Here is a 102,804-nt window from a genome sequence, read left to right as displayed (position 1 = left end):
CTTCTTCCGCTTCGTTATTATTAATCCCTTTTTTTTCCCCCAGTGTTTTAAAAACTCAGGGGAGGGCTTTGAAGAAGTCAGCCGCAGACACACGGGCCTCTGCACCACGGCCCTCTCCGCTCCTTGTGTTCGGACTCCCGTTAACAGAAATCTGGGAAGACAGGGAAGGCTAAATCCGTCCTGCGCTTGAGGACGGTGGCGATGTCAGCCCTCTCCTTCTGCGGAGGGTGACCTGAGTGACTCTGAGGGAGGATTCTAGTGATGACTTGCCCTGCGCTGGTAATGGGCTTCTTCTCCATAACCAGGAGTACAAGCACAGCAACAAAGGAAGAGACAGGAGGGGATTCTGGAGCCAATGGGGTCTGAGATACTGGAGCTTTACAATAATTACAGAAGTCTAACGGGCACCTTTAATTAACCTTGCAGGAAATTAACAACCTTATTAAATGGAGAAAAGAAAGAAAAAAAGATAGTTTTGATCACAATGCAAACCTTCCAGGGATCTCCAGCTTTTCAATTTGCGGCTTGGGAAAATGCTGAAACGCTCTTCCCACTTCTCAGATTAAGACAAGTGAAAGTGCACATCGAAGGAGTTTCGCTCTCCAGCTATCCAGTTGGTGAATAGAGCTCCATAGGGAGACTCCCTCATCTCATCCACCTGAGAGACCAAAATCTTCCCAGGGTGTCTTCAGTCTTTGTCCCTGGTAGAGAAAAATAACACTCTTAATGAGTTTGATGCTCATCTGTCTGGTGGTGCAGGCGTCCGTCTTGTATGTGAGCATCAGCATCAGGCCCTACATTATGTGCATAGCCATGTTACCTGGTACTCCTGTGTTTCAGTCTCCTCCATCGTGTGCTACTGTTCTGTGTGGCGTGCATGTGGTCTCCATGTCACATGCCCCAGAGCTGCTTGATTGAATACACCTCTCCAGTTTGAGAAAGATGGGCTGTGACATTTCCTCCTCTGACTGCAGTCTGAAGGGATATTCACAGGAACTGGCTCTGCATCAGCTTGGAAACTCTGCACTTGACTATTTAAAGCTGAACTCCCCTTGTTCAGCAGTTATACTTACTCAGTTGAATATCTTGACATGATCTATTGTGATGGGTGTGTATTACTATGACGTCCTCTGTATAGCACCAAAATTCATTATGGCGTTATTATCACTTTAGAAACACAAGCATAAGTATAGATAAACACTGGACTGTATTGTGTGAGCTAGTCTGAAGATGAACAAGCTCCTTTCTCTTCTTCCCACCATTCGAACCCATGACCTCCTGGGTCTCCTGAAGTCCTAGGTTCATTCAGTGTGTCTCCTGCTTTTCCTACAGTTCAGTCCAGTGGATTATTTTTAAAATCCCCTTTTTCCTCTTCCTTCATATGTTGGAAGGTCTCAGATCTTCAGTCCAGGGAGGTAATACCCAAGGAGCTAAATGTGTTCCTTTCGCTCTCCGCCGCTGGAGTAATAAATACACTGAAAGTCAGAGCCATTTGATCTATCTCCTCCTGTCGGCTCACCCCCTGTCCCACTGCACTCCTCCGATCCGGGCTGAGGTCGTGGTTCAATGTCGATGGCTGTGCCCGCAGGCAAAGGTCGGGAACGCTATTCGAGTGCTCCAGGTTTCACAGGAGCTCATTTGGAACCAATCATGCTGCTAACCTGCTCTCTGTCACGGGACGTGTGGCAGATGCTATTAATTTCTCACAACAAGAGTCCTCCGGAATACCTGGGCTAACATCTGGTGCGGACATTTGCAATTAAAAACCAAAGTGTTGTGTGTCGGAATTGAAATTATCTGTGCATTGTACGCGTGGGATCAGTGGTCAGAGGGAGAGGTAGCATTGATTACCGGAAAAAGGAGAGCATCCCTCAGCCAAAGGCGGCGTTGCTGTAGCACTTTCTGTGCGTGAGCTAATAATATTAGTAATCTCCTTGAATGAGATGGGTTTGAATCTTCCAGCCCTGCTTTGATCCCCTCATCCCCAGTCCTTCCCCTGCAGTGCGGTGCAGAAGGATGACCTGAGACGGCTGGCCCGTTGACCCCGAGCTGACCTGGAAGATGTTTCTCGGAGGCGGAACTTCCCATCACGCCGTTCCTCCTGCACTGAGGGTGGATGGCAACGTACCAGAGCTGCAGGGGTCCCCTGCCTCCCGTCTCCTGAGAGCTGTTTTTTTTTTTCCCTTTGCTGTCTCAGAGGGATCAATCATCCGGGGGCATACCCCGGGCCTTGTGCCAGGGCGATGAGGTTAAGCCCCTGCTGAAAAGAGACCAGGCTGAGGGGGCTCTGTCCGCCCGTCTCAGGGTGATTCATGGTTGGACAGGAGGCCCGCTGTGTCATCTGGGATGGATATAAACCATGCGGCCCGAGTTACATCATCGGGAGTGTGTGCATGGTTTTCCTCCCGCGCGCTGGTTGCCAGCTTCACTGTATGAAGTGCTTTAGGGGTCATTTATAATGATTTCAACTTCCATTATTGAAAAGCACCTGTGACCTGTGTAGAATTAGGCCATCAATTCAGTGCCTGGCGATGATCATGTGTAGCTGGGAGAACAATGAAAAGACTGGAAGAATGAAAACAGAGGTAAAAAATCAAGAAACACAGGGACTTCCTTGCTGGGCCTAGAAAACCATAGTTCTTTAGTCTATATGTTATGTTGTAATACAATCTTCTGTTATTGAGAAGTTGATATATGGGAATTGTAACTGCTAACCCGTCCACCTCCAGCTTTCCACCCCCCTCAAGTGATGCAACAGTGTCCTTTTGGAGCTTGGTCCTTCATAGACAACGTGACGTCTCATGTCGAGCTGGAAAGGGACGTGGTCACTCTGACCGTGTCGTGTCCAAGTGGTTACATGTTTTCTTCGGTGTTGCAGCGTAAGGCTTCATGTACAGTAAACGCTAAAAAAATTTTTGGAAGTGTTGAAAAAACTGACAAAAAGAATTACGGCTGTACTTCGTATTTCAAGTTAAAATGTAATATTGATCTGTGTCTATGTAGAAACGCTTTGGTCATGTAGTTAGGGCACTCTGCTAGCTGAAATATGCTCAGTAGCTCACTAAATATGATGAATTGCTTTGTGTGAGAGTGCTGGGCTGCACTGTGCTCAGTAACTGGGTGAATGTGCTGGGCTGCACTGTCAAAAAGCTGTTGGAGCTGTTGGAGTGCTTTTCAGCAGTGTGTTCAATAGCTCTGCTTCTAAGTGTCGGGCTACACTGTATTCAGTAGCTGAGCTTCAGAGTTCCTGGTTGCAGTGTGTTCAGTAGCTCAGCTTCAGAGTGCTGGGCTCAATTGTGTTCAGTAGCTGAGCTTCAGATTGCTGGGCTGCAGTGTGTTCGGTAGCTGAGCTTCACATTGCTGGGCTGCAGTGTGTTCAGTAACTCACCTTCAGAGTGCTGGGCTGCAGTGTGTTCAGTAGCCAGGCTTCAGAGTGCTGGGCTGCAGTCTGGAATCTCATAATGAGGAGACGTGTGTGGTGGCAGTGTGGATACCAGGCTACTTCTACAAAAAACTGTGTTTTGGTCATAATCAGGAGCAGGAAAGGTCTGCGGCAGTGCTTTTGACCTTCACCTCCATTACACTACCAGAGCTTGGCCTAGTATTGATTGAATTGTTGAAGGGAGAGCCAGTCAGACTGAACCACAGTGTCAGCTGTGCTGTCCTCCATTCTCTGCTCTCTGACAGTGATGTGCCAGTGTCTCTGTGGAAACCTCTGTTTCCATAATGAAAACATGGGCTCTCAGATTTCACCTTCAAATTCAGGCTCTGGGCTCCTCTCCAGACCTGGAACGTGGCGTCACAGAGAGTGAAGCAGGCTGCCAATCTACATCTCTGAAACATCTCTCATTAAGGAGCCCAGGCACTTCTCATTAACATCTGCAGGCTGACGCTCCAGCTGAAATGTTGAGCGATGGGCGGCCAGCATCTCATGGCAAGAGCAGAATGCCCAATGCGTGGCTGCTGGAGACAGAGGGGGGGTGTGGCCGGGGGTGAGCTTGGCTGCAGAAGAAAAAAAAACCTGGGTTGTCAATTACACCACGTGTGTGTCGTGCCAGGTTTGCAGGCTCCAGGTGATGTGAGGAATCTCAATCCTCTGACTGCAAGATGTACTGTTTCGGTGCCCAGAGGGCTAATTTGTTTTTGTTAGTCAGAAGGGTCAACTGCTTTAAACACATACATTACAAGACTACCGGTAGATTGGATTACATTATTTAAATAAATACAGGGCAATTTGTCAATGTCATGTTAGGCTCAACTCCCCCCACCACCACCTCACAGCAAAACAGCAGGAAATGGTAATCTTGATTGCATTAACCTCTGTTAGAGAGAGCTGACCTGTGTTCTCGGTTTAGGTAAAGATAATGTTCTTGAAATGCTTTCCACTGTATTGTGTGCACTGTGTGTGACTGTGATGCTGTGATTTTTACAAAAGAGAAAGAAAAAGAACAGATACTCAATCTTTTACGCTCTGGAATGCAATGTCTCTGCAAACAGGGACAGACATCCCAGAGAAGTGTAAATACAGAACATATGGACTCATGGCTGTTGATGTTGTTTTTGGCTCTGCTCTTGCGAAATATATCCTTACAGGTTTCTGTTTTTTAGGCATAAAGGCATATTTAGAACTTGTGTTGAAGTATTTTTTATGGTAGTTTTTATTTTCTACAGGGCCTTTCTCTTCTGGTGCATTTGAGCTTTATACTCTTAAAGCATAACAATTCATTTGTGCAAATTCAGAGCAGGAAAAATAGTTCCACATTTGATGTGCTCTTGCCTGTAAGGTTATTGTATTTGCATCTGGAATATCCTCGAGTTTGGATTAACTCCAGATCAGACAAATTTACTTAAGCAGGAGCCCAGCTGTCTTTTCGTTTTGCTTTATTTTCCCTGCCACTTCAAAATTGTAAGGAAGTGGATCCTTGCTCTGTAATCACTGGTTTCTATTGCACAAGCATACATGAATTTGGGGGGTTTTTTGCTCACGACCAGAGGAGACAGGTGATGAAGGCTGGAGGAAGTGATCTCCAAGGGGCTGTAAGAGTTTTATTGCTGCCCTTATTTTACACAGGGGCTTTTCTCACTGTGTTGGCTGTTGAAATGCTCTGTCACTCTTTATTTCAGTTTCTACCTTGCGAGTTCATGACTGTTGTTCACATGCTGCTATGAGCTCAAGCTTCGTGCTGCCCATCGGTAATGTAGTCTGAGATCATTCTCGACATATTTAAAAGGCAAACATGCCAGCATCTAGCTTTCAGTGTTGTTTTTAGCAATTTTCCTGTGCACAAAGGGGCATGCAGAGAGCAGACTTAAATTCACAATAGGAAAAGTGACAAGAGATTTTTCAGTATGCACCTAAATATAGTACATCCGCCTGCAGACATCAAATTGGGATATTTCTGGTATTTCCAAAGGGACTTTCCCCATTCTTAATACAAGACAAGGATCATGCCTAAGATATACAAATATAACCACAGAGATACATCAGAGAGAAGTCACGCAGGCAAAGGAAATTCCTCCATATCCACCAAGCAATAGGCTTGGTTTGCTTACCTTTCATTGCTTAAGGATTCAGCTGCAGTTCAACAGTTCTTTCTTCCCCTTTCTGTCTGTCAGTAAAGGGTTAAAACATCATTACACAATTGCTATATTTTTAGAAAGAAGTAGAAAGCGCATAGTTACTGGAAAAAACTGTTTGATGCAGAGCCTTGGGACTTAAAGAATTTAGGCACCACAAGGCGCTGTCGAACTTTCCTGTGTTTTGTCTGCCGCAACACAGAGCTGATTCCCACATTGATGCAGCAAATGTGATAACCTGCACAGGTATACAAAGTGCTGGAACGAAGAAAAAATGTGGAGAAAAAGTTCAGGAAAAAATCCGTATCAGCTGATAGCATTTAACATAACTGCTAAGTAACTAAGATTGACTCTGATTTATGCAAAAATCGCTTCTGCATTTAACAGCCATTCGCTGTGCAAATGCTGCTGTCTCATTTCTGCCTCCCAACACAGAGATGGTTGTGAGTAATGACTATAATTTTTCCTTTGTTAATTGGCCCAGTCAAGCACTGTGCAACCGAGGGGAAAAACACATTTTTTTCCTATTTTTTAGCTGTTTAAAAGCGATAAGGCAGAAGAGCTCGAGCCCACCCAGCGCTGGCCACGCCCTGCCACACCCCCCTCCACACCTCCACGTCTCGGGATGCCATGTGATGGCCATCGGAAAAGCTGGAATGTGTCCTGTGGGTGCACAGCCTCCTGCAGCCCTGACATGTCCTGTCTGGAGCACCAGAGGGGGGGAGATGCATTTATAATGAATCCAAACTTAAACCCGGTCTCGTTTCACCAGACCGAAATGTGCTGGACATGTGTTCCACACAACAAGAGCATGTGTGCTGCAGCTCCTGGAAATGAGAAATGTCTCCCGCAACCCCCCACCCCCGCTGCACAAGGGGGAAAATTCCTTCACAGACATTCTGTTACCTAAAGCCAGTTGGTACAGGAAAGGAGCAAGATGGTGCTGGATGTGAGGTTTCCGAAGGGAGCTGGGAAAGGCTGTGGAATCAGGGATATTCAATACGAGCACGGAGGAGCTCCTGGTGAGAGGAGAGCTCGCCGTCCCCCTCCAGGATGCTTGCTTAGGAGGGGATGAAAACGAAACCAGAGAAATTGGCAGGAACTCTGCGAGGCTGGCCACCTGTACTGGAGCCCAGAGAGGGTGTTAAAGAAAAACAAACCGAGACAAAAACAACAAGTTCTTCAGTGTAGGCTGTACTACCGCCGAGCTCCAGTTCTTGTTCAGAGAATCAAAGCTCAGGAGCAAACGGCAGGCAGTTTATTTCCACAGTAATCGGGGGGGGGGGGAAGGGATTAGCTTTCATTGTAGGTGAGATTAGTAAGCAGTCTCTGAGCTAGCCAAGGAGACAATCGGTGCTGTGCCAGAATTCTTGCACTGTTGTCCAGGGCTGGTTCAAGGAGAATAACATGAGTGTGCCAGTGGGACGTTATGAGACACATGGCGGCCATTGGAAAATGGACATCTGAGCCAGCTTTAGAAAACAGATCTCAACGCAGGTTCGTTATTCCTGACGAACCAGCCGTTCTGTGTGGCTCCGCCTCTCCCGCCATTTTTCTTAACAGCCACCAGCGCCATTACCAAACCTCTTGTTCTATCTCCAGCCGATGCAATAAGTTGAGTGCATGATGACAACCACGTTCCCCTTCACCTCTGGTCCCCTTCCTTGTAATCCGCTGTGATTCCACCTCCTGAAAAGTGAACCTCGCTCTCTTGCTTGCATTCATCTTCCTGCATCCCTTCCCCACCCCTTGCTTAAGTCCTCACTTTGCAGGGGGTCCTGGCCTCCTTGTGCTGTTTCCAGATTCTAACTTCTCAATCAATATGCAACGCATTGCCTTCAATTCCCGGCGGAGAAGAGCCTTGCTGGAGTGAATTCCCCTGAGCTCAGAGCAGTGTGGACCCTTTCCCCAGGCTGAGTCGACTTCAGGAGTTGGGTCCCTGTTTTCCTCCTCAGCAGATGTGTTCTGAGGTTCGGCAGAGGCTCAATAGGAACTCGGGCTCCATTTTACTGTTTCTTAACTCCGTCATCACTCTGCCCCACCGCCCCACCCAACCCCTCAGGAGAGGAGCTCAGCCTGGCCTTCCAGCAGTTTTGCCCTTCTGTGGTGCTTATGATATGCTCACTACAAAGCAATATTAAATACCTTGCACTTTTTCCTGTATTGATCACACATAGCACCACTACTATTTTACTTAACCTGGGAGTGTCATGAGTAAATGCAATGCTTTTGTACATTACTGTGCGTATCATCTTGATGGCCATGCTGGTATGAGACAGGTAGCTTAATAACAGGCTGTTGTATATCCACTGTGTGATGTCTGGCCACATCTGGCCACAGCAGTCCTGTTCTGGTCTGAACACACGTCACTGTGCTGCAAGTTGCTGCACAGGGCAATTAACTTGTCACTTGTCTTATGTGGGTCTTCACTGAGAGAGAATGACCAGCGGATGAGTGCATTCCATATTAAAAAACAAACATTTACTCTGACACTGCAATTTTAGACTGGTTTAGACTCCCTTATTAGTACCGGAAGTTCATATCCTCCACGGTCATGGTGAATGCCGGTTTTATTTTTTTAAGACAGGAGTGCAATTCACTGCCCGAGAATTTTATGCACTGGAATTTGTCTTTGTGCTGGTTTTAAGCTGCCGCCACATGTTTGTGCTTTTCTGCAGCACATCTTTGTGTCGGCGGGGGTATATAAGCCCACTGCCAGCTGTGATTGTTGGAAGGGTTAATGTGTCCTTGCGAAGGATGGCAGAAACCCCATCATCTCTGCACCTTCCTGCCTGCTCCCATGAACCCTTGCTGCCGGCGCTCCTAATGAAACAGGAAGGCTGGCTGCAGGGGCTGCTGGGGGCTGTTGGGGGCTGCAGGGGGTTGCTGCAGTCTCCTCACTGCCTCCTTTTATGGCCGACCTGTGATGTGTAATTGGTGTCTGGTTTTACATTATTATTTTTTCCCTTTTCCCCCCCCTCCTTTCTCTTTCTTGTCTCCCTCGCTCTCTTCCTCCTCCCCTCCACAAAGGGCATTAAAAATGTGAGGTGGCAGGGGCCTAGTTATGCATGCACGGGAGAGGAGGAGAGAAGGAGAGGGGAGGAGAGGAAGGAAGGGGGAGGGAGGTGGGCTGGGGGGCTCTGGGGGCTGAAGGTAATTGTGTATGCAGTTTAAATGGAGCTGCGTCTCCCGCTGAGATTTCAATATCTGACAGTGCTGCTTTCTCTGCCCCTGAATCTCCCCTGCCTCCCTGCTTCACTGCACCTTGCCCGTGATTGCAACCCAGCAGCGCACCCCACACCCCCACAAAAAAAAAACCCCATCACCACTACCTTCCAATCAATCTTCGCCCAGCTCACACCACCTCGCACCCCCCTCCTCACCTCAGTCCCCCATCCTTCACAAATAAGCATCAGTATCTCTGGTGCATATTCTTCTTTTTTCTGCTGTTGTTTCGAAGTCTGGAGTCCCTACAGGAGGGTTGCACCGCGCTCACTGGGCTCTGCAGGGCCCCTGGGGTTTTATTGCGATTAAGCAGCAGGGGTGCAGGCCACCCTCTGTTCCCTCCTAGATAGAGCGTGAGTGCATGACTCAACCCCCCCCCCCAACACACACACACACACTCACACACACACACACAGCCTGCCAGGCCCACAGTTAGATTCGCAATGCAGCCAGAAGGAATTTTGGATTTCCTTATCACATGGGTGGGGGAGCTCTGTACGTGCGCGCGTGAGGGTTGAAGCACATGGCGGAGAGAGTGTGCGGCCTGAAAGGGTTTGATCCAGGGGTCCGGGGAGCTCAGGAATCTGGGCAGAGCCGAGGATCAGGGGCAGTGAGAGCCAGCTGTGGTGTTAAGGACAGCAGACAGGAGCACTGAACCTTTGGCCGGGTTTGATCACAGCATGCAGGAGGCAGTAGAGAGCAGTAGCAGTAGCAGTGGCTGTCACTGGATGGCTGATTCCTCTGCTCTTCTAACTGTAAAGGGAAATGAGAATCGCCTGTTACTTTTGTTGCTGCCACCTGATCTCAAACAGGCAATTGTGTGTTTCTTGTTGTTACAGCTACAGACGCCATGGCCGCACACGGGAAATTGAGGAAGCGCAGGCCAGACTCCTCCACCACACCCACCTTGGACGTGCTTGTCTTTTAACACACCACAGGCAGCAAAGCCTCGCACCGGAGGGTCAGCACCGATCAGTGGAGAGGTCCCTCACCAGCCTGTCTGCAAGAGCCCAGGGGGAGCCAGCTGCTCAGCCAGCTGAGCTGAACCTGGGAATCCCAGTCATATCAACTAGCAATGTGACCCCGGCTGGAACTCGCGACCCTGGGGCTCCACCTGCGAGCTGGTGAACCGTGATACCTGGAGGCCCCCGGCGGTGTCCTCGTTCAGTGCAGCTCACGTTAGTGCTCTCTCAGCTGCTGAACACCCGGGCTCCGGACCCGCAGAGCTGCGCTGCTAATCCAGAAAGCCTGACAGAACAACTTCCACCGAAGGAAAAGGTAAAGGTTTATTCCGTGCTGAAAGGAATAGAAAAGAGACATTTCAGCTGTGGAACCTTCTCCAGGTTTGTGCTGGAGTTGTCAGAAGAACCAAGTGCTTCAGCGAAAACCCACCCACCTTACTTGTAACAGCAATACATTGTTTGATTATGTGGATCATTGAAATGCAAACTGCTGACATACAGTATGCAAGTTACAAATATTTATTTCTGAGAGCTGTACATCACTTCTGGGCCTACTGTTTAGTCTGTATGAGACAGGTCCAGGAAAAATCTGTTGAGACAGAGATGTGTTGGTATCCGCAGAGCTCAGACACGGGGCTCTGCTGATTGTACCCAGGGGTCCTTCTAAACTACTGTGACGTCCAGCAAAAACCCATTGAAAGTAACTGTTTGCAGGAGAAATGTAGTTTGAAAGCGGTTCTGCGGGTTTTATTAAAAAATAAAAGAAAAATCAGGATCCTGGTTTCACTCGGAAGCCTTTTATACCCCAGCCCCCGTCTGTGGGCAGTGCTGCTAACGTACCTCCCTGTCTGACCTGTCTGACCAGTCTGACCTCCTGACCCCTGTGAAAAGGACAATGATGCACATGTCTGAGACAGGAACAGCCATGAGCCACACTGGGACTGTCTCTCTGTTGCCTTGCCCACTGTCTTCACCTGTTCTCTGCTTTTGCCTTAACAGGATCAAAACTTATTTTGATTTAAACTGTCATGTGCTGCTCATAGCAGTTTATTTGTAATATGCTTTGAGGAGCACGGGGCTCTGCTTGAATGCAATATGACTGACTGATTCAGAGATTGATTGATCTTCTCTTACATAGCCTTTACTTCCTATCTCCAATACTCATGTGCTGAATCCAGTGTGTAGACTCCCCATGCCAAATGATGTAGAAATGGATAGGTAGGCACAAAGTCTGGTGCATACATAAGATCAAAGGCTTTGACAGGCAAATTAATAGAGGGTACGGTCTGCTGTGGGTACACAGCATGGCGCACAGTCAGGCACAGAGACACAGAAGCAAGCACAGATAGTGTAGATAGGCCCACAGACAGATGGGATGGATAGATCAGTGTTCCTACAGCTTCACAAACACAGAAACAGCTGTGCAGAAATGCAGAAAAGATGATGCCCAGGCGTATATGCACACTGCTGTAGATGGACACATCTACTGGCTGGAAACTAGGCAGGCAGGCAGACACATGGAAAAGGTCAATGACAAATGACAGTGGTTTGAGGGGTAGTACAGGCAGGGAAACTCTCAGGATGCAGTTGATAGGCACTGAATGCAGACAGATTTAGAGATGGACAGCAGAGTGTCTGCTGGAGGCTCACACACAGACGGACAGACAGGCAGAGATTAGGCTGAATGCGTATCGCAGAGCCCGTGTTGTCATCCTGCCTCCCCTTCCTTCCCAGCAGCCCCTGCGAGAGGTGAGAGGTCAGGAAGGTGCTGTCCCCCTGCTTACTGCAAACTCCACCATGTGTTGTGTGTTTGATGAATTAAAAGGATGCTGCCAACTTAATTACACTGTAACCCCTCAATAAAGGAAGGGCAGGACTGATTAACTAGTGAATAATTGGGTCCTGATTGATGGCTTTCTCCCTCACTGCTAAAGGCTGTATAAATAATTATTTTGCCTTTGGGCCTCATTTTTTTGCCACTGTAGCTGCCGCGCATGTCATCCGCCGTAATTTATGGACGGAGCGCCGGGTTCTCCAGCGTGGGGAGGAAATGAGAAAGCCTCACCTCCCCAGATCTGACACCTTGGCTCGCCCCAGAGGCAGGCCTTGTCACCCCGGCAGCTGAAACTGTTTAGCAAACATTAGCGCCTCGCCGGCGGCTCTGGCTCGACGAAGGAGGCCGTGTGGCGCGACGGTCTTTCACACGGTGAAAGTTCCGAGGTCCCCCCCGCCGCTTAGCAGGCGAGAGAAATCTTGCCCTCGTCCAGGTCCCGCGCACCACGTGTCCCGTCCTTCATGGTCTCTTCCTGTGCAGTGCGGGGGCGCAGTCTTCCAGACTTGAAACGTAAATCGAGTTTATTGATCGGCCCGCCGCTGCCAGGCGCAGGGATCAGGGAAGAGAGGCAGAGGCCCCCCGAAGGTGTGGAGTGAGGCCTGCCAGGCTTGTCCAGGGTGAGTCTCATCCCAGACTTACGTCAGGCCGTCACGTCGCTCGGGTCTGCCAGACAGGCCGAAGGGTGGGAACCAGGAGTCTGTGGCGCTTGATCCAGGAGGCCCACAGCCCTGTGGGCTTTTCTTAGATAGTAAAAAAAACTTACATAGTCAAAGAGTGGGGAGACCTGGAAAATGTGCCCCAATTAAGCAAGTAATGGGTCCTGTTGTGTCTTTGAGGGCTCAGCTGGAAGGAAGAGCAGAGGAGCGCGGGGTCAGAGGCTCCAGATCCCTGGTGTCGGCCCTCTCCCTTCTGCAGCCCTGTGTCAGTACAGACCCCACTCCCTCCCCCTCACTGTGAGAGTGAGTGCCTGTGCACTTTCCCAGGTACGTAGATAACAGAACAGAACGTGCACAAAAACAGACACCAAGGCAAGACTCGCAAAAGAAAACACAGCAAAGAGTCCTTAGGCAGTCAGACAGAATGCGTCATGTGATAATCCAGGGCTGCAGTACCGGAAACAGTTATTAGAAAATTATATACGGCTAGAATGAAGGAATTCAACTAGAAGTTTGGGTCTAGCACTCCCTGTTTCATTTCCTGCATTATTGAATTTGAGTCCCAAACTTTCCCGTCAATTCCAGAGGCTGGCTTACAGACATCACCTGCGAAATGATGTAATTAATTCCCGTTATCAGTAGAAAGTGGATTGTCCCACAGTTGAGTGGGCTTGTTCAAGGAAATGGCGGGTCATCCTACGTGTGTGGCACTCCCAGAGAGAGGAGTTTATTTAACGCTTTTTGGCCTTGATTTTTGTTTTTATGTAAAATAAAGTAGAAAGTACTAATATACTGTAGGCTACTATTAACATCTGGCTCTTTGGAAGACAAAATCTGGCCAGTGTCCACTTTGGATCTGCAGTTGAATGTCTTTGCTTGGTGAAAATCTTCTCTCAGTCTTCAGTCTTCAGGCAGAGTCAAACAGCAGCTCAGGAAAAAAAAAACACATTTGGGTTTAGACTATGATCGCCTGTTGTTGTGTTATTTTGGAGGATCCATTCTTTTGGAAGGAGGCCTGGCTGGGTTGCAAGCTGTTAAGTGCAAAAACTGCGACAGCACGGTCAGATTGCTCTTACAAACCTGTTTATTTGACCTCTTTTCTGCATTTTGGGGAGCTCTTCACTTTGCCTTTTTTTTGGTCTCATTTTAGAAAATCGAAACCCGTTCAGAAAAGGGCACACACCAGAATGGGACTTATAAAATATCCACTGGCCTGGGTAGTTATTTCAAAAGCTCTTCTGCTTTGTTGGATTTAATTCTAGGTTTGTGCCCTGATGTTTCTAATACACAGCTCTCCAGTAAACCGGAAGGCTGGCCGCTCTGTGTCCTGCGTCCTCAACTGTGGAGATTAGCGTAGGGGGCTGTGGGTTCAAGTCCTGCAGACTCTGCTGTTGTACATGTGAGTGAGATTCTTTACCCCAGTAGCTCCCCAGGTGTATAAATGGGGACCAGTACCACTGAGAGGGATTACCCTGTGATGGACCAGTATCCTGCCGGGGTTGGTGGTTCTCTCCCTGGTCCAGCTAATGGTGTGGAAACCAAGCGCTTTGAGTGGAGTGTCCAGAAAAGCGCTATATAAGTGTAAGCAATTATTATTCTTATTATTATTCCTTCCCCGGCTGTGATTATCAGCATGAAGCTCCTCACTCAGATCTGGTGGCGCCTGTCTTTTCCTCAGAGTGTTTCAGCATCATTTGCACCCCGTTCAAACTCATTTAGAAGGACTTCCCTTCTCATCGAGCAGCGCCCAGGTAGAGAAGGCCCCTTTACCCTTTGCATCGACCCCGGCTCCCGTGGGCCTGCGGGTCGAAGTCTCCAGTCTGAAAGAAAAGGCGCTCGGAGGCAGAATGGAGAGGGGAGTCACAGGTGGCGTTGTTAATGTGATCCCGAAGTGTCACACACACGTGACTTCATCTGGCAGCATGATCCGATCATTTCTTTAATGCTGCCAAGGAAACTCCAGCTGCTCAGTGCTGACTTCTGCTCGTTTTGTCAAAACCCCGATTCACATAGATTTCGACTGCCACGAATGGCACTCTGGCTGAAGGAAGGGGGGATCTTGAACACCATGTTAAACACTTGGCAGAGCTCACAAACAGTCTTTCTTCTGCCTTTCTCCTGCCCTGCCTTTCTTAATTATGTGGGCCTCGTGTCGTGGAAGTTGAGCAGTCTGCTTTGCTGCTGCGTGCACCATTCCGAAAATAAATAAGTAAATAAACCAGCCCCTGGATTTGTGCTGCTTCAGTGCACACCCAGCGGAGAGCGCGAGGGAGACCACTTACGAGGCGGGGAGGAGGCGAAAAAGTCTATTTTTAAATCGAACGATAAAGAAATACACACACACACGATCATGCAAAAAAAAAAATCCAGATCTTTTTCTGAGACTCTCTCCTGCCTGCAGGCCCCCAGAGACTTGTGAAGAGTGGGGGCGGGAGGGGGGAGACACTGGGGGACCAGAGTCAGGGGGGGCGTTAGCAAGGGCAAGTGGGCACAGAGAGAGAGAGCCCGAGAGGGGAGGGGCAGTTCTTCAGAGTGCCAGTGGGCACTAACTGTGAGACGGAGCGAGGGAACGAGAGGGGGAGAAAGTGAGTGAGACAGAGAGAGAGGGGAAGGCGAGGCGAGCGAGATTGATATTTGCCCTCTTCTCTTATCTGCACTTGATTTATAAGTCAGCGCGAGTACGCAGGCGAAAGAGGCAAGGCAAAGACCTTGATTCTTCCCTGTGGAGCATATGCACCATTTGGATTGAAGGCATGAAAGGGGGCTGAAATTAATGGTAAGCTGTTCATCTGTCAGCACTGCCAGTCTGACGGCTTGGTGGTGGAAAAGGACTAGATGACATGCCCTCCAGTCAAGGGTAAAGACTGCCCGCTGTTCTCCGAGGGAGGGGGGAGGAGGGGGGGGGGGCAGGCTTCTGGTTTCCTTGAGAATATTTTGCATTTACATGATGCATTACCGTTGACAAACACTTCCAATGCTAGGTTGCTCTTTCTGTGGGATCGAGCGCAATTTTGAAAAAAGAAACGTGCTGCATTTCACTCTCCAGCACTCCAGCAGTGCAAATCCAGTGCACGGAAATTCTGCTGCTTGTCAATGTTTTCTCAGTTGAATTCTCTCTTCCAGGCCATGTGCTTACGTGCAGTCCCTTTGATTTTCTCCATTAGCGCATCTTCACATGAGAGGTCGGGGGGGGGGGGGGGCGTGTCTTTGTGACTGTTCTCTTAGTGAGATTCAGTGATCTTCTTTGTGGAACAGCGAGGATATTCTTCTTCAAGTCCTGCTCAATCCATTTAAATTCAAATAACAATTTTAACAACACTGAAGGCTGGTCCTCTGAAGTAGTGCACACATAATAAGTTAAAGAGCTCTCCTCTGTGAGCAAAGTTGCGGCAATGGAATGTTCTCCTCCGGTCGTGTTGTTATTGTGAAGGTCGAGGCCCGTTTTTTCTGATATTCCCGATCCACAGATATTGCTGGATTGAGTAGAGGTGACTGGGACTCGACTCAGGTGGTCTCAGCCAGGGCCAGTCCCAGGCAGGAGCTCAGTGCAGGCACAACCCCACACTCGTACTGACTTCAGGATTGCAGTGCTGTTATTTCTCAATATTTGTCAACAAGTTGTCAATATTTTACCAAATGTAGTTCACACTTTAACATATACTGTAGGTGTACTTCTATTTTATGGAAATTATGGGAAACACGAACAGCCAATACGTGCAGCCTTAATCCCAATCTTCTATATATCAGTAGTTTAACAGCCTTTTCATTTTTTATGTGTTTTCTTTCTTGCGGCGTGTAGAATTTCTGAGCACTCTTTGCTCCTGGTGAAGGAGGGCTGGCATGCTCCAGATTTAGCAGCTACCTTATAATGCTCAGTGAGTAAAGACCTACAGTAGCAGCAGAGGTGATATAGACACAGTACGTGAATAGTTGATTCAAATCAAGTGGTTACGTACCCAGGATGGAGGGGAATCCAGCCTTTCAAGTCCAGGAGTGAATATCAGTGATACGGGCTGAGCTTCTAAAGGGCGAAATCTGCTGCCTGCCCATGCAGAAGTCCCAGGTTCGAGTGGCAAGCTGCTGGGAGTCCAGCAGTGAGGAGACGTAGGTCTTGCTGTTTACTCTCTCCTCTGGGAGAATCTCTACGAAGAGGAATTGAGTGCAGGGATCTTGTGAGTTTGCTCACTGAACCCTTCTTGTATTTATTAGGTTTGTTATACTTATCAAGAGACCCAATAGAATAGTCAATGCATATTATTTCCAGTAGGTATGTATATATGTGCATGTATATATCACACATGCATGCAGTACCCCATGATATAGATGTATATATTACCCTACCACAATGAGAATATGGAAAGCTATTATTTTTCCTCTATGACAACTTATCATCATGCGCTTTGTTTACTTCTCAAAGAAATCTGACGTCCCCCTCCTGCCAAAAACCCAGACGAGAGTGCGATCGCTACTTTTTTCCGCACAATGGGGTATTCTGTTTTGTCAGCTAATTCTTTTTGATGAAAATGAGCCCACTCTCTTGCAGAGGCTGATCTCTATTTGCATGGGATTGTCAGCCTTTTCCAGGGCTGGCGTATCAGCCCGTTCCATTTACATGCAGATCCCCCTGCCTGAAGCACACAACCAACTCGGCTAAACAGCTGGCGCGATTTGCATGAGAATAGGATGGCCTTTTGCGTGCGTTAATTCTTTAGAAATAAGGCGATAATCTGTCCCAAAAATAGGCAAAACAAAGTAAGATAGACACCTTGTTTAATTAATGGATATGAAAATATCTTCTTTTTTAGTTGTTTTAAATAGGCACATAAAATGGAAGCTACAAAGAATACCTGCTCCTATTATTTGTCAGCATTCTTTACCATTATTTTTTTTCCTCCGAACTCATCTTATAGCAGAAGGCCCACTTTCAGAGCTCACAATGCACCGAAACAAAAAGCACAAAAGAAAACACACAAATAAAGTTTCTGGTAATCTGGCTGTTCTGTTCGGCGCCGATGCCAGCAGAGCTTCCTGACTCTTTGTGAGAGAGACGTCTTTATTCCATTGCTGGAGCAACAAAAGGGAAACCCAAAGCTTAGTTTCTTTGCTTTTAATTTCACGTCTCATTCGACGAAGAAATGTGTAGTTTTTTTTCCTTTTGTTCAATTTGGATTTGTTGTGTAAGTCTTAATTACCGCGGTATAATTCATTTATTACATGCATGTGAGATTTAACAGGCAGCGCAGGCCTGCAAGATACTGAGTACTGCCTGAGAGCCAATCTAGAACTTTATGGCCCGTGATGTGTACTATATGGAACATTATTACTATTTACATTGGTTTTCTGTAGGTCATGTATGTTATATCTGCCCTTTCAGCCAAGCAGTCGACTCACAATGCCAAAGTTCATAAAATCCTTTTGGAAAAAGAAAGGTGAGATAATCAGTGTTATTAAAACACATTTTAACCCCAACTTTTTTATTGTTGCACAGGGCTTTAGTAAGTGTGTAACCAAACTTTCAGCACACCTGCCTTTCCATGAAACAAGGAGGTTACATGTTAGAGTTACGCTATGTCTATACTGTTGTTAGGTGCTTCTCATTGCATGCAGCTGTGATAGTGAGAATTTTCTCACACCCTCTAATACTACAAGAGATTTCAGTGCAGATCTCTGTGAACAGCCCCCCCTGGAGTGGGGTCAGGGGATGTCACAATATCATTGATAAGCTCTAAACACAAGAAGGTGCCCCACTGATGACAGTCTACTGCCAGGTTCAGCTTCACTTTGCACAGAGATGCTAACTTCCTGTACTTTTTGATGAACAGGAAGATAATTTATGTGCCGCTCAGTTTTGAATGAAGATTCCTGCCTTCCCATTGTAATGAATGTTTACGTATAAATTACCATTTTCAACAATCAATATTCCTAATATACTTACAGCTGTACTCAATCCAAAATTAAAACTTAATTACTTTTATTAAGAACTACTTAATGATACATGACAGTGCAGCCTTTTTCTCTCTCTGGCAGCTTAAGCGAAATCCCATGAATACTCATTCCCCAGTGGTAAAATCTCTTCCTCTTCTCTCAGGGGTTTTAAAGTTTTATTTTAGCGAGTTCCCCCCACTGCTGAAATAATCTCCTGTCCTGCAGGGACAGCCAGACAGTTAAAAAGTAACCCATTTTCTCCTTAATGCACACGGACACAATTTTCCTTTGCTTTTAATTGACGTCTTGTGGTCTCTAGTCAGGAATACTGAGCTTACTTTACTCTGAAGAGGGAAGCATTTGAAAACCATTTTGTAGCTTGAGCTGACTGGTTGATTAGTTAGTCAGCAGACCAGAACTGCAAGAGCCACAGGCCTCCAGCAGTTAAAAAACGAAACCAGTTACATGGGCTGAATGCCCTCCTATTGTCTGAAACCCTTCTAATGGATTTAGCCTCTCCATCCACTTTAATGCATTCAGTGGAGGTGGGAAGCACCTGTCTTCCTTCCAGCAGTATTCCGCTGCTTTGACCCTCAGCATGGTCAGCATGGCCACACAAGGCTGCCTGAGCCCAGGTCGTGAAGGGTAGCCAGTGGCAGTCTTGTCCTCTCCCAGTATGGGCCAGCGGGAATATTCTGGGCAAAGGGGGTCTTAAGGAGACTGATTTTGAAAGGGAGGAGACATTTTACAAATGCAAAGGAAAGGGCCCAGTCCAGCAGTGAGAAAGAGCTGCTGGCCTCCTGTCACCTTAATTTAATAAATAATAGAAAAGTGCATAAGAGAGGTTATATAAAACAGGAGGTCGTGTTGGCGCATCCAGCCCACTTAGCAGTTAGTAGCTAATTGATCCAAAGATCTCATCCAGCTCTTTTTGTAAGAAACCAGGGTACTGGCTTCAACAACAGAGCTACGTAGTTTTTTTCCAGCCTCCCACAGCCCTTAAAAATATGCCCTATTGTGGCACTGGCCCACAGAGAGAGGCTGAGATGGGTCAGGCGCAGGTCCTGAGTCAGGGAGAGTGTGTCTGAGCCTGCCCTCCTCATCGCTGTGTGCGTGTGAGGGAGAGACCGCACTGCAGGCTCCTCTGAACTGGTCACACAACCAGCGCGAGGCTCTGACAGGGAGAGAGACAAGGGGAGCACAGCTCTCCTGCTGAAAAGCAGCAGCTCCTCCCGTTATATTCCAGGGGGCGAGTGGATGTGAGCTGTTTGCCTTCGTAAACACCGCGGAGATGAGAGGGGCGTCTGTAACTGTAAAACCCTGGTACACCCCACACCCTCTCCTCCCTGCTGCTAGCTTAGAAATCTGCTCTGTAGTAAAGGAGTGAGACGAATAAAAGCTCTTGGATGTATCATTGAATCAGTTGGGAATGGGGTGTGTGTTGAGTCCCAGGTGGTCAGACTGGAAATAATAAGTAAATAATAAAATCTGTGTAATTTAATAAATTTATCGGAAAGCAATACAAGTAGGTGACAGGGTGTACATTAGTCATAGCTGTGCATCTGTTTGTTTCCAGACAGAGCCTTTTTATTGCATGTGGAAGCGAATATGATTTGTAAAAAATGTTTTGAAAATAGCTTATCCGAGTCCTCTTTATTCATCATCTAACTCATCCTGTTTATTTTGTGTTGCCAGGATTTTCACTCAGGTCTGATAACAATATTTTATGTTTCCATGTCCTTGCTCGTTGTTTGTTTTTGTTTCGATTTTTGTTTCTGCCGTGAAAGGTGCTATATAGCATTAAGCCGGTTATCATTCCGTTTCGGAAATGAGTCCTCATTTTCCTAGAAGCAACGACCTTCGACAATCGGAATCGGCATCTCGTGGAGATGCACAGGGCTTCACCTCTGGAGGCCACTGGGTGGCCACAGGCAGAGAAAAGGGCTCTCATGAAGTCTGAATGGCTCAAGACCCGACTCAATTCCTTCGCCTTTTACATTTGTTTGTCACAGACCACATAGGTGTCATTTAACAGCAACATGAAGGCATCTAAGAACCAACAGGGGGGACTTACTGCACAACCTGAGCTGTGAGAAGCAGCTATGCAGCTTAAGGAATTAGTCACTTAGCACAGACTTTTATCCAGATTGAAGTGCTGCACTAACTACTCTGTGACACTTAAGTCACTTGCTAGAGACGCTCGGTTTGAAACCTCGTGCAAAGGGTTCAGTAGTTAGTTCATTCGCACTCAACAAGCCAGAGACAGTGCTGAGGTTTGGGCAGACAACTGCGCTGGGATCTGAACCACTGAGCCCCAGGGACGCTGTGATTCCAGGACTGTGAGTGACCAGTATGGCCACTGCCGCCATTCAAAGGAGAATGGAGAGTCCGAGTCATGTCCAGTGTACTGTGCCTGTTCTGCACCCTGTGGAATCAGTTCTCAGCCCAAGTGTCTGCCTATTCCAGGTCTTTAGATCAAAGACAAAGGAACGCAATCCGGTCTGAGGCTTCAGATGTAGCAAAGCAAGGTGTTGTAGAAACTGTTAGTGGAGGGTGAAGGCTCAGACACAGTGACACAAGCTACAAATGCAGAACACCTTGTCGGAGCATTTATTGATCCATTATTATCTGAGGCTTGCTGAGCCGATATAGCCTGGAAACTCTATTGTATAAGAGTGAATAGCATCCATCGATGTGCACATCACCTTCCCTAACTACCTTGAGAATGATGAAGGTGATTATTATTCAGTATATAATAATAATAAAATAATAATAATAATAATAATAATAATAATACATTATTATTGTTGTTGTTGTTGTTTTATTATTATTAGCAGTAGTGGTAATATTACTATTATTAACCATTATTATTAGCAATAGAGTGTGTTTTGGGGTGGCAGAAGCCTGAATTCAAGGAGCCCACTCCCCACCAGCACCACCTTTAATTGATAGAGAGGTGGGGACGTGCCACATACATTCACTGTAACACTTTAATGTTTTTAATTTGTCTTTCTAATGTTTGTAGAGAGCAACCTAAGATGGTAATTAAAAAATAATTAGGGAGGCTAAAGAAATCTTTATCATGCGAGAAAGATTCGCGCAAAATGTTAATTTCTGTCAGAATAACTGAATGCACGCACAGATGCCTTCCGACAGAGCCTGTGATTTCTGAGTGCTTTGCATGCCAAATAACTTGTTTACCCCCTCAGTGTTTGCCAAGTTTGGATACTGTCAATTTACGAATAATTTCCATTTTACTGGTTACTTCGCTGCCTTTTGATGGATATGTCTCGCAGACTTTTATCTTCTTGTGTGTAGGCAAACTAATTAATATTTTTCCCTTCAGGCAAATATTTGTTTCCTTAGATCTAAATGTGGGCTAGATTCATCTTCGACTCCATATGCTCCTTCTTGTCAATCAGCCTTTTGCCGGGGTGCTAAAAACGAGCAATCTCTTATTTTTTCAGGCGTTGCCTTCTTTGTGAGCTAGCTCAGCCTTCCTTTTGAACAAACTCTTAAAATAAATCAGATGCTTCTATTTCTGTTACATCAGAGATGAGAAAACCCGGATTCCAGACTCCTACCCCCTGTGCTTCGCTGCCGTCAGTGGGGCTGTGTTTCCTCGCTGGCGTTACCTGTGTTTATATGTGCAGTCATGCAGCGTGGCTGTGACATTAGCCCTCTTGTTTTGTTCCCTTGGTAACCGCGAGGTAGGAGCAGCACTCACCCATTCCAGTACCCACTGGCTCAGGGTGTCCCAGCCATGGTTTCCATGGCGATTTTGTGCCAGAGTTCCTTCCTGTTCCATGATTCACCTCCTGCGGTGAGGGTGTCACAGGTCTGAATGGAGCATCCAGACCAAGGGCCAGAGACGGGAGAGTTGTAGTCTCCCTTACAGCAGACGAAACACATCCATATGTATGTGTGTGTGTGTGTGTGTGTGCAATCATTCAATTAATTAAATCACAAGAGGACCGGGTGAGAAGCTCTGTAGCTCCAATTTGCAGAGAAAAATGGAAACATGGCAAGAGCAGCTTTGTCTGTTATTTCTTGTTAATCTTACCACGCTTGTGCTTTTACTGTGTGTGATATCCGAATAATATCATCAGGGTATTGCGCATACGCAAGTCTTGCGTGCATATGATACGTCTTTGTGAGGATTTGCATATCAGCACAAAGGCTTGATGGTGTGGTGCTCTTACAGCAGGGACTGGGCAGATTCACTAGATGAGCACAAAAGTTTTAGCTCTGTGGAATAAAGCTGGGTGTCAAACAAGATTGCAAGTGAGGGAGGGCCATACCCTTGGGGTGGTACAGGGGCAGAGACGATAATGTATGTCTTGTGTTATTACTGTAGTTAGCCATCGTAGAGGGGCATGGAGAGTGACATCCCCCCTCTCTGAAATCCAGACCGTGGAAAACTTTGTTGCTTTTAATTCCGGGCGTATAATTATTTTTTTGTAAGAGGCTGTCCTGTGGCTGGCTAGAGAGCGCCGCTGTAAGGCTCTAGGTCCGCTAGCGACTGCGATTGCAGAGGATTGCAGAGAGGGGTGAGGCCAGTTTTGCAAATGGCTCCCTGGGCCAGTCAATCGGAGCCTGCAGGGTCGGGCCGGTGGGGTTTTTCCTGTGGGTTGCTAACAGCTCCGAGGCAGCCGTCGCGGTGGGAGGAATTACAGGGAGAAAACCGGAAAACCGCCACTGACAAGCGCCTTGGCCCTCCCAGCGTGGGAGCAGAAGCACAGGGGCCAGCGTCAGCCCAGGGCCGCAGGGCACTGACCCCTGTGCCAGCTCGCCGCTCCTCGGCACACAGCCTCCGCCCACCTGCCAGGGTTCACACGGAGGCCAGAGCTTCCCAGCAGCCCCTCTTCCACAGCCCTGCGTCAGGTTCCGCGTTCCGCCAGCCTTTCAGAGACGGGTTGAAAGATGACAGAAATGCTTCTAGAAACAGCCTTGTCTGCACTTGGCTACACAGGGACGAGGTGGGGGGGTGGGAGATTTTACTGATTTTTACAGAGGAAATCACCAATAATCTTAGGTAAGATAACAAGAACCCTGACAGGGGAATCACAGGCAGCACCATTTGGCTTTGACTTACCGTGAACTAGACTTTTACCCCAAAAAAATGGTCATATGTGTGTTGTGCTTTTCGTTTCCTCTCCTCGTCTGCCTAATCTGTGCCTGTTCTACGTCGTTTTCACCCGCAGGGAGAGCTCCGACCGGATCCTTCCTTTGTCAGGTTCACCAGCGGCAGGAGTGTGGAGGGTGACGCATGCCCTGGCCGGCCTGGACTGCGCACAGCTGGTTCATTACGGCGTGGTAAGTCTTTTTATTTTTTAAGAAGCCGTCCCTCCGCCCTCCCCCTCCACTCCCTCCGCCCAGCTGGGTGGGACTGAGCCACAGTCTGAGGCTGGCAGAACCCTTGACGTGTTCCGGGGGGAAAATGGAATTCCTGGAGGGGAAAAAAAAAAGGCGGAACGAGGGAAAGAGACATAATTCCCCGAGTTCCCTTTCATCTGGTCTTATCTGGCACAGAGTATAGACTGGCTGCAGACCTTAATCAGAGAGCCGGCTCTGTGTGAGGAGGCCTCCTTTATGAGATTTTCCTGAGCTGCAGGTAATCTTCTAACTGGAGAAGAGGAGACTGCACCTAGAGGCGAAGATTTAGTGGAATTTGCTGTGACTCCTGCTTTTTTTTGGAGGGGGGGCGGCCCATCCCAAAATGCAGCCTTCCTTGTACCGGAGCACAATAGGTGATGGTGGGGGGGTGGGGGGGGTTCTCTTCGACTTGGGGCAGCAGGCTGTGTGGGAGCATGGACCGGGACCGTCCTTCTCACTTTCAGCCTGGGCTGCTCAGGAAGCTGACGCTCGGGTGCATGATCACCGCGGCAGCCCTGCTGTCACACGGCCAGCCAGAGCCCCTGCGACTCGGCGCGTTTTCCGTCAGGTTTTGAGACAAGGAAGTCACAAGCTTCAGAATGCTTGCAAACTGATTGGCTGATAGTAGCTAACCAATCAGAGGGGGTGATTTCTTACAGGAAGCCAGGGTATCGACTTCAGCGACACCGTGGGGCAGCTTGTGCCAGACTCCCACACCCCTCTGTGTAAAGCAGCGTCTCCTCCCTGTAGTTTCCTGTACCTGTGTCATGTGGTTTGTGCTTCACTGTTCACTCTGAGGAACGTCCGTGGTTTTGACTCTGTCAGGGCTTTGGAGGGGTTTTGAATACTTGTGCAAGGTCCCCTCACAAGCAGGCTTCTCTGTGCGGCAATAAAAAAAGTTAAGTTCTTCCAGCCTGTCAGTGTGAAACATTCCTTTGAGCCCTGGAATTCATCTGATCACTCATCTCTGGACTGATTTCACAGCAGCAATGTGTCTTTTATAATGCGGTGACCAAACGTGTACACAGTGTCCTACATGAGATTTGAATACATGAGGAAGAACACTGAGTGAAACCAACGGGACAGCGCAGTCCTTATGGTTTTGGCATGGAGGTGTGCGGTTTTGTACTGTGTACACAGTATAGATTGGGGCTTTCCAACCTTGTTCTGGGTGACTACAGGTTTTGGAACATTTATTTAAGCTGACGTGTTCAATAAAAATCTAGTGAGCTCCATCACTTCATTGAACGCTTAATTGAATTAATCGTTTGCTTAAATAACAGTTAATGGGTTTCATCTCTTTAGCCCTCGACATTGATCAAGAAAAAAGTCTAATTAGCAACGTCTGTGCTCAGTTGTGACCTCGGTGTGAAGGAAAGCTCACAGACTCTGTGGCTGTCCAGGTAGTCCTTGTACACATGGTGTCGTTGAGGAATCAGGGAAGATGACAGAGCCACCCTAAGAGAGCACAAGAGCTGAGCGAGAGGCAAGGGGATCTACAGTATGGGTATTCTGAGCAATCAGGCATTTCAAAAAGCACATTAAGCGCAGCTGTTTTAACCTCACGGTTTATTTTAATAATAAAAAGCCCAAAAAAGGGAAAATGCACATGGGAAACAGAAAACTATAGAAATGAATTGAATCTGAAAACATGAAAAAAGCCTCAGAACAGTTTGTCAGCGGACGGTATTATTGTACTGACTGGTGACCTACACTCTGAAAGGCAGTCCCCATCACCCACGCCAAAGAAGAGAGAAAAAATAATATTTCCCACTTAATTTCTGTTTCCAGTAATTGTTGTTTTCATTGCTGACAGTAACAAAAGTTATAAAACATGTTTAATGATTTCAAGATTTCAAATCTCAATTTCTGCTCAGTGTATTATTGTTAAATTGTTATTTTTATTATATTGAATAAACATTGGCTGTAGTATCATAAATATATGACTAATAATACCAAATCTTAACAATAGACCATAATAATTTTAAAAGTTCAATGAACACATCTCTTCAGTTCTCTGGGCTACTGAGAGCTGATTATTAAAATTGATATTCAACTGTTCTGGCTCAAAGGGGCAGCCCAGTGTTTAGCACTGAAACAATGCTGGCAATCAGTGGCAGCCCACTGGAGCTCAGCAGGTGTGAGCCTGGCCAGTACCTGGATGGGAGACTCCTGAGAAAGCTAAGGCTGCTGCTGGAAGTGTTAGTGTGGCCAGCAGGGGGTGCTCACCCTGCGGTCTGTGTTGGTCCTAATGCCCCAGTATAGTGATGGGGATGCCATGCTGTAAACAGGCGCCGTCCTTTGGATGAGATGTAAAAGTAAAATCGACATCCTGACTTTCTGTGGACATTGAAAATCCAAGGGCATTTTTTTCTAAAAGAGTAGGGGTGTAACCCTGGTTGTCCTGGCCAAATTTGGCCTTTACCAATCATGGCCTCCTAATAATCCCCATCTCTGAATTTGTTTCATCACTCTGTTCTGCTCCCCACTGAGAGCTGGTGTGTGGGGAGTATACTGGCGCACTACGGCCGCTGTCGCATCACCCAGGTGGGGCTGCACATTGGTGGAGGGGGAGTCTCCATTATCTGTAAAGTGCTTTGAGTGGAGTGTCCAGAAAAGTGCAAGGAATTATTATTAATTATTATTATGTTGTCTGTGTGGAGTTTGCATGTTCTCCCAGTGTTTGCGTGGGTTTTCACTGGGAGCTCTGATTTCGTCCCGGGGTCCAAAGACCTACTGGGAAGTGAACTGTCCTCTGGGTACACTGGGCCTGGTTGGAGTGTGTGCTGTGTCTGTGTCTTGTACCCGTTGCTGGCTGGGATAGGCTCCAGCTCCCCCGTGACCTTGTGTTGGATAAAGAGATTAGCAAATGGATGGATGTTCAGCCTTGAACCATTTTCTGAATTACTCTGAAGCAGCTGAGAGGTGTAAGGGTGTGTGTGTGTTAGGGAGGAGGCGGGGGTAGGGGGTTGCTGTACTTTCCTATAGATGCGAATCTGTGAATCTGCAGTCCCCCCCTGAAATTTGCACGTGGGTTTCCATCAGTTAATGAGCTGGAAACGGCGTGCTATTGCATTATAAATGAGGTTTACACATGGTAATGTTGGATTTGTCATGTAAAAGATTGCTTCTTTTCAACCCATTGAAAGAGCTAAATTTACCTTTGTGCCACATGCCCAGGACTCATAAAAGGCAATACACTTTGCATAGGTATTACAATAAGTCTATAATTCTAAAGTGCTGGTGAGAGAGAGGGAGAAAAAAAAGCTGTTATTCCCATACAAAGGTAGATTGGTGTTGACTCATGAATGGTTTTATTAAAAAGAAAAAAGAAGCTGTCTACCTATCTGGAAAATAACTGGATTTATTATTCTCTGAATGTGTTATTGCCCTTTTGTTCTGTTTGACCAATGATAACTATATTATTGCAAAGCAAATGACGTGGAGCTCCTTGTAATAAGCAATCTGCAGAATCCATGTGTGTTACAGATGTTTTAACAGCACCCAGGGCTCCATAAATATCCCCGGCATGCCGAAAAGAAATCTTCACCCCATTTTTTTTTCCTTCATCGGTTTTATCTCAGGAAAAAAAAAACTCTGCTTAAGTTATTCCTATTTGTGGATTTCTGGCTGAAGATCACCAGCCCTAGACAAACACTTTATAAAACCGAGATCTGAAATATTAAATGGAAAGATGGTCTGGAGGAAGCAGCACTGTGTGAAGAACTCAGGCGCTGCTTTCTGCAAGAAGGCTAGAATCCCATTGCATAGCAGGTCTGATCTGTTTCACATTTACAAGCAGCAGGCTCTCATGACCTTTTAACTAGAGAGGCAGAGAAGCAAACGTGCGAACTTTACATCTGCCGGCGCATAATTACACAAGACAAGGTAGCAATTATCTAGCACCAGGTGTGGGATTGTGTGTAAAAGCCAGCAGCAGGTAAAAGCTGGAACGGCTTCAGCTGCTGTGGAATAGGAGTCTAGTATCTGGGACTGTCATTCCGTGCTGGGATTCTCAGTGAGTTGTCGGGAGCTGGGACGCCCGCAGCCCTTCTGTTTCAGGATGTTAATTATTATAATTATAATAATAATTGCTTACACTTATATAGCGCTTTTCTGGACACTCCACTCAAAGCGCTTTACAGGTAATGGGGATCCCCTCCACCACCACCAGTGTGCAGCCCCACCTGGATGATGCGACGGCAGCCATAGTGCGCCAGAATGCTCACCACACATCAGCTCTCAGTGGGGAGGAGAGCAGAGTAATGTAGCCAATTCATAGAGGAGGATTATTAGGAGGCCATGATTGGTAAGGGCCAATGGAAAATTTGGCCAGGACGCCAGGGTTACACCCCTACTCTAGTAAACCGCCCTGATCACTGCTAGCCAACAGCCACACAGATCTCGAGGTATCGGACTGACACACTAAGCACAGGCCAGAGAGACAGCCTGTGAGCAGATGAAGGACAGGACTGAGAGTCCCACTAGTGCACAATGAAAAACACCTTGCTCTCTCCACATCAGGACATTTCTCCCCTTCCCCATGTAATGTCCGGGGGCCTCTGACCCTTCTCCCTCCTCTGCCATTTCTCTGTCTCTGCCTGTTGTTCAGGGACTTTGAAAGCCAGGACATTGGCTCTCACTTTGGAGTCAGCTGTCCGCACGAAGGCTTGAGAGCTATCCCATTAGGCATCAGTTTATCACCGGCTGAGGTTTTGTAGAAGGTTATTAAAGCGAGTTTTGGTACGCAGTGCTCGTAAGGTGTGATTTTTTAAAGTGAGGGCTAGGTTAGGGTCAGTACAAACACTGCTGTGAAAAAAAGCCAGATCTCACATTTCCTTGAACCGTGCTGTGCCAAAACAGCACTGTGATGGGGTAAAAACAGAACGAGGGGAAAGTAAGAGCATAAGAAAGATTACAAACAAGAAGAGGACACGTGGCCCACTTCGCTCATGCCGTTAGGAGTCACTGCTTCAACATCAGGTGTGGGCGGTTTGTGACAGACCCCTACAACCCTTTGTGTAAAGATGTGCTTCCTGATTTCAGTCCCGGATGCCATCTCTCCCAGTCTGTACATGTGCCCCAATGATAGCATATCGATATGCTTGGCCTTCCTTTGGGGGGCAGCACTGGTCTTTCAAAGATGGAGGTCAAAGCACAGCCAGTGAGGATTTCCGACAGCCACGTGCGCTGCTGTTAATCTACTGACACTTCCACAGAGATTTGCATTGTGCCTCAGTGACCGTTTCAAAACCTGTTTATCTGATGAGAAATTAGAGTGTCAGTGTTGCAGCAGGGCCACTAGAGGGCGGTCCTAATTCTACCCCCCCACCCAGCCGTCTTGGGGTTCTCCTTTACACTCTGGGTGACCCTGGATTTTCATGCATCGCACTTTTAGTAAAAGCGCCTTAATTTCGATTGTTACATTATTGAGTCGCTCTCTGTTCGGTTGTTGAATACCATTAAAGGGGATTGCATTCAGACGTAGGTTAATTATATTATTCTTCTGCTTTTCCTTCGGTTTCAGAAGATCATTAATCCCATTGATTTAGTATTTGTTGTTGTTGTTGTTGTTTATTTTTCTTTGCTTATTTTTATTTAGAAAGGGTTATTACCAAAACGGTGAGTGACGTGTGTGTGTGTGAACCACGTGAAGGGACGGGCCGCTTTTAGTTCTCTCTTCGTGTGCTCCAGGGGGAGGGCGGTAGGCTACCTGTTAATGGCCAGTGCTAGCGTCACCTGCTGGGTAGCTGGAGGAAGTCACGATGGTGCTTTGCCCTGTCCGAGTGCCCTGCCGCATTGCTCCGGATCTTCAGAAGCGCAGGGGATCCCCACACGGAGCAGTCGCCAGTTTCATCTGCAAGATAACCTGAAGCTGCGTCGTGCTTAGGCGGCCTTTGCCCGTCCTGCAGTTTTTTTTCCCCCGCAAATCTGACGAAAACTCATTTTTAATAAGCGCCCCTCATTAGTTTTCTGCAGTAAGAGAGGTACGCACATTCTGCACGCAGGGGCGCTTTTTAAAAACAAAAATCATTTCCCCCCTCTTCTTCACCAAGTCTAATCGTCTTCTGTAAATATTCAAGCGTTGTGATAGGAGCTAAACTTTCTTTTCTGGAATCCTGCGCTTGACATTTAGAGATATTAAAATTTTTAGCCTCCTAATCCGAGCTAAGTTAACTTTTTCATTTAAACAAATACCATCTTAAATCCGACAGCAAACTGGAATTGAACTCGTCTCTTCCTGGCAGCTGTGGTGTCTCACCCTCGCTGTCTGTGCGCTGGCGATGCTGCAGCGAGCTCCGTCTCTCCTGGTGTAGGATTACGAGTCTCTCCTTTTTTTGTCACCTTATACTATAACATCTAAATTGTTCTCTTTCAATTCTGAAAACACCTACACTGTTTGATCTAATAAAGGCATTTCCATAGCCGCGCGCTCCCCCCAATTAGAGAGTAAACGTGTTAGCTAGCTTGACTTTAGCTTACCCACACCAGCAGTCAGTATGTTCTGCTGGCAAAAAAAAAAAAGTAAAATTTCCATCAGCCAACACGAATTAAAATGAAATGCAGGAAGCCATCTTTGCAGAAGATATTCCAGCCATCAGATCCTCTTGTAAACAGGCTTCACAACAAATGATAAAATAGTGAGAAAAATGAAAAGTACCCTAAATGGATGGGTTTGGATTACTAGAAGAGTCTAGAAGATACTGTAAATTTCCTTTAGAAATACAATAGAAGACACCTGTACAGTACGTGTGGCGCTGATTATTTATTATTGATTTTCTTGCACTGACTACTTTTATTCCATGATCAGTAATAAACAATACATACCTTTCCTCTTTCCCCAACAAGACGTTTATTAGCACCCAGATAGCCTCTGTAATGAAGTAAAAGCAACTACTTTACAGGTGTCTCCTTTCCAGAAGTGTACATACAGTATAACACAGCTCAAGACCGACTGTGGCACAATTTCCCTCTTTCTGCGCCCCATTCCTGTTGAAGAAACATGACTAAATGTCTGCTCTGGAAATATAATTTATGCTTAGAATCCTTTTCAAATTCAGATTCAAACTCAAAATTCAAGGGCGCCTTGTTGGCATGACTAAAATTAGTAACGTTGCCAGAGCAATTACATAATGCAAGCAAACAGTATGAACTGCACAGATTTTGATTTTCAGACCTAGAAATTCACATTTTTTAATGTATGCATATGCACACACACCCACTGGCTTCAGCAGTAGCTTGTAGGGTTTTCTGTAGCAGGCTGTCAAATCTGTATGTATATTTTTGACCTACACGTATTCTGATATAATAAAAATTAAATTGCTATTAAATTAAATACTGAGCTTACAAAGAGAGTGCACACGTGCTCTAAATGCTTCTTCTCATTTTTCTCTCTACACAGCTCCTGGAAATACCTTGGATCAAGAAACCCTCAGCAAAGCCCAGCATCACAAATCACAAATCAGAACTCTAGCAGCAGGCTAATTCCCTGTCTTCAACAGAGGAATGGGCACAGTGCTTGGCTGTCCGGCAGGAAATAATGAGAAAATCTGAAGAAAACAGAAAATGTAAAAATAGATAAATAGAAAATGAAAAGAACAAATTCTATTTTTTACCCCGAGTTTTTTTTTTAAATGCCCAAACTATTCAGATTGTCAGAATATTCTTCAATCTCAATGGCATTGGAATCTATGCGAAAAGTAATTACTGAAACTCTATTCAGCTGTAATAATAACCTGCCAGTGATGACAGCAATTACTGGAAAGGCGTAATAGAAATCAAAGACACATTCCTCTATGACAAGTACTCCTCTAACTCAGGTTTGTGTTGGCTGAATAGTGTTTGACAATGAGGATGCGCTGTATCATTCTTAATCAGTGTTGGCACGATATTAGGGCTCGGGCTGTGAGCTACAGTGTGTGTGTAGGGAGAGCTAATCACATGTATCCTTTGCCCTGCTCTCTGCCACACACCCCCTGCCTCCCCCAGGGCCCGAGTCAGGGGTGTAGCGTGGCACGGCACTGTGGAGTGTCTGGCACATTGGCACTGAGAGAGAGAGAGAGTTAGGGCGGTCTGTCTTCTTGTCTTCCACCACCCACATCATCCCATTTGTCTTTGGTACTGTATTCATTACATAACTCAGGGGCAGAATGACGGTGTGGCTTCACGCCTCTACAGTCCTGGGGACTTTCTGTGTGGAGTCTGCATGATGCCCCACCATGCTAGCATGGGTTTTCTCTAGGTGGTCCAATTCCCCGCCACGCAGAACGTTTCTTTCTTTGGAACCTCCATTAAAGACTAATACGTCTTACTTCTGGTAAGTAGACATAACAATAGTTGAAACAGGAATTAGATCTAATCTAGAGTGGATCATCTGTAGGGCAGTACGGGATACCTAGGGGATAGTCAACATGGATCTAGAAAATGTAGTTTTTGTTTATGCCTTTGAACAAATAAAAGCCGCACTGAATAAAGAGCATATGATAATGGTAATTTTTCAGAAGGCTTTGGATAAATTTCCTCATAAAAGATTAGTTTTCAAAATGCAGGTTATAGGCATGCACAGTAGTGCCACATGCTTGGATTGAGAACTGGTTAATGGATAGAAACAGAGAGCACAGATACGGGGTGAATAAATGGAATTAAATAATTGGAGGGATGCGATTACTGGAGTACCACAGGGACTGTACTGGGATCGCTGCTACTGTTAATGTTAATACATAATCTCTTATGTTAATACATTGATCTTCTAGACAATTTGGAGAAGCAATCATAAAAAGCACCCAGATACATAGTTAAAAGTGTAGAATTTAAATCTGTGGATTGTTATAATAAAATCATAATGAAAACTGTACTAAATACTAAATATGAATTTAGAATATTGTGATTCATTCTGGTGACATTTACCAAACAAGGAATTTCTGCTCTGGAATCAGTCTCTGGAAAAGAGACCTGGGCTTCAACACATGTTACACTATCAGGCCAGATGTGAATCTTTTCATCTAGAACAGAGACTGCGAGAGGACCTAATCTTGGCATTCAAAACCCTGAAAGGCCAAGACACGGTCACCCCTGTGGACTTCTTCAGAACTAGCTGTGAACCACGGACCAGAGGACACAAACAGAAACAAGGTGAAAAACTGGGAATCTGGGGCACTTCTTTACACAAAGAGATGTGGGAGTTTGGAATATGTTACTGGCAGTGCTGAACCAATTGCATGCCTAGTACCCCCTGACATCTGGAATATACTGTGGTGAGGCACCACTTTAAACTGAGCTTAGACAGTGCTTTGACTGACAGGCTGTTTTAGCTAGATACTCAGATTGGAGCCCAAGAGCTCAGAAAATGCCAATCAAACGTGTCGCTCCCTGTTGTGTAGGGCTGTACTGCAGTGGCCTGACGCATGGTGCTGATGCACTGGGCGAGAAAATGCTATGGGGCAGAGCTGGAGAACGCTTCGTCCACACAGACTCACCTGTGGTGCACTGTCTGTGTGCTGGGGAGAGTGAGGAGAACTGCTGGTATGGTTTTATTTGTCATGTATTATTCAGTGTCCCCAGCAAAGTTGTAGCCCACCTCCAGCCTGGCCCCTTCCTCTATCATTCTGTCCCCTTGGAGTGCAGAGGAGCCTGCACAAGGCTTCCTTGGCAACGCTGAGTCAGAGGATGCCACCTCTCGCAGGGAGGTTGTGCAGAGTTATTACGGCCCCGATTTCAGACTTCTCACTATTTTCCAAACCATTTAAGCAAGGGAAGCACAACTGATTCACAATCTGGGGTGCAGAGGGCACGACGGCAGCGAGGACACGTAGTGCAGCAGAAAGCACCTCTCGTCAGCAGGGCCCGGCTCCGTGATGTCTGTCTGGGAGACTGATCGCTCAGGGCCTGGGCTTTCCTCTGTGATTGACAGAATGACGAGATGCCTTTTTTTTTTGTTTGTTGGAGTTTCTGTTTGAAACTCTTTGGAGTTCTTTTCCCCCTCTTGTTAGAGCTACAAAACACATTGTCTTCTCCAGTAGTACGAGAGTGACAACTTTGAAGATCTGTTATTTTCAGTTTTACACATTTCAGTCGTCTGTCTAGCTAGTTATATGGATGGGCAGGACTTTCTAGCAGTGGACTAGCATCTTTAAATTTGATGCTGTTAAATGGTGTATTTATGGAATGATTTTTGTGACTTTTTTTAGTTTCATAAATATATGATCAGAAATATGTGGGTTGTGAAATAATGTATGACATGCTTTGAAACTGACTGAATATTAAATACATTATTATAGAAATATATAATAAATAACATACAAATATATGAAGAAAATGACCCATTCGTCTGGCTGGCTGGACTCTGCGGCCGAATTCTTCGAGATTTTTACGCCAAATGACCACATTTCTGACCAACTTTTATGTCAGGCCCTTGCAGGCAGTAAAATCAGGCTGAACAAGTGCATTCGAATTCTGCGAGGTTTGAAACTATTTGCAGCTCAATCTCTCCCCCTGCCCCCAGCAGGCTCAGCTTCAGAAGAGGCTGTTCTGGGGGAACTGGATGTGGGATTGAACAGCGTTTCCACTGGCTCAGCCCCTGCTCACTGAACCTCAGTTGCAGAGATTCTTTCGGTCAGGGAGGGTCCATAAAGCCGCCTATGCCTGACACTTACAGTCTGTTCATTGGACTGGGGAGGGATTCCTAGTATTTTGGCCAGTGTCTTGGATATCTATCCATCTCATCTTTAATGCGGAAAGTGATGCTGTCGGTTTTCATTTGAAAGATTCACCACATGAGTAGAAGTGATTCCCCTGATGTATGAAAGTTGACCACAGAGAAAAGGATTTGCTGTACGATGGACTGCGAGCTTCAGCATGGAGTGCGGCAGGAGCCCCCTGTTTTTCTCAGGATGACCAGGTGTCCATGGAGACATCGTAAAGGCAGGACAGCAGGCCACACAGACTGAGGAGGTCAGACAACATACCGCACCGAACCGAGGAGCCTTTCAAATATTCCTATTTAAAGTGAATGATAGCTGTTAAATAATCATGATAATAATAAATACAATACAGTACAAGAAACGAGCAGTTCTGCGCACCGAGCCTTGCAGTGTTTACAGTTTAATTTTGTTTACCCTTACGATTCAAATACGATTCCTTGTTTAATAACATAATTTTCCCTCTTTGCCCGTTCTCCTCTGTTTTCCATTTTTTTTGACAGGTAATAAACACGCTGCAAATAAATTCCTGGCCCTGAGACATTTAGATAGATTTCCAGCATAATTACTGCCATGGCAAGTAATGCAGGCCTTTTGTTTATAGGTGCTTGTTCTGGACTTATTATCTGTGAGCTACAATAGTATTTGTTAATGCCCTAAAGTACCGTTAAGAGAGCACACGAGGTTAATTTGTGAACCATTAAGTCACATTATTTCCTCATTCACATCTCATTTTTAAGGCCTACCCTTTTTATATAATCAATGACACCCTCCCAGCCGCTGTAATGTTATAACAAATGAACTGATTTTCCTTTTGTTGCAGGTGATGGGGGAATGCATTAGAGGTTAATTAGGAATTCCAGCGGAGGTGAGGTTTCCTGCTCTGCGGCTGGCGGCTGAGCTGCTGCTCAAAGCCCTGCCCTGTCTTCCCGTGCCTTTCTGTGGCCTGACAGCTGGGAGATCCGGATCTGGAGGTGCCCCCCCCCCTCCTCCCAGCACAATCCCAGCGCCGGAGCCACGGACCTGTGTGCCTCAGCAGCAAAGAGGAACGGCCCCTCAATTACCTCTCCGGCAGCCACAGTCAAACCCCACTGCGTGTCTTAATTAAGCTTGCTGTTAGAATTCAATTTAAACATTTGTTTTTAAAGACGGTGGGGGACATATATGTGTTTGTGGCAAGGAAAGGAAATACCAGAGGACCGGCGCCTTAACTAGGACGGGTTGCTGTGCACGTTGCTGGAGTTGTAGCAGCACTTGGACTTGAGGCTGGCCCTAATCGTCTTCTGATTCATCCCGGTTATTTACATATAATTAATTGTTCTTGTTTCTTGTTTTCATTCCTCTTACAAGATAATTAAGTAGTGTTTTTTTTTTAAATAGGGATTCGAGAGAAGATCCACAACAATTTAGACCAACCTGCTATTAGACTACCGTGGTGGGCTGGGTTGACTCGTTTTTAGACGGAACAGAAAAAAGCAGATTTTTCTTTCTCACGCCCTCGAACCCCGTGACACTCACAACTAGCACACTTTCCCATGCTTGGATCTGGGCCTCATTTCTTTCTGTTCCAGCTCCTACCGGCTGGAAGGGACTGCTGTGTTTTCGGGGACACGGGTATCTGCAGCTCTGCGTGATGCCTGCCCTGGCCAGCGTGCAGTCAGGAGGCCTGAGACAGCATCCCACGGGCCAGTGCAGTGAGGGGTATGTTGGTAGGTGGTTACTGAGTTAGTCGGCAACACTCCTGCCTCCCTGACTCACACCAGCCTGGGTGAGGACTGAGAGCCTGCTCGGATGATGTGACAAGGGGGTTTATCTTGGCCAACAGGGGGCAGTAGGAGGCTATGTGTGGTTAAGTGTCTGCATTGTTTATACCACCTAACTACGCCTTAAGGTACCACAGTTATCTGAAAGACGTAGCACCCCCTGGTACCGGGCTACCACAAAGAAAGTGATGTAGTTCCGAGGATGCCAAGAAAAAAGGGAAAATGGCGAAGCCACGTTAAATTCCAATACGGTGTGTGCCATGTGTTACTTTACGTGGAAAGGTGTAGAGGTGGTATACAGCGGTTGTAAAACGTTGTCAGTTGTCTTTTTCCATTTCCATACGGCATTCGGCAGAGTTTGGGAGGGGGCCCGAGGGCTGTTCCTGTTCCTAGTTGCAAGTGAGGGGGGAAGGGTTGTGTGTGACAGCATGGTCAGGTGGAGTCTGCCCAAGCCGAGCTCCTTATCCCTGTTCATTTCTTGTACATTGTACTTGCAGCTGTGATCTGTTTTGGAGAATATTGATTCCTGAGTATAGGCAAGTATCCTGTATGTATGTATATAAATCTGTCTGCTCTGAATATATTATGCGTGGTGTAAAGAACGGCGCTGTGGGTTACCTGGGTCCACAGTGAAGACAGTGGCAGTGGCAGGAGCTGTGCCACTGGAGACATTGGGGGGGCTGGGTTGTGTTTGGGGGGCAGGGCAATGTGCCGATTGTCGGGGATAGGCTCAGAGAGAGGGCACTGCTGCCCCCAGCCTAGCGCTCAGATCTCTCTGCCTCATTTGTTCTCCAGATGGGGAGAAGGAGGGAGGGAGAGAGGAGAGGCAGGGAGCCCACGGGCAGCGGGACGGAGAGGAAATTTAAAAATAATAAAACCAGCCCCTCTCTGTAGGAGTAAAAGGGACGAAACGGAGGAAAAAAAACAGGAAGAAGATGGAAATGAATTGCATTCCCTCTCTCCATCATTTCTACTTTAGATTTGGCTTCAGAGTACGGGGAGAGAGAGAAGAAGTTGAATTTCAGATCTTTATTGTCCTGGCAGCTTTCTTTAATTAAATCCATTGCCATGGAAGAGGGCAGCATGGGCGCTAGCAGAGACCTGAACCTTCCCTCTACCTCTCTCTCATTTCTGGCTCCTCTCTCCACTTTTAGCACGATTTTTATTTGTATGTATTGCTAAGGGATTTGAGGTTTAATTATGGAAAGGGCTACGTGCACCTGATTATTATTATTTCATTTGTATTATTATTTTAACGCATAAGGGCCAACAGTTGTAAGGTGCTGTCCTTGGGTGCTATCTAGATCAGAGCAAGCAGACACTTTAAGCTCTGCGTCTTTGGTAGAAGAACACAGACATGCTGTAAATAACTGTAAACATCCAGCACCCAGCAAGGAAATCTCAGCCTGCTCCGTTGGCATCGGAGGCTGCACTGCGCTGTAAGGAGCAAGAGGGCCCTCTGCTGGCTATCTGTGGTCATGGCCGCTGAGGCGCTGAGCCAATCCTGACTGAGATGAAACTCGGAGGCCGTGCCTGTGCTACCTGGGGAGCTGAGATATCAGAACCCAGGGCTGTGGGCATTACAGCACACTTGAGGTAGCTCCTGTCACTGGAAGGGCAATATAATTTCCTCCTTAAAACACGCTAATTGCCCCCGCGATGTATCTTATTAAATCAACGCGTGTGGGATCCTGTCGAAAAATCTCCATTAGTTGAATTTTACATATCTCGTCGCTTTAATTGCCTGGAGGTCAGAAAGCTTGTAAAAGGATAGGCTTAAAACATTTAACCAGCAAGCAGACCGTAGAGGCTTTCTTCCTTTAGTGCTGTGTTGAGCAGTGTTGTGCTAAATTGCATACCTGGTAATTGAAGATACCTTGTTAATGGTATAATCAGTTCTAAAGGGCCTGACAGCAGTCATTAGCTGAGCTGTTACAGTTCCATTTTCTCTGGTGTATCAGACCAGTGTCACCATTAACTGATATCCCTACATGCTAATGAAAAACCCCATTAAAATCGACAGTCCCCAGCAATGCCTAACCCGGGTAGAGCTAGATCTAGCGTCGCATTCGTTAGTTACATAACAGTTGTGCCTTTCCAGGGATATAAGCCTCGTCTGTGCTCAATTTCACCTTGACTTTGCACCAGTACAGCTGACTTTTTGTCTGCATTCACATTCTAATCCATTCATGCGTCCATTCCATCTTTATGTTCCCTATATTTCCTTTCATGACGTGCCTTACATTGAAACAATACAATCAACAACACCCAAGGTATCTCCTCATTGTAGGCAAAATAATTATCCACGGGAAGTTCTCAGCTGTCAGTAAAATCCCCCGCCTGCCGCTGGAATATCAAAGGTGCAAAGTGAGTCGACACTCACCTTGAGACCGCGGCCACTCCGGCGGCAGAAACGTGCTGGTCTTTCCGTTTGCGTCCTTCTTTTTGGTATCACTTTCAAACCGAGGAGATCTAGACCGTGAGCCGAAGCCCTGTAGAGAGGGAATACAGTTACGATGTCGATCAACTGAGTTCGCGGAACAGAATTGAAAAGATTAGGCCTTGCTCATACTCAGCTGGAAAAAAAAAAGAAATCTGGAGTATCTGCATAATGAACTAGGGGGAAAAAATCTAAAGTCGGGAAAATAAATATGCAGGACCGGTGCCTATTGACGTGTGTATGGAGATAAGCAGACGGCCAGATCGCTTTTGAGATTCCGGGTTGTTTTTTTTTTGAAGAGGGAAGTTCCGCCTCTCCAGCCCGCTCTCCTCCTGTGACTCTTCAGGCATGGCTGACCTGAGCAGGCCTTATGCAAACGAAAGGTCTATATTATTGTTGGGGTTGGTGTTCAGCAGACCGTTGCCTCTCTTTGACTGTTTGGATTAAAGGGCCTGTCACAGACCTGACAACAGTTATCAAACCTGTCCGCCGCAGGCTGACTGTCAGAGATAGGATGGTCAAATGCTCAGCGCGCTCGACAATCAAGCCGTTTGCGTGGGGTTGGAAGGGCTGCAGAAGAAACCTGTCAAGTGCGAAATGAGGCTGAAGTCGCCCCCAGCCCTTCACCACGATGATCCAATTATCAAGCCCCACTCACATCCTCCCAGACTGAATTTCCCCCCTTCTCCCTTTTATTCCCTTTTCTTTTTTCTTCGCCTTCCTCTCTCAGAATCAATTTTCCCATTGTAGCTCCGAGGCTGGCGGAGGAGCAGGAGGGGAGAGAGAGAGAGAGAGAGAGGGGCGAATGAAGAGAGGAAGGGGTGTCCTCCAGAAGCCGACGCGTTTAAGGGAAGGTCTCGAGATGCGATTACGTTTTCCGGCTTTTGCTTTATTGAATTTATCCGTTTGTTTCGTTGAGGGAATGTCTGTTCCTAAAACGTGTGCCATCGGACTGCCAAGGCGGGGTCTGTCCATGCAGTAAGACGTTCGCATGGGTCCTGGCGCTAGACTTGCTCACTGTGTGCCCTGGGCTCAGGCTGGGTTTGAACTGGTAGTCTTTTTCTTGCAGGCTACAGTCGCTCTGCTTTCTTCATAGGTAACGTTTTCCCTCACTCCCCCTGTCCCAGCCGGTTCCCAGGCCAATTCTAGACTCACGTGACAGGTTGAGTAGCTCAGCTTAGGGCAGTAGCTGTGGCACTAACTTTGAACGATGCTTTTAGCTAGAATGCATCACACACACCAACGTAGCTCACTGTGGCGCAGAACAGATAGGCAGACTAAATCTGTAGGTAGGGAGATAGACGCGTCATCCCCACAGACGCTCCCACAGGAAGCCTTTACAAGGGCTCTTCTGCATCATGTTTCCCGCAGAGCAGATAACAGAGTGTCCCCTGGGGAACAGGCTGCTCCACTGGAGCAGGAGCCTTTTCCAAGTTTCCAAGACACACAGCCCGCTTCTCCCTCCAGCCTCTTCCCCAGCACGGGACACTCCGGCTGTCCTCCTCTGTGACCCCGGACCGCGGGACTCGGACCTCACTGCTCATAAGGAACTGGCAGGTTTTGGGAATTTTCGGTGGATTTTTCTCACATAGAAAATGAAAGCAAAAATCCTACATGTTACCAAATCAAGAAAACGCATTTGGCCCACATATATATGGTCATGATTGTGATGTTATTGTATGTGTAACTTGCTCATTCCTGTTTTTTTAAAGAACGCGCATAGGTAAACTAAACTAGCCAACATCATATGTAGCGAAGCACGTTAGCTGGACAATCCTGATTCACTGGTCGGTCCAGAGGCATCCAGCTGCTGCTTGACTCACAATGATGAGGACTACAGGATAGTCATCATAGCACCTGTCTACCTGCAGTCTGAACAGTCACTGCCCTACCTGTCTACCTGCTGTCTGAATAATCATTACAGTACCTGTCTATCTCTCTACCTGCAGTCTGAACAGTCACTGCCCTACCTGTCTACCTGCTGTCTGAATAATCATTACAGTACCTGTCTACCTGCAGTCTGAACAGTCACTGCCCTACCTGTCTACCTGCTGTCTGAATAATCATTACAGTACCTGTCTACCTGCAGTCTCAACAGTCACTGCAGTACCTGTCTACCTGCTGTCTGAATAATCATTGCCCTACCTGTCTATCTGCTGTCTGAACAGTCACTGTAGTTCCTGTCTACCTGCTTTTAACACCTAGTCTTGAAATCAGAGGTGCTTCCAATCCAAATGCCCTCGCATTCACTGTGTTCCAAACAGTAAAGGCACAAGTGCAAACTATGTGGAAGTGTATTTAAACCCGAGAACAGGAGGCAACTACTTCTTTCAAAGGGGTTGCAGAGTCTGGAACAAGCTACCCAGCCATGCTGTTGAAGCCCAGACCCTGGTTTCTTTCTCTCTCTCAAAAAAAAAAGGGAGCATGTTGAGATACTCGGATCAATAAGCTGCTAACTACCAATTGCAGTTTTTGCAGAATGGCTGCCTCTGGTTGGTCACTCTTCACATGCTCCTGTGTTCTTTCCAATGCAAAGGGCTGTGGCCGTGCTGAGCGCTGCCGGGGGCGGGGAGCAGGGACCCGGGACCCGGCCTCGTCTCCCCGTGTTTGCTTGACCACCGAAGACGAGCAGGGAGTAAGGGAGGCTGCGTCGAGTGCCTATTCAAACGCGCTCTCCACGGTGGTATTAGCATGCCTTTCATCGCGTCGCTGACAACGGGTTTGATCACCTGCTACTTTGAAGAAGGCACAGATTTTTTTTTTTAATTTCCTTCAGAAAAGAAAGAAAAAAGAGACAGAGAAGAAAAGATAATGAGGTTTGATTTTGTCAAATAAACCCGCCCCGGTTTTGCAGCCCCAGTCGTAAGGAAACAGGAGGAGGGTGGTTTGATATCGTTATGTTAATGATGCCATCAAACGGGCTGCGAGCACGCGAGCTCCAGACCACAGATCCCACGCGCCTGGGAATCTGCCCATTAACAGCCGATCCACGTATCCTCATCGCGTACCTTCCTGCGATACATCCTCTTTCACTGAATACACTCATAAACAAGCTGTGCCTCGCTTAACTGCGATCCACCTAGCAGTTTTTGTAGATCCATTATTAATTGAGCCTCACGAGTTTTTAATTAAACGATATTTACCGGAAATAACGTAGGTGTGGGTGCTGGCAAAAAAAAATTCACAAAATAACACCTCTAAACTATTATATAGACGGTTTGTATAACACAAATCTCATATATCGCTCTGAAAACGATCACATCTTTACAACTTTAAATTGCATGAACAATGCAAGGTTCTTTTTTTCGTGCAAGTCACTCCTGTGTTAAACAGCGACGCGGTGGAGTCGCGACACCCGTACAGAAGACTCACTTTTTGTTTTCCACACCGCTACAGCAGTCTAACCCCCTGGAGCGGATGCGCTGGCTCCCCGGCTCGCAGGGGTCGTGCCCGCAACACAGCGCGTTCCCGTGCCAGCCCAGGCTGCTCGGGGCATCTACCCGGGGCCGCGCCTCTCCTTCAAGGTCACCTGCGCGCGAGCCGCCCCCTGCTCCGCGCGGCGACGGGCCGTCCCGAGGCGCCGCGGCGGAAACCGGTCGAATAAGATGTCTCGGACCGCATTTTTATTTGAATACAGGAGATCATTTCGCTCTCCCCGTTTAGGTCAGAGACTGTGGAAAGGTTTCTGATTTGTTTTCACGTCTCTTTGACGTGCTGTGAGGCCACGCGTTGCTGGTGTTATTAATCCCCCGCACGGCTGCCAATGGAGACAAATTTCTTCCCAGTGTGATTTGAACTGGCCAGTACCTTACGCGCAGCTTTAGGGAGGGCGCCTCCTGTAGGCGTGTTTGTTTGCTTTACTTTAAACTGGCCGAGAGTTGTGTCGTCTCGGCAGCTGGAGAAAATCCTTCTCGCACCCCGGGTAAAAAAAAAAAAACAGAAAAGGTTTGCTTCTGAAACGGAAAGCTGCTTGAAGTCGATAAGGGAAGAGGGAAGGTGCACTTTGTAAGAGAAACTTCAAGCCTCCCCCCCCTGCCCGCCCATTAAGTGGTAATATTGCAGAAACTCACATGAAAACACCGGGGCTCGACACAGGCTGGCGAGGCTGGGCTCTGATATGCAAATACGCGGCGGAGCGCGGGGAGATCACAGGCGTGTCACACTCCCACAGACACACGCACCAGGCACGGCCCTCAGTGCACCAGCTGACTGGCACTGAGACCCGACCCCCCCAGTAAATCACGGCCTGGAGGTAGGTGGGGGGAAGGAGCAGGACAGGTGGCCGCAGATCCGCTTCAGTCAGGCCCGGGAAACAGACTCCCATTCATGTATCAAAGCTCCTCTCCCGTTTGATCTTCTTTCATGCGTTTTCCTTCTCCCGGTGCTGCTGTTGTTGTTAGTGGTTAGTTTTCAGTTGTTTTGCTGTTTTTTTTTTATTATTTTTATCCGACTCCGTGCGCGGATGCGTGCTCGCTTTTACGAAATCGGGCTGTCCATTCACACAGTGTGTGGGGAGGAGAGGTAATTCTGAGGGCAGTGTTTGTGCGTGGCCAGGTTTTGAGTCTTCTGGCGCAGCTCAGGGGCTGCGAGGAAAGAAAAAGGCTCTTTGTTGGATTCGTGTTGTAAGATCGGTGCATTGCTTTGTCTTAAAACCGTACAAGTGCAGGACATGCCCGCTAATGTAAACATGCCCATCACTGAATCACGTCTTACCATTGGTTTAAAATGATCGCCAGGCAGATCTTATCTCATACAGTTACAGTTTAATAGGATTTATACAGTACAGCTTTGGAAAAAAAAAAACAACCTTTATAACTGTCTGTTCCACTGATTAATATTAACAATCTATGTTACCTGCGTAGTACATTTTATATTTGGTATTAATATTATTAAAGTACATTTCAGTGACTTTCCCATATGATAAATAAAATGGAATTTTATATACAAAAAACCTGTATATTAACAGTTAGGTACAAGCCACATTATTCATCATCTGAAAGCAGTCTGGCAGTCAGTTCTTCTGTCGCCCACGTGTGAAAAGCAGATGACAATATAAATGTAATTTTACACTGTTTTTTAGGTTTCTTGATGCAATTAATAACAGGAATCTTTAGTGGTCTCTCCTTCTACGGCCCTTCGACTGTCAAACACTATTTCTAATCATAGAATACAGTATAAGCACTGTGCTAGCAGATGGTGGGTAACCTCTGAGACTGTAGCATTGCCACCTTGTAACCTGATCTTTTCAGATCTTAGTGGCTCAGCAAGACTGGTCCTGGTGATGGCACGAGTAAGAGATCCCCAAGAAAACCAGCTTGCTGCCTAAAGTTCGGTTGATGGACCAGTAAGTGGCGCTCTTCCTCCAGAGCTAGAATTTGTCAGCCACTGCCTGACTGTGGTGACCGCCAACACTGTTGTAGGAGGTGCGGACTCTCAGAGGAGACATCAAGGTCAGAGATTCTGACCACTGGGTCATTGAAGATTCTGTGGCACGGGGTGTAGAGTGGGGGTGTAATCCCAGTGTTTTGACTAAATTTCACACAGTGCTTGCATGATCCTGCCTGACCTTATTTCAAGTGGTGACATCATTTCTCACTCGTCCACCCTGTCTGCTGGGCTTTGGGCTATTTCTGGGGGATGATCAGCCGCATAGAAATGTAAGGAATTGACTGTTCTACTATTTGCAGACTTTTAAGGTACCCCGTCCCATGGATAAATTCTTTGCGTAACTATCGAGGCTAAAGACACATGATTAACCAGATTAAAGGGAGTTAAAAGCAAAGGATCATTTGCATGGGAAGCCCTTTTTATCACTTACCCTCTCCTTGGTAAATGTCACTGTCTAAATCCAGCGTGTTGAAGAAAATAAAATAAACAACTATTTGGAAAGCAACACCCACATCTTAAAGTAAGTAAACAAGTCAAACAAGAGGAAGTAGATGGGCGGTTTCGCCCTGTCCCCTGTTCCCTGATTGGTTAATCATTGGTTCCTCTGGATATGCCGTCCAATGAAAAAGAAGAGCAGCCCAGCGAGGAGGACCAATGGGATCCCTGCGGCAGCAAACAGGAAGGACCAGCCGTAGTGGGCGATGACCCTGGCGGCGGGGCAGCCCTCGCTGCGCTCCAGCAGGATGTAGCGTGGCACGTCCGCCACCAGCTCCTTCCACAGGGCGAAGAGAGAGAGCAGCACCAGGAAGAGGCTACCTGCGGGAAAGACACGCAGCTGGCGTGGGCAGGGACGGGGGCACCTCTGCATGTTTCCCTCAGCCCCGAAACACAAAAGACATCACTGCTCTGCAGTCAGGCCAGAGAGGAGCTGCCCGATGCATTCTGGGACTTCAGGGAAAGTCCTACGCTGACAGGCGGAAGGAACTGAGAGTCCTCAAGGGCATCCAAACCCCAGCAGACAGAGAAACCTGAACCATAGGACACAACAAGTGGAAACTACAGGGAAGAGCATTTAAAAGTGAGATCAGGAGTCACTTCTTTATTCTAAGGGTTGTAGGAGTATGGAACGAGCAACCCAGACGTGTGGTTTGCTTCTGTCAAGGGACAGCTGGGTGAGATCCTTGGATCAATTATGTATTGATTACCAGAAGGGTCAGTCTTATGTCCACCCGCGGCACACAGTCCCCCTGTGGTACCGGTCTCTTTAAATCACAGCCTGCTTCACACTGGGGAGAAGGGCCAGATTTACGTTCTGTGGAAAAATGTGCAGCAATCAACAAGCCAAGAGCCCGCTTGGCCCCCTGAGGTCCTTGTTAAAACAACAACGCTGCACGCGACCTGTTCAAACGTTAAGCACAGGAGCAGCAATGAGAAACAAAAACAAAAAATCCAAACTTTGGTTATCAGAGATGATGAAACTCTTGTCCGGCATTGGACTGCCCTGCAAGAACTTATGCAAAAGCCGCGGCCTCTTCAGTGGCACAGCGAGAAACTCCCATTTCATGCCCCCTCTTCCCCGCTGGCACTGTAGCTCTGTCACTCAGTTTTAAGGTGCCTTTAGAAAGCTTCTTTCCAGTAGCAGAGGGTAAAAAGGGATGTTATATGTTTCAGAAGTATTTTGATCATTGAATTGCAGCATGTAAACATTCCGGTTTTACTTCCAATTTAGTGAATTTCAGTTGAACACGACTAATTAGATCTGATCCCTGTAAGCGGTGTCTTCCCACAATGGGTCAGTTGTGGCAGGGGCTCTGGACACACCGAGGGCAGACAGCCGTGTCAGGTCTCACTGTCCGCTGGGGCTCTCGCCCTGGGCAGCTGTTAGCGGTGCTCCCCACAGACTGGGCGGGAGAGCCGGGCTGGGCAGATTCCACTCCAGCAGAAAGGCACCTGGCTCTCCCAGCCTCGAGGTCTGGGCTGAGCTGCTTCTTTCTAGGCCTGTGGTCTCTGCTTGGCGCAGGCGTGTTGTGAGCTGAGTGAAAACTATTCACAGGGTGGGCTGACAGTTAAATATATTTGGGGCTATATTCTCCATTGCATAAACACACACACGTTGTAAATACACACACACAGTTCGTGCATGGTGCATGTGAGTGTGTTTGGGTGTGCACTCGTATTTATAGACTGCCGCGCAGTTGCCGGCGCTGGGAATGAACGGGAGGCTCATTCACAGATCTGCTTTTTATAGCTCGGCCCCAGGCAGGCAGTTCCTCACAGCCCTGGCAGAGACACAGCCAGAGGGGCGCTCAGAGCAGGCCTGAGCTGTGGCTGTCTCCAGGCCTGCATGAAGCAGCTGTCCCCAGGCCTGGCTGTAGCCCCTGTCACGCCAGCTGCCCCTTATTGATAGATATTGTGCCTGGCTTGAGCACCTTGACCCTGTTACTCTCAATTTCCGTGAGCAGGTTGCGCCCTGTACCCCGAGCTGCACACACATGAATACACGCTCTCAATCTGCCTTGCTCTTTTTTCTCTCGTCAGGCTCGGGGAACAGGAAAGGATCTGGAAGAACTCGAAGGGAGAGTCCAGCAGCCACAAGCAGTCCCAGACCTGGAGGGCCACCTGGAGCTGCTTTTATTCCTCTGCTTTCGAGCATTTGTTGGTGCACGGTCGTCCCAGGCTCTAGTCAGCATCAATACGATGAGAACCGAAGGGGAACTGGCAGGAGGTCAGGCACTTACCGGCTGTGATCAGGAAGCCCCCCCCCAGCCTGTAGAGCTTGGCGCTCACGAAGGGCACGGCGCACACCAGGAGGAACCCCCCTGCCAGGCAGCAGACCACCGCCAGGACGATGAACACGGTCCAGAAGCCCCGGAACACTGCGGAGGCGCGCGGCCAGAAAACACAGAGCACAGCGCCGTCAGGCTTAGTAATGGAGCGTCACAGAGCTGCAGCATGGCTACGGGGGGGCGTCACTGCAACAGGAAGGGAGGGTGTATACATCTGCGTGTTCGGAGTGCCGCTCGGTCACGTCACAGCACCAAGACCTCAGATCAGGTCGGCCCTGGCCGTCAAAAACACCTTGAGTGTTAAATGCAAGGAGCTTGTCTTGAATGTGTCTTAAACTCCGAAGAATCCTGGAGGGGAAAGCTGTCTTAGGGCGTCTGTGCAACTGGTCAACCAGAGGATCAGATGATCAGAGCGACACAAGAGCATCAGAGGCCAAACCGAGCCGCGTGCTGCTGTCTGCTGCAGTTGCTGTCTGGGACTCTGTTTCCAATCTTTTCTTTCCTGTGGGCTTCTTCATTCATTGCTTACCTGTGATTTAGCTGTCTGGGACACAGCTGCCACAGTATGGCAAACCTGTCTGCTCCTTGGTGGCAGAAACTGTGAGGTTCCTGCACAAAGCTGGGCGGGGGGGGAATGAAAAAGTCCTAACAGAGGAGGACAGAGCTACAGCAATCCTTTACATCCCCCTAGACTCATTCCTGACTTGCCGAGAGAGGATAACCCAACCCAATCATTCCCATTCTGAGGCTGGTAGACTGAAAGAGGGCTCACCTGCTGTGGCATCGTAGGAGGGGTGTGGAACTGGCCCGATCGCAATGGGCAGCGGAAAGAGGTACCCATGAACGCAGAACTTGTGTGGAGGCTGATTAGCTGCAATTACAGAGAGGCCTGTGTCAGCGGTTGGCTACAGTAGATTATTAAACAACTGGTTCACCATGAACTGTTGGATGTTAGTCTTTCTATCCGTAAGGATGTGATTGGCATCTTTCAGGAGAAACACCAGCTATCGTAAAGAGCGCTGATGGGCACAGGGCATCTGGTCGTGATTTGCAGTAGCCGAAGCAGCAAAATGTCTGTACCTTAGTGTTATTTCAAGGATAATTTTAACATTCACATTACAAAACAGTCTGTGCATTCAGGGCATCGAGGCCGCCTTCATGTCCCTCTATCTGTCTGGCTGTCTGTCTCCCCTGGTGGGAGCGCGTGCAGCGCTGAGACTCACTGAAGAGGAAGGCCCAGAAGGTGTGCCAGGAGCTGTCCTCTCTGAACCAGCAGCGCCAGAAGAAGCCCTCGTGGTGGAAGATGAGAGCAGAGACAGTGTCTGTTCCCGTCGTTGTGACCTTCTCTGTTACTGTCCGGTTTTCGGCCTGGGAGAGAAGGGGGTGCAGAGACTGGTGAGCATTAACACAGAACTGGTGAGCATTAACACAGAACTGGTGAGCATTAACACAGGACCCCCAGTAATCTTGGGTGTGGCTCTGTGAGGCAGGGGGCTGCACTGAGTCCCCTGTGGCCTCCATCCCCTGCACTGTAACATCCTGACTGCCTTCTGTGTGTCCTGTATATGTCACCCACAAACCTGCAGAAACAAGCGCTGTGTCTGTGCTGTTCCATTCTGGCTGCTCCCTCAGCTCTCTGCTTCATCACACTGTACCATCGCTCTCTCTCAGCCAGGGGAGCAGCGCAGCCTACTGGCCACTGTAGAGAAGTGTGTAAGTGACGGGCAGCGGTAGCTTTTATTTGCGATTGTAAAGTTGAGCACAGTTCTCTTTATGCACAGTGGCTGGTGATAATCTGGACCGTCCTTTGCAGTGCAGCATGACCCCAAGCCAATGATAAGCAGAGCCCTGGTCATCATAGCTATATACGGCTCTGACAGGCTCTGGCTCACTGCTGCTTGTTGATGGGAAATGTGAATCATCACTGAGCATGCCACTGTGATAATGATCCTCGCTGCTCACTAGTTCCAGTCCGGCACTGTCTTCTTCCTCAAAGAGGAAGTGGCTGCCAGCTGGGAGACTCTGATGAATCTGGGTCACAGTGACAGCTTCCCTCAACACCACACGGAGGAGGGAATTAGTGTAATGAAAATTATGGAGAAGTACAGAGAGAGAGGGTGTATACACCAGCCCTGCTGTACAGATTGCCTCTCACTGTGCTGCTCCTGGGAGCGCCCGGGCTTTCTGATGTTTTCATGGTGTCTAGCCAGATGAGATTTGGCAGGGAGCATCTGTCTTGATTAAAAAACTTTTCGCAGGCAGAGCCAGAACGCCTGTTGAGCTGGTCTTGTATCCTGTCAGAGCTCTTTTCCCCTAAGGCTCAGTTAGTCTCATGCTTCAGCGGGGACCCACTGCAGACAAGTGCAGTAGACTTTGATTTACTCCTTCATTTGCCTGGCCCAGGGGCACCCCTGCTGCGCGCGGGGGCCTGTCGTCCAGGGGCGTCCTTAAAAGAGGACCAGCAATACAGACAACTGAAAATTCCCGTCAATAGAAAGTGCCGTCACTCCTATAAAGGAGAACGCGTTCATGCAAACCTAGAACGGAGACATCTGCGTTCTGATCCGTCTTGAAATCCATGCTTTGACATCAACATCTGGGTTAATCTGCTGATCTGCTGTCATATGCAGTTCTCTCTGGTCAAGACTCTTCTCCATCATAGAGGTGACCACTGACTGACCACATGAGAGCTTCTTTTAACCATACTGTCCCTTTGCACTGCATTCAGCTCCAGTGGAGCCATAGAGAGGGAGGCGGTTGATAGGATGAATTTGATCCTCTCTCTTTGTTGCAAGCGTGGAAAATGGAGGTATTGCAATAACAATTGTACAGTTCTTTCAGTTCAGGCAGTGGCACGGTCTGCTGAATGACATATTCGCTCGTTTTAAAACTTTGCGGCAGGTATGGGAATGTGTGTGTGGGAAGGGTGTGGCAGCAAATCTAGCTACTTCCTCGCTTAAAATAATCCCTCCATCCACTTGTTCCCCAGTCTGTCCGCCCATCGGGTACCTGGGTTGTGCTGGAATTCCAAGAGGCCAGGTGTTTGTGCTGGGTCTGGGTCACCTCATTGTTTGTGTTTGGAGTGGGTGTCTGTGTTCTCTGTAAGACAGTCTTCTGGCTGAAAGGCTGAAAGTAATGATCAATTACTGAACAGCAGCCCATTTGTTTTATTTTCAGTATTTAGTAATCCGATCATCCTGATGCCACAAATCACTGACCGGCAGCTACAAGACTGTTATAACTCAGGATATTGCAAGAGTGCTATTTTTTTGTGCAATTTACTTAGGTTTGCTCACAGAGGCTACTGACATAAGTAAATCCTGGTAGAAAGTTTTCTAAAAGGCCGGCCCTGGTGTGGAGCACAGTTAATAGCAGCGGGCAGCCGAGCATTGTGCGACGCTGATTTGGGTCCCCCCGGCAACCACCTACTGTAGCAATCAGCTGCGTGGGGCCCCTTTCTCAAGAAATCTTCTCTCTGCTGGTTGTTACCCGTCCTGTCGTGACGAACGCCGCTCAGGAAAAGCCCAGGTCCCAATCCCACACCAGTGATGTGCTACAGCAGGCCGGGGAAGTCACAGACTGTCTGGGCTTCTCACAACAGCCACCCAATCCTGAGGCAGACCCCTGAAGCAGATCTGTTTGCGCCTTTACAAATATAGCAATGAAATCCTAATAGCTAACAGGTCGAAAGGCCGAGCTCAGAACCGGGCTGGAGGCTGGGGGGCGATTTCCTTCTCCTTACCGCCCGAGGCTGCCGAAGAAGAGGAACACCGCCCCCCCTCTCCCCTTACCTCTGTGGCGCTGCTGGGGCCCGGTGCCCTGGGGCCGGCTGTCCCCCTGCAGTCGTCGCTGGCCAGGAGCCAGTAGTCGGTCCCGAAGGCTGTGAGAAAGCACAGGACCCCGAGTGCCCCCACGACGCCCGCCACCAGCGCGCAGATCCCCACTCGCATGGCGGAGCTGGAGCGAGCGCAGACGCTGTGGGACCGAGTGAGGCAGAGAGGAGCGGGGCGGCAGGGGCAGGGAGGGGGACGGGACAGGCGTGGGTGGGGGGCGGGGGCTCTATTTTGGGAGGCTGAATTAACAGGGGCCAGCCGGCCCGGGGGCAGGGGGGGCTGGTGTGAGTTTCACAGGGGAGTGGAAAGAAAGCGTGTGCACAATGAGCACAGATCACTCTGAGGGTGAAAACCCAAGCACCGTGCACCTTGTGTGCACCAGCGTCTGTGCATGTCGTGCCTGGCAGACAGAATGTGGCCAGTGTGGCTTCAAAGACGTATCCGTTTTGCAATTTTCCTCATTACTGTTAACTTTTTAGCCCCTCTGTGTGATGTGGTGGTGGGGGTGGAAAAGAAATTAGGCAGTGCATGCCAACTACATAGTTAACCTTCTCTGCATAGTTAGATAGAGGGTGTGGGGCTGGGGCTCCTGGTTGCACAAGGGTGTGCGGAGTGCTTGGCACTTGGCCGACACAGAGAAATCTTTTCTCCTGTGTTTTGTCAGAAGCCCCTGCCACCACACAGCGCCTTGCCTTTGAAAACTACCATCTCCTCAGAAATGTGCAACTCATTTTCCTACACCTACAGTAAAAATACTCTTGGTGATTGTTGGCACAGGGCTCTTCATGAGGCCCAAGAACCATCCCATTGATGCCAGTGGCTTGTTGGTGTCTTCTCCATATTATGGTTGGTATTTTGCCACAGCGTGTCCATTTATTTTAACATGCAGCACTCATTGGGAAGCCGTCATGAGGATAAAGAGAAGGGCAGCATGCCAGGGCAGGATTAAGAGAAAAACAGCCGGAGGACACAGCACAGGGAACAAGTCCAGGCCCAGTCCACTTAGTCACGATATCGTCCCACAGAAGTACAGCTGCAGTTTTTCCCAGAAGTGTCTTGAATTGCTGAGGATCTAGCTAGCAGTGGACGCAAAAGGGTGGGGCATCTTGGGAAATGGCAGACATATTTCTATCTGCGTGACAGATATGTAGGATTAAAAGAATATTAATGACCGTTCACAACCAGCCTTTGATCTTGCTTTGTTGAACATAATTGAAGCAGCATGCTTCCTTCTGTTCAAACACTGTGAGAATTTGATTGTGTTCCCACCTAATGCGTTATTACAATTACCCTGTTCCTTACGTTTGTGAAAATGTTCTTTGTAGCTGTCCCCACCCCTGTCTTCCACAGCGGCACGAGAAAACCTGATTCCTCTTTTTTTTTAATCATTTTTCTTCTCTTGCATCTTTGCGTGTCTTTCCTGCTTTTCGGGTTTAGGCTAGGAGCACAGCGACCCTCCCCCCTGACACCTCTCCTCGGAGAGACACTGAGCTGAGAGCCTCTGTATGATAGAAGCCTATCTTACAGAGCAGCCATATCATCCTGCAACTCACAACCGGCACCCCACTGATGCACAGCAGCTGTGAGCCTGGCCAGTGCCTGGCCAGTACCTGGATGGGAGACTCCTGGGGAAAACTAAGGCTGCTGCTGGAAGAGGTGTTAGTGGGGCCAGCAGGGGGTGCTCACCCTATGGTCCATGTGGGTCCAAATACCCCAGTATAGTGACGGGGACACTATACTGTAAACTGGTGCCATCCTTCGGCTAAGACATAAAACCGAGGTCCTGACTCTCTGTGGTCATTAAAAATTTAGAAAAGAGTAGGGGTATTACCCTGGAGTCCTGGCCAAATTCCCCATTGGCTTTTAACAATCAGGGGCTCCTAATAATCCCCATCTCTGAACTGGCTCCATCACTGATCTCCTCTCCACTGAGAGCTGGTGTGTGGGGAGTGTACTGGTGTCGCATCATCCAGGTGGGGCTGCACACTGGTGGTGGTGGTGGAGGGGAGCCCCCATGACCTGTAAAGCACTTTGAGTGGAGTGTCCAGAATATAAGTGTAAGGAATTATTATTACAGAGAGCACAAACACCCAGCACAGAGGAGACAACTGGTAGGTATTGTGTTTCATTGCATGCAGAGGGTCTCAGAAAGCCAGAGTATCTTTCTCCCAAATTGTTTCACATTCAGAACCCTACAAATGTGACTAATCCACCCTTCAGTGCTGCAGTTGGGAAAATACGATGCAGAGAATGACTGCATTTACAGCACAGGTTCCTACCATTTTGGTTCCAGTTCAAGGTCTGCGGCCCCTTGTTAGGTCATCTTGGGTGTGGCAGCAGCCAGGGATTTCATGACTAACAGTCAAAATGATCCCTGTCAGTAAGCATGCAGTGCAGGCACAGTTCAGAGAATCACACAGGATCTCTTAACTCATCTTCGAGGTAGAAATGCCCTTCCTCTTCCCATGTCTTCCCATTGTGGAAAACCATCTGGCGGGCGCAGGAAGGCCAGCCTTTCAAATCTGGATTCACTGAAAAACACCCCAATACGCCAAAAATGCCCCAATATGCGCCAAAAACACCCTAATACCCCAGCGGTCTGAAAACAAAGAGACACTTCTTCACACACAGGGTTGTTGAATTCAGCTACTAGATACAAAACGGCTTCCTGTCATTTTTAACCATTCTTTATATTCTCATGAGGGTCTGTCAATAACATTCCGTGGATACAATATATTGTACTTGCTATGACAACAAATGAACACAAGAGGGAAGTGTTGCCTTAGCATTTGCAAATCCTTAAATTGCAATTGCTACTGAGGACGTTGGTGACTCCCCTCAGAACTTCACTTCACTTTGAGTATTGGCATTACATTTACAGTACAATTTAAACAAATCAAAATAATAGGTAGATCTGTAGATTATCTCTCATTTTTCCTTCAGGTTCCAAATTGCAATTCAGTGTGCCTCTGCAAAGCACATAGGAGCCATCAGCACTAGAGACCAGGGGTGGTTTGCTGGCTCCGTGTACTTTTGCACTGGAACTGGGAGTGCTGGGTATCGTGCCGTGCCTGGGAGCTGGTCCTGCTGAAAGGAGTTCTCTACAGTAAGAGGTGACTCACTGCCTGGGTCCCGAGTAAGATCTGCACCAGGGGGCTCACCAGTCACATGGCCCTCCTGTCCCGTAGCTTCTGGCTTTGTGCCCCAGTGACACGGTGGTCTCTTCGGGTGCTTTTTAAATCTTCTGGGGGTCTCCTTGCAGGAACTCGTTTCCCTCTCCGGCTCTTCGCGAGAAGCGATCAGCAGCTACCACCCCTCTGCTCGTTTTCCAGACAGAAGCTGAGAATTTTTGGAGGAGGGCGAACCTGAGTGCCGGTTCCTGGCAGGTTTGGGGTCCCCCTAGCCTTCCCCTCAGATGTGTCCCCGCAGTGCCCCTGGGGCCCACTTGCGCCCCACTCTGAGGGGTTAAGGAGGGACCTGGGTCCCACAGCAGGCCCTTCGCTGGAGCCCTCTGGTCCGAGAGAGAGGGAGGGAGAGACAGGGTGTGGGTTCAGTCTGTGTACCGCAGGGGCATCAGAGTCATAGAGTTGGAAAATACTCCTGCCAGGGATTTCATGACTAAAAATCACAATTATCCCCTTCAGTCAGCATGCATTGCAGGCACAATTCAGAGGATCACACAGGAAGGGACTGATTTAAGAGGCCAGCCTTTCGTATCTGGATTCACCTCTTTAAAACACATGGCAGAGCTGTGAGGATCTAAAGTGAAGCGCAGTGTTGCAGCGCAGCTGAGCTCGCGGGGACAGAGGCAAGTCAGGTAACAGTGACAGTGACGTACCTGTCAGAGACCGGGTCAGACCTCTGGCTGTCTGCGGCTGTCTGCCAGCGTGGCCTTCACTGCCCCCCTGTGCACAGAAACAGGTACAGAACACACTCGCTAGACACGTCCCAAAAGCACCTTAAAGTGTACAAGCATTTACAAGATGCACCTAATAATAATAATACTTAACACTTCTATAATGCTTTTCTGGACCACTTCACTCTGTGCTCTTTACAGGTCACGGGGATCCCCCTCCACCACCACCAGTGTGCAGCCCCACCTGGATGATGTGCCAGTCTGCTCCCCACACACCAGCTCTCAGTGGGGAGGAGAACAGAGTGATGCAGCCAGTTCAGAGATGGGGATTATTAGGAGGCCATGATTGATAAAGATCAATGGAAAATTTGGCCAGGACACCGGGGTAACAGCACCACTCTACTCAAGAAACATCCTGGGGTTTTTAATGACCGCAGAGGGTCAGGACCTCGATTTTACCTCTCATCCGAAGGATGGCACCTTTTTTACAGTGTAGTATCTCCATCACCATACTGGGGCATTAGGACCCACACAGACCTCGGGGTGAGCTCCCCCTGCTGGCCCCACTAACATCTCTTCCAGCAGCAACCTTAACTTTCCCAGGAGTCTCCCATCCAGGCACTGGCCTGGCGCACACCTGCTGAGCTCCAGTGGGCTGCCAGCTGTGAGCTGCAGGGTGATGTAGCTGCTGGCTATACAATGTCCAGGCTATAGATGGCACCATTCTCCTTGCCTGACCTCGAACACAAGCACAGCGCTGCATGTACAACACCAGAAAGCTTGCCTGTGTGGCAGCTCTGCCAGTGAAGGAAACGAGGCCGCACGGCCCCTGTGTCTCCCCAGGCGCCCAGCGCGTTACCTGCCTGTCCGTCCCCAGGCTGCAGTGCCTCCTCAGGGCGGGCCGGCCAGGCAGGTCCCGGTCCGTGGTGACGTCGGGGTGAAGGGTGTGCCGGCTGTAGGTCTGCGTCTGCTGGAACACAGCGAGAGCCTCAGGTGACTCAGGGCTGTGACTGGGGGGGAGCAGGGACACAGGGGACGGGGAGCGACATCTCCCTGCAGCTTTGCCATTGCATGGAAAATATTATACTTAATCTCGTTTTTTCAGTGGCTTCCTCTTCCTTTTTTTACTGCTCATTCTATACTTAAATGTTTTTAACGTATATATTCAGCACAAACTCTGGCAGTGGTGCAAACATTCAAGTTTCCATGTGATAAGCCACACAACAGAAATACTTACAAGGAACATTCTCAGTTAGGTATATCTGTGTGTAATATAAATATACTTATGTGTATAGAATGCATGAGGGAGGTAAATCTCTGGATTTGTGACTGTCTGGTTGTGGGTTCGAGTCCCTGCTGAAGGCACTGCTTTACTACCTGGAGATAAGTACTTTACTCCAGTAGCTCCACTCCGCCCAGCTCATAATAATAATAAAAACTTTGATTTATAAAGCACCTTCCCAAATCCAAGGACACTATACATAGTGATAAAGAAAAAGACAAGACAGGTACAATAAAAACTAAAAGGGATTTGTCTCCAGAAGAGTAGGAGGAAGGGCGTTCCGCAGCAAAGGAGCAGCAACGGAAAAGGCACTGTCTCCTACGGTCCGAGATTTAGTCCTGCGTATAGTGGACAAAGGACCAGCCGCAGCGGAGGGGGGGGAGTGTAAACACGGAGGAGTTCAGAGACGTCAGATGGGGCCAGAGTCAGTCACAAGATCCTGTGAGTGTAGGTGGCGACCAGCAGGGGATAGACCTGCGATGAACCAGTGTCCTGGCTGGGCACATGTTTACAGCCTGCTTTACGCTATGAGCTCTGGTGCCTGCTCTTGCTTACCTTCAGACGCCCACGTAGAGACGCAGGCTCATGTAGACTCTTCGGGGTCGCCGGAAAAGCTAAGCATGTGCTCCCCCTCCCTGACAGGGGGGCGCAGTGCTCCCCGTCTTCCTCACCTTTCTGCTGATGCTGTGCAGGTTCCGGGACAGGAGCTTCCGGAAGCTCTCCACCTCCTCCGGCCGCAGGGGCTGGCTCGGGGGCGCGGCTTCTCTTCTGCCAGGACGGGAGGAGCAAGAGAGGGGCGATGAGGGCAGGAACTGAGAGCAGTACAGCGGGATTGTGGAGTACGGCCCTGAGCGTCACAACCCAGAGCCACAGAGAAACAGGTGTCAAATCCACAGTGCCTACAAGGTCAGGGAGTCAGGGAGACTGACCAGAGGAGGGCATTTGGGCATTTTAACCTAAGGCTGTTTGTAGGTCGGTATCTGTCGTTGCTAACAATCAATGGAAGTAATGGAGCCCGATGACGGCCTCCTTTGGGAAGCAGGCGGGGTCTGAGCTGCAGTCAATACATGGCACCCAGCTCTCAGATAAGCCAGTGAGGCAGATGCCTTTCTAGTTTTCTGGTTCAAATAAGAAAGAAAAAAGCGATTTTCAAGATTTTGCTGCTTCATTTTTGCTGAAAGTAAATGTGAAAATAGTAAGTACAAGTCGAAAGATCTGAAGCTCGAGTTCCAGTGTTTCAGGGCCTGGATGCATAATGCATTTTCCATGACGGTGAAAGTTTGCGTCAGTGTGTCTTGCACGTGGCAGGGGAAGTGGGCGTGGCGCGGGGTGCTCTATGCTCACGGGGGCACTGTGCTCTCCCCGAGCCCCTCGGCGTCTGGCCCCAGGATGTCTCTCTTCTCCAGCCTCTGGTACACCTGCACGATGCTGGACTGGGTCTGCTTGTCCGCCCGGATCAGATACCTCCTCAGGTACTTCTTGTTGAATTGCTCAAATCTAATGAGGACACCGGGAAACACGTAAAGGCAAGTTAAAACCAAATTCTCCCTGTCACTCCCACGGCTTTCGTTCTGTGCAAGCAAAGCCACAGCACAATGAGACCCAGTGCCACAAACACTTTTCAAAGAACATTGTTGTGTTTTGTGGCAACAGCACAGTAAAAGCATGGTAAAGCATAAGGAGGTATGGTGTAAGAAGGTGCAATGTGTTCAAAAGCATGGCAGTTTTATAAGCATGAGGGAAAAAAACAGTTCTGTGAAACTGACCATGTTGATCGCTTTTTAAACCCTTCACACACCTCTTGTGGCACAACATGCTGGTGACCCCCCCTCCCCCCCCCCGTCTTCCCCGGTCTCTAAACCCCCCAGCAGAGGAGGCTGCTACTCATTCACCATGCTGATAGGACTGGAGCACAGAGGGGCAGTTCCGAATTCTCCTGCAATCAGAAGCCCAGGGCCACCAGACCAGTGGTGCCGCACTACCGCACCGAGCTGCAGGACTTGACAGAAGCTGCTTGGAGTGGTTCCAGATGTCATGAGCAGGTAAGGGCAGCCGTGGGTCTGAGCACAGCAGCTCCAGGGGCCTCCTGGTGTCTGAAGATGCTCCCTCACCTGTCCTTCCAGTAGTTCTGTCCCCACTGGGCAGTGATGTCCTCTATCCCCACCAGCAGGTGGTCTAGGAGCTGTGGGCACAACAGCACAGGAAGTGTCAGCTCATCAGCACTGTGGCTGCTGCGTCCTGCTGGTGACATTGGCTGATTTTGTATTAAATCACAGTAAGTTAATTCGAATTATTTGCACAGTGCCTTAAGGGTGCTCTGTGTCCTCATCAGTTATCGTACACATCTTTTCCTTTTTACACGCCAGCGCTCGGGTGTGAGCGATTTACAAATGTGCAGACTATGTCTCCTCGTGTACTTTCTGAATGCCCCGATGCTGGTGGGCATCGTTTCAGCTGTCGAGAAAGACGTCTGCCTTGACCACTGCGGGCTCTCTCTCAGGTACCCGGATGTGGATCTCCTCGCTCACAGTAGGGGGCGCCTTCTTCCTTCTCTTCACCTCCAGCAGCTCCACCAGTGGTTTGATCGTCATGCCCTGCGACAGAAGAGCACTTCCTTTACTCAATGACACTCAACGTCCCCTTTCCCATGTGTTTCTGTTAGGATTTTAATATTATCAGTTAATTTGCAGGAGCTACTTCTGAGCACTGTAGATGTTAAAACATTCCATTTCCTCCAGTGTCCTCTGTGGACGGTCACTGATCGCAGACTGTGCTGTAAGAGCAGTGATAACTGTGTATTTCAGAAACGATTCAATTTCATTTGAAAAGTGCATTATCTCACAGCGCACACTGACCTGGGTCCCACATATTCCCCTAAGAGGAGTCGAAATGGAACTGAGAGCGAAAGAAGAGGTTTAATTTCACAGCAGCACTGCCCAAGCAGGAATCTCACTTCCTGTGGTTTGGTACTCGCACCTAGAACAATGACCGCAGTGTAAATGCCCTGTGTGTGTGTCACATGTGTAAATGTGTGTGTAACGTGTAGCTCCGCCCTGCCCATGCTGGGATTCGGTCACTGTCGCTCAGGTGCTCAGAGTGGACATGGCACCAACCTGTACTGCACCAAAAGCGCAGGTCTTCTGCTGCAGCAGGACCCACACTGAGTTTCAGGGGGCTCGCTTCCCTGCACTGACCTCTGGCACATGCGCCAGTAGGGTCACTGTGCTGAACGGCAGCTCTGGGTTAAATTTTCCACGACATGCTGGGTCAGAACCGTCTCAACGAAGGCAGTCTTGTGCAGATGAGTTTATCTATTTAAGAGTGGGGTTGTTATTCTTCCTACGATTCACATATTATGATAGAGTGGTCATATGACGACTGGCTGGTAGCCCAGCGAGAAAGAGGGTGATGCAAAATACCTGTACAAACACAGTGAAGAGGATGACCACGATGGTGGTGGTGATGAAGAGCCTCTTCTTGGGGAAGTCATCGATCAGGAAGACCAGGGAGAAACAGATCGCCCCCCGCAGGCCGCCGTAAGCAATGATGAACTGGTCCTTGAAGGTGACAGGGTTCCTGCGCAGCCGGTTCACCAAGGCGGTCAGAAAGAGCACCCCTGAACCACATGAAGGAGATGATTAGACTAACACTGACCAGGCCATTACTGGACCTGCTGCTTTGCACCTGTGAATGACGGATATCTACTCTGTTCCTACATCAAACCCAATTGCAGAGCTGTAGTTTCCACACCTGGTCTACATAAATAATCTGATAATTGGGTCAATTAAGCAATTGAGACCTAGTTGGAATGAAAGTCATAAAACCCTGTAGCTCCAAAGGAGAACTGGAGACCCAAGTGGGCACACATATAGCATAGTGTAAATAAGATAGCATAGTACATCTTGGTGGGAAATACAAAATGAGCCAAATTAACTTTATGCTAATAGTCACACATACAAGTATCTTCATCGCACTACTGTGGAACTCAGTGCTCAGGACCTATGGCTTTTCTAATGGACTCAATCCCATTCCAGGTAGCTGGAGTCATTCCAGCTGGTGTAATGTAACTCAGCTGTGACCCAGAAATACACCTTGGTGAAGTCCATGCCTGGCTGTCGCCAAGCCACTCTTTTCCATGCGTGTCTGTGTGCAAGGGGCTACATGCGTGTGGGTGCCCGTGTGCAGTAAGGCACGTGCCCAGAGCCCTCCAGAAGAGGCAGAAGAAGAGAGTGAAGGAGACGAAGGCCCAGCTCCACATGTGTGCGTCCTGGATGGTGGACACGCCGAGGAAGATGAAGATCAGGGTCTCGCTCACGCTGCTCCACATCTTCAGGAAGTACTTGATTGTGGTGTGGGACTTCTGGGACACATTGGCTTCGACGTACTGCTTCATGGTCACAGCACAGGTCACGATCCTGCGACAAACACGGGTGAGCATGACTTAGCCACCGATCACAGTCAGAACCGTAACACCAACAACCTGCTCCTCACATGGTTGATGAAGACCTTGTCACAGAGCCATTTGCCATGTCTCTCACAGGCCCTACAGGAGAGTCAGGTGCAGGTAGGATCAATCCACAACTGTCCAACCCAGGCACCATTATCACAGGTGTGTGGTTGTACTACGCTAATCACTGTCACAGAAGCCCCGACTGGATCAGGTGATATTGGGCACTATGGGGCTTGACACTTGCTAGCACCTTACTGCCTTTTTAGAAGCTCTTCTTTCACATTTTAACAGCAAGAGTTTGCGTTTCCTTTCCTGAAAGAGTGTGATAGACGTACAGTAGCTGGTGGAAAAGGCTTTTGTCATACGGCTCACAAAGACACAGGCAGGCTGGGGGCCTGCATTCCCTCTGATGAAGAACTGGATACGATGCATTGCCTGAGTACGATTACATAAATGCGGCTCAGCAAATGAGCAATATAAAAATAAACTAGCTCTTCATTATTAATACCTGGGTCGTCACTGAAGTACCGCTCCTGGCAGTTTGCAATCAGTTGTTTAAAACATGCTAGATACATTTCAAAACAATTGTTTGCTTCAATTGCTCGAAGAATGCAGTTGCATTGCAAGACTGGCTGGGTTTGAGCTGTTTCAGCTGCTGGCAGCGGACTCTTGGGTCGAGTCACATGGGTTGCCGGTGGCACCGAGAGCCGGCGTGTGAAGTTCCCTCGGCACTCACGCCACGATCCCGGAGAGGCGGAACATCTCGGAGGTGAGGTAGGACAGGTAGCTGTAGAGGAAGACGAAGAGCGGCGCGATGACCTGGACCCGGGCGGTGCAGCGCGTGGTGAGGGCGGCCATCAGCCCGAAAGCCAGCCCCACGCAGAGCCCGCCCAGCCCCACCAGCAGGAGCTGGCACACCCCCGCTGCCACGTCCGCCCCCGACACGCTCGGCAGCCGCAGGAACGACTCGAACAGCTTGTACAGGACCTGCAGGGCACACAGGGGACAGGCAGCACTGCTCCTCTGACAGCACCGACCTGGGGCTGCCATTGAATCAGCAGTAAACAAGTCGGAACAGCGAGTGAGCAAGGCCAGCATCTCCCCCTGAATTCCTCAACTTAGAAATCTCCGCTGTTCCCAAATGCCTCATCCTACACCCCCACCCATTGAACTATGAGTAGGTTCTTTTCCCTCACTGCTGTGTTTGTGCTCAGTGGCAGCGTGTCGCTGTTTGTCTCTTTATCCAGCCTGTGTCGGTACATCACTCAGGGGAATGATAGAAACATGTTTTCGGAAACAGGTTTTTTTGTGTTGTTTCCTATATGCTGTGTTACTTAAGGAATGAATGAAAGTGTTCGCTGTCAAAAGCTATTCTTCAGTTTTCTGCATTAGGAGTGACGTCCAACACCTCGCCCCTATTCCCTGACCGTAACCAGCGCTCAGAAATACCCCCATCCCATCCTTGTCCTTTGCTCCCTCTCTTCTGCCTCCCTGCCTCTCACAAAGAGTTCTGCATCACTGTCTTGTAAAAATAAAGGAAACAAGCCCCCCGTCTTTACAAAATCAAACACCAGTAATGTGCTGGATGAAGTTGGTCCCTTTCTATATTTAAAGTGCTTTGGGATCCTTAGGGATGAAAAGTGCTATTTAAATGCAAGGTGCTAATTAATTTCAGAATTCTGTACGCAATGAAAAAACGAATCTATCTATCAACTGATTGATTATTGTTATTTTAAAAATTGTCAAATTAAAGTAACTTTACAAGTTAGCCTTCAAGTTAACTTGTAAAGTCAAGCAACCATTTGATTGATTATGGTTATTCACAGAAATTAACTTGTACACTGAAAGGGGAGATTTGGCCAAGTCTATTGCTCTCGAGCCCAATTTGCACTCCTTTTACTGGGAGAGGACTGAGAGACTTGGAGGTACAAGCCCGACGAAACACAGCTGGACCATGGGAAAGATCTGGGCCCCATCCTGGTCTGCGGAATGGAGCCGTTTTAGGGATGCGGGGCCCACCGCCCTCACGCACCACGGTGACGGCATCGTTAAGCAGCGACTCCCCGAACACCAGGATGTGCAGCTGCTCGTTGACGTGGATCTCCTCGAAGACGGACAGCACCGCCACAGGGTCCACCGCCGCGATCAGGCTCCCAAACAGCAGGCTCTGCAGCACGGACAGGTCACCCAGACCCCAGGGACCCGCCTGGCACACGCCGTACAGAGACAGCCCGATTCCCAGCGCGTTCCACAGTGTGCCCAGCACTGCATACCACAGGATGGTGCCCAGGTTCTCAAAAAACAGGCGGATGGGCAGGAAGTAGCCGGCGTCCAGCACAATGGGTGGCAGGAGGTACAGGAAGAAGGCTTCCGCGCTCAGGAGGGGCGGGGCCTCGTGCCTCACACTGTAGATGACCCCGCCCACCAGCAGCCCCACCATGATGAGCAGGCAGCTCTCGGGCACCACCGCTGGCACTCGGCCTGACCAGTGGAACCCTGCCAGGGTAGAGGTGGGGAGATGGTCAGGAGGCGGGACACAGAGCCTGGCCAATGAGGGAGATGGTCAGGAGGCGGGGCACACAGCCTGGCCAATGAGGGAGATGGTCAGGAGGCGGGGCACACAGCCTAGCCAATGAGGGAGATGGTCAGGAGGCGGGTCACACAGCCTGGTCAATGAGGGAGATGGTCAGGAAGCGGGTCACACAGCCTAGCCAATGAGGGAGATGGTCAGGAAGCGGGTCACACAGCCTAGCCAATGAGGGAGATGGTCAGGAAGCGGGTCACACAGCCTAGCCAATGAGGGAGATGGTCAGGAAGCGGGTCACACAGCCTAGCCAATGAGGGAGATGCACAGGAGGTGCGGCACACAGCCTAGCCAGTGAGAAAACACTCAGCCCATGGGAAAGTCTTGGATTAAGCAAGAGGAATATTTTAAGGCTGTGATACTGATTAACTTCAAATATCAGTGTTAATACATTGTCACAGGGCTATACAGGGTACAGACAATGTGAACCTTTGATTGAAAAGTCCGTATAGCAGATCAAGAAAAAAATGTATACTTTTATTTAACAAGCCAAGTCAAGTAGCAATGGTTAAACATTTTTATCCCTTTATTTTACCAGGTCTGTCAATTTCTGAGAACAATTTCCCATTTCCAGTGATGACCTGCAAACCCATTTATACAGCAGGGCATTTACTTTAGCAATGTAGAACCTTGCTCAAGGGCACAACAGAATCCCGCTCTGGAAATGAGCCTTCAGCTCTGTGCTCCAGAGTCTGTAGCCCTAGCCATTCCAAACTGCTGCTGCCTAATTTATGGGAGAATATTGGACAACCCTATGAAAATGTCATGCAATACGACTGCATCAACATAGAAATCAATACAAAAACAATTGTGTTAGATCCGCGTGCAGTGCAGTGTTGCCTCAGAACACTATTTTTGTGGAGATGCAAAAAGTCCGCAAAACAGCCCCCCCTTTTAAAAATCTAGAACGCCTTGCTTACCAAGTTTCGCCAGGGACGCCAGCATGATCCAGAGCCCTATCTCAAAGGGAGCCTGCACATGATGGTAGTCCACGCTGAAGACCCACGGCCTCCGGGGCTCCCGGTGTGTGGTGGTCAGCGGGGGGCCGCTGGTGTTGCTGTAGGGCACAGGCGGGCGCTGTTCCGAGGAGACAGCCAGGGCAGCCTGGAGCAGGCAGCACAGGAGAGGGAGCATCGCCGCTGTGCTGACAGAGACTGGCCCGGGCACAGCGCAGGAACTGGGGAGAGTGGCAGGTGGAGCACTGCTGACAGGGCATGCCCACCTCCCCACCGAGCCCCCCAGGGACGCTGCTGTCCAGTGCAGCAGCTGACTAATTGATGCACTCAGACTCTAATGTGCCCCTGCGCTGACTGTATCGACAGAGCCGTTCAGTAATGGGCTTTTACAGAGCCTGCCAGTTCATCATGCCATCACTTTTCACGATGGAAAACCAGATCTCAGTGCTGTATTTGTTTGTCCATTAGCTCACTTGAGCTTGTGATATCTTTGTGCTTTGCTTATCTTCAGACAGGCAACTTCAAAAGCCACATCCAATCCTAACCTGTTACCTTTTTGTTGTTTTGCACATTGCCTGTTGTTGTTTTTTTGCACATCGTCTGTTGTTGTTTTTTGCACACTGCCTGTTGTCTCTGTCTTTCTTTTGCTACACAATTGTATTGTTGTTGTTTATTTTTTCTCTTTGTACTACTTATGTCCAAGAGCTAGCTAAATAGCATTTCGTTATACCATATACCATGTCTATGAGTTTAATGACAATAAACTTGAAACTTAAAACTTAAAACTTAAACTTTAACTTTAACTTTAACACATCTCTCATCGAACAACGTTTCAGCTTGGGAGAGGAGGAACCACAGAGTTACCAGAACCTTTTAGCGTGATGTGAAAGATTTTTCAGCACACGTCCCGGAGGATGGAAGAACATTATCTCGCCCACTTCCTCCTGCCGATAAATAAATATCCCGCTTCCTGCTGACTCGCTGCTCCTTTCGGTTTCGGATCCCTTACTCTGCCCCATCTCCGCCCTTGCTGCAGCTCCCAGACTCATCTGGCAGGACAGAGAGGGAGGTGCTAACAGCTGCAATTATTACAGTGTCTTTCTCCTCAGCCAGGCAAGTTACCCCAGTAAAGCTCTAGATTCAAAATCACACCTCTTCTCCCTCATGACTGGGTTTTGACCCAACCTCCGAATTACAATTTGTGTGAAATCAGCATTTGAAAACTATCCCATATACCACAGGTTTTTGTAGCACAAAAACATGCAATCATGTTAGTTGTACTGTGTCTCTCTTTCACTGTGTCTCTGACTTCAGCTGACCTTGACCTTTGACCTCAGTGACCTCTGTGCAGCCAGAGCTAGGGTCAGAAAGAAGGAGCAGGTGATACATGCCTGGTTGTTCCGCAGAGACTCAGGATGACCATCTGTGTCACTGGGCTGTAGGTAACACCCCAAACTAAGGACAGCACAGGTCTCAGAAGGTAAGAGATATATCGTATAACTATCTCCCAGATCTATGAGTCAGGCTGTAACAGATTTACTGTTCTGAGGTTGGATTCATGCTGATAGCTCATAGTTCATCCAGAGTTTTGAAGATAATCATCCAGTTATAACCATACTGTAGACAAGATCTACACAGAATGCAGTGTAAGTGTGTAAGTTAAAAGGTAAGTACATAAACTCAACAACATAAGAAAGGTTACCAGTAAGATCAGGTCTTTCAGCCCATCCAAGCCTGTTCGTAGCTAATTAATACAAAGTTCTCATACAGCTGTTTCTTGAAAGAAACCAGGGTATCAGCTTTGAAAGCATGGCTGGGCAGCTTGTTCCACACCCCCACCACCCTTTGGATAAAGTAGCCACCTTGACTTAAAATTTGGATTTTGAAAAAGAGTTTGAATATTTCTTCTCCCTGATGTACGAATTAGTTTAAAAATCTTTTACATAATTGTTATTTTTATTACCATTTTCACCTGTTTGAACATTGCTGGTGTAAGTTTAAGTTTGTTTTAAAACACAGTGGCCATGTTGTTACTTTCAAAACATGACAGCATGTGGCTTTATTACTGCAAGAACCAGAAAGCGGATGTTTTAGAGCATTTTGACTAGCTGGAATCTATGAAGCATGCAGATATATAAATATACAGGGGTGGCCACTGAGTCACAGAGCACTGCTGATGAAAGAGATGCAGTCACTGTGTATGACAGCAGTGATATATTATGAAAATCATTCCATTTCACAAAAAGGGGAACTGCTGTTGTTGTTTCATCATGGCAAAAAGCAATTGTTTGATTTTTTAAAGTATATTAGTGATATTCTCTTAGAGTATGTTAATGTCACCCTGCATTATTGTACATAACAGTAAGAAGCATGTAGAATGATGTCAGTAACAAGCTGATTGTGTTTATTTCTTGAAACGGTGAAGTTAGCTCTCTTTCTGTAATGGTAACACCTAAGTTGAGTACTTCAGGACAAGGCCGTTTTAACTATGTCAGTCACTGGGCAAAAGCATTTACCTCGAACAGCTGCAATTTCTCAATCATTATGCATGCTCTCCGAAGAGAAATAAAAAAATCTTATAAGATTGTGTACTGAATCTTAAGGTTTGTATTCTGAGCAAAAATATTAAAATATCTATTTCCTCCATATCTATGGCCTTTTTCCTCTGGCGCCCTGCTTCGCAGTCGCTAATTCTTTAGATACAGGGAAAGTCAGATTGCTTATTAAACCCTGAGTTTAAATCCCTTTTTGTAAGACAAAACGAGCACCCTTGTGCACTATAATAAAGTGATACAGAGGTTCTACTCTGGCATGTCTCAGATCTCCCCAGAGGAAGCGGTGGGGTGTGTCAGCTCTGTATTTGTGCAGCAATTAAAAATAGAGAGAAAGTGTCAGAACCACAACCGTGGTGTAGTTCACTAATTTATTTTTAAACAATTCTGTACAGAAATCAGGGCAAGAAAAGCAGAATCAAGCTGCTTACAGTTCAGGCTTGATGTATTATCCTAAGAGGAAAAATATAAACTGCACTTCCAAGGACACAGATAACCTGTTGTCCAGCACAGTATATATAAATATAATTCTATAACCAAAAGGGAGATTTTGGGAGGCCACAAAACAGATCATTGTGGGGTGAAAACCATTCAGTCTTGTGCTACAAACCATTCGTTCAAGAGATCTGTCAGGAGCTTCTTCCTGAATGAATTGTGTAACAGTAGCTACAAACAGAATGTGAAATGGCGTCAGGGTGCAGGTCCGGTGGCTGTCTCTAGAGGGCGGTGTGGAGCACACCAGTAACAAGAGGGGGGGGCTTCTTCTTGGCCGGTTCTGGGAACTTCCTCGGCTCCATGTTGGAGATGCGCAGGACGGGGGAGCTGATTTGGCCGCTGCTGCTGCTCCGGGTGCTCAGGTAGTTGATGACGATGCTGCGCGCTCGGTGAGCGTCCAGTCCTTGCTCCTGCGACAGCTGCAGGCTCAGCTGCTGGACGTTGTACTGCACGAAGCTGGAGGGCAGGGCCCGGCTCGGGGAGGCGCACTTGGCCAGTCTGTCCTGCAGGTACTGCTTGTACACCTCCAGCAGTTTGGTCTCCAGGTAGGTGTTGAGCATGGAGTTGGAGAGGGGCTCCCGGTTCAGGCCGATGCTGCTGTCCATGGCCAGATAGCCCTCGTCCGCCAACGTGTCCCCGTGCCTACTGGCGCGCTCCTGCGCCCCCCAGTCCGGGAGCTGAGGCCCAGACCGCAGGGGCAGGGGCTCCAAGGCCTCCAGGGGCTCCAGGTCTCCCGACTGCAGCAGCGGGCCCAGGCGGGCCTCGCAGTTCGGCCCCAGGCCGATGGGCCCGGAGAGCGGTGAGCCCCGGTCCCCCACGTGGTCCCCTCCGATCTGCAGGTCCGGGTAGTCTTTGCATATGCTGGTGCACCCCCAGGAGCGGTACAGCTCCAGGCCCCAGGGGCCCCCGTCGGCCGCGCTGCCCAGGGCGGAGCTGGCACCGCCGGTCCGGGGTACGCCCAGGGGCGGCGTCTTCTTCGGACTCTGGCACGGGTCCTGCTCCGGGCTGGGTGTGTCCTCCCGCACCGCTGCAGGGAAAAGAGTGCGACGTGATTTCCTGCACGAGGCGCCGAGCCAGCTCTCGGTTCGTCGTCTTTCCTTCTGCTGTTGGGAGTTTTCTCACACAGCTTGTCCACTGATTCACCGGCTCTCAAGCTAAGATCCAGCTCTTTTAAATTCGGCTTTGATTTGCTTGACAGCCCTTGCTAACACTAATGAGAACAATCAAATGCCTTTTAATATACGCCCCTGTACTATTTCAAACACACCGGTACTGACCAACGTACCAGCAACGTTCCTGCACCTGTGGTGTAAATGAGAGCCTTGTCTATGAGTGTCAGAGTTAGACTGACGTTTGTGTTTGAGGCTGCTCCATGTTGTGCTAAGTATTGTGTACCATGCATATTACCTGTGTCTGGACTGCTCACACTTTTGGAGGCTCAGTTCAGCTAAAGAATACATCTGCAACTGAGGACATCACCCCCCCCCCAGCCCAAACTGCGCAGTTCCCAGTGCCTACCTCCCAGAATCACAAAGTCTCCATGCAGGTCTTCCCAGGAGTCCTGATGGGATTTCCTGCTGGGCCTGGGCCTGGGCCTGCGGGGACAAGCTGCGGCAGTGGCACTGAGGTCCTCCCTGTATTCAATAGCCCTGAGAAACCCTTCTGCTAGCATGGCTGTGCCAGGGGACAGGACGGTACTTCTGGGGTTGAAGGTGCTTTAAAAAAATCAAAGAAAGGGCAACAATTACAGAAAACACCACCACTGCAATAGAAACCAGAAAACGGATTTCACTTGTAGACCGCATGAGCAGTAGACTAGATGACACTTCAAAGACAGGCAAACAGTTCCCTCCTGCATGTTAGGAAACTTTGTCCCCTGCTGCAGCAGTATGCTCCAGAACACGTGGGCAACTGTGTGGATCTGCCTTGATAGTGAAAAACATTAGCTGGTGCACATATCCCTGGATCCAAACTAACGCAGGAAGTGGTTTCATGACACCAGCCTCGACCTTTTTTGTCAGGGGGGTGGGTCGCTTAGGTGGGCTGATTCCTTGCGGACATGCACACACATATACCCCCAAGCCGTCTGAGATTAGCGCATGAGCAGCGATAGTGAAGGTCCGAACACGGGGGGGGTGGAACAGCCCACCCACTGTCCTTTCACTACGAGGGTGTCTGTAGCCCTGCGACAACGGGCAAGGGGACAGAAGCGAAAACCAGGCGGAACAAAGCAGGCTGCCAGCCGGCAGAGAGACACTGGAGGAAGCGGGCTCAGGTGGGCATCATTTTCACTGACTCCTCCCCGCCTGCGAGTCTTACGGTGGATCATCCACCCAGCAGCTATTTGTTCTGTTGACTTGCCTTCACCACTCCAAGCTACCGGACAAAGCTACTGCTTCGGGACAGCAAAACAAGCACGCGCTGCTCCAGGGGCACCAGGATGTTTGAATAAAAGCGCAGGATTAGCAAAGCACAGTAAAATCGAGGACTAAAACATCGTGCCGCCTGTGGGAAAAAAGAAAACTCAAAATCATGGTGGACTGCACATGCACCATGGTGACATTGACAGGGTGCTCCGTCTACAGCTTTCCAATCTGAAAGAGGTCAGTGATCAAGGAGCCGTCTCTACACGGCTGTGAGTTCCCCAGCAGATACGTACCCACAGGGAAGGCGGGCTGTGGCGTCAGTGGGCCTCCCGCGGCGTGGAGGACCTCCGTCGGCCTGCTGTGTGTAGGGGCGCGTGGCCGGTCTGCTCGCAGGGTGCTGTCGCCTCCAGCCGTGCGCTGATCAAGAGTGACTGCGGAGGCAGGGTGCTCGGGCAGCTCTTTCCTTAACTTCTGCAAACGGACGCTGAAAGAGGAACTTGCAGAAAATGCTCCTAATCATAGTGCAACACAGAGAGCAGCAGCCCTGTGGGTGGAAAATGCTTCTTTTTTTTTTTTTTTGAGCAGCAACACCAATGAGATTTCTTTTCTGTTCTGTGGTCTCCCTACGTGTGCTTGACGAAGCTGACTGTCCTTGCTCCATGACGGCGATGTGAGGTCTGTGAGTTGGTGGAGGCTGGACTGTCACACGATCATGGCGGCAAATGTCAGTTCGATGACCTCTGACATTATGACTAGACTAAGCTTATGTAGGACAAGACAGACTACATACAGCACACACCCACTAATGTACACCTGGTGCCCTTTCATAGAATAATAATAATAATGAATAATTGCTTACACTTGTATAGCGTTTTTCTGGACACTCCACTCAAAGCGCTTTACAGGTAATGGGGTCTCCCCTCCACCACCACCAGTGTGCAGCCCCACCTGGATGATGTGACGGCAGCCATAGTGCGCCAGAACGCTCACCACACATCAGCTATCAGTGGGGAGGAGAGCAGAGTGATGAAGCCAATTCATAGAGGGGGATTGTTAGGAGGCCATGATTGGTTAGGGCCAATGGGAAATTTGACCAGGACGCCGGAGGATTGTTAAATCGGATAAACTAGTACAGGGTATTCAGTCAAAGTCACCTTTGGGTTTTCCAAGCATTGAAGAACAAGAGACATTGACATACCTAGAGTATATGATTTCTTTGCTGGCATATGTAAATATTCTTGATCATCAAAGTAGCGTAATCTGCTCAGAGCTAAGAAAGCATTTACAGCCTGATGGATTCAGGATTTCATGCTGCCAATAAGCGCGAGGCAGTGTCTGCGTGTGTCATGAGTGTAAACTCAGTTTATGGGTTTTTTCTGAGTTTTTCCTGCTGATACACCACCCTGTTCTGAGCCCCATCATAGTGAAACTCAGACACAGAAGCCCGTGATTTTCAAATGCTGGAGGGACTAGTACTGTAGACCTTGTGTTTTGCCCCAGGTGGTGATAGAGCTTTGTTGTAAAGTGCTGCTGTCATTTTCCACCTTCCTCCACCTCCTGCTCTTCTCCTCCTTCACCTCGGTCTTCCTTGCCCTCTCCTTCGGCTCTCCTCTGATGATTAAGATGCAAGAACGGACCCGTTGCGAATTAGGGGAGATTATGGACCAATTTGTTTTGCAGTAATGGATTTGGGTTTTGCAATCACGAAGCTGTGCTCGTGCAGTGTGCCTGGTAATCCCCTGATGTGCAATACTGCGTTTGACAATTAAAGTACATGTGTACACCCCCTCTGAGGCTTCTTAATTCCTCTTAATTCCCTGTTTTCCTTTTTAACTCTCAGGGCAGCATGGACAGAATTTCATAAGGCCAATGGTCTGATCACACGAATCTACACTTGCATTAGAAATGCATTATCGCTGCTTCAAAAGTACTGATGCTTCACAGTGTGAGCAAAAGTGGAATAAGGAATAAACTGTGGTACAATCGATCTTCTGAGACAAGGAGGTTGCAAAGAAAAATACAACTGCGCCCGAGTGCTTATTTGAGATGCACTTTTCTGCACAATGACTGAATAATCCTCTAGTTTTTCTGGTCGATAAGATCGCAATATTGTTTATACTGCCAGCTTATACTGGCAGGTTTGGAAGTAACTCCCAAGAGTAAGAGTTTTTTTGCTTGATTGATAGTAGCAGAGGAAACTCATTAACAGCGCTTTTATAGTGGGGAATTATAATGTTTCGGAACTGATAATGGGACTTGGCGTGGATATAGAGGTATTCTTGATTCTGGATGGAGGTGAACTCCTTCTGTGTGGAGCCTGAATGTTCTCCCCATGTTTGGGTGGGTTTTCTGGTTTCCTCTCATTTCACTGTGCTTCTTTGACCCTTACCCTGAATATTTATATTTTACAACATCGTAATAATCCTGTTGCGTGATGTATTTGTAAAATGATCATTTCTTTCCTTTCGTCATAGAGGAAGAATATGACTTACCGTACTTAACCAGCGAGTACCTACACCAGGGTCAGCTTCAGTCCTTCACAGGCAGAACGCTGCCACCTAACGAGCATGACATTCACAACACCTGTCTAGGTGACTCTGGAAAAACCCCACAATGCTCTCACCATTATGTGACACTTTATGTGACTCTTCTTTAGCTGTAATTAAACAGCAGCTCAATTTATCAAGTCATCCCTTTTCGAACTGCTTTATCCTGCTCAGAGTTGGGCCTATCCCAGCAAGCCATGGGTACATAGGAGGTACACAGTCCATCACAGAGCACACACCGACACCAACACATCCCCCCACCAGAGCCACCTTTCCCAGAAGCCAATTAGCAATGCTTGCACCGTTAATGTAGGTCACTTGTAAAACACGAACAAAGTGGACAGGTGTCTGGCAGGCAGTGCCAGATGTTGGCACATGGGGAAATTAGATGATGTTGCCCGTAACTGCTTTTCAGCCGAACCTGGATGTCAGTGTGGTAAAATGACTCCTGCTTTACTAAACCTGGAACCTGGCCCACACTGGATTTATTTACATCACCCAATTTCAGGCAGTTTCACTTGCCTTTTAACGTGTCCTTTGGTCCATAGTTTGTGCTGTTGTATTCAAGGGCAGTTTTGCAAACTTTCCACTGTTTCTGCATCTCACCGTACTCTAAAGAGCCAAGCCACAAGGTTCTAGATCGCTTTGCTCCTTTTTGTGCTCCGTCTTGTGCATCCAGCTGCCTTTTGGACATAAGAATTTCCCATGCTCCTCTGGGAATTTCCTTCAGTCGGATGTGTTCTGACTGTCAAAACACTTGTTAGCTGCCAGAAATGCCCGGTCCAGCCTTCAGCCTGAGTAGAGCAGAGCAGGGGTGACCTTGCACTTTGAAACCCCTGAGGACTTGTGCTGGAGCTTCGTGGCCAGACGACTTGAGATTGCCTTCAGAGGAGCACCGGGGAGGGTGGAAGACTCTTCAGAAGGTCTCTCCTCTGTTCCCTCCCACTCATTCCCTGCTCAGGCCCGGGGTGAGCACAACACACACAGGACAGCGCACAGCCTCTCTGGACTGGAGCTGTCGGACAACAGCACTCTGCATTCAGACACTAGGAATAACAACACCCAAGAACTAAGCGTACCCAAAGGTTTTTGGAGTGTTTTAGTCACAACTGATTACAAGATGTATTACAAATGACGGACAGCTGAGGCTGTGGAAACTTGGCTATTGTCATCCCTCTGGAACTTTTGTTATAAACTTCATTCAATTTCCTGTTGGTTGGAAACGAACACAACCAAGTTAACTGGCTGGGGCCGTGCAGCCCCTCAGTGCAGGCAGCTCTCAGTGTTCATCCCTATTCAGCAGCCCATGTTTCTCCCCTGGCACACTGCTGTGCCATGCAAACCCCTCTCCCCTGGCACAGTGCGAACGGTTGCACGACGACCTTTGCTATCACAGCAGTAGAAACGGTTGAAGTCAGCTTGTGTTGACATTGGAAGCTCATGTTAGGAAATAAGACACGGGCATCACGTTGCTTGGATAAGACACTTGCTCTGCCTGAAACATGGATACATGACTTTATTGGATCAAGATTCTATTGCTGTAATGTCTTACTGGAATATCATCTAGAGTACTAAATAAGCTTCACTGCGTCCCTACTTCTGCAGTTCACGTGCCTCAAGTTTAATGTATCATCTCGTAAAGTAACTCCTGTCCTCTCTATATTGCACTGGCTGCCAGTGAAAATTAGACTGAAATACCAGACAAGTGTACCCTGGTTCACAAGGTTATGTAACTATTTAAACAATATTTGAATGTTGGAAACTTCTGGGGCTTTTTCACCCTTCTCTTTTGTCTTGTGACCCTGTGACACAGCACTGTGTGTGAGCTACTTCCACCTGTACAACATCTGAGGCAGTGAAGTCATGCTGTGTTACGCACTGCTGGGCAGGAGGTTATCAGGGCGCTCAGACCAGTCTCTGTATGTCTCCAAACAGGACTGCCGGCCTGCAGATTTATCACAGGAGTCTCTGTGTGGAGCAGAATGCGTCTTGCTAATAATACACATTCTTGACAGCCTCTCACTGCCCTCAAATTCCACCACAGAGAATCTGACTTGGCATATTAAGAAAGAGCAAAAACAAATATGACTAGCTCTCAGAACTGCAGGGCTCCCAGGCACAACAATTTCCTCTTCTATTTCTTAATAAATTACAAAGCAGCAGCTGTGCATCAGCACATGATTGTGCTGATCGGTCTGCGTGTCCCGACACTTCCTGTGTTGCCCATCTGCTCTGGGTTTAAGGAATGCGGTAGGGATCATTCTGAAGTTCTCGCAAAAAAAATCTGCTCAGTGGCTAGTATTGGGTGGGAAAAATGCATGGAATTTGGTTAATCCCAGCCACGTAGCCTGAAGCATTCCAGAACAGCTCTGCATCAGCCAGGGGCTGGAAAACACAACACAGGTGAAGAACATTCTTTTCCTGAAACACCTTGATCTGCCCCAGACCTGCGCCTCTGGCTAAGCCTATGTATTGCTGCTGTTGCATTTTCTGTAGTTGTAGCTATAGCTGCCTCCACTGCACTGCTAAACCAAGTACCAAGTGCTCAAAATCTCATCCCATTCCTATCTTGCTGCACTTATGTGCTTTTATATTGCATTTATACTGAAATCTGTTTATGGCAGTCTTTGCTGTCTGTCTTGAATAATGGCTAATGTCACTAATAATGATCATCCCCATCATGGACATCATCCATCCCCTCTCTACAGCTGTATTTACAGTGAAATTTCGCTTAAATAACATTTAGTCAACTACCAATGCATTGTTTAACTTCATCCTTGTGATAACTACCTGTATCCAATGGTAGTCAGCAGAGTGCCGGATTCAAGAATGAGGGACTGCAGTTCATGTTGTTTTGGGAAGACTGCAACATCCCACAGTTTGTCGTTTCGTGTGCTTAAACATCAAACACAAACACCGCCCCCCATCTCCCGTTGTCGGATTGAAAGGGAACACAAAGTACAATCAGAACACAACATGGCACTCAACATGGAAGCTTTATCATGAACAAAGCAAAGGACAGCAGCCCAGAGCCCAGACACAATGTACAGATGAGACACAAATAATCAGCAAGACATCACTGTCACTGGAAATGAACAGGCGGAAACTGACTACAGACCGCTTCATGGCAGCACACCAATCTGCTGCCGCAAACTGGAGACAAAACCCAAGGTGTCCTACAGCTTAAGGCTTTTGATTCTGTCAGCTTTTGAAATGATAGGACTCCCAGACTGCAGCTAGAAATTCCAAGTCTTCCTGTGGTTGACATATTCATCAGCAGCTGGATTAACTCACCAGGCCCGGATCAAAGCAAGCCCTCACCTTTCGGTGCCAGTCACCTAGCTATGAATCCAGCTGTCGGTGCCAGCTGCCCCGTGATCGCGGCAAAGCCCAGCGAGTCCGGCGAAGAGTTTGGATTTCACATGTGGGGGACTGAGCAGGCGGGGTGGGATTGTAAAAATCTTCAATTTGGCTTGAGCCTGAACCCGGGCCCCAGGAAGTTCAGATGGGACGCCCCCAAATAGCGTTGTGCGTCGTCTTTGAGACTGGACTCCCCACCAAATTTAATCTGACTCTCGTGCAAGAGAACTGCATCCAGGACCCTGCAGGGCAGTGGGTCAGATGGACAGCCCTGAAAAAGCCTGTTCTGGGGTCTCTGAAGGCACCAGAACTGAACCCTGTGTATGAAGCATGTGCTAATTTTTTTAAAGGTCCTGACTTTCAAATTCGTATGGACAGAACCAAGAGAAAGAGTCACACCGCCTCCAGAGACATGGCAGAGACTTTTTTCTTATCATAACGACCTATGGAGTTCAGTGGTTAAACAGACCTACAGAGCCTTAAATTATCCACCATCGGGTAAAGCAGAGACCACAAACCCTTAGAATCCAAAACCACATCACGTCTCAGGGAATTCTGTTGTTTTAGGTATTGTGGATAGCCTCTGTTTAAATGAACAGAAGATTATTAGTGCAATAAAGTCGTGCAATCTATGGGGGCATGTTTGTACCTACCTTTTATTATTATAAGACGCTGGATACAAAATTAACAATAACGAAAAATATATATTTTGTTCCCCCTCTCCCTCTAACAAAAATATATTTTGGCTTGCCTTTTCTTTTTTTTTAAATAGAAAACAGGGGAAAAGTTATATATATATATAAAAAGAAGCAGGTTATGATGGATGGAAACACTGCTAAATAGGGTCATCTCAGCACGGGTTCTCCCTGACGTCGCTGCTGTGGCTGCAGTACTACACATTGACAGGAGAGGGCGCCGATTGCCGAGGAAGGTGCTTGTCTGCTACTGCTGCTGTTCCTGCTGCTGCCTGGCCAGGGCCACGGCTTCCTGTGAACAGAGGAAGTGGTCAGCTTGTCGCAGTAAGAAGTAATTCACGTCTGGATGTGAAACAAAGAGAAGGATTTTGTAGATTAATTATTGGCTTACAGTACTTCCTGGGTCATTTGGTATTTGTTTTTACTGACATTTTTTTTCATCTGATAGTTGTCTCCCCCCCCCCCCCATCTGATCAAAATGCACAGCTGTAGGTTGTTTCAATTAATCTCCTGACCTTTAGAAAAGACGCCGCACACAGCCCCGGTCCGACGAAGAGAAAGACAAAGAAATACGCAGGTTCTGGAGAGAGGAGGGTATTCTGTAGTTTCCAGACCTGGACTCTTCAAGAAAAGGGTGCTGTGTCTGTCTGTAGGCTTGAATCATAAAGCATGTGGGAGCAGCATATGACTTACAAATGGAAGACAAACTCTCAATTTATTTAGTGTAACACCTTCAATTACATACTTAAGTATCAATACTTGCAGTGCCTTATTGTTCCAGATGTGCTGAGCTTGAAGCACATACAGTAACTCCGTACAGCTGTAGTTTTTTTTTTAATTTTTGTTGCCAAGGTACATAGTATCTGTGTCTAAATTTGGCTACATTTGCATTTTGTCTAGCTGTACAAACTGGCGCTTCAGAGATTTGCATGCTGATTTGCAAGAGAGAATGGCCAGAGGGCGAGGGGAGCGTGTGTGTGTTTGAACGTGTGTGCGCAGCAGGCCAGGTGGACCTGTGCACTTGGGCGTTTGGCTGTTTGCTTCCTTGTACCTTATCTGAGCCACAAGGGCAGCTCTGTTCTGCTTAGAACCCTCCGGAGCTGGAAATTGTATCGCTGGTGTGAGTCAAGCGATTATCTGGAAAAGACGTCTTATCTCCCCGGAGGAAAAAAAAAAATGACTCGCACCTTCTCGCCTACTGCAAACCAGGCCACCGACTCACTACAACAGCCAGCGGGCTAATCACTGCCTCCCTGCACTCGAACGGTCTCTCTCCTCTTCCACAAGAGGACTATCAGCCCCTAGTTCGCCTTTCCAAGGATTAGGTCACACAATAACCATGCTTTCAACGGGATTTACAAGCAGGCTGAGCCGCAGTTCAGTTCTGGGAAGACACTCCCAGATGAGCCCCCATTCCATCTCTGCGGCCATAATCAATTCCGCAACACGCTAGGAATCACTTCCAACACCAGGTCCAAAACCTACACAGCCCATCGAGGCACCTGGAGCAGAGTACCGCTGTCAGTGAATTGTTCTCCTCCCCCGTTTCCCCAGCCGTGAAGCGCCCCAGTGTTGTGTCACTCACCTTCGACCCCGGGGGAGCAGTCAGACCTAGGAAGGCGTAGACCGCGTTATCTTCCCTGGCGTCGAAGAAGGCTTGGTAATTCTGCAAAAACCACAGGCCAGGAAACTCCTTTAGAGCTTGTATGAATGAGGAGTAAAAAGTCCATGTGCATGCATGCACGGACACCAGGGCAGGAGCTGCGGACCAGGCCCAGGCATCCCAGCTGGGGAGCATGGCGGTCAGCAGTGTGGGCCGCTGGACGAAGGGAGAGAGTGTGCAGGGGAGTCTAACAGGACAGCTTTGTGAGATTTCTGCTATTTGCATATGCGACAACCAACACCAGGTGCTGAATATGTCCCACTGGTCACGTTTTGCTAGTTAATCTGTAGAGGTATTAATCCACAATCTGCCAAAAGTCCAAAACCCGATTCACATTCCTTCAGCAGCAGGAATGGAGGGATTCTTGTATTTCTTTTCCCCAAAACAACACTTACAAGACGATTCCAGTTGGGAAAGAACCAGGATTTTCTCAATGCTCATTCTCTTGTTGCATTGGTCCCGCATGGCAATTGGAACATTTTTCTCCCATGGAGAACTTGCATCCATTTCGTTCCTGAGGGGAGCTTCGGAGAGGTAGCCTGATAAAATGCAGCTGATGGGAAACATTACAGCGAAGGATCTTACAGCTATTGCTCCACCTGCTACATCTGCTGTAAACTGCATGGAAATCTGTCCAGATCGCACTAGTTTTAAAACAGTGTGGAAGACCGAGTCAAAAGGTCAGGACAGTGACTATGCACGGGAAAGGTTTTCTGTTCGCAGTGGTCTTAGGTGCAAACTAAAGCCTGTGATTCCTCACACCCATTCAACCAGAGAGAAATGAAACAGACTGCAGGATGCCAAATGGCATCTTCCTGTCCTGGTTGTTTGACTTCTGACACTGCCCCTTTCCCTTTATGTTCCTTTGATATGTTAAAGTCTTGCCTACTTTTAATGTATAAAAAGGAAAGTATAACTTCAGTCCAGTGAGCATGTCTTGAGTGCGAGGGGAAACCCTATCTCTGTGATGTGCTCCCCTTCAGCTGATTGTATTAAAGATCTCTGTTGACGATCTCCCAACCTGAGTGAAGACTGAGTTTTCTTCGATAACAGTTTGTCAACAGGCCTGGCCTGTACCTTTCTAATGGGGGGATTTGCTAATTATCAATCTTGCAGTGAGCTCTGTGCACAGTGTTGAAAATCCTGGTTTCTGGCTGTGTTACTGGGTGTTTAGAGTGATTCACCAGTATTCAGAACAGAATTAGAATCCTTGACCGCATCACCCCTCTCAGGTTTTACTAAAAATGCCTTTTTTTCCCCATACACTGCATACACAAAATATAAACATATACAGCAATTTGACCTATACACATTATCCAGCACCTGCTGCGGGTTGACATATTAGGCCCTGGCTGCTGGAAAAACCTGGAATGGCACAGGTTGCTACGCACTGGGAGTCCTCCTCCCTTCCCCGACACCTGCAGCTCACCCCACAGTATCGCTCCTCGTTGAAGATCTGGGGGGGCAGGGGGTTCCCAGTGGCGGGTCGGAAGCTCTCCGGAACATTCTCCCTCATCCACTTCCTGTTGTCCTCGTTGGCGGCGATGTCGCACTCCTCAAACTCGATCTTATTGGCTGCCAGGAACCCCATCACATCCTGCTGCTGCTTCTTAATCTGAGGAGCAGAGGGGAGAGGCAGGGAGCGCGACGCCCGGTCAGAGACAGGAGGCAGACTGCGGTAAGCGCGCTCAGACAAAGGACACCAGGGAAGGCCTCAGTCTGCCAGGAGGCAACTGGACCCCAGAGACACAGAGGCAGTTTCGACTTGCAGAATCGCTGGAACAGCTCTGTAGCGTTCCCACGAACCCGAGCAGAGAGGATGAAGGGCATAGGACCACCGAGGTGAGGAAGAATGCTGTCGCTTTTCTTCCTTTTCTGTGCTGGGTGGATGCATTCTGTTAGTGGTCTTATGTGGCGTCTTTGTGTTATACGTCTTTAATTGTCCGAGCTTGCAGAACCAAATTCCAGGCAACGAGTTGTCATGGCGGTAAAGTCCTGAACAAGATCTTGCGGAATCCGCAATAGTCAGTCGATGTTTTGCCATATGCTCGCCAAATCTGGAGGCGCCCGTTCTCTCCAGATAACGGCAGGGACTCGGGCACCTGCTGTGGGGAGACCGAGCCCTGCGGGCGCAGTCCCCCGACACGCCCACCGGCACTGCCAGTCGCCATGGGACATGCCTCCTGGGAGCCCCGCTTGCGACGTCTGCTCGGGCCTTTCGTTAAGGGTCGCTTTGGAGCAGAGTCTTGGCCGTCTCCGTTGCTGATATCCAGCACCTTTACGGATCTGGGCCGCGCGACCTCCGCTCTCCCACACCCCCTGCCCCAGTCGGAGAGGCAAGGCACCGTGGGATTGCGCAGCTCTCCCGCCGGGCCGCAGTCTCAGCCGGAGCTGTCTCCCCGCTGTCCAGAGGGGACAAGAAGTTGAAGCGGTAGTGACAGCTGCTCGCGACTACATGACGAGCACGGAGACTCAATCGCTCAGCTCCATTACGCACGTTAGTGGCTAATTAAGGAGTGCGTAGGCGCCCTGAGCCGGCAGGAAAACAAGGTTCATTACACGCTCCCTCCTAATTATGGCAACGCGAGCGAGGGAGAGGCACAGGAAATGAGTGTGTTGAGCCGCCGAACGCTGGGAGCTGCTGTCCGTGGGCTGAGGGCTCAGAGACTCGGAGGACTTGAGCTGTGCCAACACCAGGCCATCAGCTGCATCTCCCACTCCATCAGGGCCGCACACGGCAAACACATGGACGAGCCCCAACGGGACACCTCCGCTCGCCTTGATCCCTGGTTTTCACAGACGTCGAGCACTTCCAGCTAACCCAACGCAGAAACCAAAAACTCTGCATTTCATTTAGCATATTTTTCTTAAGCAAACAAGACAACAAAACAGTTGTGGTGTGCTCTCTCTCGGGAAACCTAGCAATCTTCACAAAAAAACCTGCCAATTCCCACACAGCAGGCAGAACTCCCTCAGCCGAGGGCAGAGATGCAGCTGGAGGAGCAGGCTTGTACAGGACCGCGCCTGTCAGCTGTGGGAGTCTCCCTGTGGAGGACTGTACTGTCTGACCACTATCGTGAGTCTAGGCATGTCGATTCTATCCAAAACTGCTGATGTGCAGTCGGCCTCACCCTCACGTCGCTTACAGAGACATCAAACCCGTTTAAAAAACACATACTGCTTCAGAATTGAAGTTTCCCACATTTTCATTATTAACATGGACAGTCTCCCGCCTTCAACACTTAACCAATCTGGCCTCAAGGCCAAAAGGTGCTGCAGGTCATTTCTGTATCTCTCACAAGGGCTTGGGGCAAGAGAGCCCCCTGCAGCTCACTCTCCTGCTGAAACAGGGCCTTGGAGAGACCAGATGCTAAGCAGAAGAAGAATTCCACTGAGGAGAATTCCACTAGGCACTTGTCTCCCCTTCCTGCTGGCCAGTGAGCTCTGTTTTCGTGGAATATTCTGAAGGGGATTTCTCCAAATCACTGAGCTTTATATTTCTTTTGGAGAGAGAGGGAGTGAGGGGCAGACTTTTGGAAGGGATAGCAGGGTTGCTGAACTCTAGTTATAAACCGAAGAGGGACTAAGTAAACAGGACACGCTATTATCAAATACTCCACATACTTCTGTTGGCTTGTACCGAAACGACCCTTTCACAACTGTTTTGAGCCCAGCTTTTTACTTTCATTTGTTCTGCTTTAAAAACAAAAAATACTCCGGCACTCAAAAAAACACTTCCTCCACCAAACATGAACTTCAGACAGGAGCAAAATCGAGGAGAACAAGACAAAGACCAAGAAGGGGCTCGGAGATGGACGTGCTCCTCTCCTCAGGGCCAGGAGGACGAGCTACAAGCTTCGCGACAGAACAGTGCACCCCCCTAATAAAAGCTGGAAACTTTTAATCCCAATCAATTCATTAAGATGTGGGAAGCCTTTTTTTTCACCCCCCCAGACGTGCGGATGTTTGTCCCAGTGCCGATGGCAGAATCAGGAGAAGCGCGGCCTTATAAGGAGAAACGGAAGCACTGTGATCACAGACCAGGCGCAGGGCGGTCAGGACACGACCAAATATGGCAGTGCACTGGGAACCAGGTGCCTGCATCTCCGCTAGAAGCAGGATTCCAGCAGCGACCACCCCTGTGTCACACAGTGGCCCCATGGCGATGCAGGCTCAAGAGAGTTACCCCCCCCCCCTCGCTGAACACAGACTCATGGGAAATGGAGTTCAGTTCCAACAACTGTGTAGTCATTGCCTCCACAGGCACTGAACCAGAGGGGTTTCTCTCCCTACCCCTCAAAACATCCCCTTCCCTCACAGGCACCTTCTCAAAGATGATTCCCAAGCCTACCACGTTTTGTTCGCGGGTCCAGCTGCTGCTAAGCAATCTATTTTACAAGACTGAGATTCTCCTCTATCACGCTCAGCTGTGTTCACTAATGAACTGCTGTAACTATTCTTACAGCCAGGGGTGTGGCTAGATTCCGTTTTGCTGGTGCAAAAGAAATCTGGGACCAGGATTAGATCATTCTTCTTGATTAATTTCTGTACCCCTTAGAATTTTAGATACTTGGATAATTTCTCTAGAGATATAGTTCATTTCCCCTGTCTCTATATGGAAAACAGTTAAAAGTACAATAAAGTAAATAAGAGCAACTTTGTGGCACACAAGACAATGCTGTATCTATAATAATGCAGTGCCACCTCTGTGAGACAATAAATACATACTAGTATCTATAGTCTGAATACTTGCTTAACTGCTATGCAAGTTGCAGACAGCTGCTGTAGAGGAGACTGTAGGTGGTCTACCCCCCCTACTCCTTTGCCTCCTCCATCAGTGACAAGACCTGTGCATTTAAACAGTCAATCAAATGCATTGGAGATACAGTGCAGTTGAGCGCAATTATTCTATAGAACAACTTTGCATCAGAAGCTTAATTATAGACCGCCTGGCCAGAAATGACAGTTATTTCTCACCTGATACTGGAGAGCATTTTGTTTTGAAAGCGAAAACAACATTTTAAACGTGCGGCACTGGCGGCATCCAGTGTCAGCAAAACACTGAAATGAGCCGTCTTCTCAAAAACAAAACACCAAGCATGAAATAAAAGACATAAACACAACAGAGACTAACGGAGACGCTCATGCACAAGGCATCTGTTGCATTTTAACACCCAGCACGGAGCTGTTTCCACAAATGCCCTGGTTTGCGGGAGGGGAGATGATTATTTTGACGCGCCAAGTCTCTTTAGAACAAGCTGTGCCTCCTAAGAAAGGCTCCTGAGTGGTGTTAAATTTGCACAAATATCCTAGGGTTCACTGGGGCAGCTCTCCAGCTCTCTCTCCAAATCTCCAAAGGACAAATATCCAGTTCCTGCTCGGAGCAGCCAGTCACAGAGCCCTCATTGTACAGATGCCAAGATAAATTAATTTGCAGGGGAGCGACGCCAACTCCCCCCTCCCCCCCAGCACCACCATGGCCATATGCTGGCTCCATTGTCCGACAGACCACAGGCCACAGAAACAGCCAGAGCCCAGTGTCCACACAGCCAGCGCCCAGCGGCCTGCTATCCCACCACACTGCGAAGATTAGTTCGCACACCACCGCTCCCTCTCGCCTTCAATTATTATTTTTTTTTTAAATCTGGCTGGAATTGCGTTTTTTGGCAGGGAAAGGGGGTTTAATCCACTGGGGGGGGGAATCTGCTCTGCAATCTGAAAGGGCTTTTCGTTTTTGACTCTTTATTCACTCCCGCAGAGAAGCAGAGCAGCAGCAGCACATTTGAACTCGGGCTCTTCCTCCAACCCACCCCCCACCCCTCCTCCCACCCTGCTGCTGCCTGGAGATGACGTAATGCCTTTCGCAGCAAAGGGAAAGGCACTGAAGGTTTGCCCATAGAAACGGCGCTTTCAGCGCTGGCTGCAGGAATGGCCACGATGCAGCACAGAGGAAAGCTCAGGGTGTCTGCAGCACTGCCTGCCGGAGTGCAGGAAACACTACGTTCCCCTGCAGCAATTTCCCTGGCACAGGTCCGCACCAAGTGCAGGAGGAGCAGCCGGATCCTTCCTATATGCAAAAAAAGACCAGGACTGATCTGGATCTCAGTGCAGTCTCCCGAAAACCAGCTCCCCCCCACAATACTGCTGCTCTTGAACAACAAAACACCGGGGAAGAGCAACCCGATACATTCCTGGGATTAAAGGAATGCACCGACAGGCTGAAAGAATTAAATCTTTTTTAGTGCAGAACAGGGGAGACCGCGAGGAGACCTGATCCAAGTTTTCACGATCCACAAAGGAACTAACAAAGCCAACCCAGCCGACGAGTGAAAACTACTATTGGAAGTGTATTTAAAACTGAGAACAGCAGGCACCTCTTAACAGAAAAGAGTGTGGGAGTAGAAGCCTCCTCTCATTTGCAAAATCCAAGTTTTAAATTAAAAATAGAATTTTCTTCATCATTTCTTTTAATTAAAGACTTAAACCTCTCCGCCCACAGCCGTGTTTACAGTTAAATGCAGATAATTAAATTGCTATTGCTACTATTGTTATGTTAAAAGAGTAAAATGTTTCAAGTGACTATTCCTACGGCGTTTTCAGCACTGAACTCTTACAAGGGGGCTTTGTGAGAGAAGGGCCCCCTAGTGGCCATGAACAGCTAGGAAAAATCAACACTGTGCAAACCTCCTCCTTGCTAACGAGGACGAGCTGCACATTAATTAAAGATAATTAAAGGTTGCTCTTTCCAGACAGTGGGGGATTGAACATATGACCGAGACATGCTTGGATGATCCAGACTCAAAAAGCTGCAGTATCCATTAAATTAAGATCACAGGGACTGCGCGGCTCAGGACCGCCCACTCGCAGAGCAGGGCAGGGGTTGCACCGTCTGTCCCACTGCAGCTTAATCCCCGTCTGAGCTGAAGGCGCCCTCCCACGTCCCTCGCAGCATCACCAAATTAGGTCTTTTGGAGAGTATAAAATGTAATTGATGCAAAGCCATTAAAGGGCACATGAAGGCTGCAAAGTACAGGAGGCCATCCAAGCAGTCTAGTCCATTGTGTTGGCAGTAATTAACTGATCCCAGGACCGTCCAGGCGTTTGTGAAGGGGTTTCAGGAAGTCAGCTTCTGCAACGCGGCTGGGGAGCTTGTCTCCAGGCTCCCCAGAGCTCTGAGCTCTTGGGGAAAAGCCCCTGCTGAGCTGGTCGCGCGGAACCGTGCGCGCTGTTCCATCTGGACCAGACATAAAGGGAAAGGAAGACCCGAGATCGCCGACAGGATCGCGGCGAATGGAGGGAAAGTCCGGGCGAAGGGCTTGTCATAACGGGCCACAGGAACCAGGCGACTCCAGTTACGGCTCGACCCGTGCCACAGATCACAGGCCTGGGGAGACAGCTGCCCCAGCGGGGCTGATGCCGGGCAGATGCTGAAGAACTGAGACAGAGCCCGTCGCTGCGGATCTGCAGGAAACCCACAGCAGAGCACGGACTGTGCCCGATTACAGCCAGCAGCTGCTGCGCTCCAATGGCACACACAGCCACAGGCCCGGCCATGCCCAACAGTCCCCCCTTCAGCAGAAACTGCTTGACTATGGGCTTCCGTGCAGCTCTGCAGGAAGTTTATTCACAGGCGGCCATCTGAAGAACACAGCAGGCGCAGTGCCTACTCTGCTCTGCCATGGAATCGTGTTCAGGGCCCGTTTACAATCCAAACAGCCCCGGCCAACCCCTTCTGTTACCTGAGATGTCACTTTCAGCACAGGGACACAGCGCGTGTTTAAACACAGAATGTGGAAGGGCACGCACGGAATAGCAGCATTTTTAAACACCAGCACAGAACTCTCATTCTGAGGGCCAGCTGTCTAGGAATGTCACACCCTCTTTCTAGTCAGCTAAACAAGAACTTGTTCGCGTTGGTAGCTGCGTCAGCATGCGCAGGCTGCAAAGGAACAAGTTAACGGTTTATTATTTGCTGAAAAGAGAAGAAAAGGAACAACGTTTCGGCTGTGGAACCTTCTTCTTCTTCTTCATACCCGAAGAAGGCTCCACAGCCAAACAGTTGTGTTTCTTCTCTTCTCTTTTCAGCAGGGAATAGACCTTCACTTGTTCCTAAACAAGAACTTGGTACTGTCAGAGCTACACATCAAGGTGTGCTACCTGCTTCCTTCGGATCAAGGAACTACATCTATGAATTCTACAGGGCTGCTCTATTCTTATGACTGAGCTCTTGAGTGGAAATACTGGGGTTGTGAAGCGCACATGCCTTCTGCTAACAGCGGGTGAGGAGGACACACAGGACTGTTCCCAGCTGTCGTCCTCAGCCCACACAGCCTCGATCAAGAATCCGCTATCGCAGCGTCTCGCTCTCCCCTCACTCAGGTCCCTGGCCTCACCGTTAATTGCCTCTCCCGGGCTGGACTGATGAACTCTTCGCTGCAACTGTGAGCAGAAGGCTCAGATTACTGTCCTCAGCTAACTCCCCCAGCGCAGACACCCTCCTCAACCCCAGCCTCTGGCTGTCATGACACAGACCCAAGAGCAGTTTGCTAATTTCTCATTTTCTTTTTTATTTATAATCCCCCGAAGGAGACTCTTGAGATCTCATCGAGGAAGCAGGTGTGTGTGTGTGTGTGTGTGGGGGGGGTCTGTGTAGCTTTTGCCAGGATGGCCCTGATTTCTGATCTTTAACCCCAACTGTGCAGTTTGATTTAACCAAACTACCACTTTGTGCTTCAACAGTATCCCTTTGCCTATTGCCTATCGCACTGAAATGCACACATTTGCATGTTTCAGTGCTGTCGTACATCACAATGGTGAGATCTGTGCCGTCTCTGAAAAGCCACAGCAGTTGTTTATTCCCCATGTAACTCATAGCTCTTGTTCATTAGCAGTAGTTCTGCAGGAGACTGACTGGGCTGTAATTCTCGTGAATCAATGCCATTGATCTCCATAACCTTGTAGCAGACAGCCTAATTGAAACACTGGAGCAAGTACAGAGAGGAGCATGAATTAGGTTTCAGCTCTGCAGCATGCATTAAGGATAGCTGGTTAATGGCCTGACAATAATTATTGAATAATAAACAAAGGTATACAGCACATTTTCAATGCAAAATTGAAATACATGAACCATTTTGTTTGGCTGATGTCACCTTTTACCTTACCCAAACAGAGCAGCTGTCACAGATTTAAAAATAACTCAAAATGAGAAAAGTCTTGTCTTCCACCTTTGATAACAGTCATACTGGAGACTGGATTCAAGACAGATGTTTCCGAGCCACAAACTTCCAGAAAACCTGATGCATTTAGCCCTTTTCCCCAGGTATGTAGCTGTGGCATCTCCCAGGCTGGTTCATCACCTCCAAGGTGACTGGAAAATTGCCCTTTTCACACTAAGTGTCAGGGATGAATAGCGACAATGCATGACTGTATAAACAAACCAAAGGGCCTGAGCAGTACAGACCCCCCGGCAGTGTCGCATGACCTCTGTGACCTCCACATCCAGCTCCGAGCAGAACGCTCAGACCTTATCGACTCAGATATCGGCTGCAGCAGCCGCCACATCTGGCTGGGCTCAGACAGGGTCCCACAGGCTCACAGACCCTACTTACTTCACCCCCGTGAGGCTCGAGCTCGATGTCTGGGGTGAGATACAAACCCCGGCTGCCAGCCAGCGATAGAAAGAACAGCAGCCATGAGTTTGTGACCTTGGCCTGGTAAGAGCTCTGCCAGAATTTCCCTGCATGCCCCCAAAACCTGCGCTGGATCAATCATTAGACAAGCACTTGACCGTGTATATATACTGGACTGAATATAATTTATAGGTAGAAAAATGGCATCATACGTTTATAAGCGTAATTGTATGGCTACATGCAACAGACCCTCCTTCCCTCCCATATGAGAAAGGCTGGAAGGCAGACTTTTCGGAACGCCGAAGACACAATCCGTGTGAACGCAGGAGCTCCTGTGCAGAGGAGAAGGAAGGCACTGGGAGCTCTATACGGACGCCGGACAGTATCAGATCCGAGACGTCAGGCTCACATTGGCCAGGCGGCACGGCTTGACCGGCTGACAAACGCACCTGGTCGCCGTGCCTCTGCGTGCTGGCGACTTGCAGGCCTCTTGTGAAGCCAAGCAGAGAGAGCTCAGCCCGACCCACTGAGCAAACAAGTTTGAAATGCACTCTGTTTAAGAGGTGCTGCCCTGGAAAAAAAAAAAAAAAAAAAAACACCCTTGCACAGCTCACCTTCTCTTTTTTTGTTGGTGCGCGTCGTCTTTCTGCTTTGAAAACACGGCGGCTCTAGACCGGACCGTTTCTCATTTTGTTAGGATTTTACTTCCTTAATGCAACCCCAGCTGCTTTAGTTCCTTATACAGCTGGCTTATGTCAGCCAAGCCAAGCCAAGAGGTACAGCAATGATCTTTGGAACCTGGACTCCAGCCTGGGACAGAGCGCTCCCATTGTCAGTGTGCCATGTCTTCAGGGGGCGGTGTGGGAGTGATGTTCGGGAGACGTTTCCCCGGTGCACAAACGAGGGAACCTTCCAGAAAACGGATGGTGTAAATTAACGACCCAGAATAACGCCACTGGGGATCGTGTGTGTGTGTGTGTGTGTGTGTGTGTGTGTGTATTTCCCTGCTTTGCATCTTCAGTTTAACATTAGACACGTGCCCTAACTATACTTTTCCTGGCAGCAACAGAGAGAGAGCTTCTGAGGTGGGGTGACTGCAGGGTGTTAAGAGGTGGCCCCTAGGCTGGACTGGGAGCTCAGCTTTTAGCAGAAATCCCAGAACCAGGTTCAGATCTGCCAAACCGAGAGCCTGCGGTTAGCGGCCAGACCCGGAAACAACACGAGCTGTGAAGAGACAGCCCCACAGTCTACAGGGCCTTCAGAAACCCAGGTCACGTATTCGTACAGGTCACCCTACATCACTGCTGTCTGAAGATAAGGAACATTTCTTTAAGCCATGGAACAACGACGCAAGACATGTTGCATGAAGTACACACTGGTCCCTGACTTTCATTCCACACAATCTCTAAACTTAATGGAACTGACCTCCTGTTTAACTGATCACTGTTAAATTATCCCTGGCCTTTCTAAACTGAATATTTAAAAGCCACCTATGAAACATTAAAAAAAAAAAACTAACTGGCCACATTCCAGAAGTTTCTTTCACGAACCCAGTGGGATGTGACCCTCAGATCAATGAGCTACCAAGGAGCAAACAAGCCAGGTGGGGCAAATGACCCATCTCTTTTCGTTTGCAGTTTTCCTGTTTTCTTTTAGCTCTTTACACAGTGTCTGCGGGTTCAGGCAGTAATTTCAGGCTTCGGAGTTACCCGACTGGTCTCAAACTCGGAACTACAGGCAGACGCCGCTGTGCCACTTACCCACCGGCTATAAGCGACTCGCTGGGAGACAGCACATCGTGGCGGAATGCGAGCGCATCCTTCACACAGTGACGGTCTCGCGTAATCGGGCTAAACGCCTGGGAAACGTGCCGGCGCCGACCCGCGCTGTGCCGTGCCAACAGCCAGCGAGCCTTCGCGTGAGGAAGACGGCAGGCCGACGCAGCAAGCGATCCCCAACTTCAACGCTCAATTTTCAGGCGTTCAGGCACAGCAATGTACAAGGTTCCGCAAAGTTACTAACGGTAATTGCTTTTTTTTAAAATGGCATTAAACTTGTATTGTACTCGTCGCCGTGAATGAAATGCCCATGTGCAAAGAATGCTTTTGCGCTGCAATCGGTGAAAAAGCGGCTTCTCAGCTCTGACAGCAGCAGGCGCCGCATCAAACCGCTGTGCTCCCTGCAGCTGCGAGAGCTGCCCAAATATAGAAAGTTTCCTTACCGAGGTGGACCCAGACGATGATGCTATGTAAACTTTAATCACCATGTTTCCTTCTACTTTCAGAGACGTCTCTCCGGCGAACGCTTGCTTTCCAGGCCGAGCGGGCAAGTCACAAGCAAATGCTGCACAGATATTTTATTTTATTTTTTTTGTGTTCTTGTTCTGCTGACTAATTCCTTCGAAGCAAGACCCGCTGAGAGTTACAGTTAGTGCTGGGCTGATGCAAAGCAGTTATGCTCTCGACGTGCGATTGCTCGGCTTCAATTGGCTGTTCTCCTCCCTCCCTCCGGTTCTCTCTTTCGTGGGTTTGGCGAAAAGAGAGAAACACCCTTCTCGCGCAGGAAGGCACATGATTGCGCGCATATTTGCTCGTTAACTCGCAGGAGAGTGGCTAAGGAGGAACATTCTTGACAACGCGAGAGTTTGGCCCGGGTCTGGTCTAGGTTCTGCGCTCGGTTGGGGTGATTGCGAGAGTTTCGCCCCCCCTCCGCTGTCTCGAGTGTGTCACCCCACTTCTCGGAGCGTGGCACCTTGCAGCGCTGAAAAACGTTGCAACACGTCTTTTCGACCCGCTTTCTGCCGTTTGCAAATACAATAAACATTGCAAATCGAGCTCCTCTACAATGTGCATTTGGATGCCGAAGTCCAGTCCTAGTCGGGCGATCCACTTCTCAGCTTCTCAGTTTTCACAGGAGAGAGAAAGATAATAGCAGATATATTTGCTAATACAGCTACAATTGCAGAGCATCTTCAGATACCAATGTCGGCTCCTGTGCCGTGATCTGAGCACGTGACCGGTTTTTATTCATCTTTTTTTCCGTGGGTGATTTTTGTCACTGAGTTTCTGCTGCTTTGATTTTTTTTCTCCAGCTGTGACGCTCATTTGTTTTCGTCCCCTTTGTGATCATCACAAAGAGAAAAACACCGGATGAAGTAAAACCAAACAAACGGGTCAGATTTCAAGACTGAAAATGCCATTTTTAAGTAGAAACGTGTATGTAAAGGCATTTCATCTGTTGGTTCCTTTGCAGGACACCTGATAGGTTATCATTCTGTGGGTGGTGTTAATTGTGAATGAAGCAATTGAGGTCCCGATTTAGATCCTGCAGTGGGCTGGGAAAGACAGTCTTTCCATAAACCATTCTTATTGCATATGCAGTATCCAGTCCTGGTCCTGAAGGTCTCTGGTTTTTCACTGTGTCTGAGCTCCTGAAATTCTACCTCATCTCTTAACTGGCTGAACTGGACCCCATTCAAAGCCTTTCCCAGCTCTCCGGGCGCTGCTGTCTTCCGGAGACCCGGAGAGCGTTCTGGATCGACATCGGACAGCCCAGCTCCCATCACTACAACCTTTACCAACCCCTCTGACCCCTGACCCCTGAACTCACTGTCTGTTTGGACCTGTGCCCCCGAGCCCCTGCTGAATGAATTGAACCTTGAAGTTAACAAATTATTTACTAACTGTACTAACTTTTTACTTCTTCTCGGTTTTCTGGGAACTGTCCGAGATGTTCAAGTTAGCTGTGACAATCCATAGTTCATGTATAATCCACAGTTTAACAGGAACAGAAAATAATTTAAAGGGTTTAATTACTAAAATTATTTATCCGGTTAAAGGTTCGGCTAAGCTTAAGGATCACACAGATCAGCATTACAAAAACTCAGAATTGCAACACAGGGCACGATTATTAGGCCAATAGAGGTGCTTTTATCACCGGGAGAATTTGAAGCCCCTTTTTGAATTAGCTTCTACAGTATGAACAGTTTAAAAGAACGATATGGGGACAGTGGAGATTGAAGTGTGGTATTTACCAGCAGATGAGGTTGGAAAGGATGAGAACAGAAGAAAGGTTACAGAGAGAGGAGGTTGTTTGGCCCATTTGCCTTGTATGGTTCTGTGTGGTTCAGTATGGTTCAATATGGTTCAGTATGGTTCATTGTGGTTCAGTGTGGTTCAGTATGGTTCATTGTAGTTCAGTATGGTTCGGTGTGGTTCAGTGTGGTTCAATACGGTTCAGTATGGTTCATTGTAGTTCGGTGTGGTTCAATATGGTTTGGTTTGGTTTAATATGCTTCAGTATGGTTTGGTATGCTTTAGTTGGCTTTGCTATGGTTGGTTGGGATTAGGATTCTTTTTTACTTTTCAGTGTTTTTCTGACTATAATACAGCTACTATAGCACTTTGCCAGTTTGTTATTCATTGAAGGTCCAACTGCCTGCAAGCCTCCAGACAGTTCGGGGAAGGACAAGGATTTCAGATTAACAAGAAGACTGATTTGAAAAAGAACAAGCAGAGGTTAGTTCAATGCTGAAAAGTGGAAGTGAATGAAACACACCTCACACCTGAAGAGACTTAACAGCTAAAACGTTGTTGTTTTTTCTCCTTTTCAGTGTAGAGTCAGTCGGGTGCCCTCCAGTTCTGGGGGACTAGATGGTTCCCAGTTCTCTTCATCAATTATTCTCACTTTGTGGCGTGGAATTCACCTCTGCCTGCTTTTTTACACGTCACGGCCTTGTTGTTTAATTGTAAATACTTGTCCTTGATTTAAAAATGTCTGGAGGCTACGGGACGAGCTACTGCTGCCACCTACTTGTTCATCTGCTGCCTGCACTCTGACACTGCTCCACACTCAGGCCTCTCTGTTTGTTAAAGATCACTTTATTGGCCATATACAATTTATTGCATCGGGAATTCGTCTTTTCGCAGACCCCAGCTTGCTCTCCATGAGACACACAGACAGGGAGAGAAGCTGGGGGTCAGAGCACAGGGTCGGCTATTTATACGGCGCCCCTGGAGCAGCTGGGGTTAAGGGCCTTGCTCAGGGGCCCAGCGGAGTAGGATTCCTCTGCAAATGTTGCTCCTGTTTGCGCGTGAATTACTAGAACAGACTCAATGTGTCAGCTTATTAGTGCAGGCTGACTCAGTCGGATATCACCCAACCACGTGCACCATTTTGTTGCACGATGTGTATAAACACAGCTAGGCGGAGACGTGTAGTTTTCTGTTTTTGTGCGGGCATTTTTATAATCCATACAGTACATACAGTGTATACTATATAATATGATCAACCTCATGTGCAAGGGCTGTGCGGGGGCTTGGGGCTATTGTGACCATTCAGACTCCATTCTGGTCCTGCAGGGGGCGCCGTGTCTGCAGGTTCCAGAATGACCACCAGCAGCTGGTTGTGGACTCAGCTAGACCAGTTTCACAGGTTCTCCTGCTCTTCAGGTGCTGCTGCTTTAAAGAGACCCGGAACATTTCTGACACCCGACTTTCTGGGAGCAGGGATGTACACCCCTGCCATCGTCCAACATTTTTATTATTGATATAACTGTACCTGTCACTCATAACAAACTGAAACGATAGCCCAGTAAAACTGTACCAGTCGTAATAATATTTAATATTTATTAATTAAGCATACTATTTTTAACCATACTATTTTTTGCACTGTTCCAAGAATTACCTTGCACTGTTTTTGTCCTGTTATATTTTCTCTGTTTGCGGAATTTTACACAGTTTTGATTACTTGATTAGATGTTATTTACGTATTGTTATTACATGTTACTGTTTTTGCTATTGTGTTACGGTCTATTGTCTTATATTCTGTCCTATTTATATAATTCACCTGAGTGACTAATGAGAAACACTTTTCATTATACTAGGCACCTGTGTAAGTTTAATGACAATAAAGTTGAATTGAAACCTGTTCAAGTCTCCCGTGTTACACGTCAGTTGTTTAAATTTAAATCGTCATTTATTTTCATTAACCCCAAAATGACTACAGCGCTGTGCGCCACAGTGTGGCTGCAGCCTGTCATTGATTTTCATTTTCAGTTCTTCAGCTGTTAAATGTTACATAAACTAATCCGGAGCCAAAGGCAATGGAAAAGTTCAAATTGATTAAATTATGAGGTCAGCGTTGGATTCAGTTAACTCAGAAACAGAAAAGACTAGAATCACAGGGACCAGATAACAAAAGACGTGCCTTTGTTTAGTTTTAGGTTGTTTCAGTTGCCATTGCTTGTTAAGAGATAAGACAGGCAGTGAAAGATTAAACCAGTTTTTAACCAGAAATATCTCAGGATCAGCGGTGTCGACTGGTGCTGGATCTTGTCCACGCAGTGGTGCTGTAATGGAAGTACTCTGGCGCCCCCTGCGGGCCGTATAGGAAATCGACATTCGAGGAGATACGTGCAGTTTCTGCGAAATGGCTTTTGAGACGAGACGTGAAAATGCTCTTAAGTAGTGCCACACAAAATCATGCGCCCCAAAAATCATGGAAAACGCCAAGATACGAGATTTGGGAGGGTTGACGTTTGCAGTTTTTATTTTTCCTCCGAGCTTTCCCGTTCTCATGCACGCTAACAGAGCTTTGCAGGGCATTGTTGTGATGGGAAGGCATGCAGGTTTTCTACCCTCCCCTTCACAACTGTATGTGGCGACGCCTTTTCAGGATTGACTATGACAGAGATCCATCGCCATTATCACCAGCCACGGGGTGTCTTAGAACGAAACGTGTTTCCAAAAGAAAACTTAACTCCCGTTCCTTTCTAACACGAAGGGATTAAGCCTGACGGAGGTTCTGCAGGAAACTGTTGCTGGTGTAGGTTCCTCAAAAGTATCACATGCGCTGTTCTTTGCAGTAAGGAAGTTATGACTATTATGAGCTTTTTATGTTCCCTGTTGTTTTTTTGCACGAGATTTTTTTTTCTCTGATAAAAAACAACACGGGGCCCTGTTGGCTGACCACTGTCTAGCCATTGAATAAAACCCGCGGGTAAATGAAATATTGCTAGATTTAAAATAAAAGAATTCCGCGGTAGAAAGCGATTCGGTCATTTCGCCTTTTCTGGGTTTATGAAGGGAAAAAAAGTCTGTTTAGAGTGTATTTTTTTAAAACAAAAGTTGAACTACCATTTTCGAAAGCAAACAGGATAATCTCCTTAAGCACACTGTACTGTAGTGACGCGGCACGGCCGCTCGGGGGAGACGTTGAACACCGCATCCAATCACGACGCAGATCACATTACCTAGCAGTAGGTAAGGCCAGCCGGGAGCCAATCACAAGCGCCGTCTCAAAAAGCCGCTGGTAAGGTTTCCTCTACAGCGGAATTTGGTTAAGTCGCCAAACAGAAAAAATGTGTCAAGCAGGCTAGGGCGCCATGTTGATCTAAGACAACCCTAGAACCCCCTGGCTGAATTGATAGAATTTCTCGTCTTTTTAAAAAAAAAATGAATATGGAAATATGATCAAGTGACTGTGTACTGTCCGCCTTTCACAACAAAGGGATAAAAAAACAAAACAACACGAATTAAGAAGCCTTCTCCCACCGCCACCCTTCCTAAACCCTTACTTAAAAAAAAAAACAGAAGCCAAACGGTTATTTTTTTATTTTTTTTTAATAAAACCAAAAAAAAAATAAACGTGATAACTCGAACTCTTATATCATTGCTAACAACTCCCACCCCTCTTTCAATTGAGCATTTCGCGCGTAAAAAAAATTCCCGGCCCTGGAATTCCTGCTCTGCTGCGGCTCGCGGCGCCGCCTCCTGATTGGCCGCCGCCCCATCAATCACGGCCGAGCCACGCCCCTCCCCCCCATTCAACCGTTGGGTCTTAATGTTGCCGTGTGTTTACTACAGTATTTAGTAAAAAGGGGGACATTTGTCGTTTACATGCTGCGAACTCTTGAGTAAAAACAGAGGTTCTTAGTTTTAATTTTTAAGAAGCCATTCAGGACACAACCATGCCCAAGAGAAAGGTATGTAGTTTAGAAAATGCGGATAGACTCCTTTTTTATATATATATCTCTGCTGAAATCAGAACCGTGTTATTATGGAGCTTTTCCGAGTACGTTTGATTTAATTGCAAAATTCGCCGTTGGTGGGAGGCGGGGATTTGTACAAAAAAAAAACAGGGGCAAGGGAATTCGGTCCGATTGCAGCTTTTTTTTTGTTTTTGTTTTTTTTAAATGGTAGTTGTTTTTCTGTGTGCGTGTGTGCGTGCGGTTGTAACGCTCGCAGCCCGCTCGCCTGGCGCGGCGGGCTGCTCGTCTTGGAGCGCCCGGAGTGAGCTGGTCTCCATGCTGTTTTAAAGCACAAGCAGCCATGCTATCTGCGGCTCCGGCTCGGACGGGCGCCCGGGAGGGCTGAGGGAGAAGACGCGCAAAACCGCCTTTTCTTAGTCGCGTCGCCCCGTCCGCGGGCACCGGAGGGGTCGGGGGAAAACCCGTCGGGGGCTCTGGTTTTATACCCGTCAACCACGAACGCCTTTCAATGGCTCCTAAAGATTGAATTTTATTGTTTTTTTTCTTTGTTCGCGGCGCCAGATGGCTGCTGTTGCGCCTCGCCGCCACCAGATGGCGCAGCGGTGATTTTTTTTTTCTCCTCCTCCCCTCCTCCCCGTCTCCACGCAACCCCCGCCCCCCCTCCCCCCGGCGCTTTTGACGGCGGACGCTCGGAGGTGGAGGAGGGGAGGGAGGTGCGCGCGCGGTGGGGGCAGGGCAGGGGTGGCAGCCGCGCTCCGGGCGCCACCGTCGTCTGCGCGCGGCGATCGCCTTGCCTTTGTTCCGTCTCGCGCGCGCGCGCGCGCCATTGGCGGCCTCGCGTGCCTGCTGCGCTGCGCGTCTCCGGCAGCGAGTCCGGACCCCCTAGTCGAATTGGTGCGCATCTGAGCAGTTCGGGAGAGCGCCAGGGTCTTTAATAGATACGGCAAGCGTTTGCATCGGTGTAGACGGGCGTTATGGGGGAGGGGGTGGTTAACCTCATCCCATGATTTCCCCCTCTGCTGCTTCTGATCGATAGCTCGCAGAGAGGCGCTGAAACGCTCCGGTGGGTGACGGATGGGTGACGGGGAGGAGGGGGGCGTGTTTTGTGTTCGTTGCAAAACTCGAGCGCAGTTATTGGCGGGATCCCTATAAAGAGGCGTTTCTTTTTTGTATTTTGATTGTGATCGTGATCGTCCTCTTTCCTGGCTTGGGGAAAAAAAAGTTGCAGCCAGCGACGGAGAGCCGAAGTTCACCCGTTGAAGTCAACTGCGGTGGTTTTCTAAAAAAAAAAAAAGTGGAAATGCAACAGTTTAACAAGCATTTAACCCCCGACTTCAGGATATAGTGTACCGAGCTCACAAGGTGGTTTTGTAATGATACACCCATTCTGGTCTTCTTCTGTGAGCGGTACGGCCACAGCGAGTCATTCTTCTGAAGCTTCTGACTGCAGGGTGGGGGACAGCACCCTCCTTCATGAAGCTGAGTGTGGGGAAGAGTCTGATCGCAGTTTCAGGCCCGTGCACTGTTTCCATGTTACCCTGGGATCTTCCTGGGTGTGGCCCTGGGCTTGCCACCCCCCCACCTAACTACCCGAGCTGGTACCACAGGTTTGGTCCTGTCGGGCCTTCGGCTGGCCCCGGCTGCTCTTTCTGAGCTACCAGCCGGTGCCTCTCTCTCAGTTAACCCCCCCCTCTCTCTCTCTCTCTCATTTTTCCAGCAACAAGGATCCGAAGGAGAGGCGAAGGAGGAGGTACGCTCGATTTCACACTTCTTGACCGTGTGCTGCTCGATCGCGCTCCGAGTGAGCGGCGCGGTGTTGTTATATTGTCATGGGCGTTCCGGTACGAGCTCTTGACCTGCAAGACGCGTCCCCCCCGGGGGCAGTACAGGTTCATTCAGTGGGTCTGGTTTCCGGGCCTGTGCAGTGTGGAACGGAGAGGGTCGCTGTGCTACTGCAGAGCCCGTGAGCCTGCAGGAGAACAGTACAGAGCCGGACCTTTGAGACCTGTCTCAAGGAAGAGCCTTGTGCGTAAATCCGACTGAGATAAATGTCGGATCAGTTCCCGGGTTTCAACAGACAGTCGGTGTTTCTCCACCTGACGGGCTTGTTCTTCTTGCGGGATCAGGTCAAGGTTTATCGCATGCTGGAAAGAGCGGGAAAGAAACGCAGCATTTCTGCTGTGGAGCCTTCTTCGGGGTGGAATAAACCTTCACCTGTTCCTTTGCAGCCTGCGCGTGCCGACGCAGCTCCCTGCTGGAACTGCTGCTTCTTTTAATGCATTAAATTTCCCGGGGAAAGTCAACTGGCTCCCGTTCGGTTCCTCTGGCTGCGCTGCTTGGAATTTGAATTGCAAAAGCGCATGCGGCCGATCCCGACTGACGACCCCTTGTTTTTTTTCTTTGCAGCCCCAGAGGAGATCCGCGAGGTTATCGGCGGTAAGTGTCGTACCCTTCCTTCCTTCCACCTGTCTTTCGGGAATCGCTGCTGGCTCGGCCCGCCACCAGGGCGGCGCTCTGAAAGGGCCGGGGATGTAGCAGCAGCAGCAGCAGCAGACGACGACTGCCTTCTGCCCCTCGGTTCAGAACGATGGCGTTTTTGCAGTAGGTTTGTTCTGCTGCGTTACGGGAACGGTAGAAGTACCCAAAGGGGAGGGTGACCTTCGTGCGCTCATTCTGCTTTTCCTGTTGCAGAAACCAGCACCTCCCAAACCTGAACCAAAACCCAAGAAGCCAGCCAAGGTAACGTGCCGTGTCTGTGTGTCTGCAGAGGAGGCGTGTATAGTAGGGGCCCCCTCAGTCCGAGTGCCGGGTGGGCTCCTCCCGAGTGCTCGTTTAACCGAATCCCTGACGAACGTAGAACTGCTTCCTGGTCCTAAACGTGTAGGAGGTTAAGATGTCCGTCTCTCCTCCGAGCAAAAAAAAATAATAAGAAAATACACTTGCAAAGGCCCAGCCAAGCTACCTGTCGATTCAGTTAAGGATCTAGGTGGAGAGTTCAGCTGCAGTCACAGCAGGTGTGCAGGTGTGTCCCCCAGTACTGTGATTGGGACCCCTGGTCCGGCATGCTGTTGTGCCTCCAGGAGTATGTCCTGTTTAGCTCGGCCGTTAGCCTCTGGAAGGAGGAGGTCTTGCAGGCCAGGAACCACAGTTCCCCAGTGGAGAACGGGCTCTGAAGACTCTGGGTGGTGGGATTGTGGAAGAGTCCCAACCCCACCCCACCCCCCCATAGCGTCTGTCCTCACGGGGTCTCTTCGCTTCACAGAAAGAGAAGGCAGTGAACGACAAGAAGGAGGACAAGAAGCCCAAGGGAAAGAAGGGAGGGAAGGCGGAGGGAGAGGCGAACGAGGAGAATCACTCCGAAAACGGAGACGCCAAACCCAACGAGGTATGGAGGGGCGGGGGGGGGGGGTGGGGAGAGGTCTCTCTGTGTCGTGCCTGAATGTCTCCTGACCCTCCCAGGAGGGCGAGGGAGCTTTGGGGTAGATGTATTACGCAAAGGGTGGTGGGAGTGTGGAGCAGGCTGCGCAGCCGTGCTGTGGAAGCCGATATCCTGGCTACTTGCAAGCAGGAGCTAGGTGAGAATTCGCTTGGATCAGTTAGCTACTAGCAACCAAATGAGCTAAATAATAATCCTTACACTCTTATAACACTCTGGACACTCCACTCAAAGCGCTTTACGGGTAATGGGGACTCTCCTCCATTGCCACCAGTGTGCAGCCCCACCTGTGAGCAGCACCAGTACTCTCCCCACACACCAGCTCTCAGCGGGGAGGAGAGCAGAGTGATGAAGCCAGTTCAGAGATGGGGGCTATTAGGAGGCCGTGATTGGTAAGGGCCAGGGGGAAGTTTGGCCAGGACACTGGAGCTGGACACCAGTCAATAGACTGGAAGGTTACGGACAAGAGGGGGGACATTCTTGAATCTTGATGTTCTGACTCTCTGGGGGCGGAGAGTGGGTTTCGGGTTCAAACTGTCCATGCGACAGGCGGTTCGCGTGGCCTGGGTGAATTTCCCAGCGGTGGCCACCATTAGCACGCCATTATGAGCATGTTCTCCGAACGGGCTTCTGCTGTAGGTGAAGACCTGCGGTCACGGTGGTGTGCGAGGAGCGCCTTTAGGCCAGCGCTCTGCTCCCAGTTCAAGAGTCCCAGAAGCTCCAGGGAGCTCTGGAGACCTGGAAGCCGTGTGTCATGAAGGCCAGTAGGGTGTGTGGGTCTCTCTAGCCCCTCTGCGCCGGAAAGGGGGTGAGGGCGGAGCTGGAATGAAGCCGGTTCAGGAGGCCCTCTGCTTCCTCGCTGTCCTGACCCTCGTTCTCCCTGTTCTTCCCGTTCCACAGGTGCAGACTCCCGAAGATTCCGAGGAGAAAGAAGCCAAGTCCGAATAGCAACACTGCCCTCCTCCCCCTCCCAGCCCCCCCCCCCCAGATCTGTTGTGTGGTACCCCCAGAAAACCTCCATGACGTATTGTTAACAGAGGAATATTTTTATCAACAATTTTATAAAATATCGGTACAGGTTTTTAGCACAAATGGCTAATTATGGAAGATCTTGCAGTTCTGCGCAGTCATATCGTGTCTGTAAACATGACAAAAAGAAAAACAGTACAGGATTTTTTTTAACGATGTTTTGTGATTAATAGCTTGTTCAGTGTAGGGAGGGAGTACCTGCTCGTAGGGACAAAATGTGAGTGAATTATTCTTACTTCCCTTTTCACACGGCCTGACCACATTGGCCAGTTATATCCTCTATATGTGCAGTGAGTTTCTTTGTTTTTTTTTTGTTTTTTTTTGTGTTCTCTCCTTTTTAAGTGGATGTTTGTAAGAAAGAGGAATAAGTACAACTGAAAACATTCCAGGCTGATTTATGACAGTGGGCTGACTTTTTTTAAAAAACCATGTTGAAAATTATTTTGATAAAACGAGATTAAGAAAATAACTTGTAGGAGGCGACATAATATTATGCAGGATTTTTTTTTAAATCATGGTATAAAAGTTTTTTAAAAAAGAAATTGAACATCTATTGAAATATGCAGGTGTCTGTGTTATCCCACTTTTAAGCAGTGAGTTCTGGATGTCTCTTAATAAAAATAATCCTTGGAATTTTCCTCATTATGGTGCGGATCTGGTTATTTTTTACGTAAAATCGGTACAGAGTGGCTTGTTTGCATTGTTTTTAAGATATGGAGACTTTAACATGGATGCATGTTACTTAGACTGTATTTGGATGCAGAAAGTTGTGGCCCATTGGATCCTGTATAGTTCTGTTTTTGGCTGGTTGTGTATATTCCCAAAGGTGTGTTCACCCTTGATGGCTACGGCGTAGAACGAGGTTGGTCTGATTAGGGACGTCGTTTCCATAAAAGTAGACCCGTTGGCCTATCGTGAAAATGATATCTTATGACCTTCCAGACAACTAAAAGTGAGCAAAACGATGAAGGCAATGGGTCTCTTCAAGCTAGTGGTAAGAGGAGACCCTTACTAAGCTTCCTTGCCTGATAGTTCAGGTGGGTGGCTGCGTCAGCATGTGTAGGCTGCAAAGGAACAAGTAATAGGTTTATTCCATGCTGAAAAAAAGAAGAAAGAGAATACAACGTTTCGGCCTTGGAGCTTTCTTCAGGTGTCTTCTCCGTGGAGCCTTCTTCAGCTGAAGGAGCCTTCTTTAGGCTTCTTCAGAAGCCAAGGTTCCTTGCCTGATGACTGGTGCCCAATTGATCCAACAACTTTCTTCCAACAGATTTCCTGGGGGGATCCCAAGGGAGTCTGCTTGCACGCCTCCTGTTTTCGGGGTCTCTCCGGGTTCCTGTTGAACAGTTTTTGACGTTTGCGCCTGTGCGTGCGTTTGGGCTGGTGCTTCATCAAGCAACGTGACTGATGAGAGGCCGTTTGATCCATCTGGCCTGTTTGTGGCCTTGGTAACTAATTGGATCTCGTCCGCCTTTTGCCTGAAAGAAGCCAAGGTATCGGATTCAGGTCCACGGCGGGGAATCCTGTTCAACACTCCCACCACTCTTTGCATAAAGGAAGTGTTTTCTCTTCTCTGTGTTTGAAACGCACTTCCACATCATTCCTGTTTGTGTCGTCTTTGAAGTCCACTGGGTTGACTTTGAGGATGTGGAGTACTTGCACGAGGTCCCCACGTAGTTTGAGATTCAGTTCTTTCAGCCGGTTAGTGGAGGACTTGCCCTTAAGTCCCACGGTGCATCTGGTCGCTCTTCTCTGGACGGGTGCCATAACATCGATATCTTTTCTACACCATGGTGACCAAAATTGCAGACAATGCTCAAAATGAGGCTTAATTAGTGCATTGCACAATTCTTACACATCCTTTAAATTCTGTGCTATTAACTGTATATCCTAACTAACCATTTGCCTTTTTAATTACTTCCCTACATTGTCTGGAAGCTGTACGTCGCCCCCTGCGTGAGCCGGTAGTCGGGCTGTCTGGCCTGGGTCTCCAGATGCCATATATCCCGTCACTGGCAGTTTGTTTCCAGAGAGTGCTCGAACCTGGGCCCTTGTGCGCAAACGGCCAGCAGCATCTTCACCCCTTGTTGTGTTTAATTTACCGTCGCGGTTGCCCCGCCTGTCCCTGCTGCCCCAGTCTGCCTCCTACTCAGCCGCCAGTGAGCTCTCTTGCTCTCCACGGCACGGGCTGCCTTCTCCTGCTTCTCTCGCTCCCCTCCCTGCGTGCTGCAGCTCTAGAGGTCCAGGCCCATCGAAGCCCGGGAACGAGATCCCAATGGCAGAACAGCGGTAGTGCGGAAATGAGGGATCCTCCCCCGCTGCTGGTAGGATGCAGACTGTTGCTGGGGGTGTCCCTGTAAGCACGGGCCCGCAAGGAACAGTCAACAGAGCTGTTTCTTTGCAGCAGGTGGCCCCCAGAAAGAGAATACAGCTTCTTACGTGCAGTCATCGTCTTCCCCGCTGGGCATCTCCGGCTCGGCTCTCGGCAGGCTCTGAACTGTGCACCTGGTCATTTGTGGGCCCCCTCGTGGGTGCTGTAGGCCATTTGTGGAAGCCTGCACCTCCTCCCTCACATTCGGGTGCATCAGAGAGAGTCCCTTATAATCGTAACAGATTCCCACAGACTGAGATTGACCCTCTATTTTGGAGCAGGTGCAGCACCACCTTATTGAAGAGACGCGCTACAGGTGGATCTGTTGTGTCAACGGGACGTCCGCTGTGAATCTCGCACACGAGTTGCGTAGCGATGAGCCGTGTGGAATTTCCGACTGCTCTGTAGGACGGCTGAATGAAGGATAGTCCCCGCGTCCGCACCCTCACCCACACAGGCCTGCGGTTGTGGTGACACAGACTGGGAAATGGCTCCACTCCCGTCTCTGTTGCACAGCAGAGAGGCTGGAGCACCGTAGCTGTCGGTTACCTCCATCCATCCCATTTCTTCCAGTTGAGGGTCACAGGGGAGCCAGAGCCTATCCCAGTAAGCACCAGGCAGGGTACAACTCTAGATGGGTCACCAGTCCATCACAGTGCACACAGACACACACACTCACACCAGGGCCGGTTTTCCCAGAGGTTAATTAACCTACCAGCACATCTTTGGACTGTGGGAGGAAACCTGGAGCACCTGGAGGAAACTCTGGAGGAAACCCTCACGAATGTGAAGAGAACATACAAACTCCACACAGACAGCACTCCAGGTCCGAAACCCAGGGAAGAACTGGGAAGCTGGGCAGGAAACGGTTTTGGTTTTGCCCCTTAACTAACGGTACACTGGGTCTGCCAGTTTCTATTAGCTGTTGTGTGTGGCGGAATTGAATTCGTACCGTTCTTGAAGTCAGCTTGCGTTTGAAGCTCCCAGAAAGCCAAGATCAAAGGCCTGTTCTATCAACCTGGCCAGCAGGGACTGTCCTTCAGCTGGAACCAAAAAACCTTGACTCGTTTTAGGCTCTTGATGTC

The 102,804-nt window shown here is 48.5% G+C and overlaps 4 protein-coding genes and 2 long non-coding RNA genes across 8 annotated transcripts; 2 read left to right on the top strand and 4 right to left on the bottom strand.

Annotated features, from left to right (window-relative positions):
* The first annotated feature begins 23,182 nt into the window (after positions 1-23,182).
* Positions 23,183-31,167, top strand: LOC148653996 (uncharacterized). Its single transcript, XR_015924906.1, has 3 exons — positions 23,183-23,214; positions 23,384-23,495; positions 30,958-31,167. It is a non-coding gene; the product is annotated as an uncharacterized LOC148653996 (long non-coding RNA).
* A 12,031-nt stretch (positions 31,168-43,198) lies between these two features.
* Positions 43,199-50,654, bottom strand: LOC148653995 (transmembrane protein 182-like). Of its 2 annotated transcripts, XM_088597134.1 has the most exons (6): positions 50,421-50,653; positions 49,639-49,755; positions 47,853-47,997; positions 47,402-47,500; positions 46,582-46,719; positions 43,199-44,659 (listed from the first exon to the last, which is right to left on the bottom strand). In XM_088597134.1, exons 1-6 carry the CDS (start codon positions 50,577-50,579, stop codon positions 44,436-44,438), a joined length of 882 nt encoding a protein of 293 aa, XP_088453260.1. In that variant the 5' UTR covers positions 50,580-50,653; the 3' UTR covers positions 43,199-44,435. The 2 variants fall into 2 exon arrangements, with proteins under 2 accessions (XP_088453260.1, XP_088453261.1); XM_088597135.1 differs by lacking the exon at positions 49,639-49,755 and having other exon boundaries at positions 50,421-50,654.
* A 2,479-nt stretch (positions 50,655-53,133) lies between these two features.
* Positions 53,134-66,378, bottom strand: LOC148653994 (sodium/hydrogen exchanger 2-like). The gene is made up of 12 exons (XM_088597133.1): positions 63,555-66,378; positions 62,083-62,546; positions 60,787-61,037; positions 59,798-60,015; positions 59,020-59,216; positions 58,105-58,194; positions 57,712-57,782; positions 56,945-57,097; positions 56,272-56,368; positions 55,178-55,288; positions 54,301-54,367; positions 53,134-53,973 (listed from the first exon to the last, which is right to left on the bottom strand). Exons 1-12 carry the CDS (start codon positions 63,766-63,768, stop codon positions 53,762-53,764), a joined length of 2,145 nt encoding a protein of 714 aa, XP_088453259.1. The 5' UTR covers positions 63,769-66,378; the 3' UTR covers positions 53,134-53,761.
* Positions 66,379-66,499: 121 nt separating this feature from the next.
* Positions 66,500-69,853, bottom strand: LOC148653993 (TLR adapter interacting with SLC15A4 on the lysosome). Its single transcript, XM_088597130.1, has 3 exons — positions 69,297-69,853; positions 68,156-68,352; positions 66,500-67,664 (listed from the first exon to the last, which is right to left on the bottom strand). Exons 2-3 carry the CDS (start codon positions 68,307-68,309, stop codon positions 66,859-66,861), a joined length of 960 nt encoding a protein of 319 aa, XP_088453256.1. The 5' UTR covers positions 68,310-68,352; positions 69,297-69,853; the 3' UTR covers positions 66,500-66,858.
* Positions 69,854-74,526: 4,673 nt separating this feature from the next.
* sh3bgrl (SH3 domain binding glutamate-rich protein like) lies at positions 74,527-89,420 on the bottom strand. 2 transcript variants are annotated; one of them, XM_088597131.1, is made up of 4 exons: positions 89,118-89,420; positions 78,697-78,882; positions 77,190-77,270; positions 74,527-75,896 (listed from the first exon to the last, which is right to left on the bottom strand). In XM_088597131.1, exons 1-4 carry the CDS (start codon positions 89,160-89,162, stop codon positions 75,852-75,854), a joined length of 357 nt encoding a protein of 118 aa, XP_088453257.1. In that variant the 5' UTR covers positions 89,163-89,420; the 3' UTR covers positions 74,527-75,851. The 2 variants fall into 2 exon arrangements, with proteins under 2 accessions (XP_088453257.1, XP_088453258.1); XM_088597132.1 differs by lacking the exon at positions 89,118-89,420 and adding an exon at positions 87,511-87,647.
* Positions 89,421-94,704: 5,284 nt separating this feature from the next.
* On the top strand, positions 94,705-99,993 carry LOC148653991 (uncharacterized). Its single transcript, XR_015924904.1, has 6 exons — positions 94,705-94,880; positions 96,604-96,636; positions 97,293-97,322; positions 97,578-97,625; positions 98,149-98,271; positions 99,223-99,993. It is a non-coding gene; the product is annotated as an uncharacterized LOC148653991 (long non-coding RNA).
* The last annotated feature ends 2,811 nt before the right edge of the window (positions 99,994-102,804 follow it).

This window comes from Lepisosteus platostomus, chromosome 10 (assembly GCF_059453375.1).
Source record: "Lepisosteus platostomus isolate fLepPlt1 chromosome 10, fLepPlt1.hap1, whole genome shotgun sequence".
NCBI lineage: Eukaryota > Metazoa > Chordata > Actinopteri > Semionotiformes > Lepisosteidae > Lepisosteus > Lepisosteus platostomus.
This window is presented reverse-complemented; position numbering and strand designations above follow the sequence as displayed.

What these genes read in the sequence shown, in the direction of transcription:
- LOC148653995 (XM_088597134.1), bottom strand. Translation starts at nt 50,579, where the DNA reads ATGCGAGTGGGGATCTGCGCGCTGGTGGCGGGCGTCGTGGGGGCACTC. An exon ending in GCCCCAGCAGCGCCACAGAG is followed by an intron (nt 49,756 to 50,420) that starts GTAAGGGGAGAG and finishes CATTACTTTCAG; the next exon opens with CCTTTCAGCCAGAAGACTGT. An exon ending in CTCCTACGATGCCACAGCAG is followed by an intron (nt 46,720 to 47,401) that starts GTGAGCCCTCTT and finishes GCGCCTCCGCAG; the next exon opens with TGTTCCGGGGCTTCTGGACC.
- LOC148653993 (XM_088597130.1), bottom strand. Translation starts at nt 68,309, where the DNA reads ATGCTAGCAGAAGGGTTTCTCAGGGCTATTGAATACAGGGAGGACCTC. An exon ending in AGACTTTGTGATTCTGGGAG is followed by an intron (nt 67,665 to 68,155) that starts GTAGGCACTGGG and finishes TTTTCCCTGCAG; the next exon opens with CGGTGCGGGAGGACACACCC.
- sh3bgrl (XM_088597131.1), bottom strand. Translation starts at nt 89,162, where the DNA reads ATGGTGATTAAAGTTTACATAGCATCATCGTCTGGGTCCACCTCG. An exon ending in CATCGTCTGGGTCCACCTCG is followed by an intron (nt 78,883 to 89,117) that starts GTAAGGAAACTT and finishes TCTGCTCCTCAG; the next exon opens with ATTAAGAAGCAGCAGCAGGA. An exon ending in ACGAGGAGCGATACTGTGGG is followed by an intron (nt 77,271 to 78,696) that starts GTGAGCTGCAGG and finishes TGGTTTTTGCAG; the next exon opens with AATTACCAAGCCTTCTTCGA.
- LOC148653994 (XM_088597133.1), bottom strand. Translation starts at nt 63,768, where the DNA reads ATGCTCCCTCTCCTGTGCTGCCTGCTCCAGGCTGCCCTGGCTGTCTCC. An exon ending in GCGAGGAGATCCACATCCGG is followed by an intron (nt 57,783 to 58,104) that starts GTACCTGAGAGA and finishes TTGTGCCCACAG; the next exon opens with CTCCTAGACCACCTGCTGGT. An exon ending in TCTGACCCGGTCTCTGACAG is followed by an intron (nt 53,974 to 54,300) that starts GTACGTCACTGT and finishes CTCTCGGACCAG; the next exon opens with AGGGCTCCAGCGAAGGGCCT.